Source organism: Oreochromis niloticus, linkage group LG10 (assembly GCF_001858045.2).
Source record: "Oreochromis niloticus isolate F11D_XX linkage group LG10, O_niloticus_UMD_NMBU, whole genome shotgun sequence".
In the NCBI taxonomy this organism is placed as follows: Eukaryota; Metazoa; Chordata; class Actinopteri; order Cichliformes; family Cichlidae; genus Oreochromis; species Oreochromis niloticus.
Genome location: NC_031975.2, coordinates 205,558 through 344,549, shown reverse-complemented (window position 1 = coordinate 344,549; position 138,992 = coordinate 205,558). Strand labels below are relative to the sequence as shown.

At 42.1% G+C, this 138,992-nt stretch overlaps 2 protein-coding genes across 2 annotated transcripts; one reads left to right on the top strand and one right to left on the bottom strand.

Moving 5' to 3' along the window:
- Window positions 1–29,973: 29,973 nt before the first annotated feature.
- On the bottom strand, window positions 29,974–36,483 carry LOC109199981 (uncharacterized). The gene is made up of 10 exons (XM_025910989.1): window positions 36,478–36,483; window positions 34,840–34,874; window positions 32,249–32,484; window positions 32,043–32,154; window positions 31,647–31,735; window positions 31,367–31,531; window positions 31,215–31,247; window positions 30,626–30,834; window positions 30,294–30,471; window positions 29,974–30,185 (listed from the first exon to the last, which is right to left on the bottom strand). The coding sequence occupies exons 3-10, from the start codon at window positions 32,445–32,447 to the stop codon at window positions 30,043–30,045; spliced, it is 1,128 nt and encodes a 375-aa protein (XP_025766774.1). The 5' UTR covers window positions 32,448–32,484; window positions 34,840–34,874; window positions 36,478–36,483; the 3' UTR covers window positions 29,974–30,042.
- Window positions 36,484–54,760: 18,277 nt separating this feature from the next.
- Window positions 54,761–124,322, top strand: LOC100698910 (CXADR-like membrane protein). Its single transcript, XM_005464685.4, has 7 exons — window positions 54,761–55,124; window positions 91,476–91,633; window positions 92,544–92,742; window positions 104,289–104,456; window positions 105,179–105,301; window positions 115,904–116,045; window positions 121,753–124,322. Exons 1-7 carry the CDS (start codon window positions 54,983–54,985, stop codon window positions 122,057–122,059), a joined length of 1,239 nt encoding a protein of 412 aa, XP_005464742.1. The 5' UTR covers window positions 54,761–54,982; the 3' UTR covers window positions 122,060–124,322.
- The last annotated feature ends 14,670 nt before the right edge of the window (window positions 124,323–138,992 follow it).

Below are 138,992 nucleotides of genomic sequence, written 5' to 3'. Positions count from 1 at the left end.
TAAAGCTGCAAGCAGCGTTATGAGGGCCTCGCACCCCGGCACGTCGAGCCAACGCCAACACGACAACCAGCACGTCCGATCTGATGTCACATTGATGGAATTCATGCCTAGACCACCAGCTAACGATTCATCTCATTCAATCATTATAAGTCTCCCACTAGGGGCGCTCTAACCATTACTGACAAATGCATAACAAACATTTCCGAGGTCGAGTCTCACACGCCTGTGACGTTTGGGAGAGATTGGACATTGTGTTTTTGAGTGACAGCAGATTACTGCTTTTGGCGAGTGATTGAAACTCCACGTCCGACATGACCACCCGTTTCCCTGAACGTAAAAAGCTTCGCAATTTAACATCACAAAGTCTTTAGATTCACACCTGGAGATTGGTTCTAATATGAAATCCCTTGGAGGAGTTCGTCAAAGTACGAGGCCTGAAAAGAGGGGAAAATGGCCAAAAGACACATTAATTTTAAAATGGCTGACTTCCTGTTGGATTTGGATATTGCTCCAAGAGACTTTTTTGTACATCTTGATATCTTACATAAGCTTACCAGATTTTCAGGCTCATAGAAACACAGAGCAGGGGCTGTTGTTTTGAAATTTTGTAGGGGCGCTGTGGAGCCATTTTGCGCTATTCAGGAAAATGGAAAATATACAAGAAAGCCCTCATCACATTGAGGTGTGCGCCAAATTTCAAGACTTTTAAACTTTCCAAGCCCTCAAAAGCCACTTCATTGTTCATGGTGAACCGCGTTGCCAACAGGGTGCGCCGTTCAGTTTAAAGTCACAATTTTCTCACTGAAGCATCATGAGGGACTGATGGTGATATTCACCGCTTTTGAGGTGGCACGATAAACCTGTGAAATCAGTACAACAAATGAAGACATGACATTTCCTGTTGCCACTAGGTGGCGCTCTGCATATCCTGACAATGGGCATCAATCTGTTCAGGGGAGTCTGACATCATCCCTGTAAAGTCTGGTTTGATCAGACTGGATTTCATGAGTTATACTAACTTGTTTCTTCATGGCGAGACATCAAGTTCGCCATGCTGCTGGGGTCACACCCTCTCACGAAAAGTCACAGTTTTCACTGTAACCCAAGACCAACTCCTTAAGGCTTTCCTGGAGAAATTTGAGGCTGCAGATGTCACCCATCACAACGCTGTACTCCAAAGTGTAAAACATGACACTTCCTGTTCCCACTAGGTGGTGCTGTCCCTGATTTCAAATATGGCAGTTGAAATATGTTCAGGGCTGGAGCCTTATCATATGTGTGCTCTTTGGTGCACGGCGGACAATGTATGAGGGAATGAGAGGCAATAAGATTTTCATGGCGAGTCATCGAAATTCGCCGTGGCGCCACGTCCTCACCGTATCACGAAAACTCAAAAGCTCCGCAATTTAACATGGCCCAGGTGTGTAGTTGGCACTGTCCAAATATGAAGTTTGTATGACAAAATCCCAAGGAGGAGTTCGCGAAAGTACAAGGCATGGAAATGGTAAAATCAGAGCCAAAATGTGACTTTCAATCCAAAATGGCGGACTTCCTGTTGGGTTTGCGTCAATGGGCCCATTGACTTTTTTGTTCGTCTTGGCATGATACATACGTGTACCAGATTTCATACATGTAGCTCAAACCATGTGGTCGTAGGGCTGCATTTATAAGGCATAGGTGGCGCTCTAGAGCAATTTTCCAATGCTCATATGTAAAACCATTAAAATACAAAATTTTCACCAGACCTGATGCGTGTGCAAATTTCATGAGTTTTGAGCATGTTAAAGCCCTCAAAAGGCAATTCATTTCAATGAAAATAATAATAATAATAATAATAATAATAATTAAAGCTGCAAGCAGCGATACGAGGGCCCTCGCACCCAGCACGTCGAGCCAAGCCCAACACCTAAAACCAGAGCGACCGATCTGATGTCACATTGATGGAATCATGCATTTAACCACCAGCTAAAATTTCATCTCATTCAACCATTATTATAGTCGTCCCAGTAGGTGGCGCTCTAACCATTAATGACAAATGGCATAACAAACATTCCGAGCTCGAGTCTCATCACGCCTGCGACCTTTGGGAGAGATTGGACATTGTGTTTTTGAGCGACAGCAGGTTACTGCTTTTTGGCGAGGGATTGAAACTCCACGTGCCGCCATGACACCCCGTTTCCTTGAACGTAAAAAGCTTCGCAATTTAACATCACAAAGGTCTTTAGATTCCACACACAGGAGATCGCGTAAATCTAATGAAATCCCTTGGAGGAGTTCGTCAAAGTATGAGGCCTGAAAAGAGGGGAAATGTCGCCAATTACACATTAATTTTAAAATGGCTGACTTCCTGTTGGATTTGGGATATTGCTCCAAGAGACTTTTTTGTACATCTTGATATCTCCAATAAGCTTGCCAGGTTTCAAACTCATACATAAAACACAGAGCAGGGGCTGTTGTTTTGAAATTTTGTAGGGGGCGCTGTGGAGCCATTTTGCGCTGTTGAAGGAAAATGAACATATAAAAAGAAATCCCTCATCACATTAGAGCTGTGCGCCAAATTTCAAGACTTTTTAAACTTTTCAAGCCCCTCAAAGCCACTTCATCTTTCATGGTGAACTGCGTTGCCACCAGGGTGCGCCGTTCAGTTTATAGTCACAATTTTCTCACTGAAGCATCAACAGGGACTGATGGTGATATTCACCGCTTTTGAGGTGGCCACGATGAACCTGTGAAAATCAGTACAACAAAATGAAAGACATGACATTTCCTGGTGCCACTAGGTGGCGCTCTACGTATTCCTGACAATGGCATATCAATCTGTTCAGGGCGGGTCTGACATCATCCCTGTAAAATCTGGTACTGATCAGATTGGATTTCATTGAGTTACACTAATTTGTTTCTTCATGGCGAGACCTCAATGTTCGCCATGCTGCTGGGGTCACACCCTTCAGCGAAAACTCACAGTTTTCTCTGTAACCCAAGACCAACTCCTTAAGGCTTTCGTGGAGAAATTTGAGGCTGCAGATGTCACCCATTACAATACTGTACCCCAAAGTGTAAAACATGACATTTCCTGTTCCCACTAGGTGGCGCTGTCCCTGATGTCAAATATGGCAGTTGAAATATGTTCAGGGTGGAGCCTTATCATATGTGTCCACTTTGGTCAAGGTCGGACAATGTATGACAGAACGAGAGGCAATAAGATTTCATGGCGAGTCATCGAAATTCGCCGTGGCGCCACGGCCTCACAGTAACCCGAAAACTCAAAAGCTCCGCAATTTAACATGGCCCAGGTGTGTAGTTGACACTGACCAAATATGAAGCTTGTACGATGAAATTCCAATGAGGAGTTCGCAAAAGTTCGAGGCATGGAAATGGCAAAATTAGAGCCAAAATGTCACCTTCACTTCCAAATGGCGGACTTCCTGTTGGGTTTAGGACATGGCCATAATAGACTTTTTGTGCGTCTCCGAACGTTAGATATGTGTTCCGAGTTTTATACATGTAGGTCATACCCATCTCGGGGGCTCGCGTTTCTCATTTTTCTAGGTGGCGCTACTGAGCCAATTTTCCCTGGACATGTCTACGGACATTAAAATACGTAAATTTTCACCAGACCTGACGCGTCTGCAAATTTCATGAGTTTTTGAGCATGTTTAGGCCCTCAAAAGGCCGATTCATTTGCCGAAATAATAATAATAATAATAATTAAAGCTGCAAGCAGCGATATGAGGGCCCTCGCACCCCCGGCACGTCGAGCCAAGCCCAACACCTAAAACCAGCGCTTCCGATCTGATGTCACATTGATGGAATTCATGCATTTAACCACCAGCTAAAATTTCATCTCATTCAACCATTATTATAGTCGTCCCACTAGGTGGCGCTCTAACCATTACTGACAAATGGCATAACAAACATTTCCGAGCTCGAGTCTCATCACGCCTGCGACCTTTGGAGAGATTGGACATTGTGTTTTTGAGCGACAGCAGGTTACTGCTTTTTGGCGAGTGATTGAAACTCCACGTGCCGCCATGACCACCCTGTTTCCCTGAACGTAAAAAGCTTCGCAATTTAACATCACAAAGGTCTTTAGATTCCACACACAGGAGATCGCGTAAATCTAATGAAATCCCTTGGAGGAGTTCGTCAAAGTATGAGGCCTGAAAAGAGGGGAAAATGTCGCCAAATTTACACATTAATTTTAAAATGGCTGACTTCCTGTTGGATTTGGGATATTGCTCCAAGAGACTTTTTGTACATCTTGATATCTCCAATAAGCTTGCCAGGTTTCAAACTCATACATAAAACACAGAGCAGGGGCTGTTGTTTTGAAATTTTGTAGGGGGCGCTGTGGAGCCATTTTGCACTCTTCAAGGAAATGAACATATAAAAGAAATCCTCATCACATTAGAGGTGTGCGCCAAATTTCAAGACTTTTTAAACTTTCAAGCCCTCAAAAGCCACTTCATCTTTCATGGTGAACTGCGTTGCCACCAGGGTGCGCCGTTCAGTTTATAGTCACAATTTTCTCACTGAAGCATCAAGAGGGACTGATGGTGATATTCACCGCTTTTGAGGTGGCCACGATGAACCTGTGAAATCAGTACAACAAAATGAAAGACATGACATTTCCTGGTGCCACTAGTGGCGCTCTACGTATTCCTGACAATGGGCATATCAATCTGTTCAGGGCGGGTCTGACATCATCCCTGTAAAATCTGGTACTGATCACATTGGATTTCATTGAGTTACACTAATTTGTTTCTTCATGGCGAGACCTCAATGTTCGCCATGCTGCTGGGGTCACACCCTTCAGCGAAAACTCACAGTTTTCTCTGTAACCCAAGACCAACTCCTTAAGGCTTTCCTGGAGAAATTTGAGGCTGCAGATGTCACCCATTACAATACTGTACCCCAAAGTGTAAAACATGACATTTCCTGTTCCCACTAGGTGGCGCTGTCCCTGGTGTCAAATATGGCAGTTGAAATATGTTCAGGGGTGGAGCCTTATCATATGTGTCCACTTTGGTCAAGGTCGGACAATGTATGACAGAACGAGAGGCAATAAGATTTTCATGGCGAGTCATCGAAATTCGCCGTGGCGCCACGGCCTCACAGTAACCCGAAAACTCAAAAGCTCCGCAATTTAACATGGCCCAGGTGTGTAGTTGACACTGACCAAATATGAAGCTTGTACGATGAAATTCCAATGAGGAGTTCGCAAAAGTTCGAGGCATGGAAATGGCAAATTAGAGCCAAATGTCACCTTCACTTCCAAATGGCGGACTTCCTGTTGGGTTTAGGACATGGCCATAATAGACTTTTATGTGCGTCTCCGAACGTTAGATATGTGTTCCGAGTTTTATACATGTAGGTCATACCCATCTCGGGGGCTCGCGTTTCTCATTTTTCTAGGTGGCGCTACTGAGCCAATTTTCCCTGGACATGTCTACGGACATTAAAATACGTAAATTTTCACCAGACCTGACGCGTCTGCAAAATTTCATGAGTTTTCGAGCATGTTTAGGCCCTCAAAAGGCCGATTCATTTGCCGAAATAATAATAATAATAATAATAATAATAATAATAATAATAATAATAATAATAATAATAAGAAACAGAGCAGATACAATAGGGCCTTCGCACTTTTGTGCTCGGGCCCTAATTAAAGCTGCAAGCAGCGATATGAGGGCCCTCGCACCCCAGCACGTCGAGCCAAGCCCAACACCTAAAACCAGCGCTTCCGATCTGATGTCACATTGATGGAATTCTTGCATTTAACCACCAGCTAATATTTCATCTCATTCAATCATGATTATAGTCATCCCACTAGGTGGCGCTCTAACCATTACTGACAAATGGCATAACAAACATTTCCGAGCTCGAGTCTCATCACGCCTGCGACCTTTGGGAGAGATTGGACATTGTGTTTTTGAGCGACAGCAGGTTACTGCTTTTTGGCGAGTGATTGAAACTCCACGTGCCGCCATGACCACCCCGTTTCCCTGAACGTAAAAAGCTTCGCAATTTAACATCACAAAGGTCTTTAGATTCCACACACAGGAGATCGCGTAAATCGAATGAAATCCCTTGGAGGAGTTCGTCAAAGTATGAGGCCTGAAAAGAGGGGAAAATGTCGCCAAATTTACACATTAATTTTAAAATGGCTGACTTCCTGTTGGATTTGGGATATTGCTCCAAGAGACTTTTTTGTACATCTTGATATCTCCAATAAGCTTGCCAGGTTTCAAACTCATACATAAAACACAGAGCAGGGGCTGTTGTTTTGAAATTTTGTAGGGGGCGCTGTGGAGCCATTTTGCGCTGTTCAAGGAAAATGAACATATAAAAGAAATCCCTCATCACATTAGAGGTGTGCGCCAAATTTCAAGACTTTTTAAACTTTTCAAGCCCCTCAAAAGCCACTTCATCTTTCATGGTGAACTGCGCTGCCACCAGGGTGCGCCGTTCAGTTTATAGTCACAATTTTCTCACTGAAGCATCAAGAGGGACTGATGGTGATATTCACCGCTTTTGAGGTGGCCACGATGAACCTGTGAAAATCAGTACAACAAAATGAAAGACATGACATTTCCTGGTGCCACTAGGTGGCGCTCTACGTATTCCTGACAATGGGCATATCAATCTGTTCAGGGCGGGTCTGACATCATCCCTGTAAAATCTGGTACTGATCAGATTGGATTTCATTGAGTTACACTAATTTGTTTCTTCATGGCGAGACCTCAATGTTCGCCATGCTGCTGGGGTCACACCCTTCAGCGAAAACTCACAGTTTTCTCTGTAACCCAAGACCAACTCCTTAAGGCTTTCCTGGAGAAATTTGAGGCTGCAGATGTCACCCATTACAATACTGTACCCCAAAGTGTAAAACATGACATTTCCTGTTCCCACTAGGTGGCGCTGTCCCTGGTGTCAAATATGGCAGTTGAAATATGTTCAGGGGTGGAGCCTTATCATATGTGTCCACTTTGGTCAAGGTCGGACAATGTATGACAGAACGAGAGGCAATAAGATTTTCATGGCGAGTCATCGAAATTCGCCGTGGCGCCACGGCCTCACCGTATCCCGAAAACTCAAAAGCTCCGCAATTTAACATGGCCCAGGTGTGTAGTTGACACTGACCAAATATGAAGCTTGTACGATGAAATTCCAATGAGGAGTTCGCAAAAGTTCGAGGCATGGAAATGGCAAAATTAGAGCCAAAATGTGACCTTCAATCCAAAATGGCGGACTTCCTGTTGGGTTTGCGTCAATGGTCCCACTGACTTTTTTGTTCGTCTTGGCATGATACATATGTGTGCCAAATTTCATACATGTAGCTAAAACGATGTGTTCGTAGGGCTGCATTTAACAAGGCATAGGTGGCGCTACAGAGCCATTTCCCAGTGCTCATATGTAAAACCATTAAAATACAAAATTTTTCACCAGACCTGGCAAGTGTGCAAAATTTCATGAGTTTTTGAGCATGTTAAAGCCCTCAAAAAGGCAATTCATTTCAATGAAAAATAATAATAATAATAATAATAATAATAATAATAATAAACAGAGCAGATACAATAGGGCCTTCGCACTCTCAGTGCTCGGGCCCTAATAATAATAATAATAATAATAATAATAATAAGAAACAGAGCAGATACAATAGGGCCTTCGCACTTTTGTGCTCGGGCCCTAATAATAATAATAATAATAATAATAATAATAAACAGAGCAGATACAATAGGGCCTTCGCACTCTCGGTGCTCGGGCCCTAATAAGAAACAGAGCAGATACAATAGGGCCTTCGCACTTTTGTGCTCGGGCCCTAATAATAATAAGAAGAAGAAACAGAGCAGATACAATAGGGCCTTCGCACTCTCAGTGCTCGGGCCCTAACTAGCAGCAAGCCCTCGCTCACACAGCAGGCTGCTGTTAGCACCAGCTGCAGAGAAGTGCGGGGGGGGGCGTCCCAAAAAGAGAGTGAGGAAGTGACCGAGGAAAATAGGAGGGACATAATTAGGAAGGGAGAGATTCAAGTTAAAAAAATGGCTACTTTGACCATGAGCCACTCCTATTAGCTAAAGTGTAGCTTTTAATTGTCACATGCTGCAGTGCAGTGCAACTAAGGACCGACCCTAAAACATCTTGGCCCTAAACATCTAAAAAAACATGATGTCCAACCCCAGATTTCGTATTTGATAGGTTTTTTAGTCAGGCCTTGATCAGGTGACCGTGAATCTTTCTTTAGTTACGTTGCAATAGCCTTAGACTGCTGCGTAGGGATGGGTATTGATAAGATTTTCACGATTCCGATTCCATTTTTGATTCTGTTTAACGATTCGATTCTTTATCGATTCTCTTATCGATTCTCTTATCGATTCTTATTTTTAAAAAAGGAGAACACTAAGGTTATTTATTTTATCTTTTTATCCTGTATATATTCTTATTGGGTCATATCTCCAGTGTTTCCTTGGAGGGGGCTCTCTGCACCGGGGCTGTGATCGACCGTGGCTGCTGGGGCTCTGTTGGTCTTCTCAGCCTGGCTGGGGGGCTTCTTTGCCTCCCTCCTGCTGTGTGCCCAGCCTGGAGGCTGCGGTCTGTGACCGGCTCCCGGTGCAAACGGCTCCCATGTGATAGTGTTTCCTCACCTGGCTCATGTGTGCCCAGCCCAATTTTACTCTTTAAGTGTGTGTGTGTGTGTGTGTGTGTGTATGTATCCATGATCGTTTATGTTAATGAGAGTGTGGGGAGTGAGTTGGAGGGCAGGGTGGGGTGGGCTGCTTTTAACCATGTAAAGCACTTTGTGCTACATTTCTGTATGAAAAGTGCCTTAGAACTTTGCATAGAACTTTGTTTTATGTCTTCTCTTTGAACAAGATAGAAATTTAGGAGTAACATGGCCTTACAAACCCAACAGAATAAAATAGAATAGAATTCAACTTTATTGTCATTGCACATGTCACAGGTACAAGGCAACGAAATGCAGTTTGCATCCATCCAGAAGTGCTTTAGCCGTGATATAGATATAGTACAATATATATTAGCAATAATATAGATATGTAAGTATATTACAGAAATGGGTCTATTATGGTATGTTATAATGTACACGGTATGAAGTATGTTATGAATATTCTATAACTATAAGTATGTACAGGCTGTAGTGAGTACAAGCTATGTACAGGCTATGAACAGGATATAAATATGAAAAAAAAAAAACTATTAGAAATATGAGATTTACAGCTATACAGAAATGGGAAGTATGCAAGTTATAAACAGTGGTAGAATTAAAAATTATCGTATTGTACAGAATGATTATTTACACAGAATTATACAGTAGTGCAGTTAAGATAAGTGAGATATGTGGATAATTTCTACAGAGGCTATATAAAGTGCTAGTGGTTGTGAGTGGTGGTTCAGTCCATGTTATTATTGTGTGTTTGAGGGTACAGTTGTCCATTGTGTGTGTGTGTGTAGGTGGTTGTGGGTGTGTGTATGTTCAGTCCATGAGTTTAACGTGGGTCAGATGTCAGGAGGCAGAGTTCAGGAGTCTGACAGCTGTGGGGAAGAAGCTGTTCCGGTACCTGGTGGTCTTAGTCCGGAGGCTCCTGTAGCGCCTCCCAGAGGGCAGGAGGGTGAAGAGTCCATGTGATGGGTGACTGGGGTCTTTGATGATTTTCCCAGCCCTTTTCAGACACCGCTTCCTGTAGATGTCCTTTATGGCAGGAAGTAGTGCTCCGGCGATGCGCTGGGCAGTTTTCACGACCCTCTGCAACGCCTTCCGGTCCGAGGCAGAGCAGTTCCCGTACCAGACTGTTATACAGTTGGTCAGGATGCTCTCGATGGTGCAGCGATAGAAGTTCACCAGGATGTATGAGGACAGGTGGTTCTTCCTCAGAGTCCTCAAGAAGAAGAGGCGCTGGTGAGCCTTCTTGACCAGCTTGGAGCAGTTGGTCATCCAGATGAGATCCTTGGAGATGTGGACTCCCAGGAACTTGAAGCTGCTCACGGGCTCCACAGCCGTCCCCTTAATGTAGATGTGTAGATGGGTGGATGTGGGTCAGCATTCCTCCTGTAGTCCATGATGACCTCTTTGGTCTTCTCGGTGTTAAGCAGCAGGTTGTCAGCCAGACGATCCACCTCCTCCCTGTAGGCAGTCTCATCGTTGTCACTGATGAGGCCAATCAGCGTGGTGTCATCTGCAAAATTCATGATGGTGTTAGAACCATCGGCAGGTCTGCAGTCGTGGGTGAAGAGGGAGTAGAGGAAAGGGCTCATCACACAGCCTTGTGGTACACCGGTGTTCATTGTGATTGTAGATGAGCAGCGGTTATCCAGCCGGACATGTTGGGGGCGGTTGGTCAGGAAGTCTAGTAACCATTTGCACGTGAGGGAACTGATGCCCAGGTCTGTCAGTTTCCTGATGAGTTGTGAGGGGTGGATTGTATTGAATGCTGAACTGAAGTCTATAAACAGCATTCTGGTGTAGGTGTTGTTGTTGTCCAGGTGTGAGAGGACAGAGTGCAGTGCGATGGAGACTGCATCCTCTGTGCTCCTGTTCTGGCGGTATGCGAATTGGTGGGGGTCCAGGGTGGGGGGGAGACAGGACTTGAAGTGTGCTAGGACCAGCTGCTCTAAGCACTTTGTGATGATGGGGGTGAGTGCTACTGGGCGGTAGTCATTGAGGCTAGATGGGTTGGAGTTTTTGGGTATCGGGACGATGGAGGTGGATTTCAAGCAGTGAGATCTTAAGAGATCCACAGCCTACGGCTCTTCAATGGGGTGTCACAGGGTCCCCAGGAAAAAAAATTGTAAATGTAAAATAATAAAATAAATATTCTTCTGTAGCAATAACAAAGTATAACATAAATTATTCTGTAGCAATTACATAAGAATATCCAGTAATGTCCCTGCCTACAATTAAACACATTCACTTACCGAAAATCGGGGGCATCTGCTGTGGCAAATGGGTGCAAGCCTTTGACCACAAACTTAGTCACTGCTCGGTGACATTCGTCTATCCTGGTCTGAAAGGAGACGCTACCGGTAGACTGCAGCGACAACTGCCAGCGAGCGCCAGCCAGACTCTGTCTCTCTCATCATAGTCACCTAAATGCACAGTAATGGCAGGTTTTGTAATAAGGCAGATCGCGCTAACATAATATGCACTGTTAGCTGATTATTTACCTGCCGTATTAACGGGAGAGGACGTGCAAACGTTACCGCTGCTGCTGGGTTGAGATTCACGAGTCCAGAGCGGAATTAAAAACACGACATTCATTTAAGGTTATCGCGTGTTTTGTGAGCAAATGCTTTTGCATATTCGTAGTGTTTCCTCCCTTAAATGAAATATCTACTTTGCAAGTATTGCAAGTTGCCCTGTTGTCATCCGTTCTCGTAAAGTATAACCAAACTTTTGAGCGTTTGAGCCGCTTAGGCGCCGTGTTTCCTGCCAGGTAAATGACGCTCCGCAACGTGGTGACGTCATTCGGGGCGACTGGAATCAATAAGGGAATCATTTGCAAAAATGGCAAACAATTCCAAGGAATTGAAACAGTGGGAACCGGTTCTCAACAAGAACCGGGTTTCGATACCCATCCCTACTGCAGCGGGCTTCCCATGTTCGCTCACCTTCCCCTATACCTGTTCACTTAATTATTCAGCAGATCAAGATAAAATACAAGCTAAAGTACAGCCCTCGAGGAAGTTTGCAACAACTATAGTTAGCACAAAGACACAGGGTGCACATGCAGTTAAAAATCACAGCTTGTTGTCAGTTTTTGTGGCTCTTTAATAACATAGGACATATGTCATTGGAAAGATTAAAAGCTCCTAAAAAACTGCATTTGTCTAACGAATAACCTGTTTGGTTTAAAAATGTGAAGTTTATGATTTCTGTATACTAATATAATTCAATGTAGTTTTAGTTATGCAGCACCAAATCACAACAACAGGCGCCTCAAGGCGCTTTATATATATCAGATAACCAGTGTAAAGCAGCAATTGTAAAATGGTAGGTACAAAGATGACTATAAAGCAAATGAGGAGAAAGACATGAGCAGCACAGATAAATGCAGTGCTCTTCCCTCACTGAGATACATACAGCAGTCACATTCATTTAAAGCAGAGCTGGGAAAAGGCCAGGCACTTAATTAACTCTCCTCACAGAGAACAGAAGTGGCACTATCTAAAAATAGATGAGGTTCAGTTAGCTAAATTATACATACCTGAAGCTCCATCTAGGTATCCCCCCCTCCTACTTACTGCAGTGTGTATCTGAGCAGCAACACAAGCACACACTGAAGGTAAGTGTGACTGCACTCAGCTTAAACATTAAACGTGAAGGAGGATAAACACCACTTTTCATAAAACAAACAGGAAGATGTGGCTTTCAAGAAAGAACTAATTTTATATTATATGGTAAAAAAGTTCACACTATTTAACCTTAGAAAAGTTTTAGTAACAGGCAGCATTACTAGATAAACGCATTCAACTCCAAAATCTAATCTATTTTTTTACAATTAATAATTTCTGGCCAGAAATTGCTAGGTGCCGTGTAGTCTCGAGAAATTAAAGAGTGTAGTAGGCATCAACGTTGTCCACATATGCTGCAGTTTATTGGAGATTACTTAAATTCATTAAAGGCTGCAGTGTGGGCTTCTGCAAGACTGCTAACCATTAGACTTGCAAATGATGACTCTGTTCGAATCCTTGTTAATGCTCAATATCTGACCAGTCTATACCTGTACACCATCACCACAGCCTACGTTAAAAAGACAGCTTTCTAAGTTTGTGGTCACAATCAAAATTTGACAAAGGAATGCTGTTGAGGCTCTGTTGGAGGTGGCGACTCTTGCAGAGTGCGGCCTCTGCTACACAACTCCCACACACTCACTACACACCCTTTTGTTTAAAAACATTTCATTATGGAAAAACTGTTTAGGGCAGAAGTTTGATTGATGGGTAGGACCAATTGCTTCTGTTGAAACTGTTGATGTCCAGACCAACAAAGAAGAAGGTCAGACATCAACTAGGGAGAAACAGAAGGACAAACAAAACAATACTGTCATCCTCAATGTAGCAGGTTTATCAGAGAAACTCGAGGAGTCTTCTCCAAGCACGACATGCCAGTGTACTTCAGACCCAGCCATACAACACTTAGGAAAAAGGGGTTCATCCCAAGAACAAAACTCCCAAACACAAACTAAACTACGTAGTATATGCTCTGTCCATGCTTTAAGGAGGTTGAAGTGCTATATCTGTATGGCTCCTCCCCTGTCAGACCTTACAGCTTTGCTCTCAGGTCCAGGATGAACTGCATCTCATTTTTCGCTGGGCTTGGACCTTCCTCCCAGTCTTCTTTAATTAGATCCAGCACCCCCTCTGGCTTACTGCTGAACAGCAACTCAAAGGGAAAAAACCCCATGGAATGTCCCTCTTTGGGACACTCCCAATAGGGCTTAAAAATCTGGGACTGTCCACCAATTGCTCTTAGAACTAAGGAAGCTTCTCGGATGAGAGGTGAAATGTCTTCAAAAAACTAAAAGAAGTCCAGACGCTTTTCTTTCCAAGCGCCTTAGACGACAGCCAGGACCCATTCCCTGACCCTACGGAGTGCAAGGAAGCAACTGGGGTTTATCAAGAAAAAAACCCAACAAAAAGGTACCAAACAAGGGGAAAGAAGTATACCAACTCCAACAGATTGGTTCCAAAGCACAAATTGTGCACTGAGGGGGGGAGCCTGGATGTATCTATCTTCTGTGTCATAATGGTATCTGATACTGTGAGATTATTCTGTTATCATATGTTACCTTATATATGTAATCAAAGTAGTTGAATTATGATACTGCTGTAGATCATATTATACCCCTTAATATAGAGTGTGTGATCAGTATGTAGTTTTAGTTTGCATTATACTTCTGACTTAAAAGAGTGTGAAAATCATTAGATCTATTGGATTGACCTGTATTACTCGACACTGTTGAATGTGTTACACTGTTTCTTGACATTTCATACTGCTGAATCATGAAGAGAATGTTGTGTGCAGAAGACCTTGTGCCTATAATAGAAGAGAAAGACCACATTCCATACCCCCACCTTTACAGAGAGCAGAAAGACAGGGAGCCGAGGTCATAACTTAGGCGCCGTAAGAGAGAAAACATGTGAATGTTTAGGCTTTTACGACTAGGTGGGGGCCACTAGGGGCTATAAAAGGCTGAGTAACCCGTCACCATTTTGAGATTTGCTGTGACCCTCTTCATGCATTTCTCCCCATCATGATGGTTCTTATGCTCTTAAGTGTTGAATTATATGGAAATAAAGTATTGTTGATTGAGCATTTATACACCGAGTATTGTCCTTCCTTCAGCCCAAAGATTAAAAGAACTGGGAGATTTTAACAATACACAATCCACAATAGACACAGTACCAAATCACTACAGCCTTGCCTGCAGGCAGTCACAAGCGGAACCATGCACGTACCCAGCCGAGCCCCATGGGCTAAGGCCCACCCACCAGGCCCTCTCCCATAAGTATTGTGAAATCTGATCTTGGGTTGAAGAAATTTGTAATCACCAGGACTCTTCCTAGAGCTGGATGCCCAGCCGGTCTGAGTGATGGGGGTAGAAGGGCCATGGAGGCGAGAACAGCTTGTGATTTGTCACTATGTAAATAGAATTGAATTGAATTGAATTGAATTGAATTCAAAGGTCTGACAAATCTTGCACTGTGGAAAAAAGAAAAGGAAGCCAGTGAAGAGGAAGCTCTCACTCAATTGCAGGAAAGTTTTGTCCTCACAGAGTGGAGTTTCTTTGAACAGGATGACCTAGAGACTCACACAACCGCAGTGCTGGATTACATCAAGCACTGCATGGACACTGTCACCACAGAAAAGCAGGTCTGGGTCTACCCCAACCGTAAATCCTGGATGACAAGTAAGTTTCAGGCACTGTTAAAGGCACGCAACTTTGCATACAAATCTGGGGACCAGGACATATACAGCAGAGCAAGAGCAGACCTTAAAAAAGGCATCAGAGCAGCAAAACTGGACAATTCAAACAAGCTATCAGATCACCTCCCTGATAACAACTCCAGAAAGGTATGGGAAGGCCTGAAACACATCACCAATTACAAAGGCAATGGGACAAATATAGATAATATGGACATCTCGTTAGCAGAGGAACTTAACCACTTTTTTGCCCGCTTCAAGAAATCTGCAGTCACCCCGCCACACCGCCCTGCCCACAGCCTCCTCTGAGCACAGACCCTACACATTTAGCCTCCAAGAACATCTAACTATACCAGAGCCAGGGTAATGTGTTCAGAGCAGTAAATCAGAGGAAAGCTGCTGGCCCTGACGGAATACCTGGTAGAGTGCTCAAAGCCTGCACCGACCAGCTGGTTGCAAACCACTGGAGTCAGTCCTTTATGTGTCTTAAAACACATAAAGGACTGCCTCCCACCCAGCTTCGACCCCCACCAGTTTGCCTATAAGGCAAACATGTCCACAGAGGATGCAATTTCCACCACCCTCCACTCCGCTCTGCATCAGCTCGAGAATCCTGAGAAATCAGTAAGGATGCTCTTCATCGACTTAAGCCCAGCCTTCAATACCATCATCCCTGACATTCTTATAGACAAGCTGGTAAACTTGGACTCCCACCCCCCTCCACATGTGCATGGATCAAAAACTTCCTCACAGACCGATCACAATCAATCAAGGTTGGTAACCAGAGATCATCCACCCTGTCACTCACCACTGGCTCACCACAGGGATGTGTGCTGAGTCCACTCCTATACACCATCTACACCAGTGACTGCACCCCTGCAACATCATCAAATTTGCAGACGACACCACTCTGATTGGGCTCATCACCAACGATGATGACACCGCCTACAGAGATGAGGTCCAGCGACTGGCAGAATGGTGTAACTACAATAACCTCACCCTAAACACCAAGAAAACAAAGGAAGTGGTCATGGACTTCCGCAAAACAAGAACTGATCCCACTCCTCTCTCCATAAAAGGTGACTATGTGGAGAGGGTGTCCTCCTTTAAGTTCCTCGGCACCCACATATCTGAGGACCTATCTTGGTCCACAAACACATCAGCCCTGGTGAAAAAGCCCAGCAGCGCCTCCATTTCTTGAGGGTTCTGAGATGGAACAGGCTGCAGACTGACCTCCTAATGTCCTTCTACCGTGCTACTATCGAGAGTGTGCTGGTGCACGCCATTCCTGTGTGGTACGCTGGTTGCACAACAGCTGACAAGGTGATCGCCTGTCCACTCCCTTTCCTGGACTTAATTCCCAGCTCAAGATGTCTCTCCAGAGCCAGGGCAATTATAAAAGACCACCTCCATCCTAACCACCACCTCTTCAACATCCTGCCCTCTGGAAAAAGATCCAGATCCATCAGGTGCAAAACCAACAGACTAAAGAACAGCTTCTTCCCGTGGGCTGTCAGAACTCTTAATGCAAACTAAGAGTGTGTACAGACTTCTCCAACTCATCCACTCTGACACTGCTATTGATCATCTATGTGCAATATCTCAGTTTTTCCATGTTCTGTGCAACATTTTTTTGGCTCATGTGCAATATTTTGGTCTCAGTAGAATTACCATCTCCACCCTAAATGGCCATAGCCCCTCCACCCTTATTTATTTATTTATTATATTTTATAATTGCCCTTGTATACAGACCCACAATGTTTCTGTTTCAATGTTTCTTACACATACACCATGTATATAGTTTCACTCACATATATGTATACATATATATCGCTTTTTATTTTATTATTTTTTCCCCTCATTGTATATTGTTTTCTCTTCTTACTTTTGCACCTTTGTGGTCCAGCTACCCAATTTTGCTGTGCAAGAAAATGCACAATGACAATAAAAAGCTCTAGGTCTAAGTCTTAATATGAGAGAAATGTGATCTCTCTTTCTAATCTCTATCTTAGCTCTTGCTGCAGATTCTTCTAACTGAAGACTTATTATGATGAATTACAACCTAGAAGTAATACATGCATGAACTACCTTTTTTATCATCACTGACACTGGAGGTTTCTAATTTTTGAAATTAATGAATGGACTTGCATGACAGTTTTTGATTTATATATTTCACAAATGAATGAAGGCATTCCTACATACTTGTTTCACTGAAGGACGTTTTCCTCACAGTGAGGCTAGAGGCCAAGGTAATGCAGTGCAGAGTGGGTGTCTGGTTAGACACTGTTTTTAGTGCTGAATATAATAACCATAGTTTTGTCTAAATTTCAAAGTAGGAAATTAGATGAAAGGGACAAGTTCTTTCTGCCTGGTGTTGTGCAGGTGCCGTACCACACTGTCATACTAAGACAGAGGATACTTTCTATTGAATCTTCCTTGATAGTCAAGGATCAGTCCGCCAGGGCCTCTGCTCTTGGCTGCCACCCAAGATACATTGCACCCGGCCCCTATGATGTGGACCTATAGTAGAGTGGAACCATGTTGTCTCTTCAGTCAGTGTCAGATGGATCTCAAGATGGGTTGTCGTGAACTCTTTTAAACTTTTTCTAGTCCAGTGAAGGGTGGTTGGGGGATGCCAGGATGCCAGGTCTAGCTCAGCGAGCTAGAGGTTTTTTGGCCTGCTAGTGGAACCTGGCTTGTTCTGGCATTGCGAGTTTCCCTGTCGAACTTCCCAGTTCATGAAACTTAACACCAAGCATCCTAGGCAGTGGTCTCCAGGTTTGACAATGTCATGCAGCCATAGCGCTGTAAGCTGCTATTGCTGCCTGATTTTAAGGAACTGGTGTGCAGTCAGTTTAATGACGCCGATGATTGACGCCGGGTGCACGGTGGTCCTGGGTACCTGGGGCAGGCCACAAGATCTGGTGCTTGTCTCCACGGTCAGCTTGCTCCACTGTGGTCCTTGCGTCTTGCAGGAGTCGCTCAGGGCAGTCTTGCATCTGGCACATTTATGCCTTTCGCCCCCCGGCTTGGCCTTTGCTTCTGGCGGGGCCTTGATTGGGCCAACGTATATTTGTAAATAGTTTGCTTGCAACACTTGCCTTTGGTGGTCCTCCTTGGGCTCTTGTGCTTTGTGGGGCCTCTAGATGTTTGGGGCCTGAATCTCCTCCATGCCTCCTTCATGTCCTGGGGGGCAGGGCTATGGATCCCCACACATACTATAAGACAGTTACATGGAGAAACCTTTTGAATACAAGCATGCTTACTCACATAGGTTTGAACACAGGTGTACAAACAGGTATTCAGAGACACACACTATCTTGGTTGGCTGCTGCCTTTAAACATATCATGCATAATTAGTCCTGTATGTTGCTCAATAACATTCAGTAATTATTGTTTACTGTTACTTATGCAATAAGTAATAACCCAAAATAAAAATAATAAAATCAAAACTGACAACCCAATGAGAATCAGGTTGCAGCTTATTGAAGCTCAGCAGTCTGACTTTGTCTGCCTGCCTGCTGCTCAAAAACAAGCACATGTGACCCAGCCTCTGTCTTAGCTTTTGGACAATAGCGTTTTGCTGCCTAACTGGTCTCCAGTGTTGGGGATGGAGTGTGATGTGGTCACACAGGGTGGTGCCAAAAGAGAACCATCTAGTTTTAAGCCTTGCCAATGATCTTCATCTGTCTTGCCATTAGTTCAGGGGGTCGGCCATGCAGAAGGCAGTGGCGGCGTGGAAACAGTTCTGGAGGTCGTCAGTTCACTAGTTTGTCACAAAGTCCTCTCAGAGACCGGCCACGTGGAATACAGCGGAAATGTGGGCAGAACAAATCCGAAGGCCGGCCGTGCAGAAGGCAGCGGTGGCGACACCATTCAGGAGGCCGTCCACAACGGCGATGGTGTCCAGCCAGCGGCCTGGAACGTGGCCAGCGATGTTGAGGCGCTGGATGTGGACCAGACAGTGTTGTGGCAGCCGCAGTACCAAACGAAGCAGGACCAGACGAGGACGACGCTGCAGGCGACGGTGTGGAAACCGCAGGTGGTGGCGCTGCAGGCGACGGTGATGGCTGGACAGGCTCCTCTGACCCCCAACGGAAGCAGACGGCTGAAGCGGTTCCTCGGACCCCTCAGCGGAAGCAGACGGCTGAAGCGGTTCCTCAGACCCCCAGCGGAAGCAGGAGCGGTTCCTCGGACCCCCAGCAGAAGCAGGAGGCTGGAGCGGTTCCTCTGACCCCCCCAGGGAAGCAGAAGGCAGGAGCGGACCCCCCAACAGAAGCAGGAAGCAGGAGTGGTTCCTCAGAACCCCCAGCGGAAGCAGGAGGCTGGAGCGGTAAGCAGGAGGCTTGAGCGGTTCCTTGGACACCCTCAGTGGAAGCAGACGGCTGAAGCAGTTCCTCAGACCCCCCAGCGGAAGCAGATGGCTGAAGCAGTTCCTCAGACGCCCCAGCGGAAGCAGGAGCGGTTCCTCGGACTCCCCAGTAGAAGCAGGAGGCTGGAGCAGTTCCTCTGACCCCCCAGGGAAGCAGGAGGCTTCTCGGACTCTCCAACAGAAGCAGGAGGCAGGAGCGGTTCCTCAGAACCCCCAGCGGAAGCAGGAGGCTGGAGCGGTAAGCAGGAGGCTTGAGTGGTCCCTCGGACCCCCCAGTGGAAGCAGGAGGCTGGAGCGGTAAGCAGGAGGCTGGAGAGGTTCCTTGGACCCCCCAGCGGAAGCAGGAGGCTGGAGCAGTTCCTTGGACACCCCCAGTGGAAGCAGGCGGCTGGAGCGGTTCCTCGGACCCCCCAGCGGAAGCAGGAGGCTGGAGTGGTTCCTCGGACCCCCCAGCAGAAGCAGGCACAGAACTAGCAGGCACGGAGTCTGCTGGCACACACGAGGCAAAACTAGCAGGCACAGAGTGCTCTGGCACACATGAGGCAGGCTGGAGCTGGGCAGAGCACTGGCTCTGCTCTGGCAGTGACAGCAGGGTGTAGTCCTCAGCTGGCTTCTTAGCCTCCAGGAGTCCAGAGTCAGCTGAGGGCTGAAGCTCAGTCTTTGGGGAGGCCCTGGAGAGAGTTACTGTCTCTAAACTGGCCAGCTTTTAAGGAACCATTACAGTTTTAATATGTTTGTCTCTCTGCTCTGAATAGATGGCAGAAAAACAGTCCTTAAAAGCCATAGCTTCCTGTACGGTAGGTTCAAGATGGCGCCAGTGTGCTTGGCAGGCCGTCCTCCTACTTTTTCTTACCCTCATCTCTGTCTTCGCACTTTTTATTTAGACTGTGGTGTGCTTTTTATTCTTGTCTTGGCTTCGTGCCTCTCTGAGAACAATGCTTTAATCACATATGATTGGCTAACTTTGCTAAACCTCATGCCAGCTCTCTTTCACAAACCGGAGCTACATTGGGACTTAGGACACGCTACGCTGCCGCGTACCTGCCAGTCTACTAGAACTTTCTGCCTACCTCCACCTTCCCTGTTTAAGAGGCGCTCCAGGAGGCGTGGTAAGTAGAGTCGACTTCGGGTTCACCTTAAAGCCTTACTTAAGGCACATGCTGTGGCTTACTCCTCTCCCATCCCGGACTTTCTCCAATTTCCATTCACCTCCCACCGCCGGCCATCCTTCAAACTGCTCAGCCATTGCTGGATCTGCCCTGTTGGACTGAATTTTATCCGACCTTTCCAGTGGTGTGCTCGCCACTTCGGACCTGGATTGGGACCTGGACTGGGGATTTGCGCTCAATGCAGGCACCTAAGCACGCTGAGATGCGCCTCTGTTGGGGACGAGGTGACTAAGAGCCGGATGGCATTGTTAAACACAAGATCGCTGGTGAATAAAACCTTCATCCTAAACTATCTTTTTGTCACCCTGCACCTGGATGTTTTATTCCTGACTGAAACTTGGATTCGCCCCGGTGAGCTTTTCTCCTTTTCTGCACTCCTTCCCCCTGACTGTGTTTTTTTCAGCTCACTGAGACTTTCAGGGAAGGGTGGAGGCATAGCCACGGTTTTTAAAACTAAACTTTAAACTTTAAAAATAAACTTCGGCGACTGCCTTCTCCTACTTTCTCTAGCTTTGAGGCTCAATTATTGAAACTGACTGGCCCCCCTATGACTCTCTGTCCTGTGATTTATCGGCCACACAAATACATTGTCTTTTATTTCTGAATTTGCGAATTTTCTAGCTTCTCTGTTTTTAAATTATGACCGTGTTCTTATTTCTGGTGATTTTAATATACATATCTGCTGCAAGGGGGACTTCTTAGCCAAGGATTTCCTTTCCTTGATTTCCTTGTTTGGTCTGAAACGCCAAGATGGCGCCGAGTATGGCAGCCTCGTCGCGAGCTCCCCCAAGCAACAGCTGTTTTTTGTGTTTAATTTTACTTTTCCTTTATTTTTTCACGAGTAGCACATGTCTCCTTGTGTACGACCGACAAACCTTACTGGACATAAAAGACGGACTTTCTCATCACTTTCCGGAGTTCAAGTTTTGCAACACGGACCCTCCGTTTGCAGACCCCCCATTCATCTCACCTGAGACGCCTTTGTTCTGGGCCTGGGGAGGCCGCAAATGCCGACGCAGAGGGAGAAGATCTGGCGTTCTGGTTCGACTGAGACGGCGCACTAACAGACCACCGTTACCCAGTTTATTACTGGCTAATGTGCAGTCTCTGGAGAACAAGCTGTGCGAGCTTCGGGCACGGATCTCATTCCAGCGAGAGATGTGGGACTGCTGCGTGATCTGCCTCACAGAAACCTGGCTATCGGACAAGGTACTGGACTCCGCAATACAACTACCGGGGTTCTCTGTGCACCGCGCGGACAGGTCACAGGAGCTTACTGGGAAAAGGAGAGGCGGTGGTGTGTGTTTCATGATCAACAACAGCTGGTGTGATTATGCGAACGTGCACCCGGTCAAATCCTTCTGCTCACCGGACCTGGAGTACCTGATGGTTAAGTGCCGGCCATTCTGGCTACCGAGGGAATTCACAGCAGTGATTATTACGGCTGTTTACATTCCCCCACAAGCCGACACTGACCGAGCACTCAGGGAACTGTACAGCGCGATCAGCAGTGAGGAAACCGCACACCCAGAGGCAGCGTTTATCACGACCGGGGACTTTAATAAGGGTAGCCTGAAAAAAGTTTCACCAAAACTCCACCAACACATCCATTTCAACACTCGTGGAGACCGGCTTCTTGACCACTGCTACACCTCTTTCCGGGATGCGTACAAAGCCCTCCCCCGCGCCCCATTCGGCCAATCAGATCACCGCTCCATCCTGCTTCTACCCGCCTACAGGCAGAAGCTGAAACAGGAAGCTCCAACCCTGAGGGCGGTGCATCGTTGGTCGGACCAATCGGAGTCTACGCTGCGGGACTGTTTTGATCACGCGGACTGGGAAATGTTTCACGTGGCTGCTAAAGACATTGATGAGTACACAGACTCAGTCTGCGGATTTATCAGGAAATGCGTGGAAGATGTCGTCCCATCCAGAACAGTTAAATCCTTCCCAAATCAAAAACCCTGGATTAACGGAGATGTTCGCACGGCGCTGGCGGCACGGAGCACCGCTTTTGCCTCCGCGAACACATCGGACTACAAACATGCACATTACCAACTCCGGAAGACGATCAAAGCAGCCAAACGTGAGTACAGGGACAGGGTGGAGCAACAGTTTGACAACCCTCGGAGTATGTGGCAGGGACTAAACACAATCACAGACTTTAGAGGGAAAACCAGCACACCGCAGACCACGGCCTCTCTGTGTGAGGATCTAAACGTATTCTACGCTAGATTCGACACAGCGAACACCATGAGACCGGACAGTGTGCGCACCGCGGATGACGTCAGCGCGCACACTGTGTCTGAGGAGGATGTGCGGAAGTGCTTCAGGAGGGTGAACGCACGCAAAGCTACTGGTCCGGACGGGATTCCCGGCCGCGTCCTCAAGTCATGCGCGGCTCAGCTGGCTGGAGTGTTTACACACATCTTCAACCTTTCCCTCTCTCTGTCTGTAGTCACCTACGACTGCACGGCCACTAGAAACTCCAACATCATTGTGAAGTTTGCGGATGACACTACAGTGGTGGGTCTTATCACCAACGGTGATGAGACGGCCTACAGGGAGGAGGTCAGCGCCCTGACCCACTGGTGTCAAGACAACCATCTCACCCTCAACGTCGCAAAGACAAAGGAGTTGATAGTGGACTTCCGGAGGTGCAGGGAAGTACACACCCCCATCACCATCAACGGCGCCGCTGTGGAGAGAGTGAGCAGCTTCCGCTTCCTTGGTGTACATCTGGCTGAGGATCTCACATGGTCAGTACACATAAACAAAACAGTGAAGAAGGCGCAGCAGCGTCTCTTCTTTCTCAGGAGACTGAAAAGATTCGGCATGAGCCCCCGCATCCTCAGGACCTTCTATCGCTGTGCCATTGAGAGCATCCTCACTGGATGCATCACCACCTGGTATGGCAACAGCACCGCTTACAACCGCAAAGCTCTCCAGAGAGTAGTGCGGTGTGCTGAACGGATAATTGGAGGTGAGCTTCCCTCCCTCCAAGACATCTACAGGAAGCGGTGCCTGAGGAAAGCAGGGAGGATCACCAAGGACTCCAGTCACCCCAGCCATAAACTCTTCAGACTACTTCCATCAGGAAGGAGGTTCTGCAGCATCCGGTCCCGTACCAGCAGACTGAGAGACAGCTTTTTCCACCAGGCCATCAGACTGCTGAACACGTCATAGACACCTCACCCTCACTACTGGAACTTCAACATTATGCACTCCATACTGTACATTAATGCCACTGTTTTGCACATGTCCGACTACCAACCTCTGTACATTTTATATATCTTATTTTATTGTTTACTCTATTTCATTTGTAAAATATGTATATACACACTCACTCACACACACACACACACACGTAGAAAAACATATTTAGTATACACATCCAATAATGCATATACTCTTATATATTGTACATATATTTATTACTTTCAGATTTAGCCATTCTTATATTTTTGTTGTTTTACGTTATTGTATTTTTGTACAACTCTGTTGCTTGAGAAGCTCGCACACAAGAATTTCACTCGCATGTACTGTACCAGTGTACCTGCACATGTGACGTGACAATAAAAGTGATTTGATTTGATTTGATTTTGATTTGTTTTAACTGACTCTTTTAACCTTACACAAAGGGTGAGTGCACCGACCCATGTAAAAGGCCATATGCTGAATCTGGTCTTCGCATATGGCCTGGATATTAGCATTAAGGACATTGACAATGTTGGCATCTCTGATCATTTTCTGGTTACGTTTGATGCCAACTTAGGTGTAACACATATGAACACTGCTGATCTCTGTTGCACTTCAAACACATGTTTTTCTGTGTTTTATTCTCAGTTACTTTCACACAAAGGCATCTGCGCTGATGCTCACAATTCTGATGACGTCTCACATGTATCAGTACTGATAAATGATCAGAATTATAATATTTCTGACTGTCTGAGGCAAAATTGAATCGAATCGAGACCTCGTGAATCGGAATCGAATGGATTAAAGAAATCAGTGATGATACCCAGCCCTAGTGAGTAACCTAGGCCTGACAGAAGTGGATGTAGCTGTGGGTAATGAGAAAAGATGAAAAGAACTATTGATACATTTTTTGTTAAGGCCTGATCCATCTGAAATTCATAGCCAGTGCTCTGACATGGAGCCATCAATCTTTGAATGCTAAAAAAGCACAGTGTATCCAGGAAACACATTATATGCTGCGATAAATGCACTGCCCAAGTGTCCCCTCTCCCCACTGCCTTTCAGCAGCAGGCAGCAGCAAACAGGTCGTCAGAGGAGGCCGAGATGATGATTAAGTTTAACATTGTCTGCAATATTGCCAAAGTGTGCCAAAGCGCTTTAAGCACAAGCACTATTTCAGTAACTTATGTTTCTTGTAGAAATGTGCTCCAAATAAAGAACTTTGTGTTGACAAGATTGTTAGTTAATCATTTACAAATGAATATTGTCTGTATAGACAGCAGTTTTCCCCCCAAAAAAGTGCACATGTAAAACTGCGGTGTTAAGCGATGTGGTTGAAAAATTTGGGTGCGCCTAACTTTTGTGCTGGTGCACCGAAAAGAAGAAAAGTTAGGCGCACCAGTGCAACCGTGGCAAAAAGTTAGTCTAGAGCCCTGCTATGGCTTTAAATCCTACTTAATGTTTTCAAGTTGACTTTATAAAAATTGAATCCTTGGTTTCTTGCTTATGTACAAAAAATAATTTAAATATAAGCTGATCTTTATTGACAAAAAAAGGCAAACGATGTGAGTGCTGCTGAATAATTCATCTTTATTAAGCTTCAAGAGCAGCGAAAGCAGCAAGCTGCCACAAACAACCTCAAATCACATCAATGTAAACTTGAGTTACACATTTTTTAGGGATTTCTTGCCTGCAGAAATAACTGAAGACAAATTCAAAACATTTGTAAACATTTAACAAAAAAAACTGGCCTCACAAATACGTGGTTATGAATGACCCCGTCATCTCTTACATATAACATCTGTATGTAATTGTACAATCTCAGCTGAACTCTGGACACATACACACACACGCACACAGACATATATACACATGCAGATATACACTCATCCCCCCTCCCCCTCCAAATGCCTTCGACGCTCATTCCCTTCCAATGCTGACGGTGGATCAAGGAGACCAGCGCTTATGCTGCAGGCCCGGATGCACTGTCTACACTGGCTGTCTCTTACCCTTTACCCATCCCTGTTGCTTGTCATGTGTTTCTTTGGTGTATTAAGAGTTTTTTCATGTGCTATGTACAGAGGTGTTTTTTTTCTGTTCTCAAACTGATCTCCCTATTGGAGCTCAGTCTGGGGGGAGTTATTTTTTTCTCCTTATCTTTCCTCATGTGGTGCATTTTCCATTGTTATACCTCTCTGACTTGTCTTCCCCATGTGATGTTTTTGTGTAATGTATGTATGGTCGGAGTGTAAGATGGCGCCGCCATTGCGTTCAATAGGTCGGCAGCCTTAACATGAAATTTCCCCTTGTGGGACTAATAAAGGTATATCTTATCTTATCTTATCTTACAATTAAAAAATGCACAGATTCACCAGATAGGTAGGAAAAATCATTAACAGAGGAATGGCTGAGGGCTTTGGAGTCTTGGACAAGATCAAGAACAATATAATCCTCATGCTGCATAGTGGTGGGCCTTGACATTTCAATAACTTTAGGAGTCCCTTTGCCTGCTACTTTTGAAACTAAGGTAAGGGTAAGGAACTCATTCCCAAACAAGGAATCCATAAACTGAAGTCTGAAATTGCCCTGAAGGCCACGCCGTCTCTTGACTTCAGTGACGAGATCCTCAATTGATTCGGGCGGTCCATTGGAGAGAGTCAGTCAAGACAATCTTTACGGTCCCCATTTTAAGCCGTTACTCTGCAGACAAAAAATTATATATCAGACATCCAGACAGAATCATTTCAATTCATAAAGTCTTCATACAGTTACCCATACCCAACAGTCAAAGTTATGAAAGTCAGACATAAAAAAAATGAATATATCTAATGAAATACATGCAACTGATATTATTGGCTGAATTACAAGTCATAACATTACACTTATCTGCACACCTTCTATTTCTATATGCCTTTTCAAAGTCACCATGCAGACTGATCTGATCTCTTAGTCAACCAGTGGATAAATATCAAGGAGTTCACACAGTGAAACGAGTGAACACAGTAAGAATGTAACCACGTTTTCCACACGTGTCTAATCATAAAGGTAAAAACACCAACATCACAAACAACATTAATTTGATTTAAATAAAGTTATTCCAGACCAGCAGAACGTTGATGATTTCATTAAAGTGCCAATCTTTCCCTCATTTACACGTAATTTTTTGAGATGCAGCTCACAAATGTTCCACACAAAGTAAAAAAAAAAATGGTCAGGACAGTATTGGAAAATTCACAATATCAATCAATCAATCAATTTTATTTATATAGCACTTTTAAAAATAACAACTTGTGAAAAGATTTTGTTTATTATTCAAATATGCTTTGCTTGTGATTGTGTAAACTCTGAATGACGATTCACCCTGACAAACATGAAGCCTTGCCTATGCTTATCAAATGCCTGTGAAGACAAGTTCCTGTGTAAAGAAGAACGGAAAGTGCCACTTAAACAGATGTTTAGTATAGTATGAACAGAACGTTTTAGCAAGATATGCATTTGTCAGTTAAGCAATCTATATTCTGAGAACAGGCGGAGACTGCCTCCGTCTGCTGTGTAACCTACATGCCTATATAACCTGCAATAAAGAAGTGTACTGTGTGACTCTCTCTCGAGACGTTCACCCATGTACATGTGATTGATTATATTGTCTCACTGTGTCTCTGTTTTACTTTGGCAGCCTTCTATTTGGGAAATTTCCCCCGACATTTCTTGGTCCTTCGAAGCCGGATGGGACGGCCTAGTTAAAGCAGCTCCCATAAGAGGCGCCTCACCAGGTCCCGTCGGTGCGAGAAGCCCACGTTGAAGTCTGCCGGCAGCTCACGCACTAGGTGTGTGATAAAAGCCAAGAGCGTGAATTCGGGTCTTGGTCAACGTTTTACAAGCGGTCCGCACCGTCGGGGGCTGATCAGGTGCATCTGAAGAAACCAGCGCCAAGGTAAGACAGACTACTTTGAGATAATAAAGGTTTGCGCAAAAACGAAAACGAAACTTAAAAGAAATAGCTCGCCCAAGAAGGGCTGGAAGCAGAAGGCTCGCCCGCAGAGGGTTGGAAGCAGTAAAATAAATATTGAGCTCGTCTAGAATGATTGGTAGCTCCCCGAAAGGGTAAAAATAGGCCTATAAGCTCGCCCAGAGAGGCTGGAAGCACTACGCTCGCTTTAAGGAAGCTGGTAGCGTGAACGCGCGTTGAAACTGTCTGTCTTTTATTGTCTATTTTTGTGGTGGAATAAGTTGATTTTTTACAGCACAATAAGGAGGCTGAACTATTCCACTAATTTGTTTACTGTTGGTCGCTGAAGTACTGGTGAACTGAGAGGAAGGTCGTTTTTCATCACGTAAAGGTGACACCGCTTTCAAGAATAGCTTGAAAGTAGGAGGGCGTGTCAGCTACCTCTCTCTGTTCTCGTGCCAGTGAAAGCGCCGCAGGTGTGTGTGTATTACTAAGCGCTAAATACATAAAGAAATAAATAAAATAAGTAGAAATAAACATATAAAACAAATAAGAAAATGGGAAATAAAGCAACAAAACTCACTGCTCACGAGCAGTGGCTAGAAAAGAAATGTCCAGGCGCCGGACAAATTAGTGCATATAGATGGAGAAATCCAAAGAAAACTAAATGTCCCACGTGGGAGGGAAAATGCATTAACTAAATTATAAGAAACCCTCCAAGCAGAAATAAATACTGAAAAGGAAGCTAAAAAGAAATCAAAGCATACACAAGAGTTGTAATATTTTAAAGCATGGAAAGAGGAATGAAGTGGAATAAACAAAAGGTTAAATTAAGGTTAACTTAAATTAAAGCAATGAAACAAAATTGGGAAGACAACCAAGCTGAATGAATAGAATGCGTGAAACCAGATAATTCACACAAAATATATCAAATAAAAAAGAGAGATGCATAAGGCATATTAAGGCTGTGTCATTGTTCAGCCAAGGAAAATGTCTCCAGCTTGGGAAGGTGTGAAGCTGCAGAGTCACACAGACCCGTGATGGATACATAATAAAATATAAACTAATATACTATTGTATATTAGTAGTAAAGTAGAGTATTGTGATATACCATTGCTGTTATAAAAAAGGAAAAACAATACAATGATAACATTAATAATGACATACTATTAATAGGAAGAGGCACCTCAGTCAGTTATGATGCGAGGTGGAAGATTGTTAAAAGTAGTCTGATTCAAGCTTAAGGTTTGCTCAAACTCAGTACAATGATATAGGAGATGAAGAAAATAAGGAAATAACTACACTAATCAGGTGCATAGAGACACTTGACCTGCTTGTAAACCTGTCATCTTAGATGAGACTTTGTTAAGATGAAGAGCAAACCTATACTAACAACTAATAAGCTAAACCCTGTATACAACAGCTAAAGCTACAGGTTTGAGAAGCTGAATAAAATGAATTAAATATGTGGACACTACCAAGCTGATGAGCAAGTTACACATAATGATTAGGCATATGATTTACTAATGCAGATGTAATAACTTTATTCTAAAATTCAAGGAGAACAAACAAGAACAACATCTTCAGTTATGTCTTGTTGTTGTTCTCTGTGCAGTGTGCTGAGTTTTGTTTTTTGTTTCTTTTGTTTTTTGAAATGTTGCTTGAGTGATGAGTACTGTAACTTCTGAAGTAGCTCTCACCATGCGTCCTTGATGATGATAAGTCCAGAGCCAGCTGAGAGCTGGGTTATCTGTTTTGTTTTATGTGACAAGGCTGAGAAATTAAAACTTAGTTTCTTGTTTTGAAAAAAAAAGAAAAAAAAAAGAGAGAGGCCCCTACTCTCTGAATACAATATTCTCTTCATAACTCCCCAGATAGCAAGGAAACATTGAAACGATGTTGAGTCAATATCAGGCGACGTCATTGAAGCAACGTTGAAGTGCGACGTTGACACAACGTCACTCTTGCACCCATTTTTAACGTTGAAACAACGTCAGGTTTTGATGTTGAATCAATGTTGAAACCTGACATTGATTCAACGTTATATTTTCTAATACTCTTGACATTGAAACAATGTCAGACTCTGATATTGAAACACTGTTGAGCTATGGTGTTGATTTTCCACCTCTTTTGCATTTTTTTTTTATTAAAACAACAGTTAAATCATGACTGGAAATCTACCTTGCTTTATAGTTATTTTAACCAATACTAAACTACTGCATGTTATAAAAATCAAATGTCTCACAATGTATCATGTCAATAATATCCTAAAATAAGAAAGCATTGCATGTGATGTAACAGAGAAAAAAAAAACTAAACAAAAAAGGTCAATAGACATGTTTTGTTTGCTAAATACTTTATTTAAACACAGTTTTCTATTTTACATTTATATTTTAATATAACTTTGTAGTTTTTACTGCTCCTCCGGGATGGGGACGGATGATGTGCGTCCTGCACCACCCAAACGGTCTGGGGCGTACCGTAGCCACTTCTGCACTGCCTGTGCAAAGAGAAACTCTGACATCGAGTTTGCCCCTAACTGCTGCGTCAGGCCATCTAGGACAAAAACCGGACATAGGACATGTGAAACACACCCAGCAGATCAATTGATCCCTTTATTGTTCACTTTAGCCTCATAAAACTACAATAAACGGTAAAACTTACCAAATATGCATCTGCACAGCGCAGTATCTTTAAATGCCCTTTTTTGCTTCGTGTGGTCCTTTGTTTTTTTCCCTGCCCAGTTTAGTAGTGAGGCCAGCTCATTTGTAATGGCATAAGCCATTACACGGCGGACTCGCACCTCAAGTGTGGTCCCTCCAATCAAGGCAAAGCGTCTCACCTATAGACACATTTTAAGAGATGGAATTAGCGTGTCTCATGTCTTAAATGTTTATGCAAGTGCTTGTGTGTATGTGGATGTTATGCATTTAAATCACATCTGACAGCTATTACACTTTATAGTTACAAAGTGTACATAAGCTTTATATACTTACCATTGCCTTAATTGCCTCTTGCGACGTAAGAGCTGCCTCTGCATGGTTTAGCTCCTCAATGCTGTTTAAGGGCAAATCCAAAGGGAGTACCCCAGCATCTACAGATTCATTTGAGCCGGTATTGCGGATGGCTCTGACCTCCTCACGCAGTTCGTTGACAGATCTCGTCAGGTTTGACAGCATTGTTAAAAACTTTTGTGCGGTCGCATCTGTTTCAAAGAACAATTCCAGAAAGATTAATGGCTTAAGCAGTGTGTGGCGAAACACTAATATATCCATAAGTGATGGTGTAACATTCGAATGTTACACCATCACTAACCATCAACTAATAATTGAATGCAGATCTGCATTCAATTATTAGTTGTTTTAACTGCTAAAAGTTTTTGCTAGTTTTTGCCTGTCACATATATCTGATATTTGTATATGTAGCTTGCCATCACTAGTGCGTGAATGTGTGTGTGAATGGGTGGATGACTGAATGTGTAAAGCGCTTTGGGGTCCTTAGGGACTAGTTAAAGCGCTGTGCAAATATAGTCCATTTACCATTTATAACATGTAAAATCTGAAATTCCAAGATGTTCGAACTTGCCTTGTAATAGTGGCCTCACAGAGTCTCTGGAATCTACAGAAAAACAAGTCACAAGATGACATTCAGCAGTATAAACGGCTTTATATCTGCTTTTGAAGATAACTGCACAATGACATTGTGATTCAGCTTTAAAACAAAATTTAAAGGCATACCATCTATAGAGAAGGCCTCTACATCAGACTCTGCATGCTGGGGAGATTGTAAAGGTGTGTCGTTCGGAATGTTCTCCCGGAGTGGCGAAAGGTGCCGGAAGCTGGGAGGGGCATTATGATGTCTGCTGTCAGTGGGCTGGGGGGAAGACTGCGAAGCGTTGAGGGCTGTATCGAAAAAGATAAATTTTTTAAAGTATTTAAGAATACAGACAACTTGTCCAAGAACTTTCCATGTGTCACACACAGTTATGTACACAGACACTAGACATTATTTTATTACCTGGTATTTTCACTCGAGGGGCCTGGGGAAACCTTTTTTTTGTGGGCTGCTCATCCTCTGAGTCACTATACGTGTACAGGGGATTTGTTCTAAAGAAATAAGTAGAAACAGTTCATAGGTAATTACAAATCTGCGTTTGGCATATTTTGTACACTTTGATTTGTAACAGCACACACACAGGAAACGGAGATGTGCACGAAGGTGCAGTATACAATGAATTTTTGAAGTGCACAAGTGTACACGGCTTTGCATTTTTAAAAAGTTTACCAACTTACACTTTTTGGACCATTTTATGTGGTTATATTGCAGTATTCAAGCATCACAGATATGTACAAAAGACAAAATTATAAATTCTGAACAATCAAAGATATGTTTGTGAATAAAAAAAAGTCTTACTTGTGCTTTCTTTTAGGAGTGGTCTGACTTTCAGCTTCGGACTGAAGGTCAGATGTATCACAGTGTTCACTGAGATATTTCTGGAGACTGCGTTCGGCTTCTTCAAATGTGTCTGGAAGTACAAACACAATGTATGGCCACACAAAAAGTAGAACACGAAAAACTTGTTATAGTTACCTTTATACAACACCAATCTAGATACCCACCATGGCTTATGAGAAGCCGGACTGGTGAATAGGTGAGCCATGTTGCACCAGGATGAACTCTCCTCTTTACTGCGGCGTGGATCCTAAATGTGTCTCGCGGAGGATATGGAGGCCATGACAATTTCTTCCCATTTAACCATGTACTAGGGACAATTTCCGTAGCACCAGTGTTGAACTGCACAATGCACCAGTCTTTCATTTTTAACTTTTTGTAAAATTTGGAGTCTTTTCTTGCCCTGTCTAGGATAAACAGGAAACAGATAATTACAATATATTTCATAGTCACTACAAAACTATATCTATTGAAAGAACTAAATAAATAATAATTTAAAATGTATATAGGCAACATTTACATGCAAACCCGATTAAAAAAATGTTTGTTTTTTTATTGACTATGCATGATTGGCAATGCAATGAAAGCTGTGTTGTCTGGACAAAGAAAATATTTGCCAGAAATATTATTGAGCCTTGTAATGCCAGGTCTGCTGTTCAGCTGCGACACTCTGTAGCATCCAATTCTGGATGACGGTAAGGGGTACTGAAAGTAAGACTCTTTGTGACAAAACTTTTGGAAGATAACCAATGTCTCACCATCTACTTTCACAATGTTGCGGATTAAAGCAATGTCATCGACTACCTGCACACAATTGTCCCCATCCCCTACCGACAAGATGTACTTTTCTGTCACTACTTTCTTGTACTGCTCTGAATGGCGTATCGGAGCCACAAGTGGACCATCATGATGCTGATGCATTAACTTTCGTGCTTTTGTTGGCGGTGCTGGCTTCACATCGGTTCTTTCAGAAAGTCTTTTTACAATTTGTTGTAAAGGCAAGTGAGGCTTGCGCAAGAGATGTTTAATCTGGCCTAAGTAATTTTCATATGGGAAAGCAGCAATGTTATCTAACGGGCCAAAGAGTCGATATTCTTCTGAAAGGTGTGTCAGCTGGTGTACATTGTATGTAATTTCATCCTTACCATACAATTCGCCGAAGTGAGAAACAAATGACACCAGGAATTCATTGGCACAATCAACCATTTCATTAGACATAGAGGGGATAACAGCAGATGCATTGCTACAGAAAACAACATAAAGTTATCATAGAACTCAACTGGAATGCTATTCCTAAGCACTATGGGCCCTGTGTACAACATAAACATTCGCAACTCTGTTGCTTTCCATCTATCAATTTCAGACAATTCCCTTGGCTTGCGGTTAAACTCATTTGGTGTATAAGGCCGCAGAGCTTTCAACTTTTCTGAAATTTCAACTACTGTTCGACTGGACAGCCTTGTTGCAAGTACTTTGCCCTTTATCCACAAGTATATGAGTTTTCTTGTTACTCCAAGACAACATAGATGCATATAATCCAAGGGAAACATTGTTATCATCTTAACCCTACCAGCTAAAGGAGACAATGTTTGATTCAAGTGGTGGTCTTCATCAGTCATCAACTGAAAATCTGAATCCGTTCTGAGCTTTGCATTAAGTTCAGGGTACGTCATTTTGTTCTTCCATTCACCTACTTGAACACATTTATCACAACCAGAATAACCATTATGAGCCTTTATGTTTTTAATGAAAGCTCTTGCAGGTGCATCACACACAAATGAACATACTTTAACAGTTATCTGGCAGCTATTGTAGATAATGCCATACTTCAAAATGTGCCCGAGGTCCTTCACAAATGGGTCCAAGAACTGAACTACACTTTTTGGCTTACCCAGACCACAGTAGAGACCAACAAGGAATGGTGATTTGGTGTAGTCAACATTTGCAATTGCAAGAATTGGCCAGAACTGAAGTTTACTGCTTTTGAAAAGGGGTAAACCATCTATATTAAACTGCAATTTTAGGTTGTTCAAGTTGGCAGGCAAGATCAAGGATTTTAGTCGAGAGACCAACCCTTTAGCCAAACCAAAATGATGGTATTCCCCACCATCCATTTTTATTGTGTTTATTTGACCTTGCGTCCGGAGAACTGTCCTGGCATCTTTTGGTAGGTCTGGGTGAAACACACGCAAAATTCCCAAGAGTGCTGTTACTGCCACCAACGAGACTGAAAATGTAGAAGCCCAGTATCTTAAACTTGTTATTAAGAATTCATTATTGGGCGCTTCGTCATCAGCTTCAGCATCACTAATATCAGAATCAAACGGTGGTGCATGGCAACCAAAGCTGTCAAAACTGAAGTCATAGTCATTATCCTTGTCGGTTGACACATAGGTCTCACATACTTCTGAAATGTGCTCAGAGCGACTGGGAAATACAGGACTGTCTATACCCGGGTGACAACAGTGGGACACACCAGACTCTTCTGCAACCTGCGGTCGCTTATTTTCAACTTGTGCATTGCTCTTTTGTTTATGTTTTTCAGCAACCATCTCATTAAAGTGCCTGATTATATCTGACTCTGCTGCCTCAACCATTTTGCGTAATTTGCGCCTCCTTGACCAGCGTGATGTCATTGTCAGTGTATATCAGATTAAACAAATATATTGCTATTTTAATAATATTGCTGTATTTGGAAATAGCCAAATAAGCAAAATGTTTAACAATAGGAAAGTTTTTAAGGACGTGAGTTTCTTACGTATTGATGGGTGGATGGTAGTAACCAAATGTGATCTGAAAAAAAGAGGAGAAATAAGGAACAACGTCAATAAAGAGGGAAAACTAGATACAAAGACAGCTCATAGAAGATGAATCGAGTCCTTTTTGTGAAGGGACAGTTACTGTGTGTGTAAATGTAAGCATTTAAACACTGAATATACTTAAATTAACAGTATTTTGTCTAAGGCTGCCATTGTAGGATTTCATAGCACCGAGACAAAAACGTAGCGCAGTGTGACGTCAAAATTGGCGCCGACCGTTGACTCTGCGGCTATGTCCACACGTATCCGGGTGTTTTTGAAAACGCAGATTTCTAAAAACTCCGGCCAGGGTGGATATTTTCTAAAACTCCGTTTTTGCATTTACGTGTGGGCGAGAAAAACGGAGAAAACGCAGCGTCAAAGGTGTGCGCCTTTTTTGACGTAACAGTGTGCGCCACGTTATTGTTTCGGTGAAATGAATTTCTACAATACTGTTACTGTTAATTGTACTCTCTGCAGTGTTTAAATGCTTACATATACACACACAGTTACTGTCCCTCCACACATACGACTCGGTTCTGCTTTGTTTACTATTTCCCACCGAGGCTTCTAGACTTCTGATTGGCCAACATTTCTACACGGTTAGGAGTATAGCGCCACCTGCTGCTTTGGCATGTTCCTAGCAGTGTTTTCCTTAATTTCTGCCTTTACGTGTGGACGGGATTATTTTTTAAAACGAAAACGGAAAATCTCCGTTTTCAAAAATACCCGTGTACGTGTGGACGGTTTGCTCCGTTTTTCTGGTCCACACATAAATGCAAAAACGGAGTTTTCGAAAATATCCACCCTGGCAGGCGTTTTTAGACATCTCCATTTTCAGTGACCAAAAACGCTGTTTACGTGCGGACGAACGGTGCACACGCAATTGGTAGTTGAAAATTGGTAGTAAAGTTGAGCGTGCAACGTAAATTTGGGTGAGCGTGCAACGTAAAGTTTGAATTGAGTGTGAATTGAAGCGGGTGCTCTCCAGTCATTAAAAGTAACAAAGTCAAACAAAGCACACACTGGATGGACCTGCTTAGCACTTTTAATTTTAATGTTTATTTAAGCGTTGTCTGACAGTATGTTTTGCACTAAGTACCACAGCAATTTCCTAATGTTGTAAACCTGCTCAACATTTGGCAATAAAACCCTTTCTGACTCTGGGAAAAAAAAAAAAAAAAAGTAACAAAGTCCTTGAACACATTTATAGAGTTACCATTACGTTTATCAGTCACATAAAACAGATGTATAATTTTTTGTAGCACTAGCAACAAATGAGCGAAAGTCTGGGTCAAGCTCCGAGGCAACGGCAAGAACAAAGGAAACCTCGAAGCGTTAAAGCTAGCTTTGTAAGGGAATATAAGGAAGAAATTATGAAACGAAAATGTTTTCTTTGTTGATATACTTTGTTCACAGTGCAGTTTATTTGTTGCCGGATTGTAAGAAGTAGACACAATTTCGGGCTCCCACATTTTGTGGGAGCAACGTAAATAACAGTAAAAAACTTGTTAATGTACAACATTAACGAGTTTTTTAATGTTATTAAAATGCAAACATGGAAATAACGAGTAGGAAAAAAATTCATTCATTCTTACCTTAATACTAATCGTGGTGCGGGCCGGTGCAGTGCATGAACTGATGCCTTCTCCGGTCAATTCCGTTGAGAGTAAATCAAATCTCCCGCTCTACTGTAGAAAACAATGAATACCTGGGGGGATGTACCAATGTGAGAGGGGTGCTGCGGAATAGTCCAAGTGATCGCTGCTTTAATTTCCCGGTCAACTATACATAAATTGCACGTAGACACGATTTTTTAAAGCTGGTGAACTAGACCAAGTCATTGATAAGTGAACAATAAATCTACTTTCTCTGGTACTTTATACCCGATCAGTTGCAATGCAATTTAATGCTCAACTACAAATCGATTTTTGATGGTGACCAGAGCCGAATGATCGTCAACTATAAATAGACGTTTTCTCGACGTTGTTGTTGTCACCTGGTCGACTATAAATAGATCTAATATCAGTGACAAAAAAACAATGGTGAATCAACATCGTTACAACGTCCCTATAGTAAGACCGTCGGTTTACCACAGTATTTCAATGTTGTTACAACATTGGCATTTCAACCCCGACCATATACGACGGTTCGGATGAAAAATCAACATAGATTCAATGTCGTCTTGCTATCTGGGTCGGCAGTATGAAATGTCATGAAACAGTGTAACTCACTCACAGTAAATCAGCAGTATAGGATAATACAAACCTATCTAATAAATCTAATGATCTTCAAATTCTTTTAACTAAGAAGTGTGATGCAAACTAAAACTACATACTGATTACACAAGAAGTATGATGTGGCCTACAGCAGTATCATGATTCACTCATTTTGATTACAGGTATAATGTAATATATGACAGCATAATAATCTCACAACTGCTACAAGCACATTTGCCTTTCTTAACACACGCGAGTGAAAGGCAACTGTTAAGAAAATGCCCTTTTGGGTGAGACAGGCCCAGAGGCCCTGCATGCAAGCGTACTAACACACATACATGCAATGAAGAGCAGCTTACACTAGAGCACACACTATATGTGCGCCTCTATATCTCACATTGGTGTTAAAACAGGGAAAACTTAATAGTTTTGTTATCAACTGCTGAATTTACCCACTACTGACATTTAACTCTCCAGCTTGCAGGACAATAGGTGAAACGTTTGTGAAAACAGAGAAGGAAAAATAAAGACACAGAGAGAGTCTGGTATGACCAAGCAGTGATCAGACAATAAATTTAGTTGGTAATACAATAAATTGTGAGATGCTTTCTCCTTGATTGATGCAACACAAGTAATTTACTGTATGGAGGAAATTCTCTTTTGTGATAATCTTTTGAACGTGCATTTCTGTTGACCTGTCAATTTAGCGCATTATAAGCTGATATGCAAATTAGTTGATTGATATTAGATTTGAAAAAATAACTGTATTATAAAATAAGTGAATAAGATGTAACAACGGTTGAAATTAGTTTTTCTTTCTAGTGTGTGGAGAAGGTTTTATCATGGCACACATCTGTTTACATGGGAGGAAACTCCTCATGTGATGCGACATTTAGCAATTTGCAAGTGTGCAGCACATTAGAAGAATGACTATGAAATTACAAAGGGAAACAATTTTACTGACAAACGATGAACAAAAAGCAGCTCCCACAGCTGAGCAAAAGAAATGGCTGAAATGCGGAGCGCAACTAAGAGATGACTTGATGATTTGTGAAGGAAAACCAATACTTCCAAAATCTCTACACAAAACAGCAGCCTTAGTGACGCATGGAGTTACTCTCCATGCGTCAACAGGAGGGATAGGAGATATAATCTCCAAAACACTTTTACACTCTAAATTTCGAAACTTCAGCAAAATGCTTATGTAACCATTTTATTCCAACATATGGCATCCCCACTCTGATAAGATCAGATAATGGGACACACTTTGTCAATGAGGTAATCAGCAAAGTCTCTGAAGCACTAGGATTCAGCATCAAAAATCACTGTGCTTATCACCCGCAAAGTGCAGGATTAGCGGAAAGAACTAACGGCACAATAAAACAGAGACTTAGAAAATGTATGGAAGAAACAGGGAGACCATGGCCTGAGTGTATAGGCCTAGTAAAAATGTGGATGAGACTAACACAGGGTTCTCAGAAACTCACACCTTTTGAAATCATTCATGGCAGACCATTTCCACTGCCAATCACAAGTGAACCTTTAGATAAATCAATCAGAGAAACTACACTAGCAGAATGGATGTCAAAACTGCTGGAAAACAAAGATATTGTTTTAAACAATAAATTGCCTTCTGAATCTTCTCCAGTATCTTGCAGGTTGAAGCCAGGTGATTGGGTCCTGATTCGAGTTCTCCAGAGAAAGAATTGGAGCTCGCCCCGCTGGGAAGGCCCATACCAAGTGCTTATCACCACACCAACTGCCTGTAAGATAGCAGAAAGACCATCTTGGATTCACCAAAGCCACTGCAAGAAAGTGAGTGACAGCCCAGACTCATAGACTCCAGCACCCCTACCTTCTGGTGATCTACCTGGTGAAGAGAGGGCTGATTGGGTATATCCCGCCCTCTACTTCTCGCCAGTAGTCTACTCACCCGAGGATCTAGGTGTGTTTGGCTGTCATGAAGACACTCGCCGTCCTAGCAGCTGTCCTCCTGCTCCTAGCAGGACTCCTCGCACTTTTCGAGGACAATAAAGAACAAAACACAAGCCAAACGTGCCGCCAGCTTTTCAGGCGTTGGCTATCAGCATAATAAAATCATCATCAACGAGACAAGCTCATCTACCATCTACTCGCTTAACCTTTTTAGTATCTTCCAGGGACCACCCCAATACGAGGTAATCACCGTCGAAAACGCTGGACTTGACAACGGAACGTGTGACCAGCTCTTCTGGATCAACTTCAACGTGACGAATCGGAACACGTCTATACACTTCCCAGTGTTCTTGGACCAAACCCCAGGGAAGAACCACTCCATGTGCTACCGACAAGACAACGGTAACAGACCCCTAGGCAACACCACCAACTGTAACCAAACCGCTGCCAACGGAGAGGGCGCACCTGTAAACACGTCTGCGCCCAGCAACGGCACCTACTGGGTGCAGGGAATGGCCTGGCTGTGTGGACAACGTGCCTACTTCATACTGCCACCCGGATGGACGGGCACCTGTGCCCCAATCTTCATTTCAGACCACACCTTCAGGATGTCAGCTGTAAATAGCTCTCAGACTACAAGACGATGACGAGACGTCTCCGCAGTGCAACCACATGACCCCATCTATGGCAGTGATGTGCCAGAGGAATTTAAGCTTTGGACCACCGGACAAAAGGTCCTCCACTCACTGTTTCCATGGGTGGGCACTGGAAAGAACATGTTAAGAATTGAAACTTTGGACTACCGCTCTGGACTGTTCCTGAATGCCTCGTGCAAAATCAACAATCAACAAAATGAAGAGATTGATGCCCTGCGCATAACTGTGATGCAACACCGAGTCGCACTGGACATGATTCTGGCTGAAAAAGGAGGACTCTGTATACTCTTTAACAACACATGCTGTACGTACATTCCAGATAATGTTCACTCTTCCAACATGACCGACGCCTTACGCACGCTGAAACAACTCAGGGACGCTCAGCAACAGGACTATGTCACGAACACTGAAGATTGGCTTACCTGGCTGTTGAGTGGTTCCTGGAAATCTCTTTTAATAAAAGGACTGGTTTTTGTAGGAGTTCTTCTACTCCTACTCTGTTGTTTTACTTCTTGTATCTTGCCGTGTGTACAATCAATGATTAATAAAGTTGTTGCAGTTCATGTGCAGGCATACCTGACACTGCCCATGGACGAAGATGATGATAATCCACCTGACACTGAAATACTGTGATACACCAATGTATGACGTGCTGATTAAAAATGCGCTGCAAGAAATCATGCACAGATAATAAACCAATGGTGTTTTAACTAGTGTGAAAGTTAAACAACAGGAGGGAAATGTGAAAAGATTTTGTTTATTATTCAAATATGCTTTGCTTGTGATTGTGTAAACTCTGAATGACGATTCACCCTGATAAACATGAAGCCTTGCCTATGCTTATCAAATGCCTGTGAAGACAAGTTCCTGTGTAAAGAAGAACGGAAAGTGCCACTTAAACAGATGTTTAGTATAGTATGAACAGAACGTTTTAGCAAGATATGCATTTGTCAGTTAAGCAATCTATATTCTGAGAACAGGCGGAGACTGCCTCCGTCTGCTGTGTAACCTACATGCCTATATAACCTGCAATAAAGAAGTGTACTGTGTGACTCTCTCTCGAGACGTTCACCCATGTACATGTGATTGATTATACTGTCTCACTGTGTCTCTGTTTTACTTTGGCAGCCTTCTATTTGGGAAATTTCCCCCAACACAACTGTTGACCAAAGTACTGTACAATAAAATAATCAGATAAAATGTAAAAGGAAAGTAAAATAAAAGTTAAGAAAATAATAAGAATAAAATAATGACAGACTCATACAGAATTAAAAGCCAAAGAGTAAAAATGGGTCTTTAAACGAGTTTTAAAAGTATCCAGTGTTGGAGAGGTCCTGATATGTAAAGGCAGTTTATTCCACAGTTTCGGAGCAGTCACAGCAAGAGCCCGATCTCCTCTAGACCTAGGGACAACTAGAAGCATTTGGTCCGCAGACCTCAAAGATCTCACCGGAGTATACCAATTTAAAAGATCAGAAAGATATATAGGAGCTAGTCCATGCAATGTTTTAAAAACAAGTGTCAAGATCTTAAAATCAATTTGAAAACTTACTGGCAGCCAGTGTAGCGAGGCAAGTATAGGGGATATGTGCTCTCGCTTCCGGTTGCCAGTCAGAAGCCTTGCCGCAGCATTTTGAACCAGCTGTAGTCGGCCAATAGATGACGAAGTTACACCAGAGTAGAGACTATTGCAGAAGTCGAGGCGAGATGAAATAAAGGCATGGATTGCTTTCTCAAAGTCTCTCAAGCAGAGAAATGGCTTCACCTTTGCAAGTAAGCGGAGGTGAAAGAAGCTGGTCTTCATCACAGTATTTAGCTGTTTATCGAATGTTAAGTTACTATCAAAAATCACACCTAAATTCCTTGCAAACGGTTTTTTATAATTTTCTAAGGGGCCAAGGTCGTAATGGTCACTAAGGCCGAAGACAATGATCTCAGTTTTCTGTTCATTTAGATTGAGAAAATTTAAAGCAATCCATGCCTTAACGTCTTCCAGACAATCGAACAGTGTCTTCAGAGGGTTCACAGATTTGCGTTTCAGTGGGAGGTAGATCTGTGAACCATCTGCATACCAGTGAAAGGAGATACCATATTTTTTTTTAAAAATAGAGCCCATAGGAAGCTTGTAAATTGAGAAGAGAACCGGGCCAAGAATAGATCCCTGAGGGACCCCACAAAAGAGCGAGGTCCTTGGGGATAATGTGTCTCCCAAACTAACAGAGAAGGATCGATTAAATAGGTAAGATTTAAACCATTGCAATGCAGTCCCTTTAATACCGGCATACTGTATTATATGTATATTGTATCTTATCTCCAGCCAAGAGATAAGAATCCCATGATCCACCATATCAAAAGCAGCACTGAGATCTAGTAATATTAAAATGGCGGAATCTCCCGAGTCTGTAAATGTTAAAAGGTCATTAGAAACTTTTAAAAGGGCAGTTTCAGTGGTATGATGCGTTTTAAAACCAGACTGGAATACTTCACCAATGCCGTGATTATCTAAAAAGGTCTGGAGCTGGAGGAGGACAACTTTCTCCAGGACTTTTGACAGAAAAGGCAATTTGGAGATTGGTCTTTAATTTGATAGAACTGTTGGGTCCAGGTTCTGCTTTTTAAGGATAGGTTCCACCACTGCATGTTTAAAGTCAGGGGGAACAGACATAAAAGCAAACATATACCAATAGTGTCAAACATCTTTCAGCAATCTAGGTGGAATGATATCCAATGATAATACAGAACTTAATTAAACAATTAGGACCACTGTTTATTGACCACACTTTCTTGGGGTGCCGGGAGCACGCTTGCAGATATCTGCTTGCAGATGTGCTGCTGTATTATTTGGGCTTGACTAAGATAACAGTCAAGTAAGTGGCACTTCACCTATAACAATGACTAAACAGACAGATGATTTAGCATTCGTGGGCACAGGTTCTTAAGTCCACATCTAAAGTGGTAGGATCCTTATTATGACTTAGAATATGACAGGTAACTTATGGTAGTTTTGTTGTATCAGCGTTGAATTTTTCACTTTTTAACGTTCCTTTGCAGTCCATAAGCGGGAGATGTTTTTGAGTGTGTGTGTTTGTGTAAGCAGGCACGGTGGCACTCCCAGCTTGTTAAAGTCTGATGGTTACAACCGGACTCATTAGCCCAGTAGCTATGACTAACAAGAGCAACACAAACACTAGTGCGCTTTATTAGCTTGCTGAGCCATCAAAAATGCCAGCGTGCTCTGCCACATACATAAATTCCAAATCCGACCGGCAATAGCTGCTTTCTCCCGACTATGTGCACTTTGTTAAACTATTTTTTAACTATAGCCACACAGCTAATACCAACATTAGCTAGCACTTTAAAAGAAAACAGAAAAAACAACATGTAGATGTGTTACAGATGACTTTTCATACAGCATGCACCACCATAATCCTGTGGAAACGTCCCCAGTTAAAGCAAATGTATTTAATCCACTTACCCTCTCAGTACGCCTGCTGACACTGTGTCAGAGTGTGGCTGAACCTATGTGGTCAATTGTGCTCTCCTTAAATTTCAGCGTCTTACTTGTTAAGACTCTAAAGGCCGGTCTTATTGTCCAATGATATTTAGTTGTTGTCTTTGAAGATATTGCCTCAGTGGTGGTCAAACATGATTACACTGGTTTTAGTATTTAAATTTAGTCCCTTTAAATCAATGCAAGAAAAATAAGTAGTTTCCGTATTGTTTATAATTAGGTAAATGTACTTCAGTGGTACTTAAATAGAAATAAATAAAAGAAACATGAAAGGCTTGTGTAACATTAACTAAATTCGTTTGTACAAATTCAAAGACCTGCCAATTCCCATTTTTTCAGTACCTTGGTGGCAGACCAGTTTCCTCACTGAAGAGTGGGGTCAGCGTGCGATGTGAATGGATGGTTACCTGACACCTTTTAAATTCTCGTTGGTTGGGTCAGTAGTGCATTCAAATAGGAGGACTGGCTTTTTCTAAAAACCATTATAATCTTTAGTAATAAACCGTTTGGGCACTGACAGAAAAGTGAACCTTACTGTAGCATAATACAGCTTCTCAACTGTGATGTAGCTCGAGATAAAGTGGTGACAGTCCCTCGTGAGATGACTCATCTCATAGTTCAGTGGAATTCTTTGGTTTTCATGCAGTTTGCTTCTATATAATGAGCAGCTTGCAGCACTTTGAGGAAGGAGGGGGGTGTGTGGAGTGTTTTGTGACCTATATGAAAACACCATAGAAGAGCTCAGAAAAATGGTCTGAATTAATTTGACTCAGTGAGTATAAAAATTAGGTAGTTTTCACACTCATTAGACTAAATCTAATATTTTGAACAGATACCCTGGAGCTGTATCATTTCTCAGAGTGGACAAACCACTCTCAAATGATCTTGACGCATGCTTAGTCATCCAGGCGTTCACCTGGATGTAGCGTTTTCCGTCATGGTCCGGGTGAGTGCGGAAACATTCACCTCTGTTTGCTGTCTTCAAGCCTGGGCGGAGTCGCCGTGCTCAGCATGTCTCTACACCTGCGAGTAATTATGCTGCCAGCATTTAAGACCAGCGCTCACCACTACTCCTCGCCAAGTGATCTGCTAACCCTAGTACTGGTTGTCACAGTCATAGCTCTGAGTGAAGTTTTTCATAGTAAGCCATAACTCTGTGTTTGCCGTCTACAGCCTGCAGCCGACTGCCGCTCCTCATCGTGGACAATATTCACCATCTTCTGTTCGTTAGTTTGCTTGCGCCGGGTCAGTTACTCGCAGCAGACATTGTTGAATGTGGTGAGACTGCCCATAGCTGTGGTTGGATGGAGAATCACTGAGCAAGGAGAAAAGGAACTGCTATTCCCCAGGTACATTTTTAATGAGCCTGTCTTTGCTCCACTGCTTGCTATTTTAAGAGGAGAGAAAGACACTTAAAATCTGTTTGATCACCTGCTGGAAAAAAACAAGCAAAAAGAAAACAACACAGCAGGAAACCACAGCAACAATACACATAAGCATAAGCAAGAGTAAATAATAAATACTGAATGTTATGGAGCGACATACAGGACTAATTATGCATGATATGTTTAGAGGCAGCAGCCAACCTAGATAGTGTGTGTCTGTGAGCACCTGTTTGTACACCTGTGTGTGTAAGCGTGTGGGCATTCATAAGGTTTCTCCGTGTAACTGAGACAGAGAGCCTAAGGAGGACCACCGCTGGGGCAGTTGTGCCACAGCTCTAGGAAAGAGCTGATGAGTGCCCTGGATGGGGGGGTCACCCAGTAGCCATGGTGTAAAAGCGATGTGTGACGAGCCCGCAGGCCCCTGGCCGGCAGCCGGCTACACCAGAGCAGACTGAACCCCGGGCCCAAAAAACCCGAGATCCGAGGGACCTCCACGTATTTTAAATATATACCCGAATAATTTTGTACCTGCTGCAAACAATAGAGCTCTGTTAACGATTGGACTTTTGGAAGCCAAGCGCTGTATTGCTATGTGTTGGAAAAATCAAAAAATATGTGGACTATCTCAGTGGCTTAATGGACTGACATCTATACTAACTATGGAGAAAATAACTTATGCATTAAGAAATAAACTGGACATGTTTTGTGTAGCCACTAGGTAACAAAAGCTCAACACTGTGCCTAGCATCCTGGAGCACTTCTGTCGTCTTTTGTACGTGTTTTGGAGTTTGTACGTGCTTCTGAGTTTTTACGTGTTTTGGACTTTTTACATGTTTTGGAGTTTGTACGTGTGTAGCAGATTTCACATGGAAGACTGTGTTGTGACGACAGACAGACTGACTGGAAACTGAATTTATTTTCTAAAAGACAAAGTGCAGCAGCAAAATCAGTGTCACACAGCAACAGCAGGTCTCTCCTCATCCCAGTGTGGAGTCCATGCAGCATGTTTACAAGTGGTGTCACACTGATTAATAGTGATGTTCGATTCGTGAACGAATCGTTCAATACTCGAGAATCACTTTACTGACTCGTGAATCATGATTCACAAGCGCAACTGACTCACTGACTCATCCCTGTTGCTGTTAGCAAACTAATTCCATTAGTAGAAATATATCTAGCTTATAATTAAAATTGTGGGGAAAAAAACAACAGCCAGTTTCTTAACAAAAACATTTCTGCTCTGAACTGGAAGAAAAAACCCTGAGTAGAAGCTCACATCAAGACAATAGCTCCTCAGTTCACAGTAGCATCGCTCAGCTAGCATGCTAACAGCACATTTGAGTTACTCACCCCCTCCCTTGCTGTGCTGAATCATAGCATAAGCGAATCACTCAGGACTCACTAACCCCCTCCCTCCTGGCTCACAGCTCAAACGAGTTGAACTAATCACTGACTCACTCACTCACCCCCTCCCTTCCTGTCCGGTTGTTCAGTCTGACGTCACTGGCCGTGTCTGGGCCTAAACTCCGCTGCAGGTCCATATATCAAACGATCACTGTGGCATTACTGAGAGTTGAAAAACTGTCTAAAGTCTTTCATCTTTAATAAAATGATCAGTGTTCTGCTCTACCAGGTGTAACAATTGAGTTTAACATCCAGGCATCCATGAAAATGGAATTTATGACATTTAACGGCGTTAGAAGTTAGCAGGAAGTTAGCTCGCTAGCTTCTATCTAAATCATTGACTGTAGAAAACATGGACAACGTGACAGCTCCCCAAAAATGAAGCCAAAACGTCTCTATCGCCCCCTGGTGTCTGGCTGCAGTATAGGTCATAAACCCCGCCTCCTCCATGTTAGCGGATGGGACTGGGGTCAGACTAAAATAAATTAATTCTCCTTAGATAACTTTTTTCCAAAGATTCTTTCTTTTGTTATCAATAGTTCTCATCATGCTGATTGATGTCCAAGGGGTCTCCTTTCCCATAAGTTTGATTCTAATTCCTACCGCGGTGATGTTAAATTGGGGTGAAACGTCATCATAACAGCTTTGACTGACAGCTGCAGTCACGGAGAAACTTGCGTATCTCTGTTCGCGAATAGCAGATAGAGCGTAGGCTCTGAGAGGTGGGCCAGCGTTTACGCTACGAAAACACGACCGAGTGTTTTAACCTGACAGCCTGAGGTGTTCTTCAGAAAACTGGACTACCCGACAGAAGGACCCGAGGCCCCGCTGCACTTTTTCGGTAAGTTAAACGTGTTTGTAAGCTAATCTGTAACTACCGTCCTTAGCTCAGTCCTGAGACCTAGCTAGCTAAGATGAGCACTCGGCTGTCAGGGTTCGTTTAGCTGTGCAGGTGAATGAATTTACTAAAGAAATCAAGAGAAACGCCCCGGGCTGCTCAGTCACTAATTACTGTTACTGTACTTTTATTACAAGTATTATACTGTAAAAGCAACAGGCTGCACCCTGCTTCAGCTCCTGTGCAGAGCTGAATATTAAATATGTGCAAACAACAGCATGTTTTCAGTCTCTTGCCACATCTGTAAAGACAGTAACATTTTTTTTAAAAGCTTGTATTTCAGTAACTCCTCATTAATCAGGAAGTATGGATTAAAGTACTGTAGTGTACTGTAATACTGAAAAAAATGTAAGAGAAGAACTTCAGATCCTGAGTGTGTGAGGACAGAAGAATCAGCTTTATTTCAATTTTGAGGGATAAAATTTATATCCGAGTTTGATGGTTCTGTTCTCTTTGTGATTACAGGAGCTGCCCTCAGATTCAGACCTCAGCACCACCCAGTGACAGCAGACAGATCATCCAGCATGTTCACATGTTAACTGTAAAATGAACTGATGAAAACAGTGCCAAGGTTAAAGTACCACACGTACTATAGTGAAAGCTGCAGCTTTATTGATAAAGTTAAAGACAAAAAAACAAAAGGATTAATCACTCATGTAACTGTGTCACTATACATCAGTATTAACAGGACCTCAGTTTGGTGTTTCATAAAGCTGCTGATCTCAGACCTGCACAGCTTCCGTTTTAAACACTTGATGTACTCAGCTGCATGAAGAGCATATGAAATTTTCTCTAACACAATTAAATAAAACCTGATGAAGGTCAAAGGTCCTCACTTGTATGTTGAACTACAAACTTGTCATCTGGAATTTTTTCACAGTTTTTTTTACACATAGTGTGTTATTTACCATAAAGTTATTCAGAGTTATTCATACCAGAGTAACCAGAGAGGATCATATATTTTTAAATATATAACTTTCTACAGGACTGAATATAATATCTTTATGTAAAAGTCCGGAGCCTCTGGGGAGTATCTTGAGTATTTATAACATTACACAAACCAAAGGTCTCCATCACAGTGTTCATGAAATGCTGGGTTTATCCATCTCCTGGGGCGGGCCTACGGAGGAGTGCTGAAGATTTCCCTGTGAGGGAGCTGCTGGTGAAGATCATGAGTCCTGCTTGATCAATGCCATGAGCTTCAGTCTTCCTGGTGTTTCTTAAATGATGCCTCTTACAGCGGGTCAACAGAACTTATGGCACAGGACATCTGTGATGAAAGAAAGGGAAGAAGTTTCTCCAAACCTCTGGACCCAGGAAACCCAGCTTGGTCCTGATGGTCTCCCTCACTAGTTTCTCTCCAGGGTGAATGTAGCTGTTGATACAATATGGACTCTATTATTAAATGAAAAGAACAAATTAGACTACACTACTGAAACGTTCTGCTGATGTTTTTAAAGTCTCCATGTTACCAGGCTGTAGAGGGCTCTGAAGATTTAAACAGTTTTAGATCCATTACACTCACAGTCTTATGTTAAAATCTCAAAGGACAGCATTATATTTTTGATATTAACAGTAACTCTGGGCCTCTGTAGAGTGTGCAGCTGATCTCATCGCTGTCTAAAAATGGATAAAAAAAAAAACATAAGTGTTGAAGACTATTAAGAGTAGCAGGTGTGTAGCATCGCTAACTAGCTAGCAACAAGCCTCCAACACAGTGCGTATGCTAGCGGCTAATCTAACTAACGAATTAACAACAGAGTGATTTTAGAACTATAAGATGATAAGCTGTGTGTCTTTTTTATAACAGTGACATGGTTGTATTTACCTTAATTAAACGAGTCGTCAGTCGCGGTAAACCAGCAAAAAAACTCGAGCAGCCGGGCTACGTAAAAAGTGTAGGGGGGCGTGTTTGCGGTGACGTCCAGCGGGTGTGTGGGCGGGAGCGTTACACAGTCGCTCCACCTCAAGTCACTACTGCGCAGACTCTGGCTCCAAATTTGCAAGATGGCAGCCTCCACAAGCGGGGTATTTTGGCTTCATTTTTGCACAATGGTAGGAGGCGGGGTCGCGTCGTCCATGTTTTCTACAGTCAATGATCTAAATACAATATAGCATGTCCTGACTGCGGGGTTTTGGAAAAAAATTCAAACGTACAGCTCTGCTATAACTTCCAACATAAATGAAGACAGAAAACTAAAGAGCAGTGACGTTTGTAGGGTTACTGAAGTTTGGCTAGCTGGTATATAATGATGTGCTACGTGACCGCTAGCGACACAGCTATGTTAGCATAACATAAACTAACTAACTTTTTTTCCACTCGATAAAAGTTAACGTGAGTGTTCTCGGTGGTCAGGAAAAAATGTAATCGCATGGCAGGATGCTGTAAAAGGACTAAACTTCAGCCAGGAGAACAAGTGAGATAATCCATCCACAATACGAGGTTAGTCATTCATATACTGCTGCATGGGCTGTGCTGTAGTTACATCATAAGGTTTTAAAAACTGAGCTTAAATAAATGATTAGCAGTAATAAAAGCCGAGGGAGGTCAACAGTGATCACTGACTGATTTAGGAGCTTTTTGAGATTAAATAGAAGAAAATACAAAACATTAAACATGTTAACAACACAAAAGCCATATTAAACGCAGACTACTTTAGGCCCGGAAGTGTCAGGCTCAGGAGAGACTCGGAGGCAGACCGTCACTAGAGTTCACAATTTATTTACACACACACACACTCCAGGTGCGAATATATACAGGTGAGGGGAGAACAAGGAGAGGGTCTCCAGGGGACACAGGTACGAGAAGGGAAGGGGCTATATACACAATCCTACAGAGGCTCAGGTTGGCTCGGGCTCCGGTTGTTAGCTCACCCACTGGTGGTCCTCAGGCTGGCGAGAATCTGGCACGGAGGGAAAGAACTGGTAAGTTGCAGCACAAAGAAACTCGAGAAGAAAGCTCAACTAGTAGTGACACTAACGAGCGTTACACAATAATCCAGCGAAGAAGCTCTCTCAGCCGCCGCCTTAAGAAGTGAGCGTAGTGATGAGATGATTATTCGCAGGTGTCCGAGCCAGGGGCTGGAGTCGTCATGACTCCGCCCCGGTAGAGCGCAGGAGGAGAGAAAGAGAGACGCAACATACTTGTAGCCATACAGAGACAGCCGAGAAGGCACAGGGTCATGACAGGAAGTAGGGTTCGTCACGTCATCACTGAACAACCGGGTTACGAATCACTCATTCACTCACCCCCTCCCTCCTGGCTCACAGCTTCTTCTTCTTCTTCTCCTTGGTTGGCAACCAATGTTAAGGCGCTTTACCGCCCCCTGGCTCACAGCTCAGTGGACATTTAGATGAGAAAATATATATTTGACACATTTAAGGAAAATACCAATAAAATAAAATAAAAATAAATAAATGTTCCCTTTAGAATTTTTTTGCTCTTTTTTTGCTCTAAAGAAAATAGTTGTTTTCTTTTACAATCATTCATCTTAGCAGTAGGATTTACATTAAAAGAGAAACAAATTAAGTTTGAGTGAAAATATACACTTTTGCACTCTCTGGTCAACTGACTCAGTGACTCAAATGACTCAAGAAACCCAATTCACTTTGGTGAGTGACTCATTAAAACTCGATTCAGTAAAAAGAATCGAATTTACCATCACTACTGATTAATGCCCCACTTCAACAGTGACATGTGGAACCTTAGTTTTACAAAAATTAAATTTACACAGTAAAAAAATAAACTATATACAATACAGTTTTGAGAATGTTCACACTCAGTATATTATATCTCAGCTACACGTGCTATCGAGTTTTTACGTGTTTTGGAGTTTTTACGTGTTTTGGAGTTTGTACGTGCTTTGTCTGTAGGGGCCACCGTAAATATACTTTTATTTATTCACTCCACATAAAATGTAATAAATAAATCATATAATACAAAACCAACTATTCACATTTCAACTTTTAACTATTTAAATTTTCAGCTTTGTCCTTTTAAACAAATTTAAAATAAAATAACACAAAACACTGCAAACCACAACACAATTAAATACAAATGAAAATATGAAAACAAATAGAAGATGCATATTCTCTGTCATATGGGCCTGCATGAATAACCTTTCTGAATCCTTTATCATCCGCAACTGAAAATGGATGATTACTATACCTTTCTAATGTGACATTGTTGGCTCTGGCTCTCTTTCTCTCTCTTTCCCTCCCGCTCTGTTCCTGTGCTACTGCAAGTAGGGCTGCTCAATTAATCGAATTTTCGATCTCGATCACGATCTGGGCTTTCAACGATCATTAAAAATGTCTGAGCCGATTATTAGCACCTCCCTCGTGCTTTACTCTCGCGAGGTGGCAAATCGAGCGCACCCCTCTGCGTTTCGAACACGCGTCACATCAATTAAGAGTACCCGACGAAAGCTAAGCAGACGTTATTTGGAGAGGAGAGAATAATGGCTGCTAAAGAAAGAATGCCGTTGGTTGAAAAGCGAGGTAAAACTACTTCAGTGGTGTGGAAACATTATGGGTTCGCGGAGTCAGACGTGGCTCAAGTTGATATAGTGTGTAAACTTTGCTACGGTGTTGTAGCTGCACCACAGGTCAACACTACAAATTTATTCAATCAATTGAAGACCGCTCACAAAGTGACACACGACCAAACAATGAAGGAGCATAGAGAAAAACTCTCAACAACACCTGCTTCATCCTCACAGACCTCCATTCACGCTACCCTGTACAACGCGACTAAATATCCCACCAGCTCCCAGAGACACAAGGAGATAACAAACGCAGTAACGTTTTTCCTCGCCAAAGACCACTGCTCAATTAACACAGTGAACAACCCCAGCTTTAAGAAACTAATCAACACTTTGGACAAACGGTATAACTTGTCATCTCGTCACTATTTTAGTCGAGTGGCGATTCCCGCTTTATATGATGAGTGTCATGATGGTGTCGCAAAGGAAGTGGCTACAGCCCAATATTTTGCCACCACAACGGACCTGTGGTCAAGCCGCACCATGGAGCCGTATTTGAGCCTCACGGTACATTTCATTGACATGGATTTCAACATGAAAACGAAATGTCTCCAGACATCATTTTTCCCAGAAGACCACACAGGGCAGGACATAGCTGCAGGTCTGAAACAAGCACTGGCTATGTGGGATCTGGAGGAGAGTAAACTCGTCTGTATAACCACAGACAACGCTGCAAATGTCATGCTGGCTGCACAACTGAATGGCTGGATGAGGCTCCAGTGCTTTGGGCACAGATTACATTTGGCCATAGGTGAGTAGGCCTAATTCCTACTGAATATGATGCATAATGTGATTTTCTTTCAATGCTTCGAATGAATATAATATATAAAAACCGATTTAAATTCAGAGGTACTTTTATTCATTCTCACAGTCATACACATTTTCTATGAATTATACAAACACATAAATAAGCTACCATCACTTTTTCTTATTCATTCACACTCAAGGAAATGACAATCATCATCCTGATAATGCTTGTTTATATTTTTTATGTTTTTATAGAAAGAGTCATGAAAGATCACAGGATTGAGCGTGCAGTGGGGGTCTGCAAAAAAGTGGTCAGCACCTTTTCATTCAGTTGGAAAAAAAAGAGAGAGCTGAAAAAGGCACAGATAGACCTCAACCTGCCAGACCACTCCTTAAAGACTGAATGTCCAACCAGATGGGGATCTAGGCAGGCCATGGTTTCCAGAGTCCTTGAGCAGCAGAAGGCCATTGCCCATGTCCTCTCCCAAGACAAAGGAACCAGGCACCTCATCCCCTCATGGCAGGACATTGATGTCCTTGAGGCCATCAACAAGACCCTGGGACCTTTGGCTGAATTCACTGATGCACTTTCTGGAGAGAAATATGTGAGTGTGTCTTTTATAAAAACCAACACTCCACCTATTTAACAACTCAATCTTGGCTGAGCAAGATGATGACACAGACCTGCTGTCCGCCTTGGGGAATAAACTTTTCCTGATTATACCTGTTGCATCTCTGTGTCCTGTGTTTCTGATTTACTTCATCCGTCCTTGTATTTGAAAGAACCATCCCTAGTCTGACATTCTGGTGCATCAGCTTTAGTGTCTACATACATATGCTGAAGTTGCCTCGTTCTAATGTTTTCTCTGAGGCTGCTGTAAATGTGAATGTATTTACTGTGGGTATTGCTTTGTTGTGAAAAACTGAAATCTGGAAATTAGAATTGTTGTGCCTTATTTTGTTAATGGTTTTACATAATTTCTATTTGAAAATACTGAATTTTGTACATTTATGTATTTTTGTTTGTCTGAGCATTTATTTAAACAAACTAAAAACATAAATTAGACATTACAACCAGTTACTCAGTACTTGAGTAGCCTTTTCGCCAACTACTTTTTTACTCTTAGTTGAGTAAGTTCTTGGATGGCTCCTTTTCACTGTTACTTGAGTAATAATATTTTAAAGTAATGCTACTCTTACTCGAGTACAATTTTTGTATACTCGACCCACCTCTGTCTGGGTGTAAATGGTTGGCAGAAACCTTCATTACATCTCAGTGACCTGGAGGTGAATAGATTGCAGCCCACCACCTTCTAAGTGCAGCGGACAAACCAGAGCAGTCTGCCTTTATCCATGGCAGAGGCAGCGGCGTACTAGATGGTGATGGAGGAAGTGAGGAGTAAAACTGCACCATCACTGACTTGGGTTCAGCTCTTGTACTTTTCTCGTGGTCTCCCCTCATACATAGAAAGGTCTATTTTTGTAATTTTGCCTCTGTACATCATCACATCAAATCAAAAAGTCAAGGTGAGATTAAAGTACACACTTTGTTTTTATTTTGTTCAGCTGGCAGCTTTTGCAATCACAATTATGATCCGACTGTGATGTCGTACTAAACACTTTTGTTTTTCCCAGATGAGCTCTATAAATTCTCTCTAGGCTCCTTGTTTGTGTTTGTTTTATCTGTTTATTTATTCATTTCTATCAGTATTATTTCTCTTATTACAGCATATGTGTAATATAACAATGTCTAGCCAAAGGCACACAGAAAAAGATCCAGGAGAAGGGGGGCCATCAGTACTGAAGACCTGAGCCCAAATACAACTGTTACCTTCACCCTCCGCATCTTCTCTAGCTCCTCTCTCAGCTCTTGGTATTTCTCCAGATTCTTGTGTTTCTTCTTCCTGATGTTGCTGTCACTTGTTATCGCTACATCTATTACCAAGGCCATCTTCCTCTGCTTGTCCACTGCTTACTATGTCCAATTGGTAAGTCACCACCAGTTTGTTGGTCTGTATCTGGAAGTCCCACAGGCTCGGTCATTCTTCACCTCCCATTTTGACCTCGGGACTTCCAGGCCATACTCTGCACAGATGTTTCTGTATACTATGCCGACCACTTGGTTATGGCGTTCCATGTATGCCCTGCCTGCTAGCATCTTGCACCCTGGAGAGAGTTTTGAAAATGATTTTATACTTGTAGTCTGTAATATCTATTAGACCTTAAATAGATGTAATATCACATTCTTATATAATAATTGTATAAAATGCAGGTCACAGCAGCACACAGAAGGTCCAGTTTATTTATAGCACATTTCCAAACACTCCATGATGCAGAAAGTGATTAACAATGTAAAATGATACTAAAATAAATAAAATCCACAACAATGAGGCAGTAAAATTTAGAAAAACAAACAAATAATTAAAATAAGTCAATAAAAAAAAATCTAAAACAACAACTAAGGCTGTTAAAACCAAATTGCTTAGGTCAACGTGCGTTACAGCCAGACCATAAAAATATGTCTTTAGTGATGATTTCAAATGTTTGTGCAGATCTACTGGGAGCTGCCACAGAGAGGGCTGTGTCGCCACGACAGTTAAAATTAGTCCGTGGAACAGTTAAGAAAAGAATGAAGGCGTGATGTGAGGATGCCTGTGTTGGGACGCTGTGGGTGTCTGCACTCGTCCGCAGCTCGGCTTTTGATTAGCTGCAGGAGCAGCAGCAGGACACACAGACGGGAAGACATCAAGGATGCAGCACGCTGACGAGCAGACAGGTCAGCAGACACGGGGCTTTGCGCTCAGATGAAGGGCCATGCTGACTGTGGCGTGCAGTTGAGGTGCGGCTCCGGGTCTCGCTTTGGTCGCAGTACAGTCCTCCCCTGCTCGGATTTGTCCTTGGCGCATGAAGGGATGTCGGCTTCTCATCAGATCAGTCTGTTCATGGGTAAGCTTTGCTTTAAATGTCATACAGTGCAGTGTGTGTGTGTGTGTGTGTGTGTGTGTACTAGCACACACTGCAAGCCTGTGCGTTCTTGCTGCACTCCCACACAGCTTTGAAAAAGTTTTCGCGGTACTGTTTGAAAAGAAAAAGCTTTGAAAAGCACCTCTGTGGATTAATGTGCAGCTACACACACAAGATAAGGGCATAAATACCTCAGTACAGTAGACACAGCACAGACTGCTCTATATTCTCTTCTGCTTAATATCAAAATGACAAAAGAAGATTGTTTTATGAAGGACAGAATTATTCCCGTTTATGTTATTAGAGAAATATAATTAAAATAAAAGACTGCACCTGCACTGTGGTTTCACCTACAGACAGAGTAAGACCGGTGTTCTTCCACAGGATATATATGTGTGTGTGTCAGTGCTCATGTTGATAAAAACATTGGACAGCAGTGTTGTTGATGGAGTTTTTACCATCACAGTATTCACTGCCCACATTCAGCTGACTGTCATTTTGTGCCAAGAGGAATTTGTCATACATTTCCAGATGGACAGTCTTCTGAGCATCACAAGCCTCGTTACTCTCCATGCTCTGAACCTTTCTCACTTTATGTTCTTGTTTCTCTGCCTGTTTTGTGTCAGGCGAGGAAAGAAGACAAATCAAAGATGGATTGGAGTTTTGAATTAGGTGCTGATTCCATTCTGATTTACCTTCATAGTGTGTAGGGTGTGTGTAGCTATTTATGTGCAAATTTCACATTATGACAGAAATGTAATGCCAAAGACTTACCAAGCATGTTAGCATTTATTGCGAGGCAAATCCAGGAATATGAAGGTGGAGTAAACACAGCTGCTGCAGGTTCTGCTGACCATTACTGTTTTAGAAAACACGTCCCACATGAGAGAGAGAAACAGCACCACCATTGGTATGCTTGTCCGTGGGTGATGAGGCACTTCATTACTTGCATTATGGGAAAATGTTAGACGAGCCACAGCAAGCACAGCTTGTTGTACTTCATCAGCTTGTCCTGCAGCTAAGTAAATGTGATGGAGCCACCATGACACATCAGTTTGTTTGTGCACTGACACCATATCTGATTGTGTGGGTCGTGTAGTAGTGTAGTAATTTAGGATTCAGTACAGTTGAAGTATGAAGATTGCTGAAAGCTGTCTGTAAACCAGCTCTCGGCCTCATCAGTCCTCAAAAAGAATTCACCTCTTTATCGTCAGTTTTTAAGGGCTAGGGTTTTAGTGTACTTTCTCTTTGAGCATTAGGAAACTCACCTTTTTGCCTCCTGTTGAGTACTGAGAACTTTCACCGACCTCCTTGCTTACATTGATCTGATTTGCACAAACAGTGAGTTCGGCCTTATTTCTCTGCTTGTGTCTGGATAAAGAGCAGATCAGCAGTGGCAGGCCAAAGGCTCTGTTAAGAGTGGAGATGATAGATGTTAGGGTGTGATGTGTTGCAGCATTCTGTCTTCAAATCTGTGGCAGCTGCCCTCCCCCATCTCCTTTTCTTCTTGTTGAGTGCCTCAGCAGTGTGTGTCATCGGTGACTTTGACAGCCAAAAGACTCAAATAGGCCAATAGCTTTGGATTTGTTGTTCTTTGGGATGTGGGAGCAGTGCACTCCCTCCGCCCGCAACGATGCACATGCCATCTCTTCTTTCCATCATTCCAGATTCACCTTGGGACTTCAGTGTGCATCGCGCTCAGACGCTCGTCGTGTTTGATAATCAGAGAATAGAATAGAATAGAATAGAATAGCTTTTTATTGTCACTGTTACAAGAACAGTGAAAGGCAGTTTGGCATCTCTCCATGTGTGTGGAGTACACAATAGCGTAAGTATTTACACAATGACAAATTTACATTTACACAAGAAAGATATGTACAAGTTATACATACACCTGCAAACATACACGCACATACATACATATATGTATATATACATATTTGCATCCGTACATGCATACACACACATATTTCCACATACACGCTTACATCTATATACTTACACATACATGCCATCTAACTAGCAGGTGCATTGAGAGGTGCAGTGTGATCAGTGATATTGCACATTGAGTGTGTGTGTGGGGGGGTGCTGTTGGAACTATACTAAATAATGTTATAATAAATACAGTTTAAAGAGGTAAGGGTGTTGTTTGCATTGAAGTATAAACAGAAATACGATTTATAAATAAGGGTGTAATGTCCATGAGTGTTGGCAGTGCAGTTATCCTCCAATCAGGGTGGAGGTAGGGCATGTTTGACAGCCTGTGGGTAAAAACTTCTGTTGAGTCTGTTTGTCTTCGACCTGATGGACCTGTAGCGTTTACCAGAGGGAAGGGGGGAAAAAGTGAGTGTCCAGGGTGCGAGGGGTCTCTGATGATGATGCTGGCTTTCTGCTGAAGTCTGCCAGTATAGATGTCTCTGAGGGGAGTTAGTGAAGTGCTGATTGCCCGCTCTGCTGCCCTCACCACCCGCTGCAGTTTCCTCTTGTCCTCCGCAGTGCAGCAGTTGAACCAGAGTGTGCAGCAGTAAGTCAGAAGGCTCTCAATGGTGGAGCGGTAGAAGTTTACTAGCAGTCTTTGGGGCCTGACGTAGTTTCCTGAGGAAGTACAGCCTTTGTTGTGCTTTCCCTACCTGGTGGGAGATGTTTGTGGACCAGGTAAGGTCCACCGAGATGTGGACTCCGAGGAACTTAAAGCTTTCTACCCTTTCTACCTCCTCCCCATCAATGTAGAGGGTAGAGTGCTCAGATTGCTTTGTTCTTCTGAAGTCGATTACCATCTCCTTGGTCTTGGCTGTGTTCAGATGCAGGTTGTTGTCGTCACACCATTGCTTCAGATGCTGAACCTCCTCTCTGTAGGCTGAATCATCGTTGTTGTCGATCAGTCCTATGACAGTGGTGTCATCAGCAAATTTTATAATGGTGTTACTGGTGTGGATTGGTGAACAGTCGTGGGTGAAAAGTGAGTATAAGAGGGGACTGAGGACACACCCCTGTGGGACACCCACATTCAGAATGAGGGTGGAGGAGGTGTGGTCTCCCATTCTTACGTTCTGGGGTCTGTTGCTCAGGAAGTCCAGTATCCAGCTGCACAGTGAGCTGCTGAGTCCTAAGTTGCTTAGTTTATTAACCAGTTTGTGGGGTTGAACTGCATTGAAGGCAGAGCTGAAGTCCACAAATAGCATTCTCACATAGGTGTTACTACAGTCCAGGTGTGTGAGGGCTGTGTGAAGAGCTGTTATTATGGCATCCATAAAGAGTAGACTCTTTATACGTTTAATGTCAGAGTGCCTGGTACAGAAGGCCCGTTTCACTCAGACTAAGGAGGTCAGGTGGCAGGAAGTGGCAGTTTTGTCTTGTTCATCCAGAACTGTGAGTAATGTGAGTAAAATGTATATCTTAAATACATCAATGTAATTTTTCTTTGTTTAGACTTGGCTCTAATCATCGCTCCATTCTTGATGCAACCATGAGTTTATGTGCCAGTACAGATCCAGTCGGTGGTGGACACACGGTCCTGCCTCGTGGAAGTGATAAGGGGCTGCATGCGTGTACGTAAACACTGAGTTTTAATTGGCTGTGTACAGCAGCAGGGATTGGTCCCCCTTCTGAGTGCCTCCTCAGCCAACTGACAGAAATCACTTTGACACTGTCATCTCACTTCCCCTCTACCCCTTCTCATCATCCATCTCTTGTTGTTCTCGCTCTCCCTGCCAACACTATGTCATTGTCTCAGACAGCACCTGCACTTTTTGAACAACCTGTGTCGTTCATATCAACCTCTTCAGCTGTAGTGCAGCCACATAGCCTTAGGGACAAAGAATGGATGCGTCTGCAATACATTTGAAAAGTTTGCACCACATGAAAGTTTTTAATGAACTGATTTCTCACATTTATGAGTTTCCATCAGATTTCAGAGCACTGAATGAAAATGACAGTCACAGGTTTGTTTCACTTCTTTTTTCTCACTTGTAGCCATTTTTCCAGTTCCAGTATTTAAACCTTCCCTGAATGGCTTCCAGAGTAATGATCATTCAGGGAAGGTTTAAAACCATGGAGAAGTCTTTTTATGGCTGTGGGTTTGATTTCCACCATGACAGACGGGTCCTCTCCACCTGAAAGAAGCTTCTGTATGACTCCAGCATTGTATAACCATGTTATTGCCCTGAGGACTGAGGTTACAATTCACTTCCAAAGTAATATTCCAATATTATTTCTCCACAGCCATATCGGAGTGGCTGTAGGTCAGGAGGGTTCGGAAGGTGGTTCGATCCCTGGCTGATCCCCAGTCTGCATGCCAAATAACCTCGGGCAAGATATTGAGGGGTCTGACAAAATGCTTTTGCCATTATGTAATCTGTAACTTCCACATAGCATGCTGATCAGTGTAATTTTCATTGATTAAACTGTAGTAGAGACGAGCAAACATATTGGTAGATCTGAGAAGAGAGAACTTTTGTTATGAAAATGATTTTAATCTTTTATACATGATTGCATTTGAGCTTATTAAAGAGCTGTGGCTCCTGGTCAACTGAGGGTCAGAAACTCTTGGCAGGCGTTAAGGATCAGCCGATACACGGTGAGGAGGACAGGAGCTCTGAAAGGAATTGCAACACACCTGCTTACATGACAAACGCCTGGAGTGATTTTTATCTTTTATTACTTATATCCTTTAGAGTTAAGATTTAAGTTTTATCATTTACACCTTATATCCTTTTGAGTAAGTCTTAAGTTTCATTTATGTTCAGTTTGAGTAAGTTTCCTTCATGGTTTGAGTATCATCATTTGAGTGTGACATTTAGCCTAGAAATCACACATAGTTCAGCTGTGTATGAGCTCAGGCCTTATGTCTGACTAGGACGAGAGGTGTGAGGTGAGACGGGGTGCAGGAGAGGTCATGACACATACATAGCATACACTGCACACACACACACGCACACACACACATACACACCATAGTAGATTCATTTTAGTAGGTAAGAAGTTAAGATGTATTTTTGCTGCAGTTGCAAATTGCGCCGGCATATTGTCAGATGGTTACAGGAAGTGCACCTGATGTTCTGGGAGATAAGAAGGCGCTCATGGTGCGACACCGGGATGGAGATGAGACGTAATGTTCTTAAAACTATGGTAAAAGTAAACGGAACATTTTGTGGTTTAGGTTGACGTAAGCTGTATTGTGTCTGTTTTTGCAAAAGAGGGGGCTTTGTTGTCTTACCCATATAAAACCTTTGTCTAATTATTGTAAGTTTAGTTCGATTGCTGACTTTGCCCAGCGTCGGACTCCACGCGTGTAATCAATAAATCTTTGCTTTGATCACATCTTCTGGACCAGAGTTGTTATTTGCTTGTGAGCCCTCCGTACTCCTTTTCTCCAACTTTTGAACCTTAACAATATTAAGCCTGAGTTGCTGTGCGATGCATCCATCAGTGTATGAATGTGTGTGAATGTTAGTTAGTGAGCACTTAAAACAATCATAGAAGAAACAGCTTGTATGAATGGGTGAATGTGGCACGTTGTATAGAGTGCTTTGGGTACTCTGGGAGAGTAGAAAAGTGTCCATTTACCATTTACACCCACAGATTTAAACGCTGTTCGGTATGTGCAGATGTATTTTACAATTTCCAATAGAATACAAAGCAAAACCCTTTTGTACGACCCAGACAGATCACCAGTCTGCCACAGGGCTACACAGAGAGACCGACAACCATTTTAATTTAGAATCACGAGTTAACCTAACCCCCCATCTACATGTCTTTGGACTGCACTGTTTGCTCTGTAGCCTGACAGAGCAAACAAACACGCCACCAGTGAATTAAAGTGAAGCTACTGCTCATTTCCAACCCATGCCCCTTGTTGGGCTTTTCCATACATAGCTGAGGGTTCTGCCTCCAATTCTGCCTCTGGAAACTAGGAACAATAAGTAAGGCTCCACTTATAGGGCAAAGTGCTCTTAGGTGCAGTAATGAATTATTGGTAAGTGAGGAGAAGATTTTAAAAGTATTTTTTCACATTCAAGGGTGGCCAGTGAATAGAAGTTAATATGTTATTAAGGACTTAGAGTAGTCAGGATGTTTGATATGCAGCTTACAGGCCATATGAGAACATATAGAAATGAGCCTGAACTTATTATACAGTTTTTAAAGCCAGATATAATGCTTTTATTTTTGTCTGAATTTATATAGAGAGAATTACAAATAGACAGTCTTCTGTATTTCTTTAAGCCATCTCCCCCAACCAGTCGCAGCAGATGGCCGCCCCTCCCTGAGTCTGGTTCTGCTGGAGCTTTCTTCCCCTTAAGAGAAAGGTTTTTCTTCCCACTGTAATGTATTGCTTACTCACAGTTCATCTGATTGCTGGGGGTTTCTATGTATTATTGTGGAGAGACTGCTGTTGTGATTTAGTGCTGCATAAGTTAAATTGAATTGAATTAATTGATTTGAGCTCAGCTATATCTGATATTGTCAACAAATGTAACGAGGTATCTTCTACAAACCAGCAGATACCCAGTGTGTGGTGTTTTATAAAAATGCATATTAGTCAAGTCAAGTGGCTTCACTGTCATTCCAACCATGTGCAGTGGTGATCGTGTTTAATTAATTATGCTTTATATTGGACATGTGAAAGAGTTAGTGTATTAGAAAAAGGGAAACAACTATTAGTGTAACGTAGACTTGTAGTCAAGACCGCCTAAACCAAGACCAAGACAATACCAAGACCAGAGGGTATCGAGACCGAGACCGAGACAAAAAAGTCTTTAAACTGCAGCCAGATGCTGCTTTGTTTACGGGTGTCAGGCATATTTATGTGTTTTTGCGATGCACTCGCACAGGCCTCCTCACCGCTGTCTACTGTCTCACTCACTTACTGAGAGGACAGAAACATGCTCCACTTGACTGTCGCGTCTCTCACCCTCTCTGTTTTTCACATAATGATATTATCCTATATCCTCGCATGTGATTGGCCACAATATGGAGGGATTGGAGCATAGCTGAGCCACTGTGTGAGAGCTGAGCAGCGAAAGGAAATTAAGTGAGGAGCCGGCTCTCGCTCAATGGGAGTCGACTCTCCTGATTCACTACAAAGCACTCTCTAAGCACGGCTCTTAGAGCTGATGCTTTTGCGCATGACACATTATCAAACGTTACGTTGTGTGTCATGGATACTGTTGACTCCAAATCTCCCGACCACTATGTCGCTCTGAGACAGCAAGAACGAGACAGCGAGACCAAGACAAGACCAAGACCAAAGTCCGTCGAGACCAAGACCACGTAAAAGTGGTCTTGAGACAGGTCTCGAGACCAAGACCGGTCTAGAGACATCCAACTCTAGTGTAACAGGTCAGTGCAATATCAGGACAGTCAGGGCATGTGTAATACTGGGGTTTGTGCAATATAATATAATGTTCATTAATATGTATTGTCCCTCTTTCTAAATAATTAAATTAAATTAAATTAATTACATTAAATTATTAAATTAAAGGAGACAACGTTCCTCCAAGATCATGGTGCTACATATAACAAACAATCAACACGGGACTACATAAAGCGCAAGTGTGCAAAAAACAAAAATCAAATCAAATCAAATCAATTTTATTTATATAGCACTTTTAAAAACAACAACTGTTGACCAAAGTACTGTACAATAAAATAATCTGATAAAATTTAAAAGGAAAGTAAAATAAAAGTTAAGAAAATAATAAGAATAAAATAATGACAGACTCATACAGAATTTTTTTTTTTTTTTTTTTTTTTTTTTTTTTTTTTTTAATTTGTTCATTTCAGGCACAACAATAAAGTTGAACATAAAGTGCACAAAAAACAAAAACAAACAACAAAATGTACCTGAAAAGGAGTGGGATGAAGAAAACTTATTAAATCCCACCCCTATATTCACTTATCAACAGAAACAATAAACTTCCCGCAGCTACGCCCAAGCAAAACAAATAGAACCTTCATAACTGAATACAGAATATATTAATTATAAATTGCGTTACCACAGGTAACAGGCAATAATAATTACAAGTAACAAACACACATACATATACATACATACATATATATCTACACACACATGTACATATATATACATACATACACACAAACTTTTTTTTTTTTTTTTTTTTTTTTTTTGAATCCATACCAGCAATGGTAAGAGAACAGACATTTCAGAGCACACTAACACCATCATTGATTATACTGTGACCAGACCAACTGTTTGTAGAGAAATTTAAATCTATGAATATTTTTGCATTGTTTCAGTTGTAAACTCAGACTGTTCCAGATTTGCACACCACATACAGACACACAAAAACCTTTACGGGTTGTTCGAGTTCTGGGTAATTTGAATTGTCCAAAGCCTCTCACATTATAAGCCCTTTCTCGAATTTCAAATATAGATTGTAAATTTGCAGGTAGAAGTTTATTAAAGGCTTTGTATAAAATTATGGATGTATTGTAATTAACCAGATCCTGGAATTTAAGTAACTTTGCCTGAAGAAAGAGTTTGTGAGTATGATCTAGATAACCAGCCTTGTGAATAATACGCAGTGCTCGTTTCTGTACTGTGACTAATGGATTAGTTGTGTTTTTATATGTGTTTCCCCACACTTCCACACAATATGTAAAATATGGAAGAACCAGAGTACAGTACAGAGTACGAAGTGCATCTTTATCAAGGTATGGTTTCACTTTATTCAAAACTGCGAGGCTTCTGGAAATTTTGGTTTTTATGTGTCTGACGTGGGGTTTCCATGAAATTTTGTTATCAATTATGACTCCCAAAAATTTGTTTTCACTCACATTATCAATGGGTACACCTTCTATAGTAATTGGTAATTCTATATTATATTTTAAATTACCAAAAAACCAAACCAAAAGAATTAAAAGCCAAAGAGTAAAAATGGGTCTTTAAACGAGTTTTAAAAGTATCCAGTGTTGGAGAGGTCCTGATATGTAAAGGCAGTTTATTCCACAGTGCCGTGGAGCACTGTGGAGCAGTCACAGCAAGAGCCCAATCTCCTCTGTGTTTTAATCTAGACCTAGAGATCTAGAGGGACAACTAGAAGCATTTGGTCCGCAGACCTCAAAGATCTCGCCGGAGTATACCAATTTAAAAGATCATAAAGATACATAAGAGCTAGTCCATGCAATGTTTTAAAAACAAGTGTCAAGATCTTAAAATCAATTTGAAAACTTACTGGCAGCCAGTGTAGCGAGGCAAGTATAGGGGATATGTGCTCTTGCTTCTGCTTGCCAGTCAGAAGCCTTGCCGCAGCATTTTGAACCAGCTGTAGTCGGCCAATAGATGACGAAGTAACACCAGAGTAGAGACTATTGCAGAAGTCGAGGCGAGATGAAATAAAGGCATGGATTGCTTTCTCAAAGTCTCTGAAGCAGAGAAATGGCTTCACCTTTGCAAGTAAGCGGCGGTGAATGAAGCTGTACACAGTACACAAGTACACAAGACAGTACAGACACAACAGTGCTATAGAAAAGTGCAAAAGACTGAGTATTGTGCAAAAAGTAACTTGGTGTATGAAGGTGCATGTGTGTCAGTCCCTCAGTGTTCATATTAAGAATATGTGTTGCAGCTCAGAACCCTGTGGAATTTAGTTACTAACTTTTAATTCAATTCAATTCAATTTTATTCATATAGCGCCAAATCACAACAACAGTCGCCTCAAGGCGCTTTATATTGCACAGTAGATTGTACAATAATAGATACAGAGAAAAACCCAACAATCATATGACCCCCTATGAGCAAGCACTTTGGCGACAGTGGGAAGGAAAAACTCCCTTTTAACAGGAAGAAATCTCCGGCAGGACCAGGCTCAGGGAGGGGCGGGGCCATCTGCTGTGACCGGTTGGGGTGAGAGAAGGAAGACAGGATAAAGACATGCTGTGGAAGAGAGACAGAGATTAATAACAGGTACGATTCAATGCAGAGGGGTCTATTAACGTATAGTGAGTGAGAAAGGTGACTGGAAAGGAAAAACTCAATGCATCATGGGAATCCCCGGCAGCCTACATCTATTACAGCACAACTAAGGGAGGATTCAGGGTCACCTGGTCCAACCCTAACTATATGCTTTAGCAAAAAGGAGATTTGCCTATAATTAGCTAAGACAGCTGGGTCTAGAGATGGCTTTTTAAGTAAAGGTTTAACTACAAAGGCTCTGGAAGTTGTAGGGCTGTCCTGGTTGACACGCCTCTACAATGTTGCGTGGAGATCAGGGGCAGTACCCCTGGACTGGCAGACCGGGGTGGTGGTCCCCATCTTTAAGAAGGGAGACCGGAGGGTGTGTTCCAACTACAGGGGGATCACACTTCTCAGCCTCCCTGGGAAAGTCTATGCCAGGGTGCTGGAAAGGAGAGTTCGTCCGCTAGTCGAACCTCGGATACAGGAAGAACAATGCGGTTTTCGTCCTGGTCGCGGAACACTGGACCAGCTCTTTATCCTCTCAAGGATACTTGAGGGTGCATGGGAGTTTGCCTAACCAGTCTACATGTGTTTTGTGGACTTGGAGAAGGCATTCGAGCGTGTCCCTCGGGGTGTCCTGTGGGAGGTGTTGCGGGAGTATGGGGTGTCTGGTCCATTGCTACGGGCCATTCGATCCCTATACAACCATTGCAAGAGTTTGGTTCGCATTGCCGGCAATAAGTCGGACTCGTTCCCGGTGGGTGATGGGCTCCGCCAGGGCTGCCCTTTGTCACCGGTTCTGTTCATAATTTTTATGGACAGGATTTCTAGGTGCAGCCAAGTGGCGGAGGGCCTTCACTTCAGTGGCCTCAGAATCTCATCTCTGCTTTTTGCGGATGATGTGGTTCTGTTGGCTTCATCAGGTGATGGCCTCCAGCTCGCACTGGAACGGTTCACAGCCGAGTGTGAAGCAGCGGGAATGAGGATCAGCACCTCCAAATCTGAGGCCATGGTTCTCAGCCGGAAAAGGGTGGAGTGCCCACTCCGGGTCGGGGATGAGTTCCTGCCCCAAGTGGAGGAGTTCAAGTATCTCGGGGTCTTGTTCGCGAGTGATGGGAGAAGGGAGCCGGAGATCGACAGACGGATTGGTGCTGCGGCTGCAGTGATGCGGACGCTGCACCGGTCCGTTGTGGTGAAGAGGGAGCTGAGTGTAAAAGCAAAGCTCTCAATTTACCGGTCGATCTACGTCCCTACCCTCACCTATGGCCACGAGCTGTGGGTAGTGACCGAAAGAACGAGATCGCGGATACAAGCGGCAGAAATGAGCTTCCTCCGAAGGGTGGCTGGCCTCTCCCTTAGAGATAGGGTGAGAAGTTCGGCCATCCTGGAGGGGCTCAGAGTGGAGCCGCTGCTCCTCCACATCGAAAGGAGCCAGTTGAGGTGGTTCGGGCATCTGAGAAGGATGCCTCCTGGGCGCCTCCTGGGTGAGGTGTTCTGGGCATGTCCCATTGGGAGGAGGCCCCGGGGCAGACCCAGGACATGCTGGAGAGATTATATCTCTCGGCTGGCCTGGGAACGCCTTGGTGTTTCCCCCGGATAAGCTGGAGGAGGTGGCTGGGGAGAGGGAGGTCTGGGCTTCTCTGCTTAGGCTCCTGCCCCCGCGACCCGGCCTCGGATAAAGCGGATGAAGATGGATGGATGGATGGATGGATGGATGGTTTAACTACAGCCAGCTTGAAGGCCTGTGGTACATAGCCAATTATTAGAGATAGGTTGACCATATTTAAGATTGAAGCATTAATTAATGGCAGGACTTCTTTGAGCAGCTTTGTAGGAATGGGGTCTAAAAGACACGTTGATGGTTTGAAGGAAGTAATTATTGAAGTTAACTCAGAAAGATCAATTGGAGAAAAAGAGTCTAAATGAATATCAATGGTACTGAAAGTAGCTGTAGATAATGTTACATCTGTGGGATGATTATTGGTAATTTTTTCTCTAATGATTAAAATTTTATTTGTGAAGAAGTTCATGAAGTCATTACTAGTTAACGTTAAAGGGATGGCTGGCTCAGTAGAGCTCTGACTGTTTGTCAGCCTGGCTACAGTGCTGAAGAGAAACCTGGGGTTGTTCTTATTTTCTTCAATCAGTGACGAATAGTAAGATGTTCTGGCTTTGCGGAGGGCTTTCTTATAAAGCAACAAACTATTTCTGCAGGCTAAATGATGATCTTCTAAATTTGTGACACGCCATTTCCTCTCCAGCTTACGAGTTATCTGCTTTAGGCTATGTGTTTGAGAATTATACCACGGAGTCAGGTACTTCTGATTTGAGGCCTTAGTTTTCACTGGAGCTACAGTATCCAGAGTCGTACGTAGTGAGGAGGTAAATTTATTAACAAGATGATCGACCTCTGTTGGCGTAGCGTTCAGGTAGCTGCTCTGCTCTGTGTTGATACAGGGCATTGAAGATGCTAACAGTGGGTGGATTATATTCTTAAACTTATTGATGCATTCTCAATCATCCAGGGAAGTAAATCTCCAAAAGTTGAATCTGTTCATCTGGACGTAGCGTTTTGTGGGAGAAACGTTTCGTCACTCATCCAAGTGACTTCTTCAGTCTCAGCTGACTGCAGGTTTCCAGGTTTGCATAATGACTGAAACCAGCCCACTGAAGGAACAATGGGCTGTGAGGTCAGTTCCTTAATCATAATTATGCAAATTCTCATGACCATTGATCAACAATCACTGACCAAAACCCACTGATCAAAGAACACTGATCAATGGCTATGAGTACCATTCACAGAGAGTTGGGGAATGGCTGCAATCACAGCATTGTAAGATGGCGAAAGATATACCCTTAGGCCCCCTCCTCGATTCAGAGATGGTCTTTCCCTTTTCACGTAAATGGCCTCCTTGACTCCGCACTCAAACCAGCGTTCTTCCCTGTCCAGGATGTGAACATCCTCATCATTGAAAGAGTGTCCACTGGCCTGTAGGTGTAAATAGACTGCAAAGTCCTGGCCTGACGAGGTAGCTCTTCTGTGTTGTGCCATCCGCTTCACTAGAGGTTGTTTGGTTTCCCCGATGTATAAATCCTGGCAAACCTCCTGGCACTTAACAGAGTAACATAACAGCGTACATAGAGTGAAGCAGTTAGAACAAGACAAGGCTATTGACCGGACCTCATACCACAGGCTGTACCCAGGGGAGTCTACACCAAGTCTGTATGGTTTACCAAAAATACATAAGCAGGGTGCACCTTTAAGACCAATTGTCTGCATGATCAACTCGGTCACCTATAACATCTCCAAGTTTCTGGCTTCGATCCTCAACCCGCTGGTGGGCAGCTCTGAACACCATATCCAGAACACCCTGGATTTTGTTGAGAAGGTGAGAGATGTCATTATAGAGGCAGATGAAACCATGGTCTCGTACGACGTTACATCTCTCTTCACTTGCATCCCAGTCACGGAAGCGTTGGAGGTAGTCTGTAAGAGATTACAGGATGACACCAACCTCAGCAACAGGACCACTCTCAGCATTGACCAAGTGTGTTTGCTTTGGGAACTGTGTCTTCATTCCACCTACTTCACATACAAAGGTCAGTTCTACAGGCAGAAACATGGGTGTACCATGGGCTCCCCAGTTTCACCCATCATGGCCGATTTGTACATGGAAGAAGTGGAAAAGAGGGCTTTGCTATCCTACCCTGGAACACCACCAAGCCATTGGTTCAGGTATGTGGATGACACCTGGGTGAAAATCAAATCTCAGGACGTACTACATTTCATGGATCACATTAACTCGGTGGACCGACACATCAAATTCACCAGGGAGGATATGAAAAGTGGCAGGTTAGCCTTCTTAGACTGTGAGATTTCCATCAGTAATGGGGGACATCTAAAAGCTGACGTGTACCGTAAACCTACACATACGGATCAGTATCTAAGGTTTGACTCTCATCATCCACTGGAGCACAAACTGGGTGTCATCAGGACGCTACAACACAGAGCGAACACCATCCCCACTGATACAGCGGCCAGGAAGGCAGAAGAACAGCACATCAAGAAGGCCCTGAGTAAATGTGGTTATCCCAGCTGGACTTTTGTCAAAGCTGGAAAGACACCTAAAGAAAGCTCCAGCCGATCCAGGAGAGAAGGACAACCGCTGCCCAAGCGAAAACCTGTAGTGATCCCATATGTGTCAGGAGTATCGGAACAGTTGAGACGCATTTTTTCTAAACACCACGTCTCTGCGGCTTTTAAACCCCAAAATACGCTGCGCCAAAAACTGGTCCACCCCAAGGATCGGGTCCCCCGACACAAACAGAGTAACATAGTGTACGCTGTTAAGTGCCAGGAGGATTGCCAGGATTTATACATCGGGGAAACCAAACAACCTCTAGCGAAGCGGAGGGCACAACACAGAAGAGCTACCTCGTCAGGCCAGGACTCTGCAGTCTATTTACACCTACAGGCCAGTGGACACTCTTTCAATGATAGATCAGTTGACTATAAATCAGTCAGAGCAAACTTTGAGTAGAGAAACATCCACATCAATGAAACATCCACATCCTGGACAGGGAAGAACGCTGGTTTGAGCGCGGAGTCAAGGAGGCCATTTACATGAAAAGGGAAAGACCATCTCTGAATCGAGGAGGGGGCCTAAGGGTACATCTTTCGCCATCTTACAATGCTGTGATTGCAGCCATTCCCCAACTCTCTGTGAATGGTACTCATAGCCATTGATCAGTGTTCTTTGATCAGTGGGTTTTGGTCAGTGATTGTTGATCAATGGTCATGGGAATTTGCATAATTATGATTAAGGAACTGACCTCACAGCCCATTGTTCCTTCAGTGGGCTGGTTTCAGTCATTATGCAAATGTACTGGTTATAAGGTTTGGGGAAACCTGCAGTCAGCTGAGACTGAAGAAGTCACTTGGATGAGTGTCGAAACGTTTCTCCCACAAAACGCTACGTCCAGATGAACAGATTCAACCTTTGGAGATTTACTTTCCTGGATGATTGAGAATGCATCAAGATATTTGTCACACCGACCATGACAGCAGGTAATATCCTTTTTCTTGGTTTTGAGAACCTAATCTTGCAAATCAATTGAGCTTTTGTGATTTATTGTATTTTATGGTGCCCCAGATCACAACCGCATACCCTACCTACAATGCAGAATTCATTGGTCAAAAGCTCCATTTAGATCAAAATGACAAACTTACATTTAGATTGTCTCTTGTCATGATGGTTCCAGCAAGAAAACTGTCAGTCGTTCCACTGTGCCAGTAAAGAACAACATCATCATGTACGAGGAAGTGCACAGGTAAAATAACTTGACTAGTCCTGTTAGTAGTATACTGTGTACTGGTGATTATATTTTCCAGTTGGTATTGCTCAGTCTAATTTTAACTAAAAAAATTTTGTTGTTATTTTAGGGATGGTATGGATACTTTTTATGTTTAAATGGTCTATTTTATGTTGGAGTTTTATCTTCAGACCTGTTTGTGCTTTCCTGTGGATGATGACATCAGGTCAGAGTGACTTTTGGAAGCAGTTGTTCATCCAGGAAAGGCTGGCAGAATACAGATACAATGGTCAGAGGCAGCCCTACATTCAGACAAAGGTAACATTATTGTGATGTTAAAATATTAAAAACAAAACAAAACATTTTTTTTCTAATGGAATAGATTTCAATTTAGTACAAGTAACTGTCACCATGACTGAATGGACTCCAGCGAAAGTCAGATTAGATTAGATTAGATGAAACTTTATTAATCCCTCGGGTGGGTTCCTCTGGGAAATTCAGTTTCCAGTAGCACAACACCGACAGAAGTTCCATGTTACAGATACAATAAGGGGAATGAGAGTAAGGATATACGCATAAATATACCCTATATACACACATATATAAATACAGAATATATAATGTGGATAAATAGGATTGCACATTTCAGTGAGGTTTATTTAGGTTTATTTACAATAGACACCAAGTGGTATGTACAACGTGAGGGATGAAGGGGCTCCAGGGACCCGCAGGGAGGAGGGAAGGTCACACTCCTCTTTGCTCCATGTGAACTTCCAAACTCACGCTCAGGAATCCAGGGAGGGAGACAAGGACAGGTCTAGGAAGATCGGTGTACAAGGAAACAGGTGGTTAGAAACAATATGACAAGATCACAGAGAACACCAGAGTAGAATAGAGCCAGGGCTACACTAACACAGGTTGCACAACGATACAGCAACGAGAGACACTGAGCAGCCGCCTTAAGTAGTGGCTGGAAGAGTCAGGTTAACAGGCTGCAGGTGAGTGATCAATTACCAGTGCGTGGGCCAAGAGAGGGAACCCATAATGAGTTCATCAGAATGACATCAAGCTGTATGCCAAGAGTGAACGAGACATCGATTCACTGATCCACACCACCAGGATATACAGCAATGATATTCGAATGTCATGGAGAAGACACTGGAGAAGTGTAGTTGGATGATAACAAAGAGAGGGAAGGTAGTCAGAACTGAGGGGATCAAACTACCAGAAGGCAACATTGCAGACATAGAGGACAGCTACAAGTACCTGGGGATTCCACAGGCAAATGGGAACCATGAAGAGGCCACTAAAAAAGCTGTAACCACCAAGTACCTGCAGAGGGTCAGGCAAGTCCTGAGGAGTCAGCTGAACGGTAAGAACAAGATGCGATCTATCAACATCTATGCCCTGCCCGTGATCAGGTACTCTGCTGGGATAATAAGCTGGGCAAAGGAGAAGATAGAAGCCACTGACATCAAGACCAGGAAGCTCCTGACCATGCATGGAGGGTTTTGCCCCTCACAAGATCCATAGAGGCTGGGGTCTATCACACCAAGCAAGACCCCAGGTGCAGGCTGTGTAAAGATGCCCCAGAGACAATCCAGCACATAACAGCAGGGAGCAAGATGCTAGCAGACAGGACATACATGGAACGCCATAACCAAGTGGCCGGCATAGTGTACAGGAACATCTGTGCCGAGTATGTCCTGGAGGTCCCAAGGTCAAAATGGGAGACGCCCCCAAGGGTGGTGGAGAATGACCGAGCTAAGATCCTGTGGGACTTGCAGATACAGACAGTGTTGGGAAGGTTACTTTTAAAATGTATTCCATTACAGAATACTGAATACATGCCCCAAAATGTATTCTGTAACGTACAGGGAGTGCAGAATTATTAGGCAAATGAGTATTTTGTCCACATCATCCTCTTCATGCATGTTGTCTTAATCCAAGCTGTATAGGCTTGAAAGCCTACTACCAATTAAGCATATTAGGTGATGTGCATCTCTGTAATGAGAAGGGGTGTGGTCTAATGACATCAACACCCTATATCAGGTGTGCATAATTATTAGGCAACTTCCTTTCCTTTGGCAAAATGAGTCAAAAGAAGGTCTTGACAGGCTCAGAAAAGTCAAAAAATAGTGAGATATCTTGCAGAGGGATGCAGCAGTCTTAAAATTGCAAAGCTTCTGAAGCGTGATCATCGAACAATCAAGCGTTTCATTCAAAATAGTCAACAGGGTCGCAAGAAGCGTGTGGAAAAACCAAGGTGCAAAATAACTGCCCATGAACTGAGAAAAGTCAAGCGTGCAGCTGCCAAGATGCCACTTGCCACCAGTTTGGCCATATTTCAGAGCTGCAACATCACTGGAGTGCCCAAAAGCACAAGGTGTGCAATACTCAGAGACATGGCCAAGGTAAGAAAGGCTGAAAGACGACCACCACTGAACAAGACGCACAAGCTGAAACGTCAAGACTGGGCCAAGAAATATCTCAAGACTGATTTTTCTAATGTTTTATGGACTGATGAAATGAGAGTGAGTCTTCATGGGCCCGTGGCTGGATTGGTAAAGGGTAGAGAGCTCCAGTCCGACTCAGACACCAGCAAGGTGGAGGTGGAGTACTGGTTTGGGCTGGTATCATCAAAGATGAGCTTGTGGGGCCTTTTCGGGTTGAGGATGGAGTCAAGCTCAACTCCCAGTCCTACTGCCAGTTTCTGGAAGACACCTTCTTCAAGCAGTGGTACAGGAAGAAGTCTGCATCCTTCAAGAAAAACATGATTTTCATGCAGGACAATGCTCTATCACACGCGTCCAAGTACTCCACAGCGTGGCTGGCAAGAAAGGGTATAAAAGAAGAAAAACTAATGACATGGCCTCCTTGTTCACCTGATCTGAACCCCATTGAGAACCTGTGGTCCATCATCAAATGTGAGATTTACAAGGAGGGAAAACAGTACACCTCTCCGAACAGTGTCTGGGAGGCTGTGGTTGCTGCTGCACGCAATGTTGATGGTGAACAGATCAAAACACTGACAGAATCCATGGATGGCAGGCTTTTGAGTGTCCTTGCAAAGAAAGGTGGCTATATTGGTCGCTGATTTGTTTTTGTTTTGTTTTTGAATGTCAGAAATGTATATTTGTGAATGTGAAGATGTTATATTGGTTTCACTGGTAAAAATAAATAATTGAAATGGGTATATATTTGTTTTTTGTTAAGTTGCCTAATAATTATGCACAGTAATAGTCACCTGCACACACAGATATCCCCCTAAAATAGCTCAAACTAAAAACAAACTAAAAACTACTTCCAAAAACATTCAGCTTTGATATTAATGAGTTTTTTGGGTTCATTGAGAACATGGTTGTTGTTCAATAATAAAATTATTCCTCAAAAATACAACTTGCCTAATAATTCTGCACTCCCTGTGTTCCGTTACGTTACTCAATGAGAGTAACGTATTCTGAATACTTTGGATTACTTAATATATTATCATGCTGTTTACAACTACGTGAATGTACTATTGCTGTGATTTATTACTGATACTGAAGGTCCGCGGCTCCGAACCGTAGTAAAGGGACCTCTGGCTAATACAGTGGGTTCCGTGTCGGGCTGGTAGCCGAAAACTAGCTTTACTTTGTTGTCTGGGTCAACTTTGCTTGCCAGAGACAGAGAGAGGCATTGAAAGACTGCTCCAACGGAACTTATTTTTTCTGGAGGAAAACACGAACACAGTGTACAGTTGAGTCTTAATAGCTTACTTACAGCTGGGCTCGTCAGGCACTCTTCTTGGCTGCAGTGGTTATTATTATATTTACATGCTTTCAGCTCCCGTTTTTGCTCCGTGACAGCTCGGACTTTTCCTTTCTCTCCCTCCCTCACTCACAGACACATAACGTGTATGGTAGTCCATTCTCGCTGCAGCACGGACTACACTGCCCATGATGCTACATTCTTTAGGGCCATGCCTGTAGCATTCTGCCTTTTAGCTTAGCACAACAACAACAACAAAAAAGCGCTCTCTCACCCAGGAAACACGCAGAGAGAGAGCGCGTCACCCTGTAACCATGGCAACCGTAACGCTGCCGCCTGGAACAACATTACGTAGCTGTCAAACAAACCCAAACAGTCCTGACCCGCGACAATATGAAACAGGGAAGTACCGCCGTGTAATCCATTTATTTCAACAAAGTAACTGTATTCTGAATACCACCTTTTTAAATGGTAACTGTAACGGAATACAGTTACTCATATTTTGTATTCTAAATACGTAACGGCGGTACGTGTATTCCGTTACTCCCCAACACTGGATACAGACGGACAAAATGGTGGTGGCTAACCAACCGGACATAGTGGTGGTGGACAAGCAGAAGAAGACGGCCTTAGTGATAGATGTAGTGATACCGAATGACAGCAACATCAGGACATCTGAGTTCTGAGCTATCTGGAACGCTGCATATATTTAGTTTGACAGTCTACATTCACAAATTTGTAATTAATTGCATATGTGCACATCCACATCCCAGGTGGGACAGTTTCAATTTATAAAACACCTCATTAGTTTGGCCTGAATTATTATATATCTTGCTATTATATGTATATTTCCTTTTGTTTTTGAATATTTGCATCTAGATCTAATCAACTGACACATAAGCTGGAGGAGCACTGGACTAATAGGACAAGATCACATATGAAAATCAAAATACATTTTTTGCAGTTATGTTTATGTTGATTACACCAAGTAAATTTTAACTCATGCAACTGTAAAAACACACTCTGTGTCTTGCAGGAAAGGGAATACCAAATGATTGGTCCTGTGGGGTGTGTCCTGCAAAGGTTCCCAAGCACGTTCCACCTACTGGTGCTGCTGCGACTGACCTTTATCAATAGAAGCTGGGATCAACCTTAAAAAGAAATTCAGCTTATCCCCTCTTAAGAAGCCAAACAGTTGACTAAAAATGAGTCTGTTTCTCATTCCGACCTGTTGTCACTGTACCAAAATGTGGTTCACAATAAGTATGATTGCTTTAAAGATGCAGGCAGGTTTGTTTGTGTTCAACAAAAGTTGTGTGTGACCTGTTCATTGAAGAAAGTAGTATATTTCTGCAGAAAGAAAAATTATTACAGAGAAAATATTAAAGCTGTTTCAGTTTAGAACAGTTAAAATATTTTGCACTTACAATCTTGCATGGGATTGCTGGCAATAAACAGAGAGAGCTTGCAAAACATAATAAAAACACGGATGAAATAGGTGGGGCAAACATGTAGGTTGGCATTAAAATGCACGACTACCCAGCTGATTTCACAAATAGTTCCACTTCCTTTGTAGGAAAACCCCATCAATTCATTCACTACTGTGGTAGTGGTACCGTGGTGCAGTATTATGAGTTACACGTATATAGACCAGCACAGAGACCCTTAACCTGGTGCGATTGTGTGACATCAATGCCTGATTCAGACACGTGAGCAAAATAAAAAATGACTCCTATAATCTGCTTTCCGTGAGTCTAGAGTGTTCCTTGTGTCATTATTAACATGTCTGTCTATTATCAATATTGCTTTCTTTCTTTTGTATTTTAGTGCTGCCCATGCTGCTCACAGTTAGCTACACCTGCACCATCTTGTTCCCATGTTTCATCGAAAGGTTGTGAGAGTTTTATTTATTTGTACAGAAATTCATCAAATCCTTACTGCTTACTGAAGGACTATGAGGCCCAGAAGAATTCTTTGTCAGTGGGCTTTTTCCTCTTTTGCTGACAGATAGTGGGTTTGTTGTGATAAATTAAATCATTCCAGTCCAACTGAAGTCATTTTTAATTAGTGCAAGTACACTTCACTTCAGGCTTATGGGTTCTCTGCTTTAAGTTGAAGCCACAGCACCCAGTGCGGTCTGCAGCACTACTAACAAGATCATCCAAAAAGTGCATTATTGTAAATAATATATAATATATATAATAATATAATTATATAATATAATAATATAATATATAACATAATTGTGAATCACGGACCTAACTGGTGTCATGTAATTAATATATCCTTAGTGCTTATTTTCTTATTATATTGTTTATTATTATTATATTGTACTTTAATAATGAAGGTTTGTAAAGCAAGGCCACTTTTGACTCATACAGTAAATGTTCAGCCAGACTGAAAAACAGGAAGTGTAGAGCTGTACAGCATATTAATAAATACAGGAAGCCAGACAGAAAAGAGGAACTTGTACCATATAAGGAATGTTGGTAATGAAACTGTGTGTGATGTATGTGACGTCTGAAGTACAGAAATAACACCATATAAGACACATGTTGAGCTTCAAATGTTAGAGATCCTGCAACTGGCGTTTGGGCGGTGCAGGGGTCTCTCTCTTCTGGAAGATGAGTGAATAAAAAGACATATAAAATGTTTTGACGACTATGAGTCGGGTTTTCTCTGTTCTATCATGGGGATCAAAGAATTGGGTTTTAATATTTGGTGTTTCCGCCCGGTTCTCCTTGCAACAGAGAGAACAAATGTGGCCGAAGGTTGGATCTGATATGAGGCGAACAGGAGACTGGTCTAAAAAGATTTAAAGGTAGGCACAAACCTGTTCAGAGAAAAGCAAATTTGTGCATATTGGATGAACTCTAAATTATCTGTTCGCTGAATTGATGATCTTAACTATTAAATTGGCTCAGTAGTGGTAAAACTAAAGTCTTGAGAATAAAGTAAAGCTTTGAAGTAAGGATAATGAAACTTTGAAAGTGACAGTACTGAGTTAAAGAGATAAAGAAATGAAAAGAGAAAAGAGAGAAATGTTTGTGACAGTAAAGTCTCAATTGAATATAAAGCCGGGCTTGGACATCAGTAAAATTGCTTGTGTGATTTTGTGGGGTGTCTTCAAAGGAATTATATTGTTTTAGGACGGAACTTGGGAAGTTCTAAGAAGTGCATTCTCCGAAGGTGACGCTTCCAACTTGTCGCGGACGCGCGGCATTTTCCTCTGGGAGGGATAGTCCAGTTTGGCAACTGTGGAGAACTGACGACGCTCCTTAATAAGCTACTGATAGGATCAGTTTACCGTTCGAAACGGTGGTTTGCACTTGTTTGGGCAGCAAAGGTCGGACCTTGGGCGTCGGACGCTTTTAAATTGATTTAGGGCTTTAGGAATCGGGCCACAGTCCGGGACTGATACTGGTTAATTGATGACAAAAAAGCTGGACTTTGTCCGTCGGACGGTTAATTTAAATTTGTCGAAATTGTGTAGGTTTGCGGTATTAAGTATGTCAGGCCTGTTGTTGTAATTAGAGGACGTCTTTGTAATATAATATAAGAGATTTTATGTGGAGGAAGTCTGTAACTTGACAGTGAGTTAAAGGACTGATGCTATTTTCAGAGTGTGTGTGAAAATGCAAATTTGGAAGCTGTGAACTGCTTAAACCACCGTTGGTTTCACAAATACTGCTGTAAACATTGTTGAATGCGTGGGTTTAAGACGTTGTTTATGTTTAGTAGAACAAAATAAATAAAGTTTGGATTTGTCTTAGTGAAGGTTGATAAATTGATTTATTTTTGGGCCTATAGTGGGTGAACTGTGCAAACTGCAGAGGTTGTGGCCTAAAAACCTGAGGCATTAAAGGCAAAAATATCTCTATTTGAATAGTAAGTTCAACCAGGCAAGAATTTCAGCAATAAACGCTGGTGTGTTTTATTTTTTCCATTTTTGTGTGTGATGGGAGAATTATTAGAGGTTTTAATTGTTTTTCTTTCAGTGTAAGGCTGAATAAGCAGTTACTGGGTGCGGTCTACTTCCTCTTTCTGATTCTAAAAAGCATGTTTGATAAAATACTCTTGGGAAAAAGAGGAAGTCTGAGAGAAGAGAGTGTGTGTGTGTGTGTGTGTCAAACAGGAAGTCTGGATACAGCTAGTGAGCTGGTGACAGACGTTGCAACATGAAAACAGAGGAATTAGAGACTGAATGTCTTAGAAAGTAATAAAATGATATTAATTACATGTTTTAGTGTGTCAATACAGGTGGACTCTCCTCAACCTAAAATATGAGTACAGCGGCAAAAGGATAGATTAACAGAATTGGGACGACAAACAGGCCAGGCTTTGGCTTAAAATTTTACAGCTTCACCTCTCATTCTGTCCTCATCCTGAGAAGAAGCTTAAAGGACAGTCAATCTCCTGATGAAGACAGAAGACAGACAGAACACCGTGGACTTGAAGAGTTAACAGCAGGCAAAAGTCAGTGCAACTGACCTATAACACTGAAGGGTCAAGCAGCAGCATGTATGAATACCACTGATGGAACATGAGCTTTGAATTACAAGCTGGAAACCTGACAAGTGACATGACTGTTTGAAGGCACTGGACGTGATATTTGCCATGCTAGGAGTTAACCTACAAGAAAAGACTGAAAAGATCAACAGAGAAGAAACAGAGAAGAAGAAACAGAGAAGAAGAAACAGCGGAGTTGGGCCTGCGTTTGCTCGAGATTTCAAGGCCACACAGGACACTGTGAGAAGAGGGACAGGGACCAGTGAGAGGTCAAGCCCGGATGAGTTCAAGTGAGAGAGTACAGGATATAATTGGATTGAAAATGGAGGCTGAAATCATGGAGGTTTAGGATTGTCCACCACATCACACAAAAAAAAAAGGAAAAGAAAAGACCGAGAAAAATAAATACATGAACTGACAATTACATGAATCAATAGAAAACACACATACGCAAATTGTTACATGTGAAATTATTTTTTGAAAGAATCAGAAGTGAGACAGTTTGAATCCACAGCTCAGTGCAAAGATACATGAATTAAACCTGATTATAAAATACATATGCAATGAAGAAACAGCTTACACCTATGAATGTGAATACATGACATAAATTGGTGTTTCTGGCCGGAGAGAGAGAGAGGTGTGTTGAGTAAGCAGTGCTGATAATAATGAAAATGTCTTAGTGTTGTCACTTTCAGGTGCAAAGCAGACCTGGATCAATTTTCCACATGCAGCAGTCGGAAGAAAGTTATAGGTCAACATCACTGGAAACGTTCAGGCCAAGTTTCTGGTTGAATTGTTTACAGCGCCATGTGTCCCTGAACCTCACAAGCAAGCTCTCACTCCTGGCTGAAGACAAGGAATGCAGTTCCAAAGAGCAATAACATGGATGAGAAAAAGAAATCTAAGCTCAAAAGGCTCTTTGCCCAAAAATCAAACTTGCAGCGTAACATCTCACAGTCCATGTCCAGACTGGGGATGCTGCCTGAGAAGAATTCATCTCTGAGTGGCAGCCGCTCATTGGGTCTCAATGTCAACTCTCCGGAGGTTAAGAAGAAATTCAAATTGGGACACAAACGAACTGGCAGCTCTGACAGCAAGGTGTCTTTGGGTCCTTTCTCTCTGGTGGGCTGCTCCAAGAGGAGGAACAGTGACCTGAACAACACGTGCATTAACGGCAGCCATGTGTACAAAGAGTTGACAGAACCCAAGAGTGGATTCTGTCTCGGAAAGAGAACTGCCTGTTTTGGACTGTTGAAGTGAGAGAGGACCACGGAGTGGGAGCAGGAGGTCAAAACACAGAGGGATGCTGTTATTTAATGTGGGAAATCAAAATTTGGGTTAGCAAACCTGGGAAAGAAAATTGACTGTTTAAGTGGGAAAATCGTGAAGGAGTCTGAAACACTGCAAAAAGAAACATATACAAAATCACACACACAAACAGAAAATGCATTAACCTTAGAAATACAGGAGAGCTCATGAAGATTAGACAGCATGTTGAGCATGTGAGTTTGTTTATCATTTTGTCCAAGTCACTTAGTGTGTAGTAGTGCTGGGCGATATGACGATATATATCGTGTGGACGATAGAAAAATGTCTATCGTGCCATTTGTCTTCTATCGTTTCTAACCCGAATTTTACAAATTATTACATAAAATATATCATTAACCCTTTACAACCGGTCGGAGCAGGCAAACTCCGTTTTCCCTAACTATTTTTAAAACCCTGTAGAACTGGAACCACATAAGGTAGCGCAATAATGTTTTTTTTGCATATGAAACCGTAAGAGTTGTACTTACATCTTATTCCATTAGCTTGTCCTCGGTCACGGTTTTCTTCCACATATAGCTTTGCAAAAAATTGCATAAAAAGCACTTCCAGCAACAAAAACATAATATTCCAGACTTGCAGCAACAAAAACACAATATTCCAGAAACAGGCTTTGCCGATCCGATCAGCTGTTCATAACACTTCCTACGTTGGAATATAAGTCACTATCTTATGTCCGCCATTACCTGTCCGAAACCGGAAGTGACGTCATTTTCGCGGAAAATGTAGTTTTTTAAGCTTCAAAGTCTATGTTGGTATTTTTAAAAGTCATGTTTGACTTTATGCTCTTCTGTATCGTTTCTGGGATGCTTAGAAGTCAAATTGAACTGTTGTAAATAGTTTATTTTGATGCACATGCTGTGTTTTTGCAAATTTGCATTTATTTATTTTCATTTTTCCTGTAGTTTATAAAAATTTGTGTATCTCAAAAATAAAACTATGAAGACACTCAAAATAAATAAATGTAAAGATAAGCTCTGGCGGACTTGGTTCTATGGTAGGTCTTAGAGGGTTAAATAGCCTGTGCAAATATATTAGTGTTGTCTTCTCACTATACATACTCTAAACTTTATGCAAGAGAAAATAAAGTATAAAAAAATGATATTTTTTGCAAAGAAACTCTGTCTTGTGGTTTCGCAACATGGTGCTGCTTTACGTGCACCCAGATTTGCGACATGCTTTACAGTAACTCAAAACAAAGACTGCACCCTCTCCACTCGCTGTTTAAAGACTGCATACTTTCCAGATGACCACAGGTCAAGTGGTATATCGTGATATATATCGTTATCGTGATATAAAATAATTCATATCGTGATAAATATTTTTTCCATATCGCCCAGCACTAGTGTGTAGTAGTTTTTAGAATAGTGAATTAGAAGTACTCTTGTACAGATTGATCAAAACAAGTGATTACTGTAGAAAGAAATAAAATAATTGAATAAGGTGGTAATGTTTAAACATGTATTTCTCTTGTCACGGCAACTTCTTGAGAGATGACTCAGTACGCAAATTAGTTGAATGACTGGGGACAAGAAAAGAAAAAGAGGAACTTGGGTTTCCTGTCTGACTGTAGGAGTGAAGCTTGCACTTGAAGAGACACTGTGATGGTGTGGCGTTTGACAAGATTTTCTGTGTATTGAGCAGGTGAAAGTATGTCAGTTGACCTGAGAGTCTCAGGATGCTGAAGAACTTGTGGCAAACTGTTCTGTGTTTAAGATTTTTGGGGTTGTTGTTGTAGTGATGGGTTGATTCTGTCAGTTAGGTTTGGGTTGTTTTCTCATTTGAATAGAAGGATTTTTATTAAACATGGATATGTATTAGAGGGGCCCATTATTTTTGTAACAGTGCGCTTAGAGAAAACCTGGCAGGTGATTTTGTTTTGTGCTTTAATGAGCTAATAATCAGCTCTCTTTTTTCTCATTTTTGTTCTAAGCAGGCCTGCAAGAGTGAATTAACAGCGCTGTAAAAATTTTTCCGGGAGAACAGATATAAGGTGACCTTTTCCAGATTACCATGGGCTGAGGAAAAGGCTACCTGTGGGAACCTGATCAGGTTGTAAGTCCCTGTCTAAAAGGATTGTACTGACTCGATCCAGTCCAAGAGCATAAAGAACTCTTTTCCTAAAAAACAAAAAACAAAACAAAATAAAACAAATGAATGAGCTCATGTTGCTGAGGGTGGAGAATCTGATTATTTGCGCGGGAGTCTCCACTATCAGCAATATCTCGTGTCAATGCATGTGAGTGAATGTGTGTGACTGGACCAAGAGTAGGATGAATAAATGTTGACAAATAATTCACCACACTGGCAAGAGAAAGGGGATGCTTTGCTTTGCTTTGTTTTGCTTTTGCCATGAGCAGGAGGAGCGGAAGACTTAATTTTGGGGATGCTGATTTTGGGTTGCTGATGTTTGCTTTGAAAAAATTTCTGTTTTATTGACTGGGGTTAGAGTATGGTATTACATTATATTGTTGGGAGAATGCTAAATGCTAAAGGGGAAAATTTTTTGATATAACTCATGTTACCATTAACTGAAGAAACACATGACTGATAACTGTTCTGTTCTAAGTTTTCTTTCTTATAACACAGATTGGATCATAAGTGGGGAAACTGAGTGTGAAATGTGAAGTTCAGGTTAACACACAGGTTTTGTTTCTATGAAGTTCCAAGGATGCAGGCTCTGGATGGAGCCAGGAGTTCGAAAAGATTTGACATGATGATTAAATTGATTTCATCCCTTAAAGACAGGTTTGCAGGCCCGGAGCAGATATACCTGAGAGGAGGATCGCTGAGGTGTTTTGAGAAATAATGTGACTAACCTTTTTTCTTTTGATTTCCTAAGCTCTGGTGAAACATTTTCAGTTTGTGACACATAAGAGGTGTCAAAAGGGGGAGTTTTTGTCAGGGCTCTGTGTGCGGCAGGCGGAGGTGAGGATCCAAACGCAGGACTCGTGAAGCCAAACTTCAACAGAAAACCACAGCTTTATCACTGGCAAAGCACAAAACATGAACAGAACACGAACACTGAGAACCGGGAACACACAGGCATGATCTGATGGTACGACGCAACAACGAGCACGGGAAAACACAGGGCTTATATACACAGGGTAGTAATGAGGGAACGGGCAACAGGAGGGAGACACAGCTGGGAGAGATCAGGGCTAATGAGACAGGGGGAACAAAGCTGCACACACTAACATAAGACAAAGACTTTCACAATAAAACAGGAAACATGAATCACAACTCAGAGACACGGACTCAACACAGAGAGACAGACAGAAAATGACACATGGAACTGAACTATAAGTGAAACCACAATTCCTAAAACATGGATAACAGAAACATGAAACTCTAATCATCATCATCATCACAACAAGAGAATGAGAAAACAATCCAAAACACCAAGATAACTGAAACACAAAGTACCAGAGAAACAAAGAATAATCCATGATGCAAAATGTCTGTGAAGGTTCTCAGTCATCCAGGTCATCGTAGTCAAAGGAGTTTGCAAAGAAAAGCGTCTGGACTTCTTTAAGTTGCTTGAAGACGTTTCACCTCTCATCCGAGAAGCTTCTTCAGTTCTAAGGTCAAATGGCCAAGAGTCCCAGATTTACGACACCAACTGTCTGCCATCTATAATCCAGTTTTGAGTTCCCTCCCCAGACGCCTTAATGCCCACTCACATCCTGGGCCATCTGACCTCAGGAATTCACATGACAGGGTGGGGCCAGGTTTCACAATGAGCTCACCCGAAACCCTGGCTGATTAGGTCCCACACCCGCTTTCACACCTTGGCTCATGTGATTAGAGGATCACCAGGGGGTCCTTTGTCCCTTTTTGGGGGGATACACCCACTGGGTTTAAATCTGGGACTCTCGGCCATTTGACCTTAGAACTGAAGAAGCTTCTCGGATGAGAGGTGAAACGTCTTCAAGCAACTTAAAGAAGTCCAGACGCTTTTCTTTGCAAACTCCTTTGACCATGATGCAAAAGTAAACCAAAACATAATAAACTCAAAATACTGGGTCCAACGGACCCAGAACCGTGACAGTTTTAGGTTTAATTTGAAATAATGGGTTTTAGGATCATTTTATGACTTGTTGGGTGTCTGATAATTTAAGTACATTTAGCATTTAAATTCATTTAGTTTCTAACTGAATTTTAGTTTGCTTAATAACAGATGACAGAAGAAGAGTCAAGAAAGTGTAAAGTCCCCAGGGACTATTCGAAGAATGAATTTAATTGCCATGTATGGAAGAAGGTGACAGAAAGAGGAACGTCTCTGTTTGTTTTTATGCTGATATGGGGAGGGTGTATATCTTACCTTGGGTGTGTTTAATAAAATTAAAAGTGTTGCTCACACACATAAAGAGCATTGAGATTAAGTAAATTAAGATTAAGTAAAGATTAAGTAAAGTTAATATAAAGGATAGAGCCCAGAACATGATATTTTCAACCAACTTTGAATAATTAAGGGAACAATAGATGAACACAGTAGATTAGTGAGGTGTAGCAGAGAGAGGCGTTTTGTTTTCTATCCTTTACAGGAGAAGATTTCAGGACCACAGCGATCACAGGGGTGGCGAGAATCCTGGAAGCCCCAGACCGAACGGAACCAACCAGAAAAGGGGGACCCAAAAAGAAGAACAGAGCACAAAGGCACCTAGTTGTTTAGATTGCAAAGAAGATAAAAGCTCGTTAGACACAGGTTATAATGGGAGCATAAAAGTAATGAGAGGGATTTTAGGAATAGTTGAAGGATTTCTAGGCCATGTAGATTGCCCAAACACAGTGTTCAGGCCGGATATGCCCTACCCGTTAAAGGGGGCGAAAACACCAGGCCTAAGTTTTAAAGATGAAACGGGTCAAATCTATAGAGGATGTTTCCAAAGGTTGACAAAATAATGTAGGACCTTTTACTAGAAAGGGTAATTATATCTTTTTGGATTTTACAGTGTGTCAGGAGTGATTTTAAACTGGGATTGAAACAAAATTAAACTGGGTGAAAAAGGGTCTCACAGCTTGATTTATTTGTCTGATTTATTTGTTGTGGATAGAAGTAATTATGACAAGATAATAAGGAAACATTGAAAACATACAACCCGTTGAGGGGACAGATAGGGTTGGGCAATTGAAAGGTTTAGTTTTGTTTAGCATAATCTCTTTGTTATGTTTTAGCTTTTTAACATGAAACTAAAACTTACTGGGGATAAATTAGTGTTTATGTCGTCTTTTAAAAAAGACGAAAAGGGGGAGAACTGTCATGTAATTAATATATCCTTAGTGCTTATTTTCTTATTATATTGTTTATTATTATTATTATTATGATATTGTACTTTAATGAAGGTTCGTAAAGCAAGGCCACTTTTGACTCATACAGCAAGTGTTCAGCCAGACTGAAAAACAGGAAGTGTAGAGCTGTACAGCATATTAATAAATACAGGAAGCCAGAAGAAAAGAGGAACTTGTACCATATAAGAAATGTTGGTAATGAAACTCTGTGTGTTGTATGTGACGTCTGAAGTACAGAAATAACACCATATAAGACACATGTTGAGCTTCAAATGTTAGAGATCCTGCAACTGGCGTTTGGGCGGTGCAGGGGTCTCTCTCTTCCGGAAGATGATTGAATAAAAAGACATATAAAATGTTTTGACGACTATGAGTCGGGTTTTCTCTGTTCTATCATGGGGATCAAAGAATCGGGTTTTAATACTGGTCACAAGGTGCTTAGGGAAAAATGAGAGGCTTGTCATGTTTGGAGTAACTTGCAAAGGCTTCAGCAGAGAAGATGACACTAAATATTAATAATATTAATACAGTCACGTAAAGATTATAAACAAGTTGTTAAACATTAAATGTTCATTTTCTGTGTCATATTTCAAGTGCTTGATTAAGATGGTGAGTGGTTTATTTACATTCTGGCAGAAATCACATGCTGTGTAAAGTTGACACTGGTGGTATCAGTAAATATCCACAGTTTAGTTTTCATTCCATATGCAGCTATAGCATTAATAAAGACTTCTTCATTTGCAGGTGTTGTTCCTATTCATTTAGTGCAGAGGCTTTTTTGTCACATAGAATGGCTTTTTTCCCATTACTTCCATGACGCATGACAGCATTTTTACTTTGTGTACTTTTAAATCGCAGTGCCTTTTAATTCTGGTACATTACAAAACCCCAACTAACGTTTAGTTTTGCTCTCGTTTTAAACACCCCGTGTCAGAAATGTACATCACGGACAAGCTGAACATTTAGATTTGTTAATGCTGATTTTTTCCTCACCAGCTGTATGTCTGTTCTTGCCTTTTCACCCTTGGTGTTAATATGGACTAAGAGCCAAACTGCAGCTACATACTTTGGGGTTGTTTGTGGTGAAGTTTGGCATTTAGGACACAAGTCCTTTCAAAACAAGAGGAAGGGCAAAAAGCCCCCAGTGTTCCCTGCGTTTCCAGTGTTGTATATGATATATGATATGCAGTACTATGTACCATATATCATCTAAATAAGATATATTGTCTAAATGTGAAATGATATCGCCTTACATTAGGCTTATTTAGGCCAGTTTGTTTCGTGGAAACATTTTAATCAGGGGAAATAGCCTGAGACTTGCACAAAGGGAACATTTGTTATTATATGCTACCCTCCCAACCTGTTTCTAATGTTGAAGCTGTGTAAAAGAATGGGGCATAAAAGGCTGCTTTGTCATCACAGCAGTAAGAAACACAAACATCTGAAAATGAAGACCTTCTCTGACAGGCTTTATACCAGGGGTGTCCAACTCCAGGCCTCGAGGGCCGGTGTCCTGCAGGTTTTAGACCTCACCCTGGGTCAGCACACCTGAATCACATGATAAGTTCATTACCACACCTCTGGAGAACTTCAAGACATGTTAGGGGTGTCCAAATTCATAGGCTGCATCCTCCTGAGGACCCGTCCTTTGCGGTCTACGTGGGCCGGGTCCTCAGAAGGTCGGGTAGACAGGAAGCGAGCGGCTGAAAAAAGCCAAACAATAACATTTTTAGGTTATCTAAGTGACTTAAAAATCACGTTTAACCTGAGTAGCAAAAGACCACGGTGATCTGAAAATGATCCGCCGGGAGTTTGCCGTTCTCGACGGCTCTAGTGACCCTCGAGCTCCCGGCTAGCTATCGAGCTGGTGGATAACAGACGACTCCGAAAACGTCGGAGCACTTTTGCAAATATGTGATGTCTTGATAAACCGAGCAGATATTTGAAGTTTACACAGCTACATTCTCACCTGAAAATATGTTAAAAAGTTATTTTGTGACCTAGAAAGAGTAAAAAGAGTAATATTAAAACTTAGTAGCGGCCGCCATTGCTGGAAACTGGAATTGGCTGGGCTGTGCTCTGAATTCTGGGATATGGTGGGCAACGAAGAATACACCCGGCCCATCCTTCAAATTCGGGGAGAAGGAGGACGCATTTGTCTGCTGCATTCGGAGGAGTCTACGAATTTGGACAGCCTTCGTCGCATCGCTGTGACGTAATCGGCCTATAAATGCGGCCTCAGAAGGATGCAGCCCATGAATTTGGACACCCCCGTTGAGGAGGTCATTCAGCCATTCAGCCAAGGTAGCTTGCTAGCTTCCATCTAAATATAAAATAGCATGCTCTGACTGAGGGATTTCCGAAACAAATTAAGACGTACAGCTCTGCTATCCATTCCGACATAAATGGAGACAGAAAACTAAACAGCAGTGATGTTTGTAGGCTTATGTAAGTTTGGCTAGCTGGTATATATTGATGTGCTACGTGATCACAAGCTACACAGCTATGTTAGCATAATATAAGCAGTGAAGCTGGAGGATGAACGCTAACTTTTTTCCCCTCAATAAAAGTTAACGTGAGGGTTCCCGATGGTTAGGGACAAATGCAATCGCATGGCAGGATGCTGTAAATGGACCAAACTTCAGTCAGGAGAACAACTGAGATAATCCATCCACAATACGAGGTTAGTCATTGATATACTGCTGCATGGGCTGGGCTGTAGTTACATCGGAAGGGTATTAAAACTGAGCTTTAAAATGATTAGTGGTAATAAAAACCGAGAGAGGCCGACAGTGATCACTGACTGTTTATAGGGGCTTGTTCAGATTAAATAGAACAAGATACAAAGCATTAAAACAAGTTAAATCCACAACAGCCTTATTAAACGCAGAGTACTTTGGGCCTGGAAGCAGGGTTCATACGTCATCACTTAAAGACTGGATTGGCTGGTGGTTGCAATGACCACGTCGGGCAGAGCCACTCACCCTTAAATTGCTTGCACTATTACATAGTCCTTATTGAAGATAAGCACCTCTTTTTTGCTTCACCCCAGCAAGAATGGCTGTCTGGTGAGACATCTCACTCATGCTACTCTGAAAACCGGGGTTACGCAAGTAACCTAAAGTTCTCTTTCCTAGCATTCCTTTCAATGTCTCACTATGGGAAATTGAGACTCCCATATTGCCAGACAAGTTTATCTCAAGCAGTCACAGAAATAGCCAGTGCTCACCTATCCAAGTGCCACGTACTACTTGGGCTACGCTTGAAGCGGAGATGTCCAGCCTGTAAAAACACGTACGAGGTGGAGACTAGTTCGCTACTGCACAGATGTTCTGAACTGGCACCCATCTCAAAAAGACCCAGGACGATGCCAGACCTAAAAGAGAATTATGGATTTGATCAACTGGTCTCTGAATGCAATTGACACGCTCTTCTCAATGAGAAGCCCCGGCTCGGGAGAGCCAGAGTGCCCTGGAGGTACTTTCCCTGCCGGATACACGATGGACGGGTGGCCTAACTGGAGGGTCGTGTGCCTGGCAGGACTGTCGATCGAGGACGCTGAAGATATCTACCTATTCGAAACCATGATAACAGGGTTCTTGCTGATCGGAGCTGGCTTGGCCCTGGCTTATCGGAGAATTAAGAAAGTGGAACCGGCTGTTCAAACCCCACCAAGGCTGCCTGCTGGGATTGAAACGATGGGACAAGGCGCGACTTCTCAGAATGGGCTCACTGAGTGCAGCATGGTTAAGATCTTGGAGAAGCTCACGGCTGCCGTGAATACTCAGAATAAGACCTCTGAGCGTACATTGGATTACATCAAGGAGAAGTTCACTCAGGATAACACCTTTGAGCGAAAGTTGGATCACATCTTGGAGCAGCTCACTGCGGTCGTGAGGTCTCAGAATCGGCTCTTTGAGCACAAGAATGACAAGACCACGGAGCGCAAGTTTGATAACATCATGGAGAAGCTCGCGGCTCTCCAACGGGATATTGAGAGACCAGTGTCGGTGTCGGAGTGTTAGAGAACAACTTTGAAATTCTCATGAGTTGTTTGCATAAAAGAAAAACCACCATCATAACTCGGCTATCCCTTCAGCGCCAGCTGTGGGCTCAAGGCTGGAGCCGAACAAAAACTCCCTGATAACGACTGTGTTTAGACTGTTCCTCCCATCCCATGCAAGGCCACCTGGGTTGGCTGGAAGACTGTTTACTTAGCCTGGCAGGGCAAAGGACACTGTCTCAGCTGAACTCTGGACACACACACACATACATATACACTGATATGCACACACTCATCCCCCCTCCCTTTCCAAACGCCTTTGATGCTTGTCTCCTGCTGGGGAACACGGCGGGTCTGAACCTGCGCTGGAATGGTAGCGTTGGGCAGGGCGGCTGCTGTGTTCGCTTCGCATTACTCCTCACCCCCTACCCAACCCCGTGGCTTGTCACGTGTTCCATAATGTTGTGCTGAGGACATTTATGTGCTTTTTTTGTGCAGAGGAGTTTTTTTGTTTCCTGTTCTCATGCTGTCCTCCCATGGGAGCCCAGCATGAGTAGAGGTCTCTTTTTTTCCTCTTGTACTTTCCCATTGTAGTGCACATTTCAGTGTTTTTTCTGTTACGCTACCGATCTCCGACTTGTATCCCCATGTAATGTCTGTGTTGTGTGTGTAAGGTCGGGGGGGGGGGGTCCCATTTCACTGCAGGGCAACCTGCATGTGGCAAATAAAGCCTTGATTGATTGATTAATTGACCATGGGTCCGCTCCCTGATTCTAAGAGCTTGGGACGTGTGTCGCTCTCAGAGGGAGGAGATGTCAGTCTGCGTGCCAGTGTGTGCAAGTGGCGTGAACGCAGCCCCACCTGACGATTGATGTAAGCCACCGTGGTGGTATTGTCCATCTTCACAAGAATGTGATGTCCATGTAGAAACGGTAGGAATTAGCTTGACCTGCAGACAACTGCAGGATGCAGCATTTTGTAGTTTGCTGTGAAGAGTGCACAACCCACCTGTAAAATATAGTCTTTTAAACTTGTAATTTTGGTTTCTGGTATCGTTGTTTGCATCATTTATTGTTTGCCCAAAAAGTTTTAAAATTAAGGCAAAGAAACAAAGAAAACTGTGTTCAATCACAAGCACAGGTATTCGGGCAAAAACTTAATTATTCAAAGACAAATCCCACCCTGCTATTGTTTCTGTTTGGATGGGTCAACACAAATTTTTCAAAATGCGATCATATATAAAATCAAGTCTTACTGGACAATATCTTGAGTTCATTTTCTGATTGGTTTGTCCAATGTCAAAATATATTGACATGCTCCACTCTAATCAAGGGAAAATAATGTGTGAATTGTGTGAAGGTACTTGCCTCAGATCCAGGTATTTTTGGAGTTTTGGGGGAGTTCTCGGATGGTATTGGCAGGCCTCTGGTTCAGACTTGTGTGGGGCTGTTTGGAGCAATAGGATTATTGGTTTTGTTCTGGTTTTTATGGGTAAAAGTGGCAGATGCTGGCAAATGTCAGCAAATGTTGGTGAATAACTTGTGAACAAAGCAGCTGCTGATAGAGGCCATATTTGTGGAGTTTATGAACCTGCCTGAATAGTTATTCAGATCTCAGTTAAAATCTCACATTAAAACCAAGGCTTTGACTAGCCAATTATAAGTTTTGAACAAATCATTATAACTTGACCAGTTTCTGAATGACATGACTTTTAAAATACTTATCTACTACAAGTCAAAAACTACACTGCTAAAGCATTTATTTTCTTTGAATAGACACTCCTGTTCATATTCAGATTTTACAATAAGGACTAAGAACAAAAAGTATGCAAGCTGGCTAAATTGTTACACTTTTAAATACTTGAAATGTGCAATTCACTTGTATTTTTATTCCTATTTATCCCCTTCGTATATTTTATTTATATATGTCTCTGTATTTATATATGTGTGTATATATAATATTCTGCTCACGCTCTGTAACTTCTGCCGGTGCTGTGCTTTTGGAAACCGAATTTCCCAGAGGAACCCACCCGAGGGATTAATAAAGTTTTATCTTATCTTATCTTATCTTATCTTATCTTATCTTATCTTATCTTATCTTAAATGTCTATATCTTTAAATCACATTTCTGTTTAGGATTCATGAATGTTTATTATTTATTATATTTATGTTGATATCTGATGCAGTGAACAATGATCTTGAAGAAGCCTGTATCTCTACAGTTCTGCTGGGTGTGCTAATGACATGTGCCCAGACAGAGATGAAGAGGGTTGTTGGAGACAATGCCACACTGCCCTGCCACCATCACTTCTGGGTTGGTGATCATCCCACTCTGGACATTGAGTGGCTGCTCCTCAAGCCAACTAACAGGCAGAGAGTGGTATGTGTCTCTCTATGCATGAGGTTCACTGCCCATTTTGGATAGACAACAACGAACCTACTGTTACCTGTTCTCTTCCATAGTCATTTTTAAACTATTATTTTAGTAAAACATTATTTTTATTAATATTTATTTAATTATTATTTTAATATTTAAGTTACTTTGAATTTTTTCAGTTGCACAGGTTTTCTAGGCATCATGAAAAGTTTCACACAAAGCTTGTGTGAGTTAAATTGTAGTTATAGTAGTTTTTCTATATAAAACTATTTTATCGATTTTGTAGTACATAAAATAACTACAAAAGAGTGTGTACCTTTTGCAAATGGAAAACAGCATTTATCCAAAGCTGTTGCAATTAATGTATTTTGCATCGCCTTGTTAAATGCACAGACAGAAAATAAAGAGCATTTCAAAGATCTGTTCATAGCCAACAACTCGCTGTTCTATGATGCAAATTCTGCAATCAAACACCTTAAAACCTGATATTTTTCCAGAACCTTCCTCATCCTCCCCACCATTTAAAAGGATTTCTCCCTCTCCTCATGGTCTACCTGTCTACTACATTTCATGAAATTCAGTATGGTAGTTTTTGTGTAATCCCACTCCAGGCAATCAAACAAACAAGCAAAGAAATGGCAACATTGGGTCCTTGACATTGGTAGCATGCAAAGGCTCAACGAAGCAATGTTTTATCAGCATCCTTCCATTTTTAAATAATTACTTTTTCAAATAATTAATAACATATATATTAACATTCTTAAGCACATGTAGTTTGACTCTCTCTTTGATATATTTGCTCATTGTTGTAGATAAACTGGGCATTGTTGTTCCTCTATGTATGCATTATCTTGCATGACATGTTACAAAACCACTACCATTACTACCCACCTGTTTCACTTCCTCCTACCAGGTGATTACCTACTTTTCTGGAAGAGTTTTTGACCCCGATGAAGGAGAACGTGGTCGTGTAGCTTTTGCTGGAGAGTACTTAAAAGGCGACGCATCTCTGCTCATCAGTGACTTGTCACTGACAGACTCAGGAGAGTACAGCTGCAAAGTCAAGACTGGGCCACGGTACCACTGGAGTACCATCAGTCTCACAGTGCTAGGTAAGTAGAAGACACCACTTATGGTTCACAGAAACTAAAGATATATAGGTAGAAGATACATAAAGTGCCATGAAATCCATAACCTATGAATTAGAGCAGTCATTCTACAATAGTTTTATTGTCATATACAGATAAACAGTGTAGCCACATTTAACCGCAATAAAATTCTTTGGCTCATGCTCCTCAGCTTTACATGAACATATTAAAGTGTGCAGTTATATTAAATAAGAAAATAACAACAACAATAATAATAATGATAATAACAAAATAACAAAATACTTCAGCATTAAAAATTAAGAAAATTTAAGACAGTTGTTTGGTATTTACATTTTTTGCAAAAATCTTGTGCAGTGAGGATTTAAAGTGGTTAAATTGACAGTGTGTAGAGTCTAGTAGTTATAGTGAGTGTGTAATGGTGTGTGCAGAATGTCAGCAGTTCCAAAGCCTGATGGCTTGTGGGTAGAATCTATCCCTCTGTCTGGTAGTGTGGGTCTGGATGCTCCTAAACTGCCTGGACGGACAGTAGTGGTGCAACGGATCACGGTTGATCCGTAATCCGAACCGATCCCACTCGACGGTTCGGGACGCACGTGATCCGAAGATTTGAAAAAGAAGGAAAAAAAGTATGTGTATGGTGCGCGTGGTCAGTCTGTCAAGCGATAGTTATGGCCAGCGCTAGCGGTCCAAGTGGAGGAGCAGAGGAGTTTGCGGCATTTAAGCAGCCTTTTGCTCCCGAATCCGATCGGGCTAAAGCTATTACAAAAGCTACTGGGGTGTTTAGCTGCAGACGGGAGGCCGTATTCCCTTGTGCAAAACAAGGGGTTTAAACTATGATGAACGTGCTTGAGCCACGCTATGATATCCCGTTGCGCGTCCACTTCAGTGACAAGATCGTACCCAGGCATGTATGAGCAGGAGAAGTTTAAAGTTATGGCTGAACTGTCCCAGGCATCTTCTGTTGCCCAACTACAAATGGGTGGAGCTCCAGGTCAACGAAAAGCTACTTGACCTTGACCGCTCATTATATCACAGCGGAGTGGTAAATACAAAGCCCTGTACTGCCCTATACTGCACCTTAATTTGTTTTTATATAATTGCGTGGAATGAGTCTTGAGTTAAATGTTTTTAATAGGCAAAAAATACTTAAATAAGTTAATAAGTAAATGTTAAAGTTTTGTCTTTTTTTCTTTTTTTTGCTGATCCGAAAATTGGTTGGGATCACAGAGGATCCGCTGTATCTTCCTCGTGCAGCGCTGTCTATGGAAATCCTGGTTCTGTGAAAAAATCTAACATTGCCCTATTTACCCATCCTGCAACCCAAGCATTCAATTTAGAGCAGGTCTGGAATCAGTCAACTAAGACATTTTTGGTGGCATTGAAGAGATTTGTTGCTCTGAGAGGTGTTATCTATTTTGACAATGCTAGAAAATTTAAGAGAGCAGACCAAAACTTAAAAGGGCTATAAAAGACCATTAAAGTCCTGCAGTTATTGAAGTTTTTCTCAAAAAGGGGCATCATCTGGAAGTTCATTGCAGAGCAAACAGCCTGGTGGGGTGAATATAGGGATCATCTTGTCCAGTTGGTGAAAACCTGTCTCAAGAACGTACTAGGAAGAGCTTCACTCAGCTTTGAAGAAATGTGCACTGTACTAACAGAAGTCAAAGCTACCCTGAACTCTAGACCTCTCACTTTTGTGCACAATGAGGAAAATGAACCACAGCCACTTACATTCCCACCAGGGAATTGGGTGGTATAAGACGGACCAACAAGAAAACAAAAACAAGAGCATAGCCATCCAAAACATAGTTCACTGCTACCCTTGGAGCAGGAACAGGGAATGACTGGGCCCTAGCCACCTTTACCCGGGGAACTAGAGCAGGTGTAGAAGAAGGCTGGACCGCAGTCGCCCTGGGGACAGGAACATGCTGAGGTGCCGAATAAGTCTTTACAAAGTCCAACACAGCTGTAGAAAAATGACACACTGACTTATTGCTTGCTGCCTCAGATTCACTACATGGTTTAATAGTAACTAAACTAGAAAGTTCATTAGGCAGCTCTGAAACTCCACTGCTAACGCATCTTGAATTTGCCTCAGATAAAAGAGTTCACAGTCTTAACCCCTGCTACTGACACGGAAAGAATTTAGAGTCTTTATGCTGGCAGACTAGGGTTTGAAAGGGTGGCAGTGCTACTTACAGGAGACATAGATTCAGGTGGAATAACTGTTTGAAGCTGAGACGTGGACCTCTGAGAAGAGGGAGTCTGCGGGACCGAGGCAACATGTCTCTCTGAAGTGCTGTGGTGTATCTTGAAGGCAGACATGCTGGCTGCTGATGAGCCAGATGAACTGGGTGGAGGCATTATATTAATTTCCAGCAAGCAATAAAACCCTTGCACCGGCGTGAGATCCTGGTGCTCTGGCTCAATGAATTCCTTGTGACGCCGAGGTCCCCTCCTCCTGGAGCAGAATGCTGATGGCGGTGGTGACGAAGCACAGGGGAGTGAGGAGGCTGGGGAGAGTCACTGGGTTGCTGCTGCTGTGGCAGTGAATGTGGGGCTTCTCCAAACATGGCCAAGACAAAGTCCTTTGAATCCACAGGCAGGCAGTCCATAAAACCTGGGTTGGTCATAGCAATCTGGGCTAACTGAGCCCAAACTGACTCCTTTTACTCTCTCGTGGAGAAGAGCCAGAAGTTGTGGAGCTGGATAATGCGAACACTAAATTCAAAACAGTCATCGAAATAAATGTCTGCTGGGTCCAACATGGTCAGGTTGTACTGTCAGGGTCTTCACTGGCAGACTGTGTGGAATGGAGAATAGAGGGCCCAAAAGCAGACACAAACAAAGTGTGGAAACAAACTTCATTGTAATTGAAAGCAAGCCATTTATTAATGGCTGAATAAGAAACATTCAAAACAAGTGGGAAAGGCGAACCTAGACGAAACTAAACAATAAACCTAAACTGGGTGAACTAAAATTAAACATGAAAAAACCCTGAACATGAACATGAAACCTGGTGAGGATACGTGGATACCTGGAAGCAAGAAACCTTGGAAACATGGCATGAACATAACAGACGACCTGACACGGAATAACAGGAAACTCTCACACTGAATACACAGAGAGGAGACACATGGGGAACACAGCTGATACAAATGAACATGACGCCACAGGGGAAACAAAACTAAACACATTGGACATAAAACACAAGACTATCAAAATAAAACAGGAAACATAAACATGAAGACCAAAGACAAATGGGGAGGTGAACGTAAACAGTTTCTGCCACTAGAGTGGCTGATATAAGACAAAGTCGTTTGATTCCACAGGCAGGCAAGAGGTGAGACAAACACGTAAGCTCAAGAATAAATCATAATAAGCGCAAACCACAAAACTCAAATATATCAGAATATGATACCAGACTAAACTGTTTTTAAACAGTAACTAAATCACCATGATACCAAGAGAATATACAGTTAGCTCAGGATGCTGAGTGAAAAGAATCCTGTCAATTTTCATTAGAAGACTGCATTTTCAGGATCCTTTGCAGTAAAAAAAAAATGAGGGAAGGTACTCATCTCTTGCTAGAGAGAAAAGAGCTTCCGGAAGCCATTATAATTTGTGCTCTTCTGTTGTTCAGTATTTCATGTTGTCATATAAAGTCTATCGTCTCTATTACTGATATCCTGTGTCCGTTTTCTTGGCTAAGTGGATTTGCTACATCAGGGATAGTTCAATCAGCTTTGCAGTCTTTGGGACCAGCGGCAAAAAAGTGGTCTGGTAACTCAAAGTGAGACCCAAGATTTCCCAGAATTCAAAAAGTTAAAGTCTGGAAATGTGCTATATAAACAAATTTGACCTTGACCTTAAAGAGCCTGGTTTGAGTGAAGAAGCCAGGAGAGAGCATGGTGGAATACCTGAGAGAGGTCTGGCCTTTGCTGAGGAGTTTGTCGTGACACCTGGTCCCTTCTGGCTGCCTCTACATCACAGCTAAGAGAAAGTAAAAGGTTTTAATACCCACCCAGAGTCCTAAAAGAGAGATTTTCTGTATTTCCTAATTATAAAGCATTTTTATTGTTAATCAAAGATAAATCAAAATACAGGTTTGATCAATATATAAAGGAGAAATATAGCTTAAGTAGTGAACATGATTGCTTTAATGTCTGAGTTGTGTGTGTGTGTGTGTGTGTGTGTGTGTGTGTGTGTGTGTGCAGGAAGTGAATTATATCCATATGTGGTTAAATGTTTAAATTTAAATGATTTCTTTATGTTAAAAATAACAAAGAAAATGTAATGAGGTGATTTTAATGTGTAAAAGTTTAAGCTTTGTTTTAAATCATGTAAGTCAGATAGAGAGAAAGAGACAGATAAGGTGTTTAAATGTCAACAGCTAGACTGTCCAAAATGCAAAATGTGACGTCCAGTAGGGAAATGCGGGAAAAAGGGTGAGCAGATGTAAAAGAGATTTTGGGTTCTTCCCTTCTGTCTTCTGTGAGATGAGCAGTTCAGAAGATTCCAGCAGATAGAGTCCAACCTGTGAATTGATTTCTGAATTTCTGGCTTTTCATCTGTTTATTTTTGCTGTTTGATGGTTCATTCAAAAGGATTTTGATTTGCATCATACTTCCACTAAATGCCCATCTGCTTTCCTGTTGGGTGAACAAAATCAGCATTAGCTCGGAGTAGGTTGTTAGATAAGCATAGTTAAAGTATTTGACAATTGTTTTGTGATGTTTTTATTATTTCATTTTGCTCTTGCTTTGCTCCTGTTAAATTGCTTTAACAAAGTCTAAATGGTGGACATATACCTTTACTGTTTCACAAAAGGTTAAAAAGTCTGAGGATTATTCTTTATTGGTGCAAATAGCTCTTACAGGTTATCCTAGTTATATTAATAAATTTATATTTCCTTGGAGCCTCCTGTCCAGGCCACTAAAATCATCCCAGAAATAACAACTGCCATGATCAATAGAGGAGCTACCATTAATATTCCTGCATTTATTCCCGTGTTCAGTGTTGACTGGAAAATCCTCTTTATTCCATAATCTAACTTGTCAAAAATGAGCAGAGAAAAGCCAAAACCAATTTGCAGGTTTACAGTTTGGGCAGCAGTTGATCCCTCTGGCACCTGAAAGGAAAGAACCCTCTATTTCTTTTCAACTTTCATACCTGAACACCCCCACCCCCCCTCTCTCTTTCTGGATGTCTCATCTTCTGAAATGACATCTGGCCTCACCCACTGTGACATCCAATCAGCTGATGTCCAGTCATCCTTATCATCCTCTCTTGTTCTACCTGACTGCTCCACATACATGATTTAAACAAAAGTTTAAACTTTAAAATCATTTCATTACATTACATACCTTATTTCTAATAATCTAAACAGAGAAAATTCCATTATGTATGAACATTCACTCACATATGAACATACTTTCATTTAGTTTATGCTATTTTACTTTAACTAGATCTATCATTAGCTCATTCTAATATGAAAATGTATTTCTTCAGAATCCCTTTTTGATTTAAATAAATACACTTTCTTTCACCTTTTCTCTTCAAAACTCTGTGCTTGCTAATCACACAACATAAAATAATTACTTTCATTAAATCACACATTTTAAAAGTCAGACGTTCTTTTAGATTAGTGGCTCCTTGGTGTCACTCGCTCACTTGCCCCTCCCATCCTTTCCACATAAACACATGCACACACAACTTCCAAGGTCATCTTTGCAAAAACAAGCCACTCCATATGAAATCTAAGTGAGAGGCCTCTTATTAGAATCATTACATAGATGATATTTTTTTATTTATTATATTCAGATCAGAATTAAGCAGCTAAGCATAATTCACTATCAGCAAAATCATTAATGGTTCTCTGTTCAGCTATGACAACACTTAGTACCATTTCTTTTATTCAGAATCATGTGTAATAATGCGTTGTTATCTTTCATATTCCTGCAGCCACACAGACACTAATCTGCCAAGATCGAAGCTGGAGCATGTCTGTGCGCACAAAGACAGGGTGGCTGTAGCTCAGGAGGTGGAGCAGGTCATCTACTAATCAGAAGGTTGGTGGTTCAGTCTGCTCCACTGCTACAGTCTCCGTGCCAAATATCCGTGGGCAAGATACTAATCCTAAATTGCTTTCTGATGCATCTTTCAGAGTGTGAATGAGTGAGGCATGTTGTATAAAGTGATTTGAGCGCTCAATGAGAGTAGAAAAGTGCTAAATAAGAATCAGGCTATCATTCATTTAGTAAAATATAGACGTTAGAATAATCTCCATTGCTTATCTGATTTCTGGGCAGCACGGTGGTGCAGCGATTAGCACTGTTGGCTCACGGCAAGAATGTCCTGAGTGCGATTCCACTTCCTGAATGGGGCCTTTCTGTGTAGAGTTGATGTACTATCAGCAAAAGCACATACTAAAACTCTGATGAGTGATGAGGATCTATTCTCCACCGTATACACCTCAGACTAATGGGGTTGTGAAATGGACCATTGGACTGGTGAAAAACTGGAAATAATTCCAATTTAAAAGAGTTAAGTACCAAAACCCTGGAAGGGAAGGGCAATGAATAATCAACAGCTAGTCACCCCTCCCAAATAGAGGAGCTGAATCAATGCACTTTCGTGAAAGACTGGGTGGGACCAGTTCCATGCAGGGCAGAGAGTGTGGATAAAGGCACGTGACCATCAAAAGGACACTGCAGTGTTATGATGAGTTTGACATACTGCAGACAATTTTGTTAAAGAAGAGGGATGTCCAGGTAAATGCAGAGCAGTTTAGCCTATTCCAAGGTAGAAGGAACCAGGAATCAAAGTGGCCAACAAACCAAACCAGGAACTAAAGGGGCTGTTCATCCATTTTGGTGGGTTGTATGTTAGGATTTGACTGGAAACTATGTGATATGGACTAACATTCCTTGCATAAATCAGGAAGTAAAGATACGTGAATGGAGTGGATATCACTACATCTTCAAAAATCAGGACTCACACCTAAGAGTAACTCAGAAGAGGTTGGAATCACTGGTATCTGGATTACCAAGGACTACAGCCAGCCATAACAAAAAGTGGTATAGAGGTAGGTAGGCCACTTGGCTGGAATTAGTCACTGAAGGAGAAGAACCCATTCATATCTAGATGTGCATTGTGCGGCCAATGTGACTCAAGTATCTTCTAGCATGAGAGGAATTGCTGTCTTCTGGAATCATGCCATTGCCAAAGTCAGATGGATTGGCCATCACTGGAAGTAGGTGTGGCTGAATCTTGAGGTGAGGTGGTACCCATTCCTAATATAATCAGGAACTCTCTAGATGTTGAATCAAAAGACATTGTTGGGGACTTGAGGGAGGCAGCAAGCCACGCATAATTCCCCTGATACAAAGCAGATCCCCGAGACCATGTGGTGACCAAGAAGCAACAGAAGGTTCTAGGTAACCCTAACTTGGCCCGGGCAAAGAAGTAGAAATACAACCACAGGTTTGAAATTAAAAATGGAAATTGAAATGCCTACAGTACATAGAGCCAGCAACAAACAAGATATTGGACTTGAGGAGTGAAGACAACAGCCGGGGAAATGACAAGGATATTGAAAAAACAATTTTTCACCTTTGCCTGATGATTAAGATTATGTGGCAGGCCTGGTAGCAGTCCAGAGATGTGTATGTTGCATAGGACAACAAGACTTCAATCAACCTGACTATTTTGAAATATCGGTGTAGGTTCCACTACTCCATCCTCACTCTTTTGTGATAACTAGACAAATAGATGAGAAAGAATCAGCTGCTAGGCTCGAGATGGGAGTGACAGAAGTGTCACACGGTGTCTAGTGGAGCCCCATAGGTCTTATGGTGAGGAAAGATGGGTCTATACACTTCTGTGCATTGGATTCAATGCAATTCATTTTAATTATACAGCGCCAAATCACAACAACAGTCGCCTTAAAGCGCTTTATATTGTAAGGTAGAACCTAGAATAATACATACAGAGAAAAGCCCAACAATCATATGACCCCCTATGAGCAAGCACTTTGGTGACAGTGGGAAGGAAAAACTCCCTTTTAAGAGGGAGAAACCTGCGGCAGAACCAGGCTCAGGGAGGGGCGGGGCCATCTGCCGCGACCGGTTGGGATGACAGAAGGAAGACAGGATAAAGACATGCTGTGGAAGAGAGCCAGAGATTAATAACAAGTATGATTCAGTGCAGAGAGGTCTATTAACACATAGTGAGTGAAGAGAAAACACCCAGTGCATCATGGGAATCCCCAGGAGCCTACATCTATTGCAGCACAACTAAGGGAGGATTCAGGGTCACCTGGTCCAACCCTAACTATATGCTTTAGCAAAAAGGAAGGTTTTAAGCCTAATCTTAAAAGTAGAGATAGTGTCTGTCTCCTGAATCCAAACTGGAAGCTGGTGCTCTAATTCGTTAGTCACTTTTTAAAGAGTCAAATTCAAAGTAATGTTGGTGTTTCCAAGCATTAAATGCTGCATGGTGCTGCTCTATCCTGCGCTCCATGTTTTCTATTGTTGATGTACACACGTGTCTGTTGCTACCATGGACGTCGCACTCTCTTACGTCATTGTCATGAGATGCTCTCACAAACAAAATCACGGTTTAGTAATGCAGTAACGCAGCGTGCTTATGGGAAAGTAACAGTAATCTAATTACTTTTTTGCAATAGTAATCCCTTACATTAAAAAGTAATTGGATTACGCGTTACTGCCTATCTCTGGTCTCCAGTATTGTCTTCCAGTGCACTGAGTTCCTAAGGAACATTACTAGTGTACTTTAAGCCTTGTATAGTGCCAAGCACTCCTATACCTGTGAGTTAAAGTGTTTCTTGTGGTGATTTTAGGCAGTACGCAGGTTGGTCTTAGAATTCTAGTCTACTCTTCCATCAATCAGGAGCTGGTGTTTTGGTCTTCTGTTGTTATTTCCGGTGTCATTCTGAACTGTACTCATGTTTTGACTCACATGTCTACTTAGCTTGGTGGGTATGAAGCCTGAGAGGGGCTTCTTTGTTGTAGAGAGGCAGGTAATTGTCATACTCCTTCAAGATCAGGTTTGTTCTGCTCTGTATTAACAAGTCCAAGTGAGAAAAGGTTGTAAGCAGCCCAGTTATTTGTGCTGCCAGGTGTTCATTGAGTGCCCTTAGCTTCTTTAGTTAGTAGGCACAGCTCATGTTTAGTACTGGTTCTGTACAGCACGTCATTTTTGAGAATCAATAATGAAGTGATGGTTTCCTTAACCTGTTGATAGTCTCCTTAATCGGACAAAAACTGGTTCATCCCAAGGAAAAAACAACATAGTGTTTCCTGTGCAGTGCAGTGTGTGAGTAGTCAGACTTCTGCATTGGAGAAACCAAGCAGCCACTCCATAAATGCATGCCACAACATACAAGAGCCACCTCAACAGTGTCTGTCTCCTGAATCCAAACTGGAAGCTGGTTCCACAGAAGAGAGGCCTGAAAACTGAAGGCTCTGCTTCCCATTCTACTTTTAAATACTCTAGGAACAACAAGTAAGCCTGCAGTGCTCTAATGGGGTGATATGGAACTATAAGGTCATTATTACCTTGTATGTGAGAAGCAGGATTTTGAATTCAATTCTGGGTTCAAGTGTGAAGCTTTGCTCTTTGGTGCAGAAGATAGTGAATTTCACTTTTCCCTGGGCTGAGCTCAAAGGGAAATAATCCTGTGGAGGCCTGGGGCACGTCCTACTCTGCAAACAACGGAGGGTCTAGCCAGCCAATTACTTTCTTGCTCATAAATAAACTTATGAATCATGGACTTCAAGGCCTTATTCAGCTGTTCCACCAACCTGTGGGTCTGCAGGTGATAGACACTGGTTTGAATCAACTTAATGCCCAACTACTCATCTAGGTCCTTTAAAATACAAGACATAAATGAGGTGGCCTAGTCAGTCAGTATCCCTTTCAGTAAGCTGAGAAACTGTGCCTTTGGCACACTCATTGCATAATCCACCAGAACTAATCAAAGCGATATCCCTGCGTACTCCAGTGAAATGGCGTGATGATGTCAATGCCAGTGCGTTCAAACATCACACGTTCCTAAAGGTTGTGAACGCAGCCCTACACATTTCCCCATTAACTTACTAAAGCTAGATCAGTCTGTTCTCAAAATTAAAGGGTGTATTTAATTTTCACTGACACTATGGGATATTTGTGAATGATCTGATTCCCAACAATTACACCTTCAACAATCCCCCTGGCAAACCAAAGTTTGGTAGACCTGACACCAAAGGAAGATGTCGAAGGGCCAGTGACGATCGAACATAGCTCCCGGTGAGTGGGCACAGTTTCTGTAGCAGCTGGGACTTGCAGAGAGACAGTGGACAGTTTCAAAATGGTGTTCAATGAGTGAAGTACAGCCAGGCAGGGAGGAGAACATCTCTGCAAAATGCTGTTGCAATGCAGCAACATCCGCTCTATGGGCCTCTGTGAGATGGTCATCACAATGGAAGGCAGCAGGAATGGTGGAATTTGGCACCTCCAGCCCCAACTCACCTCTCTGCGAGTGTGTGTTTAGATGCAGCTGCTGTTCTGAGGCTGCAAGCCGTGGTGGTGAAGCATCCCGGAGCCTCCTCCTTGGAGCTGGAACAGGCCAGCTACTAGGTGGCATAGGGGGCTGCCCTGCCGCCTCCCCCAGTCGTGCAGAGATAAATAAGCTGCCTGGGCGATGGCAGCAGATCCATCCTGTGGTCTCCATGGGCAGCCCGCAATGAACAGTTCCAGGATCTCCTGCTCCATGATGCAAGGTTAGTCCTCCGGCCCCATCCGACCCTCCCAGAACTGCCAGCGATAGTCCTGTGGTGCGAGGCCCTGTTGAACATCTGTGAAGCTGCTGCTCACACGCGGGCAGGTTGAGAACCCCTGCATGGGCTTTGCCAGACAGCAGTGGGAGCAGAATCAGCGCCTACTCCTCCTCCAACCAATGATACACAATTGGTTGGCCCGAAAGACCTCCAGGAAGGCATGGGGGGTCGTCTCCCTCCCCCGTACAGTAGAGGGACACTGGCGGGGGCCAGCCCAAGCTAACAAACTTCCCCAAAGCCCCATCCAGTGCTCAGATAGGTCCTGCAGCTGTTCCAGCTGGTGGCTAAACACCACCTCCTGCTCCCGCTGCATAGCCGCCAGCTCAGCCACCATCCAGGCCAGCGCCTCCACTTGCTGGGCCGGTCGTGGTTCTGCCACTGGAGGCGCTGGGTTTCGGCACCACTGTGGAAATGATGTACCCGCCAACAGCGTTTGCAGTTGCACATGTTTTTATTTGCACTGTTTTTCACTGGACAACTTTTCATCTGCCCTGCTTGTAGCCCTAGGTCCCACCTCAGGTCCCAGCACATCTTTTATCGAGGAGGCATGACTAGATGATGGAGCTCAGGTCCAAGTCAGCCTCACACCTGAGCCCTGAACCCTCTGCTCCACCCCTCCCCTGCAGCTGAGCCACAAACCGCACCCTGCCGCATGACTCAATAGCATTTTGAGATTGTCTGTGTATCTGTCTGACTGTCTGTCCACAGTGAAGCCATCTAGGCCACAGTGCTGGATGGAGGGCAAATTCTTGGAAGGCAGTGATGTTAAGATGAGCTGCAAGTCCACTGATGGCTCTGATCCTATCCATTACAAATGGGAAAAAGTACTGGACGAAGGCAAATATGTAGACAAGCTGCCTCCACTGACCCTGATAGGTAAGTCTATCAGATGTACCTAGGGCTTTTTAAAACAAAAAATTTAAACCTTGAAACAAAGCAAAAAAGAACAAAAAACCCACATCATTATGATGTGGTAGGGCATCATAATGAAAAAATTAAAAGCGTGTTGTACAGCACTCTCCATGCCGACAATATATATATCTCGATCTGGTCAACTTTGACCTTTGCTTATCCAACCTCGGTACTCATGTCCCCCAAGGTCAAGTGTATTGTTCTGGAATTTGAAGATGATCTATAAAAAATTGCAGGTAACATAAAGTGTTTAATGATTTTCACATTTGGTGTTATTGACCTTAAACCAATTTTCAAAAAATCCACCATGATACAAAATCTGAAAAATGCTAAACTGTGGACACTAGATGCTGTGCATGCTAACATAAAGACAAAACAAACAGAACCGATTACATACTCGTTTTACTCTATAGTCATGTTTCAGCTCTTAAAGAAATGAGGACTTCTGACTAATCTAAGTTATTCTGTTCTCCTTTTATCTTTTCCAAATACCTTTAGCTTGCATAAAGAATCTGTCAAAAGTATTTACTTTTTAAAAACAGCAAAGAATTTTACAATGGCTATGGCTATTTCTTTATGTTAACTCATCTTTAGGTACATTTATTTCAATAGAAATCAACTCTTTAACAACACCATAAAACAGTAGTGCACACTTAGATGCTGTCTTGTCATTCTTGGTACATCAGATTTCAAAACCCCAGAGATTGTGGCATTGAGGAATTTGACCAAGGACAATGCCGGACTCTACAAATGCACAGCCAGCAATGATGTGGGAGAAGAGAGCTGTACAATGGAAGTCAAGATACACTGTGAGTGAAGAACTTTTTTTGAACACTGAATAAGTTAAAAATTGTTGCTTTTGATTTGCAGAATAAAATGCTTTTCCCCTCTTCATGTCATTGTAGAGCTCATCTGCAATTTATTTTCGTACACACTGCCTGCAGTGCTATAGTGAAACTGTAGGTGAAAGTGACATTCTTTTAAGTTGCAGATCACAACATCTCTCAAAATTTGTGGTCTGTCTGTGCTTCTCAACCTTAAGTTCACTGCTTCTTAAGTGGAATCTCAGTTATTTTCCTGAAATCACTGATCATTTTTCTTTTAGCAAAAATATGGATAAAATTTGTTGAAGTGGATGGGTCTTTTCTCTATAGTTCAAAATAATACATTGCATTGTAAACTCACACTTGAAGGGGCTTTCTACACTCATTATTGATCAGATCCATCAATTAACACTAGACTCCATATACGATAGCGTTTTTTTTTGTTGATTCTGAGTGGAAAGGTGGTGCATTGGTTCACCCTAGCACCTTGCATTAGTGGTTTTGTCTAGGGGGCACTGGCTCGATCCAAAGTTAGTGACAAAGCCTCCCTCGAACTTTAATGTAATGCAAATGGACTTATTCTTATACAGTGCTTTTTTATGCTCTTTCTATGTAAATGCTTTCTATCTAAATCCTACTTCAGAGAGCAACATGGGGTTAGTATCTTGCCCAAGGACATTTGGCGTGCAGACTGGAGCAGACAGGGATCAAAACACAACTGAAGACAATGAGGGAATAACTATGGGAAGAAACAAGAAATGGGGGGTTAAAAATCCTCGACTTGAGGCCTCAAAAGTTTTTAAGTCTTTTCAAGTAAGTATTCATAGCCTTTTTATAGGTGCAAAGGCTGTGAATACCTATGTACATGTTATATTTTCCCTTTTTTATCATGAGATATTGTGTGTAGATATTTGAGGTAAAAAATGAATTTCATCCATTGTGAATATGGCTGCAAAATGAGCAAAAGGTGGAACAACTTAAGCGCTTGTCAGTACTTTCCCGGATCTGCTGTATCAATCCATTCTTTTCCTCATACCACTAGCAATTCAGCTCTTTTAATTTGAACATAATAAAAACCCTGAGTGGCCACATTGTCATGGGAAATGTTCTGGTACAAGACATAAACTACTCTCCCAGTACTCTCTCTGACTTTGAGTCAGCACTGTCATCTGTGGGACATATTTGTCCTACGTATATTACACACTTGACAGTGGCTTGTGCAGTAGCCTGGAGTTGGTCTCCAGCAGTGTTGTTCAAGTTACTTGAAAAAAGTAATTCGTGGTGCATGGTGCTGCTCTATCCCGTGCTCCATGTTTTCTATTGTTGATGCTGTCAGGAGTAGTAAGATATTATGCTGCTATTATTTGCTGCGATTTTTATGATCATTATTACTATTCCATTAATTATTAATATTGATATTGCATTTAGATGTTTAAACATATTGGTACCCAATTAAGTTTTTATTACAAGTCCAGTAAGAACCACTTTAAACTGTTGAGTTTAATCTATAATCTTAAATGTTTATATGCAGACTGCAGTGTGAAAGAGTAACTCTGTGCCAAAATAAGACAGGAAGTTACATATTTTTGAAGTTACATGCTTTGCAGGAAGTGAAACCGAAAGCAGAGTCTAAGTGCAAGCTAAGAGCAGGTTATTTTATTATGCATTTATATCTTTGGATTAAGCTTTCAGTAGAGGCTCTTGATTAAAACATTTATTCAGTAGATTACATATATAGTTCCAGTTAGGTTATTACATGTAAGGATGAGCCTCTGTTCTGGTAAAAGGTCAGAAGTGCAACGGGTGAGTTGAGAGAGCATTTAAGGACGAGACACACATACACACACATAGTTTCAGTTGTGTACGTGCTGGCCTTCTGTCTGGTGGAAAGGTTACAAGGTTTAGCTGAGGAAGTGAAGGGTGAAATAAAGGGCAGCAGAAGCTGACACACACATACACATACATATAAGTAGACTCATTTAGTAGGTAAGAAGTTAAGATGTGTTTTGCTGTAACTGCAAAGTTGGGGTGCGTACGTGTTAGTCTGTTCCAGGAAGTACACCAGATGTCCCAGAGATAAGCGACACCGAAGCTGGGGGAAGCACCTGGGGTCGAGCCGAAGACGGTGTTCTTTAAACTGTGTCAAGGGTTGACTGAACGGTTGCGGTTTTGGATTGACGTATGCTGTACTGGATCTGCCTGGCAACAGAAGGGGGGCTGTACTATTTCACCCCTATAAAGTCTTTGTTCTGACTATTGTAAGACAGTTCAACACTGAATCTGCACAGTGTTGGACTCCACATGTGTATTCATTAAAATCTTTGTCTAATTGCACCCGGCCGGATCAGTGGTCATTATTTTTGGTCTTCCTCCTCAATTTCTGAACCCTTAACATTTGGGGGCATCGTCCGGTGAGAGGGGGAATTTTGGAGGTGTAGACGGAGAGATCCGGGGTCCGTGGTGATTGGATGGGCAGATACGAGTCAGTGGTCAGAAGTGAGAGACAAGCCGGCTTATCCAAAGGTAAGGCACATACCTGTTGAATTTGCGTGTGCCAGATTGGACATTACAAAATTAAAGTCTACTCACTGAAAATTACTGGTGAATGTCTGTTTTGATTTTGATGGTAATCTCATGAGCATGGTGGTTGAAGTAATGATAAGTTATAAGTAAAAGTACTGGGTTCGAGTCCCAAAGAAGGAAAAGAGTTAAAGTGAGTTCGAGTCTCACGTAGAAAGTAGGGAAATTGGTCATTTTTGTGGGTTCAAGTCCCGTTGGTCATTGGGTCTATCTTGTGATAGTCATTTTGTGGGTTCAAGTCTCCTATGTCCACAAGGGCAGACCTGCCTCAATCCTAATCCTGTTTTGGGGGTAGATTGTTGTTTCAAATTATTCTAATTAAGGTTAGGACGAGGAGTTTGGGACCCCTAAGAACTGTTTCTCGGAGGCAACGCTCCCTGCTGGATAAAGATATTTATCCTTCACCTACCCTGAAGAGTAGGGATAGTACGGTCGACAACCGGGGAGAACTTGGGAACCTCCAAAATTGCTAGGGGTGAAATTGTTTCAAATTATTATAAATTCTTCTGGAACGACAGCGGCGTCTGTTAAGAAGCGCATTTTTCTCCTTGGTAACGCTTGGGCCTGGGCAGGACGCTGACCCTTGACCTATCGGCGAATAGGGATAGTACGGTCGACAGCCGGGAAGAACTTGGGAACCTTCGAAATTGCTAGGGGTTCGAGTCCCCTATCTGCGCTTGTTTGGCTACTGGTAAATTAAGTTAGGGCTAGAAATCTGGACAGAGCAGTTAGAGTCTGGTCTGGTGAATTGGTCGCAAAAAAGTCTGGGACTTTATCGGTTGGACCGTTATGTTAAATTTATCGAAATCTGGTAGGAGCTAAGAGGCCTAAAATCTGTGCAGTTGTAATTATAAGACGTCTGTGTAATATAAAATAAGAGATGTTTGTGTGCGAGAAGTCTCTGTGTCAGCAGTGCACTGCCGGATGTGCACTGATGGTGTGTGTGTTTATGCAAATGAGGAGCGGTGACGCGCATGGAGAGTGTTGCTTTCAGTTTAGAGGGTTATTGAGCTTTATAACTATTGTTTGCCAATATTGCTAAATGCCTGTAACTAAGAGGCTGGTTTTGCTTATTACGAGAGTATAAATAGAGTTTGAATTCATTGCTGTGAATGTGTGATCAGTGACTAAGTTTAAGTGTCACAGTTTAAGTGTGTGAGTGCGGTGAGTAGAAGGGTTTTAAATGATAAATAAAGGTGTGAAATATATTTCTTTTGTGATGTAAAGTAGGATGTTTTAAAGTTTGAAAGTGTTTGTAATTCAAGAAATGCATGAGTGATGTTATGAGAGGTTGAGTTTCTTTTTCTCTCAGTTCAAAAACACATAAGTATATACACTAGGTACACCCACTTAAGAAATTATGGTGTGACTGATGCTACAAAACTGACCTAAAGAATGGTTATGTGTGTGAAGAAGTGTTAATTGTTCTGATGTTTGAAAGAGCTCTATTTAAATGTGTGTGAGTGAAATGAAGGTGTATTGTTTTTAGATCAAGATTTAGTAGAATTACTGATTGTTTGTAGACTGTGAAATTCAAAGAGAGACAGAGTCTGCAGAAACAGGAAATATGTGTGCCTGTGGTGTGTGACAGGAAATAGTGAACAGGAACTTTGCATGCCCATAAAAGGGAAACTCACTGTGACAAGTGTGCACCCAGAGAAGAGAGACAGACGAGTTAACTCTAGGCAGATGAAGCAAATGGAGGTTTTAAGATAAAAAAAAAATGAAGTTAGGGTTAACACATAGAAGTTGTTTTAGGGAGCTTTTAGCTATGATGAAATTTATTGAGGAGTAATTAATTATATGCTTACACTTAGTTGATTAAAGTGGTTGTTTTTTCTTTGATCCTTTAGTAGAATAGGCGCTTATAATGATTTTCTTGTGATTTTTTGTGATAGGTGGCTTTAGATGAGAGTTAAGGAACTTGCAGCAGCGACAGTTTTGTGCACAGGATGTTGATGATCAGATAAGGGAGCAACCGGAAAGCACCTGCAGAGATGTGAAAGCAGTGCTTTAAGAGTTTACAAATGATGAGTAATGTTGAATAATATATAGAAATAAAAGTCAAAAACCGGATACATAATTAGGTTCATGTTTTGAGTAATATTAGGTTGAATCAGGTTGGAATAAAGAGAACAATTGAGGGACATAAGGTAGGGAAGCCGTAGTAGGGAGAAAGTGTTTTCTATCCTTTACAGGAGTAGATTTCCACAAGAGAGGGACCCAGAAAAGGGACAGACCACTAGAGATTCACAAGTGTAAGGGGTCTCTCACCGGGTATGATTGGGTTCAGGGGTGAGGGAGGAGTGCTGATTGAGCTCTCCTCGCACTCTTATTCTCTCCTGCCTTTGACCAACTTTAGGCTCACTGATACTTTGGTGTGATTAACCTCAAGCATGAGTGTTCTCAAGTGGGGGCTGGCGTTGTATTACTGGACCACTTAGGTGACCTGAGGTTGTCTGATTTGCTAAGTCAGAGGACAGCGAGAGAGGGTCAGAGCGGGAACAGTGACCCGGATGCCCATGATGCCATTAATGGATCTAGAGGTGGCAGAGTGGGCCGAGGAGTGACACAAGAAAATGGTGTGGTGACGTCTCTGAAAGAGACGTCAAGAGAGGGAGTGTCAGGAGTAGTAAGATATTATGCTGCTATTATTTGCTGCGATTTTTATGATCATTATTACTATTCCATTAATTATTAATATTGATATTGCATTTAGATGTTTAAACATATTGGTACCCAATTAAGCTTTTATTACAAGTCCAGTAAGAACCACTTTAAACTGTTGAGTTGAATCTATAATCTTAAATGTTTATATGCAGACTGCAGTGTGAAAGAGTAACTCTGTGCCAAAATAAGACAGGAAGTTACATATTTTTGAAGTTACATGCTTTGCAGGAAGTGAAACCGAAAGCAGAGTCTAAGTGCAAGCTAAGAGCAGGTTATTTTATTATGCATTTATATCTTTGGATTAAGCTTTCAGTAGAGGCTCTTGATTAAAACATTTATTCAGTAGATTACATATATAGTTCCAGTTAGGTTATTACATGTAAGGATGAGCCTCTGTTCTGGTAAAAGGTCAGAAGTGCAACGGGTGAGTTGAGAGAGCATTTAAGGACGAGACACACATACACACACATAGTTTCAGTTGTGCACGTGCTGGCCTTCTGTCTGGTGGAAAGGTTACAAGGTTTAGCTGAGGAAGTGAAGGGTGAAATAAAGGGCAGCAGAAGCTGACACACACATACACATACATATAAGTAGACTCATTTAGTAGGTAAGAAGTTAAGATGTGTTTTGCTGTAACTGCAAAGTTGGGGTGCGTACGTGTTAGTCTGTTCCAGGAAGTACACCAGATGTCCCAGAGATAAGCGACACCGAAGCTGGGGGAAGCACCTGGGGTCGAGCCGAAGACGGTGTTCTTTAAACTGTGTCAAGGGTTGACTGAACGGTTGCGGTTTTGGATTGACGTATGCTGTACTGGATCTGCCTGGCAACAGAAGGGGGGCTGTACTATTTCACCCCTATAAAGTCTTTGTTCTGACTATTGTAAGACAGTTCAACACTGAATCTGCACAGTGTTGGACTCCACATGTATATTCATTAAAATCTTCGTCTAATTGCACCCGGCCGGATCAGTGGTCATTATTTTTGGTCTTCCTCCTCAATTTCTGAACCCTTAACAATGTACACACGTGTCTGTTGCTACCATGGACGTCGCACTCTCTTACGTCATTGTCATGAGATGCTCTTACAAACAAAATCACGGTTTAGTAATGCAGTAACGCAGCGTGCTTATGGGAAAGTAACAGTAATCTAATTACTTTTTTGCAATAGTAATCCCTTACATTAAAAAGTAATTGGATTACGCGTTACTGCCTATCTCTGGTCTCCAGTATTGTCTTCCAGTGCACTGAGTTCCTAAGGAACATTACTAGTATACTTTAAGCCTTGTATAGTGCCAAGCACTCCTATACCTGTGAGTTAAAGTGTTTCTTGTGGTGATTTTAGGCAGTACGCAGGTTGGTCTTAGAATTCTAGTCTACTCTTCCATCAATCAGGAGCTGGTGTTTTGGTCTTCTGTTGTTATTTCCGGTGTCATTCTGAACTGTACTCATGTTTTGACTCACATGTCTACTTAGCTTGGTGGGTATGAAGCCTGAGAGGGGCTTCTTTGTTGTAGAGAGGCAGGTAATTGTCATACTCCTTCAAGATCAGGTTTGTTCTGCTCTGTATTAACAAGTCCAAGTGAGAAAAGGTTGTAAGCAGCCCAGTTATTTGTGCTGCCAGGTGTTCATTGAGTGCCCTTAGCTTCTTTAGTTAGTAGGCACAGCTCATGTTTAGTACTGGTTCTGTACAGCACGTCATTTTTGAGAATCAATAATGAAGTGATGGTCTCTGTCACGGCCCTGGGTCATGCGACCCAGTATGTTGAGTTTTTTGGTGTTTTGTTATTCTTTTTAGTCTAGTTTTCATTTCAGCTTATTTAGTTTCATTCTGCCATGTTTTGTGTCTAAGTTTTCCTTGGTTGTAAGATTCAAGTCATGGCCGTGTCTTATGTTTCCTGTCTTATTTTGAAAGAGCTTGGTGTGTTGTGCAGTGTTGGTCAAGTTACTTGAAAAAAGTAATCAGTTACTAATCACTGATTACTTCCCCCCAAAAGTAATCCCGTTACTTTACTGATTACTTATTTTCAAAAGTAATTAATTACTTAGTTACTTAATTACTTAGTTACTTTTTAAAAACACGATTTACAACCTGAATAGGTGATAAAGCGATAGATCTTTCAGCCCAATTCTACTTTTTCTGCATAATTCATCATACAAAATGTAATCAAATGGAAAAGTCTCTTTTTAAAACTTGTTTTATTAGTTTTAATCTTTTAACTTTATGCATCAAGCAAAAATTAAATTATATGCAACATTCTCTGACTGGAAGAAATTTGTTTAACATTTAAACCTATTTTCTGCACATTCCAGCACATAAAATAAATTTTTGTGTGTGTTTACACTCACTCTTTCAAATAGATGCAAGTAAAACACAACAGAAAATAAATAAAATCAAAGACTAGCGGTCCTGTTGCTCTATTTTCACCTGTAAAGCATGACTGGGGTAGGCGGAGGTTTACCCTGGTGCAGGTGTGCTGCAGCGGTCAGTGGAAGAATCCGCGAGTTTCTCTGTGAATTTCACATTACGTCGTAGTACACTCGGTGCTTGCTTGGAAGTTTAGGGGTTTTTTCGCTGTAAAAAGAAGTTTTCTTCCCACGCACAACGGACACTAATGTTTTTGTCACTTTTTATGGAATCAAACTCAAAATAAGGTCAGTACTTCCACGCTTTAAACGCTGCATGCTACACTCTGTCCCGCACTCGATATATTATGATCTGCAGACAGCTGTTGTCACGAACGTCACACTCGCTTATGTCACTGTCATGAGACGTTCTCGCAAAAAATCACGGTTTTAGTAACGCAGTAACGCAGCGTTCCTACGTGAAGGTAACTGTAATCTAATTACCGTTTTTGCAATAGTAATCCCTTACATTACTCGTTACTTGAAAAAAGTAATCAGATTACAGTAACGCGTTACCCATCTCTGGTGTTGTGTTTATTGTATTTAGTTTCACGTGTCCTGTCATTATGTTAATTGTTGTCAGCCGTGTTTCCCATGTGATCCGACTCCCCTTGATTATTCCTCATGTGTATTTAGTCTGTGTGTTCCCCTCAGTCAGTGTCGGATCGTCTGTTAACCTCACCACAGTTTACTTAGGTTTGCTCTATTGGTTCTCTGTGTTTTCTAGTTGCTCAGTGTTCTTAGTTGTCATAGTTTTTCACTGAGTGTCTCAGCCCTTTTGATACAGAGTTCAATAGCCACCTTAGTTTCCCGAGTGGCTGGTCTTTCTTTTGCCATCTGCCAATAAAGGCTCGCTTATTTTTTGAAACTACGTTTTGTCTCCACCGTGTCTGCATCTGGGTCTACCTCTTTCCACACACCGGCGCACCCCAGTGTGACAGGTCTCCTTAACCTGTTGATAGTCTCCTTAATCGGACAAAAACTGGTTCATCCCAAGGAAAAAACAACATAGTGTTTCCTGTGCAGTGCAGTGTGTGAGTAGTCAGACTTCTGCATTGGAGAAACCAAGCAGCCACTCCATAAATGCATGCCACAACATACAAGAGCCACCTCAACAGGAAAAGACTCAGCTGCACACATGCATCGAAAGCAGGGGTGTCCAACTCCAGGCCTCGAGGGCCAGTGTCCTGCACGTTTTAGATGTGTCCTTGATCCAACACAGCTGATTTAAATGACCTCCTCAACATGTCTTGAAGTTCTCCAGAGGCCTGGTAATGAACTAATCATTTGATTCAGGAGTGTTGACCCAGGGTGAGATCCTAAACCTGCAGGACACCGGCCTTCAAGGCCTGGATTTGGACACCCCAATCTAAAGGATAAAGATCACTCTTTCAAGGATGTCAGTGTTCACATTTTAGACAGAGAAGACAGATAGTTTGAGAGAGAAGTGAAAGAGGCCTTCTATGTCCACTGTGAACAGCCATCTTTCAACAGAGTAGGTGGCTTATCACACCATCTGCTTGCCACCTACAATGCAGTTTTGAGATCCCTTCCCAAGGTGCCTCAAGCCCTACTCACATCTTGCATCAGTTGATCTCAATGGGTCACAAGATAGGGTGAGGGAAGGTTTGTTCTGCTGATGAACTCTGCTGTTAATGACTTACAGCTTTTTTAACATCTTGGCTCATGTGACAAGGTCATCAACAGTGGTTCAATGACCTTCTTAATGGACAACCCCCACTAGGGTTTAAATATCTGAGACTTTCCACCATTTGGTTTTAGAACTGAAGAAGCTTTTCAGATGAGAGGTGAAGTGTCTTCAAGAAACTTAAAAAAGTCCATTTTCTTTCTTTTCCAAGCTCACAGACAATATAGGAGAAATCTGCTCTCTCTTTCTAGTCACTGTCAGTACTCCTGCTGCAGCATTTTAGATCATGTGACGGCTTTTCAGTCGGTTTTTTGAACAACCTGATAATAATAAACTAGAGTAATCCAGTCTAGAAGATCTAACTGGATAAACAGGATTTTTAGCATCATTTTAAGACTGGATTTTTTTTTTTTTTAAATTTTAGATATTGTGCAAATGGAAGAGAGCATACCTCTTTAATATTTTTTGAGCCTTTGTGTTTTATGCTGAATCATTCAAGTATAAAAAAAATGCACCCTACTCAAGGGATGAACCAGTGCCAGCCAAACAATCTATCAAAGAACCCGTTTTAAATTGAATCTTTAGACACCTTGTTACTAGCAGCCTGGTGCAAAACACACCTTGAATCAACAACAAGGTGATTTCAAAAGACAGCCAAAAATCTTTTACAGCTCAATATGGTGTGCCATGTGTCCTTAAATTAATTTGAGGGAAACTGGACAAGTGGAAGACAAAATTAGTGGCAGGCCTTTAACAAACTACAAACTTTCCAATTGGTAGACAATGCACTCTTCCTTCTGAGCCACAACCACCCCTTAGAATAAGTATTTGCATTTATATTTGCAAATACTTCAGTAAATCACTGAATATATTTCCAATTTTTCAAGAAAAATAAAAAGTGGTGACTCAAGACTTTCGCACAATACTATAGTCGACAACTTGGAACTTCTGGAATAGCATTATTTAAAACAATTTTATTTTGCAATTATAAGTACAATTTAAAATGTATTGATTTTCAAGGTTCAATTATTGTATAGTTTAGCTATAATATATAATTGCTGAATGGATAAATTAGTGGGGTTTTTTTGGTTTTTTAAAATCTGGCTTTAGCTTTTTAATACTGTGTGTGTTATATAGGTTTTTGAAAATGATAAAGACGGGTAGACAAGTATTTTATTGAAACTTGCATGGAACTGAAAAATAGCAGTGGTGAATTTGATGCATTGGTGGTTGTAGCAATAACATAATAGTGTGTCTTACATCAATGTTTTTTGTTATTTTTGGTAGATGTGAAGGGAATTGGTGTGGTAGCAGGTGTAGTGGTTGGTGTGTCCTTCGCCATTCTGCTTATCTTACTCATCATCTGGTTGGTATTCTGCAAAAAGGACATGAAAAAAAATGAAGAAGAGGAGACGCCCAATGAAATCAGGTAGACAAGGCTGAGAATATTTCTTTGCACATGATAACTACCCATGACAAAAAACTTTACTTTTACAGTTTTATTCAATATATAAATATAATTGCTGCATGTTATACAATCATTCATTTAATCGTTTCACCCATCTCATTACCAGAATCATTGAAATATATGTATAACCTGTATACCTTTAGGACTGCCTTTCTGATCCATCAATGTTTCTGCATGAAATAAAAACTTCAAATAGATGAATCCCAAAATGATAGTTTCAATTTATGGCTGTATTGGTTATAACAGCAGTTACTTTTTCTCACTTTTTATACAAACTAATTGTATTAGTTTGAATTGCAATAATTCAGACTGTTGTGGAATTTTTCTACTAATTAACCAGTTACAGAACAAGAAAGTTGAAGGTATACACTACTGGTCAGAAGACTTAGAACACTCTAATTTTTCCAGTTATTTATTGCAATTCAAGTCGTTCAAATCCAATGAATAGCATGAAATGGAACAAAGGTAAGTGTTGAACTGCCAGAGGTTAAAAAAAAGGTAAGGTTACCCAACACTAAAAAATAATGTACATTTCAGAAAAATGGCCTTTTTCAGGGAACACAACATGGTTTTAACAATTTAAATCTGTTCTGCAGCAATCGAGGTTGATCAAGACTTGAGAGCTGGTGCTACTAATTCCTACATGTGTTCCAACTTTTCTAGATTACTTCCAACCCCCTCTGTCTGCATAAAAACAGCATTGGAACACACTGATGTACCCTCGTGAGCATCACTTGAACAGTACTGTACTGCAGGAAGTAGTGTGTTGTTACAAAAATGGTGAGAAAAGCGCAATTAACAATGGAAGAGAGACAGACCATCATAACACTTATAAATGTAGGTCTGTCCTACAGAGAAACTGCAAAGAAAGTCAAGGTGTCAGTGAGCACAGTTTCCTTCACCATCAAAAACAGAGGCAGCACTGCGAAAACAGAAAACCCGAGTGTGCAGCTGGCAGAGGAAATAAACAGCTTCTTCGCCCACTTTGAAACACCACAACAGCAACACTCATCTGCCTCAGCCCTGCTCCCATCCTCATCCTCACCCTCACCTGGTTCCTGCACCGCTCCACTCACTGTAACGGAGCACGATGTCAGACGTGTGCTCCTAGCAGTGAACCCCAGGAAGGCGGCCGGTCCAGACGGAGTACCTGGCAAGGTACTAAGAGCATGCGCACACCAGCTCACCCTCATCTTCACCAGACTCTTCAACCTCTCACTGGATCAGGCAGCCATCCCATCCTGTCTAAAATCAGCCACAATCATCCCAGTGCCGAAGAAGTCTCCCATCTCCAGCCTGAATGATTACTGCCCTGTGGCCCTCACACCGGTAATCATGAAATGCTTTGAGAGACTAGTCCTTCAGCACATCAAGGATTACCTCCCCCCAGAATTCGACCCCCACCAGTTTGCATACCGTGCAAATAGATCCACAGATGACGCCATCGCCACAGCCCTCCACTCTGTGCTGAGTCACCCAGAGCAGCGGCAGAGCTACGTCCGAATGCTCTTTGTGGACTACAGCTCAGCCCTTAATACTATCATCCCGGACATCCTCATCAACAAACTGGTCACTCTTGGCCTCCCTCCTCTCACATGTGCCTGGATAAAGGACTTTCTCACAAACCGGCCCCAGACTGTGAGACTCGGCCCTCATCTCTCCTCCATTCGCACACTGAGCACCGGCTCCCCACAGGGCTGTGTGCTGAGCCCCCTCCTGTATTCTCTCTACACCCACGACTGCAGTTCGACCCACAACAACACTCTCATCATCAAGTTTGCTGATGACACCACGGTAGTCGGACTCATCTCGAAGGGAGAGGAGGCAGACTACAGAGAGGAAGTCCTGAAGTTGGCAGCCTGGTGTTCAGAAAACAACCTGACACTGAACACTAAGAAAACCAAAGAGCTCATTGTTGACTTCAGGAGACACAGCACTGACTTGGCCCCCCTCTACATCAACGGGGAGTGTGTGGAGAGGGTCCACACCTTCTGGTTCCTTGGTGTCCTCATCTCTGCTGACATCTCCTGTACAGAAAACATCTCAGCGGTCGTCAAGAAGGCCCAACAGCGGCTGCACTTCCTGAGAGTCCTCAGAAAGTACAAGCTGAACTCCGACCTGCTGCTGACCTTCTACTGCTCGTCCATTGAGAGCCTGCTAACCTACTGCATCACGGTATGGTACAGCAGCTGCACCAAGGCGGATAGAGTGAGGCTTCAGAGTGTGGTCAATCAATCAATCTTTATTTATAAAGCACTTTTCATACAAAAAAAACTGTAGCACAAAGTGCTTTACATGGTTAAAAGCAGCCCACCCCACCCCACCCCACCCCACCCTCCCACTCATTCCCCACACTCTCATTAACAGAAAGGTCATGGATACACACATTCTCCTCCCCCACCACACCCACACACACACACACACACACACACACACTTAAAGAGTAAAATTGGGCTGGGTACGCATTAGCCAAGTGAGGAAACACTATCACAGGGAGCTGTCTGCACCGGGAGCCGGTCACAGACCGGAGCCTCCAGGCTGGGCACGCAGCAGGAGGGAGGCAAAGAAGCCCCCCAGCCAGGCTGAGAGGATCCACAGAGCCCCAGCAGCCACGGTCGATCACAGCCCCGGTGCAGAGAGCCCCATCCGAGGAAACACTGGAGATATGACCTAATAAGAATATAAACAGGATAAAAAGATAAAATAAATAAGAGTGGGATACAATATAAATATAAGTATAAACAGAGTAAGAAGATAAAAAATGAATAAGAATACAATCAATAAATATTAGATAAAACTAAATTAATATAAATAGAATAACAGGATAGAATAAATAAGCATAAAATAAATAAACGTTAATTAAAAGCTAAATTAAAAAGGTGGGTCTTGAGCCTGTTTTTAAAAACATGAACGTTCTCTGCGGCCCTGAGCTCCTCCGGCAGGCTGTTCCACAGTCGAGGACCGAACCACTGAAAAGCTGCCTCTCCGTGAGTATGTGTCCTGACTTTAGGGACAATCAAAAGGCCAGTACCAGAGGACCTCAGGGTCCGCGAGGGTTCATATGGTAAAAGCAGATCTGAAAGATAAGAAGGCCCAAGACCATTAAGACATTTAAAAACCAATAAAAGAACTTTAAAATCGATCCTGAAACACACGGGGAGCCAATGCAGCGATTGTAAAACCGGTGTAATGTGGGCCCGCCCTCTGGTCTTCGTCAGCACACGAGCTGCAGAGTTTTGCAAAAGTTGCAAAGGTGAAATATTCTTTTTGGGGAGATCAGAGAGCAGGGCATTACAGTAATCAATGCGACTGGTAATAAAAGCATGCATCAGCATCTCCGTGTTGGCCCAAGAGAGAATAGGGCGGACTCTGGCTATATTTTTTAGATGATAAAATCCAATTTTGGTTACGTGTTTAATATGTGGGATAAAACCAAGCTCAGAGTCAAGAATAACACCCAGGTTTTTCACTTGTAGTGAAGGGCACAGTGAAAATGCCTGTAATTTAGACAAGAGTTTCTCTCTCTGAGCCTCAGGACCGATGATTAAAACTTCAGTTTTGTCCTGGTTAAGCTGTAAAAAGTTTTCTGCCATCCAAGATTTTATATCTAGAATACAGTTAAAAAGGGCATCCATTGGTCTGGTGTCGTCAGGAGACACGGAGATATACAGCTGAGTATCATCAGGTCAAGACAGCACAAAAGATCATCGGCTGCCCTCTCCCCTCCCTGATGAACATTTATTCCTCCCGCTGCCTCAGCAGAGCAGCAAACATCATCAAGGACAGCTCCCACCCTGGCTTCAACATGTTCAGCCTGCTTCCCTCAGGGAAGCGCTGCAGGTGCATCAGCACAAAAACCCACAGACTCAAAAACAGTTTCTTCCCCAAAGCGATAACCACCCTGAACTCACACATGCACCGATAACACAGCCCCCCAGTTCCCACTTCCTCTATGGACCACCACTGTGCAATACCTAACTCTATGTGCAATAACTCAACTGTATATACATAACACTATTTATTACATATTACTTTTTTTTTCTTAAAAATACGGCTTGTATATTGTACATTTTATATATACATACATATATATATATATATATCTTTTTCCCATGTTAATACTGTCCATATGTACATAGCGCTGCAGAAACTGTACCCCCCCAGCATGTTTACACTGAGTAGGAGATGCTCTGTATCTCATTGTACAACTGTATAGTGACAATAAAGGCATTCTATTCTATTCTATTCTATTCTATTCTATTCTATTCTAAAGACACTCAGAAACACCCCAGTTTCCACAAAACGCAAGATACCACGATAAAACCATTCAGGAGCTGAAATAATCGACTTGTACCTTTGGCTTAATCATTGCCCTGCATATCTGAACTGTCACCGCCGAAGAAAGTCTCGAACCTAGGCAAGAATAAGACCATCGACGGATGGTCGAGCATCGAGCTTGATGCTAATGATAGTTGCACCAGCAGGGCTTTGGCTGAGCCTAAAGTTGTCACTCCGGATGACAAGAGTGAAATGTATAAGATATGCCAGGAAATATGTCAGACAATATCTGAATCAATCGTGGAGAAACTTGATGAGCAGTTTGATGCTTTTGAGGCCAATTTCCAGTCGGTGCTATCCGTACAGACTGACTTACAGAACCGCATGGAAGGTCAGGAATTAGCGGTCAACGCGCTGGACGAGCGAATGGGAACGCTTGAAGCCAAATGCGAGGACCTGGCAAAGCTTGTAAATCAGATTCAGCCCAAACTATTGGACTTGGAGGCCTGTATTTGGAGTCTTAATATAAAAATTGTTGGCATGAAAGAGGGCTCAGAAGATAGGGAGAGCGAAGGAGTTTATTTCCAACCTCATCCCCGAATTATTGGGTAAGCAACACTTCCCACATCCACTTAAGGTCGACCACGCTCATCCATCCCTATGGCCTAGGCTGCCAGCGGGAGAGAAACCGCGTACCATCATCGCCCGAATACATCACTTTCAGACGAGCTTATTCTATGCCTCGCCGGGATGCAACCGATGGAGTACAGGGGGAATAAAGTTCTGATCTTCCCAGACTACACCAGCGAAGTAATGAGCTAGCATCGTTCCTTCCGGAATGTGATGCAAGCCCTTAGAGAAGATGGAATTTGAGGCTGGGGTGTGAAATTTATGGTTTTAGGCATTTTTATCGGTTTTTATCATTATTTTTTTAAATCATTTTTATCATTAACTCGGTTTCCCTGGGTCTTTTCCCATGTATTATGAATAAATCTTCTTCTTTTGGTACCGGTACCGGTTTTATTTTGTTGAATTTATCCACAACACCTTAAAGGCCGGTCAGTGAAAATATTGTTGTAAACTGGTCCGTGGCGCAAAAAAGGTTGGGGACTGCTGGTTTAGAAAACATTTTGGTCTACAAATTGATTCCATGATTTTTTCTTTTGACTCCAGTTGCTTATTTGTACTATGCTTCATTACAGAGTGCAATGACACAGTAAACTTCATAATTTTCAATAAAAAACTGGAAAAATTAGGGTGTTTTAAAACTTTTGACTGGTAGTATACTTTTCTACTAAAAGTATACTTTCTACTTTACTAAAGCTAAACTTTCATGATCAATATCAGTTTCATCCTGCCAGTAAATCATGCAGCCATGTTCTCATTTCAGGGAGGATGCAGAAGCTCCCAAAGCCAAACTAGTGAAGCCCAACTCCCTCTCCTCATCTCGTTCTGGCAGTTCCCATTCGGGTACCTCCTCCACCCAGTCCATGGTGCACAACATGGGACCTAAATGTCAGCGTGCCTTTGTTCCTGCTGTGGCTGCCCTTAACGAGAACTGCCAGGCTTTCCCACAGTCTCCACCTGAATGCCATCAGAAGATTCCCAAGATCCCTGAACATCTTTTGGACCCACTTCCATGTCTACCTCTCACTCCAAACCCAGCCCCCGTCCAAAGTTCAGCCCAGGGAACATGAATTATATTGGGGCCACTGCTGTAGAAGAAAAATCCAGTTCCTCAATTTACTTAATTCACACTTTGACAAAACACTTTCAGCAACTTAACTCTTGAAGAATTTCTGCAATATAAAAACAGTTTTGTTCTGGTGTCATTTATTTGCACACAGTCACCTCTGTAGATTTTAGAGATTCTAAAAGAAATGGAAGCTCTGATGCTGTAATGTTTAAAGAGAGGACTGAATGTACCAGGATGGATTGGACAGTACAAAGTGGACTGAAGTTGAATTAAATGAAGACATAGATGTGAGTGGCATCTTCCTTCTCTTTGAAGAATATAACCAATTGCTTACAGACACACAGTAAGTGAAGAATGTTTCTTCATTTACTGTGTGAGATTGTTAGGTTGTTAAAAATATATTTCAGTATACTTTTAACAACCTAACAATCTCACATACACCTGTTAACACCTGTAGTTTTACTTTCTGACAAAAGTTTAGGTTTTTACAGATTTGGATATGACTCAGCACAGTCTCAGAGGTATTTTTAATTCAGGTTCATCGACCAGTTCTTACCATTGTTCACTTTTACATGAAAATGAAAAAATACCTGCAACACAGTCTGATTGCAGTTTGTAAAATGGACGTTAAATATTGTATTTTTTAGTTGGATCAAGCTCCACTGCAGAAAGAAGTATGTAATAGTGCTTGCATAAATCACAGGACCTAAAAACTTTCGTCTGAGTGTTTTTTTGTTTGCTTTGTGGTGGACCACCAGGGGAATCCACTCACATCCAGCGAGAAGGGAAGAGGGAGGGGTAAATTTTTTGGGTTGTAGGAAGTGTTTGCTGCCTTGTGAGTTCAGTTGTGTGAAGCTGAAATTAAAGTTGGAGTAAAACGTGATGAAGTCTGGTGTCATCCTTACGTACCGGTCATATTGGTGACCTCTGAGACAAACATGCTGAGGCCCGAAGAGGAAACCGGCCCTTTCCCAGAAACATTTGCGGCTGCCAGACTCCCACCTCTGCCTGCAGCTGCGTTTGCTTTGCTAGTTAAAGTACAGGACTTTGAGCTTCACGACCCTCCTTCATGGTTCGAGCATGTCGAACCTCAGTTTGCTCTTCATGGAATTTTATCCGACGACACGAAAAACATGTGGTGGCCTCATTGGACTCCGCTGTCCATGCGCAGTGTGATGACCATCCTCCGGAATCTCCCTGCCCAAAGGAAATACACCGCTCTCAAGGCGCTGCTGCTGTGGCGCTACTCCCTCTCCGACACAGAGAAAAGAAACTCCTCTCTCTCTCTCAGGCTTAGGTGATGGTACCACTTTCAAGCTCATGGAGAAAACGCTGTGCTTACCGGGGATGGATGACATAGGGTTCCTCTTCACACATGGTTATCTCCGACAACTGTCCGCTTCTGTGAGGGCTGGCACCCACACTAATTCTCCCGGAGGCCTCTGGCTCAGTGACAGCAGCTGGGATCACGGCACGACGGCACTGAGAAAAAGGGCTGTGTTTTTACCATCAGCGTTTTGGCGCCAGAGTGAAGCTTTAAGGCCCAGGTAAATGAGCCCGCCAGTGGTCTGTAGCAGACGTGACCACTGGTGACCAGGAATGGCTGCTCTTCATAGAAGACTCACACTCGGGGAGACATTTTCTGGTCGACTCTGGCTCCCCTCCTACCCTCGGCTGGTTCTGACAGGCTAGCTGAGGGCTGCGTGCAACTACTAACAGTGGCTAATGGCTTCCCCATCAAAACATTTGGTGAAAAGTTGGTGACCGTTTGTTTTCATGACCGTGACTTGCAGTTGAACTTTGTGATTGCTGCAAGCTCTGTGCCGATAATAGGTGCAGATTTTCTTTGTGCTCACAGACTACTGGTTGATGTCGCTAACAGATGTTTGATCAATGCTGTGTCATTTTCTTCACTGCTATGCTAATCTTGCAGTTTCATGTAGGTTCATGTAGGCAAACTTGATGATGTCATTTGAGCTGTACTGTGCAGTACAGTCATGTGTTAGCCGGGTGAACAGCAGTGCGCTAAGCACACAGCCCTGTGGCAATTCTGTACTCAGTTTGAAGTCAATAAACAGCGTTCTGACATAAGTGTCCTTTTTGTCGTGATGGGAGAGAGAAAGGTGAAGAGCAGATGAGATGGCATCATCTGTGCAGCAGATTGGGCGGTAAGCAAACTGTAGCGGGTCCAGATTCTGTGGAAGCTGAGTTTTCTTGTGCCTCAATAACAGCCTCTCAAAGCACTTTGTGATGATGGGGGTAAGTGCCACCAGCTGGTCGTCATTGAGGCAGGGCACAGTGGACTTTTTAGGCACTGGGATGATTTTTGTGGTTTTGAGGCATGCAGGTACCACAGCTGAGCTCAGTGATGTATTTAAGATGTCCGTGAAGATGCCTGTGAGCTGGTCAGCACACTCCCAAAGCACCCGGCCAGGTATTCTTTCAGGCCTCGCGGGTTTACTTGTAAAATTTTATTAGTGAAGAAACTTATGAAGTCAATACTCAGATATATATAAATATATATATATAAAAGAACAAAATATTTTTCCACTCCACTGCTAGGTAATCTATTTTTGTAAGTTAAATATTATTGGGAAATGAGAAAAACAAACTTAGTCTAATTCTGTTTAATTAAATTAAACACAGGAATGTCGATTAATTTAAACTAACATAATCATTCTGCTCTAACCAGGTTTCCATAAGGCAGAGTAATTCAGTTTTTTGATCATTTATTAATTCATGTACTAACAAGAACTTAGAAGAGAGAAAGACTTAATGTTTAATAGTCATAGTTTTTACTATTTGGATACTATATTTTTGGTGGTCTGGGACCAGACACTCTCTAAGGGGATGGGGTTTTACAGGGCTAACAGGTTATTCCATGATTAAGCATTTCTATACCAATGAGTGATTTTGAGGTAACGGTACCTCTATTCATAAAGAATGAGCTACTACCCTAAATACTAAAGACTACCCTAAGACTCGTTATTATATAGCGCTTTTTTCCTCTGTCTGAGCCCCAAAGCGCTTTATACAACATACCTCATTCATACATTGACACAAGCACTTTGTTCTATGCTTAAGTGCTTTCTATCTAAAATTCAAACTCCACTGGAGGTATCAGAGAGCAATTTTTGGTTAGTTTCTTGCCTAAGGATATTTGGCATGAAAGCTTGAGCTGCCAGGGATCAACCTTCCAACTTTCTAATTAATAGATGATCTGCTCTAACCCCAATCTTAAAAGCCTCGGAGAAGTTTGGAGCAGCAAGAAGGTCACTTGGTGTTCGCTCTCTCTGTGGTAGAGTATCACTTCCTGTTCCTGCTCAAACACAGTGGTGTTTTTGAGTAGCTCATCTGCTTAGCAATTTAATTAAAAAGTTTTAGATACATTCTTTTTTAATAGCATAATCTTCACATGCTTCATCCGAAGCACACTTTCTGTGTACCTAATTTATAGCCAAAGTATTCACTCACTGTGTCTTTACTGTTTCACTAGCTTAGCTTAGCTTGTAGCCAACTCGCTAGCAGCATGGCCTCTTCACCTGTCCCTCCTGCACTTTCCTGCTCACTGTGGGGAAAGAGGGCGGCTGGGTGACGGTGAGGAGGAAGCCTAGTCTTAAACAGAAGCCCCTGGTACACCACCAACCTGTTCATGTGTCTAACCATTTTTCCCCATTCGCAGACACACCCGCTGGGGGTCAAACTCTGGTAATCGGAGATTCTGTTCTCAGACATGTGAAGCTAGAGACACCGGCAACCATAGTCAATTGTCTTCCAGGGGCCAGAGAAGATGACATAGAGGGAAATTTAAAACTGCTGGCTAAGGGTAAACGTAAATTCAGTAAAATCATAATTCGCGTCGGCAGTAATGACACCTGGTTACACCAATCGGAGGTCACTAAAATCAATATTGAATCGGTGTGTAACTTTGCCAAAACAATGTCGGACTCTGTAGTTTTCTGTGGTCCCCTCCTCAATCAGACCAGGAGTGACATGTTTAGCCGCATGTTCTCCTTAAATTGCTGTCTGTCTGAGTGGTGTCCAAAAAACAATTTGGGCTTCATAGATAATTGGGAAACTTTGTGGAGGAAACCTGGTCTTGTTAGGAGAGACGGCATCCATCCCACTTTGGATGGAGCAGCTCTCATTTCTAGAAATATGGACAAATTTATTAAACCCCCCCCAAAATATGACTATCCAGAGTTGGGACCAGGAAGCAGAGTTGCAGTCTTACACGCCTCTCTGCAGCTTCTCTCCTCCTTTTACCCCCCCAAAAACCCATCTCCATTGAGACTGTGTCAGCTCCCAAACAGACAAAAAACAAACTAAAAACCAGCAACAAACAACTTAAACATAAAAAATCACAAAGAAAGAACAATACAGTATCCACATCTGAACCAAAGAGTAAAACAGTGAAATGCGGATTATTAAATATTAGGTCTCTCTCCTCCAAGTCTCTGTTAGTACATGACTTAATAATTGATCAACAAATTGATTTACTCTGCCTTACAGAAACCTGGTTGCAGCCGGATGATTATGTTAGTTTAAATGAATCAACACCCCCGAGTCATTCTAACTTCCAGAAATCTCGAAACACCAGCCTAGTAATCAACCAAAGACCCAGACAGACTTTTAATTCATTTGAAAGCCTGATGCTTAGCCTCGTCCACTCCAGCTGTAAAACTCAGAAGCCAGTCTTACTTGTTACCATCTATTGTCCACCTGGGCCTTACACAGAGTTTCTCTCTGATTTCTCAGACTTTTTATCTGATTTAGTGCTCAGCTCAGATAAAATAATTATTGTGAGTGATTTTAACATTCATGTAGATGCAAAAAATGACAGCCTCAACATGGCATTTAATCTGTTATTAGACTCAATTGGCTTCTCTCAAAATGTAAAAGAACCCACCCACCACTTTAACCACACTCTAGATCTTGTTTTAACATATGGCATAGAAACTGAACATTTAACAGTATTTCCTGAAAACCCTCTGCTGTCTGATCATTTCCTGATAACATTTACATTTACAATAATTGATTACACAGCAGTGGGGAGTCGACTTCATCACAGTAGATGTCTTTCTGAAAGCGCTGTAACTAAGTTTAAGAATATAATCCACCCACTGTTATCATCTTCAATGCCCTGTACCAACATAGAGCAGAGCAGCTACCTGAACACTACTCCGACAGAAGTCGATCATCTTGTTAATAATTTTACCTCCTCACTACGTACAACTCTGGATACTGTAGCTCCAGTGAAAACTAAGGCCTCAATTCAGAAGTACCTGACTCTGTGGTATAATTCTCAAACACATAGCCTAAAGCAGATAATTCGTAAGCTGGAGAGGAAATGGCGTGTCACAGATTTAGAGGATCATCATTTAGCCAGGAGAAATAGTTTGTTGCTTTATAAGAAAGCCCTCCGCAAAGCCAGAACATCTTACTATTCATCAAGAAAAAAAGAACAACCCCAGGTTTCTCTTCAGCACTGTAGCCAGGCTGACAGAGTCAGAGCTCTTTTGAGCCAACAAACCCTTTAACATTAGCTAGTAATGACTTCATGAACTTCTTCACAAATAAAATTTTAATCACTTGAGAAAAAATTACCAATAATCATCCCACAGATGTAACATTATCTACAGCTACTTTCAGTACCATTGATATTATTTAAGACTCTTTTTCTCCAATTGATCTTTCTGAGTTAACTTCAGTAATTACTTCCTCCAAACCATCAATGTGTCTTTTAGACCCCATTCCTACAAAACTGCCCAAAGAAGTCCTGCCATTAATTAATGTTTCAATCTTAAATATGATCAACCTATCTCTAATAATCGGCTATGTACCACAGGCCTTCAAGCTGGCTGTAGTTAAACCTTTACTTAAAAAGCCATCTCTAGACCCAACTGTCTTAGCTAATTATAGGCCAATCTCCAACCTTCCTTTCATATCAACAATCCTTGAAAGAGTAGTTGTCAAACAGCTAACAGATCATCTGCAGAGGAATGGCTTATTTGAAGAGTTTCAGTCAGGTTTCAGAGCTCATCACAGCACAGAAACAGCTTTAGTGAAGGTTACAAATGATCTTCTTATGGCCTCTGACAGTGGACTCATCTCTGTGCTTGTCCTGCTAGACCTCAGTGCAGCGTTCGATACTGTTGACCATAATATTCTATTAGAGTGATTAGAACATGCTGTAGGTATTACAGGTACTGCGCAGCAGTAGTTTGTATCATATCTATCTAATAGACTCCAGTTTGTGCATGTAACTGGAGAGTCCTCTTCACACACTAAGGTCAACTATGGTGTTCCACAGGGTTCAGTGCTAGGACCAATTCTGTTTACATTATATATGCTTCCCTTAGGCAGTATCATTAGAAGACATAGCATACATTTTCACTGCTATGCTGATGACACCCAGCTCTATCTGTCCACGAAGCCAGATAACACACACCAATTAGTTAAACTCCAGGAATGTCTTAAAGACATAAAGACCTGGATGGCTGCTAACTTTCTGCTTTTTTAATTGAGATAAAACTGAGGTTATTGTACTCGGCCCTGAAAGTCTTAGAAATATGGTATCTAAGCAGATTCTTACTCTGGATGGCATTACCTTGGCCTCCAGTAACACTGTGAGGAACCTTGGAGTCATTTTTGACCAGGATATGTCCTTCAATGCACATATTAAACAAATATGTAAGACTGCTTTTTTCCATTTTGCCACTAGGTGTGAATGTGCGAGTGAATGTGAGTATGAATGGTTGTCTGTCCCTGTGTGTTGGCCCTGCGACAGACTGGCGACCTGTCCAGGGTGTACCCCGCCTCTCGCCCTATGACAGCTGGGATAGGCTCCAGCGCCCCCCGCGACCCTGAAAAGGATAAGCGGAAGCGAATGGATGGATGGATGGATGCTTTTTTCCATTTGCGCAACATCTCTAAAATTAGAAATATCCTGTCTCAGAGTGATGCTTAGAAACTAGTTCATGCATTTAGTACTTCCAGGCTGGACTACTATAATTCATTATTATCAGGATGTCCTAAAACCTCCCTGAAAGGCCTTCAGTTAATCCAAAATACTGCAGCAAGAGTCCTGACAGGGACTAGAAAGAGAGAGCAGATTTCTCCTGTATTGGCTTCCCTTCATTGGCTTCCTGTTAAATCCAGAATTGAATTCAAAATCCTGCTCCTCACATACAAGGTCTTAAATAATCAGACCCTATCTTATCTTAATGACCTTGTAGAACCATATCACCCTATTAGAGCACTTTGCTTTCGCACTGCAGGCTTACCTGTTGTTCCTGGAGTATTTAAAAGTAGAATGGGAGGGAGTGCCTTCAGTTTTCAGGCCCCTCTTCTGTGGAACCAGCTTCCAGTTTGGATTCGGGAGACAGACACTATCTCTACTTTTAAGATTAGGCTTAAAACCTTCCTTTTTGCTAAAGCATATAGTTAGGGCTGGACCAGGTGACCCTGAATCCTCCCTTAGTTGTGCTGCAATAGACGTAGGCTCTCGGGGGAGTTTTTCCTTTCCAGTCACCTTTCTCACTCATTATGTGTTAATAGACCTCTCTGCACTGAATCATACCTGTTATTAATCTCTGTCTGTCTTCCACAGCATGTCTTTATCCTGTCTTCCTTCTCTCACCCCAACCGGTCGCAGCAGATGACCTCGCCCCTCCCTGAGCCTGGTTCTGCCGGAGGTTTCTTCCTGTTAAAAGGGAGTTTTTCCTTCCCACTGTCGCCAAAGTGCTTGCTCATAGGGGTTCATATGATTGTTGGGTTTTTCTCTGTATCTATTATTGTAGGATCTACTGTACAATATAAAGCGCCCTGAGGTGACTGTTGTTTTGATTTGGCGCTATATAAATAAAATTGAATTGAATTGAATTTAGTCGAACCTCAGATACAGGAGGAACAATGCGGTTTTCACTGGATCAGCTCTTAATCCTCTCGAGGATACTCGAGGTCGCATGGGAGTTTGCCCAACCAGTCTACATGTGTTTTGTGGACTTGGAGAAGGCATTCGACCGTATCCTTCGGGGGGTCCTGTGGGGGGTGAGAAGTCGGCCATTCGGGAGGGGCTCAGAGTAGAGCTGCTGCTCCTCCACATCGAAAGGAGCCAGTTGAGGTGGTTCGGGCATCTGACAAGGATGCCTCCTGGGCGCCTCCTGGGTGAGGTTTTCCAGGCATGTCCCATTGGGAAGAGGCCCCGGGGCAGACCCAGGACACGCTGGAGATATTATATCTCTCGGCTGGCCTGGGAACGCCTTGGTGTTCCCCCGAACAAGCTGGAGGAGGTGGCTGAGGAGAGGGAGGTCTGGGCTTCTCTGCTTGGGCTGCTGCCCCCGCAACCTGGACTCGGATAAGCGGAAGAAAATGGATGGATGGATGGATGGATGAATTGAATTGAATTGAATATTTTCAGTTGTTACCCTCCACGGCTAAATAAAGCACCTTCAATCGGTTTCAGTTATGTACTGATGTTCACAACAATGGACATAAGGGGCTTCTTTCGAAGAAAAAACTCAGATGTTATTTTATATATTGTGCTTTGTATGTTTTTCAATATATTTCTATGCAAAACGAGAGGAATTTCAATACACAGCAGTATATTCACAGTTGAAACCAGATATTTACATACCCTGTTGAGAAAAAAACATAGAAACATTTTTATTTTACTGTTAAACATCAATTTAGAGTAAACTTTTTTGTTTTAGTTAAATAAATATTTAAATATCTTTTGAATTTGTTAAATGTCAGAATGAAGAAAGAGAGAGAGGTGTCTATTTTTTTTTATCACTTTCATCAAATTAAGGAGTATATATACACTAAGTTTATTGTATCTTTAATTAATAAGAAAACTCCAGATGATTCCCTTCTGAGCGTAAGAAGCTTCTGATAGGTTAGTAGAGTCCATTTGAGTAAATTGGTGGCACACCTGTGGATGCATATAAGGCACCCCCAAAACACAGAGCCTGTTTCTTTGATGTGGGAAAATCAAGAGATATCAACCAAAACACCAGGAAAAGAATTGTGGACCTCCATAAGTGTGGCTCAATTTTAAATACAATTTGGGTGCCATTTGCAATTAAGAAATACAGACAATTTCTCTCTTTACTCTTAAATTTAACAAATATGTTGTTTATATGTATCAGTCTAAAAAAAATAAACATTTAGTCTGATTTGATGTTTTACCATTAAAAAAGTGTTTGTGTTTTTATCTGAAGAATATGTAAATATTAGGGGTGCAACGATACACAAAATTCACGGTTCAGTTCGATACTTTGGTGTCACAGTTTGATATTTTTTCGATACAAAAAAATGTTCATGCTTCTTTAATTTGTCATTTATTAAAATTATAAATATATATTTTAACTCAAAAGTACAGTTTTTAAATTTAATGTTGCTGAAACAACAAAGTAATAAAAAAATAAATCTATCTGATCGAGAAATCCCTCATCTTTGGAAAAGAGAGTTTATTACAGAGAAATGGCTCTTTCCAAAATAAAAGCTATACTATACGCTTCTTCTGGGGTATATTCTCAGCAGCATATTAAACATATCAGGTCCCCATAAGGAGAATCATGTGCTAACGGCTGTCTAAATGACTCGGGTAAAGTTTGTAGCATGCATGCTTGTTGTTTTTGTCTGCTTCCACTTGTCTTTGCACTAGGATGATGTCGGCGTAAATGTGCAGTCATATTCATTGTGTTCCCACTAGTGCTGTCAGCGTTAATCTGAAATGACGTTAACACCACAACACGGCAAATCTCCGTTAACGAGCTACCATGGCTAACGGACTGGTGTAAAGACAACAACCTGTCTCTGAATGTTGACAGGACAAAAGAGATGGTTGTTGACTTTAGGAGGACACGATGCAACCATTCACCGCTGAGCATCAATGGCTCCTTTGTGGAGATCGTCGACAGCACCAAATTCCTGGGCGTCCACCTGGAGAAGGACCTCGGCTGGTCCCTCAACACCAGCTTCCTGCACAAGAAAGCCCAACAGCGTCTCTTCTTTCTGAGAAGACTGAGAAAGGCCCAGCTTCCACCACCGATCCTGACCACCTTCTATAGAGGAACTATCGAGAGCATCCTGAGCGGCTGTATCACTGCCTGGTTTGGGAACTGTGCCATATCGGACCGCAAGACCCTACAGCGGATAGTGGGAACAGCAGAGAAGATCATCGGGGTCTTTCTCCCCTCTATTAAGGACATCTACACCACACACTGCATTCGCAAAGCCACCAGCATTGTGGCTGATTGGACACACCCCTCTCACACACTCTTCACACTCCTGCCATCTGGAAAAAGGTACCGAAGCATCCGGGCACACACATCCAGACTGTGCAACAGCTTCTTTCCACAAGCCATCCGTCTCCTCAACAAAAAGGGACTGGACTGATGAACACACACACACACACACACACACACACACACACACACACACACACACACAATCACTCAGCTCAACTCAACTACCTCCAAGCATTGAGACTGGACTTACACATCAACCTGTAAATGCTCTTTTTGCACAATATTTTTATGTTTACTGTTCCTGCACTACCTACCTACATACCAAGTATGTTTACTGTTTCCTTTGCACTACCTACCTAGTTAGATAGTTAGTTTTAGTTAGATAGTTAGTTGTTGTTTTTTTGTTAATTTATGTTGTAATTTATGTTAGGTCAGTCTGTCCTGTCTCTAGTTAGCTAGTTTAGTGTTTTTCTGTTAATTTATGTTGTAAATTTATGTTGCATGTAGCACCTTGGCCCTGGAGGAACGTTGTTTCGCTTCACTGTGTACAAACTGTATATGGTTGAAGTGACAATAAAGCCAACTTGACCTGACTTGACTTGACTTGACTTGACTTGACTTGACTTGGATCGACCCGTGTGTGGGGCTGGACAGAGTCAAAACGTTAATGAGCAAACTGCGCTAACGCAGTAGTTCCCACCCATGTAATTGAGCATTGCGTGGCACATCCGACATACTGTTTTACTTTTGTCCATGACGCGCTTACCTTCTGGGTCATACTTCACATGAAGACCAAAATAGTTCCAAAAGCCAGATCTGAATGCGGGCGGGGGAGGTTCAATTTGCCATGTTGCAATGAGCTTAGCTTCTGTCTTGCTAGCTTGCGATGCGCTCAGTGGATCTGCGCTCGACAGTGCAGCCTAGGCGGAGTAGTCGAACACAGATCCACTGAGCTCTCAACACAGACAGCATTGTCAGAAGAAAAGTTGATAAAATAAATTAAAAATGTTGTATTGTTCGATACACATGCGTACCGAACCGAAAGCACTGTATCGAACGGTTCAATATCGATATGAGTATCGTTGCACCCCTAAATATCTGGATTCAACTGTATATTTGATGATGTTGGTGTTTGGCTTTTTTGTTAGCACAAAGAGGGACAGAGAGGAACAGAGAGGGAGATGGAGAGGAGAAGGAGGACAGAACAGAGATGGAACAAGAGCAGGTGAGACAGACATGTTAGTCAAATGGTTGTTTGCCAAAACTCATTAAAACATGTATCTAGTACCTAGTGTATCTTTTTAGGTTTGGAAAAGCCCGGATCTCTCAGGGTATCCTGTGAGGAGTGTGAGGGTGCTTCGGGAGCATTAGACGTCTGGCCTGTTGTTATAGGCCATTCAGTTCCTGTACAACCATAGTGAGAGCTTAGTTCATATTGCTAAATGGTAAATGGACTGGTTCTTATATAGCGCTTTTCTACTCTTCTGAGCACTCAAAGCGCTTTACACAACTTGTGCATTCACCCATTCACACCCATTCGCACAAGCACATTTTTCCTAAGTGCTTTCTAATTGACATTCACACACATTCATACTCCGATGGATGCATCGGAGAGCAATTTGGAGTTAGTATCTTGCCCAAGGATATTTGGCATGCAGACTAGGGGAAGCCAGGAATCAAACCACCAACCTTCCGATCAGTAGATGACCTGCTCTACCACCTGAGCTACAGCCACCCCAGTAGTTATTGCTGGCAATAACTCATTAACGGTGGGTGTTGGACTTGGTGGCTCCCCTTTGTCATCAATTCTGCTCAATTTGAAGCTAAATTAGAAGTGGCAAGAATGAAAATTACTATCTCCAACTGAGATACCATGGTTCCCAGTGGGAAAAAGGTTCAGTGCCCACTCTGGGTCGAGGTGTTAGTAAGTTTACTAATAACTTTACTAGTTTAACGTTTTTAAATGTCATTTCTGAAGCATTTCTGAACGCAAATGTGAAGATGATGGTATTTTAACTTTAACCTTGTAACTTTAAATTGTGATATGTATTTTTTAATTCTCCTTTATAGTACAGCTAAAGCAAAGTAGCTAATCATTGTTTGTAGAATACATGACTGCCCTGCTAATTATTGTTAGTGACTGATACCATATAATGCATCTGTCATGAGCTGATAGCCACACATTCTCTAAAGGAATTTCTGGTAAAGAGCAGGCTTCCATCAATACCTAATGCAGCAAAGCAACCACAGACCATGACATCATCACCACTGTTTTACTGCTGGTATGATGTTCTTCTTTTGAAATGCCGTGGTAGTTAATTACTTCCCTCACAGGGCCTAGTCGCTTTGGATGACTTTTTTCCTTTAATAAATCAAATCATCATTAAAAAAATATGCACTTACTGATATGTTTACTGAGTATTTGACTAGTTTTAAAGTTTGTTTGACAAGCTGTAATATTTAAATGTGACAAATATGCAAAACAAACTAACAAAAAGGTCAGACAGGGGGCAAACACTCTAACTATTTACATGTAAAAATGATAATACAATGAATACAGTGTAGAGTTGTAGTGCAGTTCATAAGAACTCAAACTTACTGATGGAGAATTAAAAGAAAAAAAATCTACTCATTAAGAAAATTTTGTTCTAGTAACCTGAGAGTCATCAAGGCAAAATTAATAGATTAAGAAGTTAAAAATAAATAGCAAATAAATAAATAATAAATATATAATACAATGGATAAATACATCTCTGAGTTAAGTTTAAACTACATTCTTAATAAACCATACAGTGACATAGATGCACTTCACATATAGGCTACAATAATCTGTGGACTATTCTTTAAAAAAAAAAAAGAAGAAGTTAACAATATATTTATTGAGTTCTTTTATATTACAAAACAAGCAAATGATAATAGTACAGTTAAAATAAGACTTACAAAAAAACTTAGCACCAAGCATCATTTTCTAAATTAATGCCCTTCATAATGTCTCAAAATCTCAGTTAAATGTGACCACATTTCTTCAAAATCTACTCCCTTTCCTCTGACAATACGAGTCATTCCAATACAATACATGATGCCGTCTCCTTCACCTACATATGACTTGAGGGTACATCCATTTTCTTCCAAAACAAAGATATGAACTGCGTGGCCTCAGGAGTCCACAGTCAATCAGTTTTAGCTGTCTGGAGCTAAAAACACAGTTCTCTGGATCCAATACGCACATTTTTGCAATGATCTTAGAGTTTATATAATTGATTTCCAGTAATGCTGTAATATTGGACAGCTACATACACGGTGAAACTTTGTGTCTAAACATTTACTACAGCTATCTGGGATGACAGGGGACCAGCGGTTCAGTTTGACTGGGGTTATGTAAGTTCTCATCAACCACTTATATCAGAGGAATTTCATCCTGTATTAATTGATTGCCTTTGGGCTTTTAAACATGCAGTTTCCCAGTCCGCCACCTGTACAACTTATCACTGGTGGATTCCATATCCTTATTCTTGTGTTAATAGAGCTATATAGAAAAAAGAAATATGACCTTTACGCACCGGCCGTGGCAGTATGATATGATAATGGTGGCTCAGATACAATCTGTTTATATTTTGACATAATGAAATGTAGATATTTAAAAAAAAAAACATTTCTTTGGGATGTCATATGTTTCGCATAACTGATCAAATGTAAGAAGGTTGCATCCTTATAAAGGTCTGCTGCCTTCTGTACGCCTTTATCTGCCCAGAAGCATATAGTTAGGGCTGGATCAGGTGACCCTGAATCCTCCCTTAGTTATGCTGCAATAGGTGTAGGCTGCTGGGGGATTCCCATGATGCATGATGAGTTTTTCATTTTCAGTCACCTTTCTCACTCAACATGTGTTAATAGCAAGGGCGTAGATTTGGTTTTGGCATTGGTGGGGACGGATGATTCAACCACCGAACCCTGCCGTGTTTCTTTTTTTTCCTTTTTGTCTTTGCTTCTTGATAAAAAAGGAGAAATATACTTGCCTACATATGCTATTCTACATGCTTTTAAACCATTTTAAATTACAATTCATAGTTTTATATGTGAATAATATAATGTTAAATTACTATTAAACAAATGACTGACTAAGTATTTTAGACTTTAGTTTACTTCAGCCATATTCCATATAAATCATCATACAAAAATAAAAAATAGCTTCAAATACAGTCATGACAATAAAAGAATATGACTTTAAGGACTTAACAACATTCCTTCAGTTATAGTGCACCAACATCTGTTATACATTAGCACTAAGGGAACACTGAATGACCTGCTGGTTTTTGTCCATAAAACTACTCATCTAAGATTAGCACAAAGTAAAAGATCTGAGCTGGGATTTTTTATTCTAAACATGAACTACTGTTACAGCAACAGACATGGACTACTGGTGTCCCACACAACAACTCAATGTCCACTATGTGAAGGAGCCAAACACATGCCCTCTCCTCTCGTTAACTGAGATAAATTGCTGGCATATTGGTTTTACATCTATACTGTCCAGTCTCTCCTGGTGGACATGGTACAGCCTCTGTAAACTAATATCCTGGCTTGCTCGAGGCTGCCGTTTTCTCTGACAGTTTCAATCAAAATTAGAAATGCTACTCTGGGAGACTGAGATAACTGCTGCCTGTTGTGTAGTTAGTTTCCAAAACACGTTATTCATGGTTACATACAGTTTTAGACTGATGTGGGCCAAAGCCTAGCATAGCCTGTAACATTATTATGACGGACACATTTTATGAGTGAACTTGACTTTAAGTGACTTACAGGTTTCTTTGAAAAATACTTTCTTATATCCAGGTTCTTCCTTTTTGCTGCCATCCTCCTCTCCTCCTTGCAGGTCCTCGCAGCGCAGGCTTGCCGCTGCTAAAACTAAACAGAGCTCCCTGAAAGGCACAGCCAATCACATTGGCCATATTTGTCACATGAGGCAGGACTCGAGTAGAGAGCGTAATTTAACTATTTCTGCACCGCTGGGTGAATGAGACGTTGACAGATCGTTTTTTTTCTTTCTATCGGTTTTATTTTTCTTTACTCGAAGAGATCAAATTATTGGTGGGGACAATTCAATAATCGCTGGATATTGGTGGGGACATGTCCCTTCCGTCCATGTCAAATCTACGCCCTTGGTTAATAGACCTCTCTCCACTGAGTCATACTTGTTATTAATCTCTGTCTCTCTTCCACAGCATGTCTTTATCCTGTTTTCCTTCTCTCACCCCAACTGGTCGCAGCAGATGGCCCCGCCCCTCCCTGAGCCTGGTTCTGTCGGAGGTTTCTTCCTGTTAAAAGGGAGTTTTTCCTTCCCACTGTCGCCAAAGTGCTTGCTCACAGGGGGTCATATGATTGATTTTTTTTTTGTTTTTTTTGTAGGGTCTACCTTACAATATAAAGCGCCTTGAGGCGACTGTTGTTGTGATTTGGCACTGTGTAAATAACACTGAATTGAATTGAATTGAATTGAATTGAATTGAATTGAATTTTGAAACTCTGGTCGGCACTTCCTACCTTAAAACATGTGTTGCCCCAAATAGGTGAAAATTGAGAGATAGAAGACTTAACTCCCACATACTCACATGCCCTATAAGAAATAGCATCTGTGCTTTTTTAAAAAGGGTTATTTGTCATTTTTTAAATATTTTTTGAGCTTGCAGAGTATAAATACAGATTCAGTTGAAGGTTTGTTACTGATGTTTGTTCAGTTTTATGCAGACTGGGGGTGTCTCAGTGGAAAAATAGAACATGGCTGATGCCGCTGTGCAGACCAGTAATACAGTTTAAGATTAGGGAGTTGAAACCCCCCTCTTTCATATGGCAGGTACAACAAGCAAAGTCTTAGTCTAGGTTTGTTGTTATTCCAAATGAATCTATTAAAGATACTGTTGAACTTATCGGAAAAGAGGCAGAGGAAGTGACTGAAATGGTGCTTGTTAAAACCCTGGCTTTGGGATTTGTATAAAAAGTTTAACCCATCTGAAAAAATTATTTCCACATCCATCCATTCTTGGGAGAACATTAGATAAATATGACCATTCTATTCTGTCAAAGACCTGATGAGCATCGAGTGATAATAAAGCTGTATTCTTAGCATCAAATTTCTCATGAACACTTGTTATGTTGTGAAACTCTTGACGTTGTGGTACAAAGCCATTTTAATTATTATGAACTAAATGTGCGATACTAATCTTCTTGCTAAAATGTTACAAAGTATTTCAGTGTCCAAACCTGTCAGACTTATTGGTCTACATGATGAGGTTTCAAAGTAATCATTGCCTGTCTCAGAGTGAGACCCTCATTTTGATATGCTTCTTCATACGTGTTAAAAAGCAATTATTAAATAAAAGGAATTATTTATTTTTCTTGGAAAGTTGTCAAATCCAATGCATTAACAGTGGGAAGGCAACTGGGCCAGATGGCTTTCTGCCATCAATTAAAATACAGTGAAAATAACAATGAATAAAGTTTGACAGGTTAGAGTGAAATGGCAATCATATCAAGTCAAGACAAAGTAAACTTTATTGTCATCTCTGCTATATCCAGTGCAGCATACAGAGAGATGAGACGACAAGGCTCCGGTTACATCAGTGCAAAGCAAGCTAATAAATAGATATAAAAATGAGACGGAAATAAATAAATATACGCTTG

Bases quoted from the DNA above. Each gene is read 5' to 3' on its own strand.
- LOC100698910 (XM_005464685.4), top strand. From the start codon at position 54,983: ATGAAGGGCCATGCTGACTGTGGCGTGCAGTTGAGGTGCGGCTCCGGG. The intron at 91,634-92,543 runs GTATGTGTCTCT...TCCTCCTACCAG, and splicing joins CAACTAACAGGCAGAGAGTG to GTGATTACCTACTTTTCTGG. The intron at 92,743-104,288 runs GTAAGTAGAAGA...GTCTGTCCACAG, and splicing joins CATCAGTCTCACAGTGCTAG to TGAAGCCATCTAGGCCACAG.
- LOC109199981 (XM_025910989.1), bottom strand. From the start codon at position 32,447: ATGAAAGACTGGTGCATTGTGCAGTTCAACACTGGTGCTACGGAAATT. The intron at 31,248-31,366 runs GTATGCCTTTAA...GTTTTTCTGTAG, and splicing joins AGAGGCCTTCTCTATAGATG to ATTCCAGAGACTCTGTGAGG. The intron at 30,186-30,293 runs GTAAGTTTTACC...TTTTTGTCCTAG, and splicing joins GCTGTGCAGATGCATATTTG to ATGGCCTGACGCAGCAGTTA.